General features: G+C 44.5%; 48 non-coding genes and 8 pseudogenes across 48 annotated transcripts; 25 read left to right on the plus strand and 31 right to left on the minus strand.

Moving 5' to 3' along the window:
* Nucleotides 1-4,293: 4,293 nt before the first annotated feature.
* On the minus strand, nt 4,294-4,457 carry LOC134989373 (U1 spliceosomal RNA). Its single transcript, XR_010194645.1, has one exon. It is a non-coding gene; the product is annotated as a U1 spliceosomal RNA (small nuclear RNA).
* A 150-nt stretch (nt 4,458-4,607) lies between these two features.
* Nucleotides 4,608-4,771, minus strand: LOC134989357 (U1 spliceosomal RNA). Its single transcript, XR_010194631.1, has one exon. It is a non-coding gene; the product is annotated as a U1 spliceosomal RNA (small nuclear RNA).
* A 674-nt stretch (nt 4,772-5,445) lies between these two features.
* Nucleotides 5,446-5,608, minus strand: LOC134989302 (U1 spliceosomal RNA). The gene has a single exon (XR_010194585.1). It is a non-coding gene; the product is annotated as a U1 spliceosomal RNA (small nuclear RNA).
* Nucleotides 5,609-5,760: 152 nt separating this feature from the next.
* Nucleotides 5,761-5,924, minus strand: LOC134989342 (U1 spliceosomal RNA). Its single transcript, XR_010194617.1, has one exon. It is a non-coding gene; the product is annotated as a U1 spliceosomal RNA (small nuclear RNA).
* A 14,118-nt stretch (nt 5,925-20,042) lies between these two features.
* On the minus strand, nt 20,043-20,206 carry LOC134989376 (U1 spliceosomal RNA). Its single transcript, XR_010194648.1, has one exon. It is a non-coding gene; the product is annotated as a U1 spliceosomal RNA (small nuclear RNA).
* Nucleotides 20,207-20,350: 144 nt separating this feature from the next.
* LOC134989323 (U5 spliceosomal RNA) lies at nt 20,351-20,466 on the plus strand. The gene has a single exon (XR_010194599.1). It is a non-coding gene; the product is annotated as a U5 spliceosomal RNA (small nuclear RNA).
* A 270-nt stretch (nt 20,467-20,736) lies between these two features.
* On the plus strand, nt 20,737-20,853 carry LOC134989333 (U5 spliceosomal RNA). Its single transcript, XR_010194609.1, has one exon. It is a non-coding gene; the product is annotated as a U5 spliceosomal RNA (small nuclear RNA).
* A 286-nt stretch (nt 20,854-21,139) lies between these two features.
* Nucleotides 21,140-21,255, plus strand: LOC134989326 (U5 spliceosomal RNA). The gene has a single exon (XR_010194602.1). It is a non-coding gene; the product is annotated as a U5 spliceosomal RNA (small nuclear RNA).
* Nucleotides 21,256-27,956: 6,701 nt separating this feature from the next.
* On the minus strand, nt 27,957-28,120 carry LOC134989282 (U1 spliceosomal RNA). The gene has a single exon (XR_010194572.1). It is a non-coding gene; the product is annotated as a U1 spliceosomal RNA (small nuclear RNA).
* A 671-nt stretch (nt 28,121-28,791) lies between these two features.
* On the minus strand, nt 28,792-28,954 carry LOC134989318 (U1 spliceosomal RNA). Its single transcript, XR_010194596.1, has one exon. It is a non-coding gene; the product is annotated as a U1 spliceosomal RNA (small nuclear RNA).
* Nucleotides 28,955-29,106: 152 nt separating this feature from the next.
* Nucleotides 29,107-29,270, minus strand: LOC134989343 (U1 spliceosomal RNA). Its single transcript, XR_010194618.1, has one exon. It is a non-coding gene; the product is annotated as a U1 spliceosomal RNA (small nuclear RNA).
* Nucleotides 29,271-29,941: 671 nt separating this feature from the next.
* Nucleotides 29,942-30,104, minus strand: LOC134989299 (U1 spliceosomal RNA). Its single transcript, XR_010194582.1, has one exon. It is a non-coding gene; the product is annotated as a U1 spliceosomal RNA (small nuclear RNA).
* A 152-nt stretch (nt 30,105-30,256) lies between these two features.
* LOC134989340 (U1 spliceosomal RNA) lies at nt 30,257-30,420 on the minus strand. Its single transcript, XR_010194615.1, has one exon. It is a non-coding gene; the product is annotated as a U1 spliceosomal RNA (small nuclear RNA).
* A 691-nt stretch (nt 30,421-31,111) lies between these two features.
* On the minus strand, nt 31,112-31,257 carry LOC134989304 (U1 spliceosomal RNA; annotated as a pseudogene).
* A 152-nt stretch (nt 31,258-31,409) lies between these two features.
* LOC134989359 (U1 spliceosomal RNA) lies at nt 31,410-31,572 on the minus strand. Its single transcript, XR_010194633.1, has one exon. It is a non-coding gene; the product is annotated as a U1 spliceosomal RNA (small nuclear RNA).
* Nucleotides 31,573-33,933: 2,361 nt separating this feature from the next.
* On the plus strand, nt 33,934-34,089 carry LOC134989322 (U1 spliceosomal RNA). Its single transcript, XR_010194598.1, has one exon. It is a non-coding gene; the product is annotated as a U1 spliceosomal RNA (small nuclear RNA).
* Nucleotides 34,090-34,764: 675 nt separating this feature from the next.
* Nucleotides 34,765-34,928, plus strand: LOC134989371 (U1 spliceosomal RNA). The gene has a single exon (XR_010194644.1). It is a non-coding gene; the product is annotated as a U1 spliceosomal RNA (small nuclear RNA).
* Nucleotides 34,929-35,080: 152 nt separating this feature from the next.
* Nucleotides 35,081-35,243, plus strand: LOC134989295 (U1 spliceosomal RNA). The gene has a single exon (XR_010194579.1). It is a non-coding gene; the product is annotated as a U1 spliceosomal RNA (small nuclear RNA).
* Nucleotides 35,244-40,088: 4,845 nt separating this feature from the next.
* LOC134989288 (U1 spliceosomal RNA) lies at nt 40,089-40,252 on the minus strand. Its single transcript, XR_010194576.1, has one exon. It is a non-coding gene; the product is annotated as a U1 spliceosomal RNA (small nuclear RNA).
* Nucleotides 40,253-40,944: 692 nt separating this feature from the next.
* Nucleotides 40,945-41,086, minus strand: LOC134989287 (U1 spliceosomal RNA; annotated as a pseudogene).
* Nucleotides 41,087-41,238: 152 nt separating this feature from the next.
* LOC134989349 (U1 spliceosomal RNA) lies at nt 41,239-41,402 on the minus strand. The gene has a single exon (XR_010194624.1). It is a non-coding gene; the product is annotated as a U1 spliceosomal RNA (small nuclear RNA).
* A 692-nt stretch (nt 41,403-42,094) lies between these two features.
* Nucleotides 42,095-42,236, minus strand: LOC134989290 (U1 spliceosomal RNA; annotated as a pseudogene).
* A 152-nt stretch (nt 42,237-42,388) lies between these two features.
* LOC134989324 (U1 spliceosomal RNA) lies at nt 42,389-42,552 on the minus strand. Its single transcript, XR_010194600.1, has one exon. It is a non-coding gene; the product is annotated as a U1 spliceosomal RNA (small nuclear RNA).
* A 692-nt stretch (nt 42,553-43,244) lies between these two features.
* LOC134989291 (U1 spliceosomal RNA) lies at nt 43,245-43,386 on the minus strand (annotated as a pseudogene).
* Nucleotides 43,387-43,538: 152 nt separating this feature from the next.
* LOC134989334 (U1 spliceosomal RNA) lies at nt 43,539-43,702 on the minus strand. The gene has a single exon (XR_010194610.1). It is a non-coding gene; the product is annotated as a U1 spliceosomal RNA (small nuclear RNA).
* Nucleotides 43,703-50,452: 6,750 nt separating this feature from the next.
* Nucleotides 50,453-50,568, minus strand: LOC134989332 (U5 spliceosomal RNA). The gene has a single exon (XR_010194608.1). It is a non-coding gene; the product is annotated as a U5 spliceosomal RNA (small nuclear RNA).
* Nucleotides 50,569-50,854: 286 nt separating this feature from the next.
* Nucleotides 50,855-50,970, minus strand: LOC134989331 (U5 spliceosomal RNA). The gene has a single exon (XR_010194607.1). It is a non-coding gene; the product is annotated as a U5 spliceosomal RNA (small nuclear RNA).
* Nucleotides 50,971-51,252: 282 nt separating this feature from the next.
* Nucleotides 51,253-51,368, minus strand: LOC134989330 (U5 spliceosomal RNA). Its single transcript, XR_010194606.1, has one exon. It is a non-coding gene; the product is annotated as a U5 spliceosomal RNA (small nuclear RNA).
* A 144-nt stretch (nt 51,369-51,512) lies between these two features.
* On the plus strand, nt 51,513-51,640 carry LOC134989319 (U1 spliceosomal RNA; annotated as a pseudogene).
* A 593-nt stretch (nt 51,641-52,233) lies between these two features.
* Nucleotides 52,234-52,397, plus strand: LOC134989341 (U1 spliceosomal RNA). Its single transcript, XR_010194616.1, has one exon. It is a non-coding gene; the product is annotated as a U1 spliceosomal RNA (small nuclear RNA).
* A 152-nt stretch (nt 52,398-52,549) lies between these two features.
* LOC134989379 (U1 spliceosomal RNA) lies at nt 52,550-52,712 on the plus strand. The gene has a single exon (XR_010194651.1). It is a non-coding gene; the product is annotated as a U1 spliceosomal RNA (small nuclear RNA).
* A 674-nt stretch (nt 52,713-53,386) lies between these two features.
* Nucleotides 53,387-53,550, plus strand: LOC134989350 (U1 spliceosomal RNA). The gene has a single exon (XR_010194625.1). It is a non-coding gene; the product is annotated as a U1 spliceosomal RNA (small nuclear RNA).
* Nucleotides 53,551-53,702: 152 nt separating this feature from the next.
* On the plus strand, nt 53,703-53,865 carry LOC134989307 (U1 spliceosomal RNA). Its single transcript, XR_010194587.1, has one exon. It is a non-coding gene; the product is annotated as a U1 spliceosomal RNA (small nuclear RNA).
* A 675-nt stretch (nt 53,866-54,540) lies between these two features.
* LOC134989370 (U1 spliceosomal RNA) lies at nt 54,541-54,704 on the plus strand. Its single transcript, XR_010194643.1, has one exon. It is a non-coding gene; the product is annotated as a U1 spliceosomal RNA (small nuclear RNA).
* Nucleotides 54,705-54,856: 152 nt separating this feature from the next.
* LOC134989306 (U1 spliceosomal RNA) lies at nt 54,857-55,019 on the plus strand. Its single transcript, XR_010194586.1, has one exon. It is a non-coding gene; the product is annotated as a U1 spliceosomal RNA (small nuclear RNA).
* A 10,043-nt stretch (nt 55,020-65,062) lies between these two features.
* Nucleotides 65,063-65,226, minus strand: LOC134989356 (U1 spliceosomal RNA). The gene has a single exon (XR_010194630.1). It is a non-coding gene; the product is annotated as a U1 spliceosomal RNA (small nuclear RNA).
* Nucleotides 65,227-65,881: 655 nt separating this feature from the next.
* Nucleotides 65,882-66,044, minus strand: LOC134989297 (U1 spliceosomal RNA). The gene has a single exon (XR_010194580.1). It is a non-coding gene; the product is annotated as a U1 spliceosomal RNA (small nuclear RNA).
* Nucleotides 66,045-66,196: 152 nt separating this feature from the next.
* On the minus strand, nt 66,197-66,360 carry LOC134989360 (U1 spliceosomal RNA). The gene has a single exon (XR_010194634.1). It is a non-coding gene; the product is annotated as a U1 spliceosomal RNA (small nuclear RNA).
* Nucleotides 66,361-67,741: 1,381 nt separating this feature from the next.
* Nucleotides 67,742-67,815, minus strand: TRNAN-AUU (transfer RNA asparagine (anticodon AUU)). The gene has a single exon. It is a non-coding gene; the product is annotated as a tRNA-Asn (tRNA).
* A 6,780-nt stretch (nt 67,816-74,595) lies between these two features.
* Nucleotides 74,596-74,759, plus strand: LOC134989361 (U1 spliceosomal RNA). The gene has a single exon (XR_010194635.1). It is a non-coding gene; the product is annotated as a U1 spliceosomal RNA (small nuclear RNA).
* Nucleotides 74,760-74,911: 152 nt separating this feature from the next.
* LOC134989298 (U1 spliceosomal RNA) lies at nt 74,912-75,074 on the plus strand. The gene has a single exon (XR_010194581.1). It is a non-coding gene; the product is annotated as a U1 spliceosomal RNA (small nuclear RNA).
* Nucleotides 75,075-75,747: 673 nt separating this feature from the next.
* On the plus strand, nt 75,748-75,911 carry LOC134989363 (U1 spliceosomal RNA). The gene has a single exon (XR_010194637.1). It is a non-coding gene; the product is annotated as a U1 spliceosomal RNA (small nuclear RNA).
* Nucleotides 75,912-76,063: 152 nt separating this feature from the next.
* LOC134989375 (U1 spliceosomal RNA) lies at nt 76,064-76,226 on the plus strand. The gene has a single exon (XR_010194647.1). It is a non-coding gene; the product is annotated as a U1 spliceosomal RNA (small nuclear RNA).
* Nucleotides 76,227-76,881: 655 nt separating this feature from the next.
* On the plus strand, nt 76,882-77,045 carry LOC134989345 (U1 spliceosomal RNA). The gene has a single exon (XR_010194620.1). It is a non-coding gene; the product is annotated as a U1 spliceosomal RNA (small nuclear RNA).
* A 9,745-nt stretch (nt 77,046-86,790) lies between these two features.
* Nucleotides 86,791-86,953, minus strand: LOC134989311 (U1 spliceosomal RNA). Its single transcript, XR_010194590.1, has one exon. It is a non-coding gene; the product is annotated as a U1 spliceosomal RNA (small nuclear RNA).
* Nucleotides 86,954-87,105: 152 nt separating this feature from the next.
* On the minus strand, nt 87,106-87,269 carry LOC134989362 (U1 spliceosomal RNA). The gene has a single exon (XR_010194636.1). It is a non-coding gene; the product is annotated as a U1 spliceosomal RNA (small nuclear RNA).
* A 2,718-nt stretch (nt 87,270-89,987) lies between these two features.
* Nucleotides 89,988-90,151, plus strand: LOC134989336 (U1 spliceosomal RNA). Its single transcript, XR_010194612.1, has one exon. It is a non-coding gene; the product is annotated as a U1 spliceosomal RNA (small nuclear RNA).
* Nucleotides 90,152-90,303: 152 nt separating this feature from the next.
* LOC134989292 (U1 spliceosomal RNA) lies at nt 90,304-90,445 on the plus strand (annotated as a pseudogene).
* A 692-nt stretch (nt 90,446-91,137) lies between these two features.
* On the plus strand, nt 91,138-91,301 carry LOC134989335 (U1 spliceosomal RNA). The gene has a single exon (XR_010194611.1). It is a non-coding gene; the product is annotated as a U1 spliceosomal RNA (small nuclear RNA).
* A 152-nt stretch (nt 91,302-91,453) lies between these two features.
* Nucleotides 91,454-91,595, plus strand: LOC134989310 (U1 spliceosomal RNA; annotated as a pseudogene).
* Nucleotides 91,596-92,287: 692 nt separating this feature from the next.
* LOC134989344 (U1 spliceosomal RNA) lies at nt 92,288-92,451 on the plus strand. The gene has a single exon (XR_010194619.1). It is a non-coding gene; the product is annotated as a U1 spliceosomal RNA (small nuclear RNA).
* Nucleotides 92,452-95,754: 3,303 nt separating this feature from the next.
* LOC134989315 (U1 spliceosomal RNA) lies at nt 95,755-95,917 on the minus strand. Its single transcript, XR_010194594.1, has one exon. It is a non-coding gene; the product is annotated as a U1 spliceosomal RNA (small nuclear RNA).
* A 152-nt stretch (nt 95,918-96,069) lies between these two features.
* LOC134989285 (U1 spliceosomal RNA) lies at nt 96,070-96,233 on the minus strand. Its single transcript, XR_010194575.1, has one exon. It is a non-coding gene; the product is annotated as a U1 spliceosomal RNA (small nuclear RNA).
* A 674-nt stretch (nt 96,234-96,907) lies between these two features.
* Nucleotides 96,908-97,063, minus strand: LOC134989320 (U1 spliceosomal RNA). Its single transcript, XR_010194597.1, has one exon. It is a non-coding gene; the product is annotated as a U1 spliceosomal RNA (small nuclear RNA).
* A 2,361-nt stretch (nt 97,064-99,424) lies between these two features.
* Nucleotides 99,425-99,588, plus strand: LOC134989358 (U1 spliceosomal RNA). Its single transcript, XR_010194632.1, has one exon. It is a non-coding gene; the product is annotated as a U1 spliceosomal RNA (small nuclear RNA).
* Nucleotides 99,589-99,740: 152 nt separating this feature from the next.
* Nucleotides 99,741-99,875, plus strand: LOC134989316 (U1 spliceosomal RNA; annotated as a pseudogene).
* Nucleotides 99,876-119,889: the final 20,014 nt, after the last annotated feature.

Raw genomic sequence — 119,889 nt, forward strand, 5'->3', positions numbered from 1 at the left:
CCAATGTTTTAGCATGCCTGTTCTATGATGCATGTTCCATGATGTCACAATCAGCTTGGAATGGGGTGTCTAGCAGGCATTTGCTGACAGCCACTTGAGGGAGACACACATCAGGAGATGCAGCATATCGGAGGTCTTCGATGCCTTTCCAGCAAATGCACACCACCTGCTGCTGGTCTGGACACAAAACAATGCCCACAATCGAAGTCCCAAAATGCCCAACTACAGGATTCATGTAAGTAGTGAATTTAGGAATGAATTTAGAAGTAGGAAATTAAGTTAGTTCACAAGTACATTCAAATTCAGATCTAAAGACTAAACACAAAACACAAAATAAGACTCCACAGAGCAATTATCAGGTGTCTTTATCAATTGTTGCATTTAAAAAATCAAGCAATTAGGGAACACAATGTTGCGACAATGTAACCCTATTTGCAAAATAGTACTAAATAAGTTTGTCGATGTAAGACATTTGCAAAGGCGCAAACAAAACACGCTGGAAAATGCAACTGAATCTGTTTTTGGAGGTTAGAAAAGATGCAGGATCAAGTAGCTCCATGGGTAGGGTGTTTGATTAGAATTCAACAGGTTATAGGTTTGAATCCTGGGTATGATAGTTTGAGATGTTATTTAATAAAGCATGTTTATATATTAGTCACACATTGCTTACTTGTACAAATGGCATGTCACCAGTTAGTGCTGACTGCTGATATGCCATTTGCACTAAAACAAATTAAAATGGTAAAAGTTATTGTACTTTAAGTAAAAATAAAAGCTAAAATATCAATCCCAGTTTTGGATTACTTTAATGAACAAAAAAAAAATGCATATAGCAAAGGATAGTTTCAATCTGCCTACCTCTGGGTTATGGACCCAGCATGCTTCCATTACAGTACTCTGCTGCACATGTAAGTGCAAGAGATCCTGAAGCACTCACTCATCATGGGAAAGTACCAATGTGTTTCTTCATTGGTTGATGGAAGAAACATCTTACAAAAACTCTCCACATTATTGACTTTTTAAAATGTTTCTAGGAATCGTTCTAGATGAATGCTTATTAGCCTTTGTCAGTATGGACTTTTACAAAGTGTTGCTGTGGCGCAATCAGTTACTGTGTAAGGCTATTAACCAAAAGGTTGGTGGTTCAATCCCACCCAGGGACGTAATTGACCTTGTTATCAGATTTTGGTGATCTTTATGTAGACAAGTCAAAATTTCAAACCCCCTCTTATGGTGTAGGGTACCTGGCCTTCTCTGATGTAATCAGAGTTAGATTTGATTCAGTGATTTTATAAAAACAGCTAGGAAGCACAATTTAGCAGTGGGTTGCAGAGAAAAAGAAATATGCTGGCAAAAAAATCCAATTGAGTGATTAAACAGCTCTTCATTTTCTGGCTTTATTTTTATGCTAACAAATTTGTTCTCTGAAAAGTGTCCACAAAGCCAAGTTTCTGATTAACACCTTTGTAGGGATGGTTTTTAACCTATTACTAAATTAAACTTGCTTCATTGGAAAGGCAGCAAGATGCATCCTCATTTCAATATCTACTGAAATAATACAGGTTGACACCAGGAAACATTAACGCCACTGCATCCTTTGTGCTTTCTCATGTGGAAGTCTGTTTAATGTGAAAACAAGGTGATATCTAATTAGCACACAGGTAAGGAATTAAGAAAATCTTTATTTAAGGGTGAAGATGTTTCTCACAAAATCGTTGCCCCAATGCATCATTGAAATTCAAGCTGGAAAGATGATTTTAATATATCACTTGTACATTTTGTATTGCTCTTCTGGTGACAATGTAGTTTGTTTTTGTCAATTACCATTTTAATAATCGGGTAAAGAAAATTAAGTGGATTTTTGAAAGAAAACAATACTGTCAATATACTATTAAAACAAATGAAAATGGTAAAAGTTATTGTACTTTAAGTAAAAATAAAAGAGCAAAAATATCAATCCCAGTTTTGGATTACTTTAATTAACAAAAAAAAAACGCATATAGCAGAGGATAGTTTCAATCTGCCTACCTCTGTGCTATGGACCCAGCATGCTTCCATTACAGTACTCTGCTGCACATGTAATTGCAAGAGATCCTGAAGCACTCACTCATCATGGGAAAGTACCAATGTGTTTCTTCATTGGTTGATGGAAGAAACATCTTACAAAAACTCTCCAGATTATTGACTATTTAAAGTTTTTCAAGGAAACGTTCTAGATGAATGCTTATTAGCCTTTGTCAGTATATACTTTTGCAAAGTGTCGCTGTGGCGCAATCAGTTAGTGTGTACGGCTATTAACCAAAAGGTTGGTGGTTCAATCCCACCCAGGGATGTAATTGACCTTGTTATCAGATTTTGGTGATCTTTAAGTAGACAAGTCAAAATTTCAAAAACCCCTGTTATGGTGTAGGGTACCTGGCCTTCTCTGATGTAATCAGAGTTAGATTTGATTCAGTGATTTTATAAAAACAGCTAGGAAGCACAATTTAGCAGTGGTTTGCAGAGAAAAAGAAATATGCTGGCAAAAAAATCCAATTGAGTGATTAAACAGCTCTTCATTTTCTGGCTTTATTTTTATGCTAACAAATTTGTTCTCTGAAAAGTGTCCACAAAGCCAAGTATCTGATTAACATCTTTGTAGGGATGGTTTTTCACCTATTACTAAATTAAACTTGCTTCATTGGAAAGGCAGCAAGATGCATCCTCATTTCAATATCTCCTGAAATAATACAGGTTGACACCAGGAAACATTAACGCCACTGCATCCTTGCTGCTTTCTCATGTGGAAGTCTGTTTAATGTGAAAACAAGGTGATATCTAATTAGCACACAGGTAAGGAATTAAGAAAATCTTTATTTAAGGGTGAAGATGTTTCTCACAAAATCGTTGCCCCAATGCATCATTGAAATTCAAGCTGGAAAGATGATTTTAATATATCACTTGTACATTTTGTATTGCTCTTCTGGTGACAATGTAGTTTGTTTTTGTCAATTACCATTTTAATAATAGGGTAAAGAAAATTAAGTGGATTTTTGAAAGAAAACAATACTGTCAATATACTATTAAAACAAATTAAAATGGTAAAAGCTATTGTACTTTAAGTAAAAATAAAAGAGCAAAAATATCAATCCCAGTTTTGGATTACTTTAATTAACAAAAAAAAAATGCATATAGCAGAGGATAGTTTCAATCTGCCTACCTCTGGGTTAAGGGGCCCAGCATGCTTCCATTGCAGTACTCTGCTGCACATGTAAGTGCAAGAGATCCTGAAGCACTCACTCATCATGGGAAAGTACCAATGCGTTTCTTCATTGGTTGATGGAAGAAACATCTTACAAAAACTCTCCAGATTATTGACTTTTTAAAGTTTTCTAGGAAACGTTCTAGATGAATGCTTATTAGCCTTTGTCAGTATGTACTTTTGCAAAGTGTCTCGGTGGTGCAATCGGTTAGTGTGTTTGGTTATTAACCAAAGGGTTGGTGGTTCAATCCCACCCAGTGATGTTATTGACCATGTCATCAGATTTTGGTGATCTTTAAGTAGACAAGTCAAAATTTCAAACCCCCTCTTATGGTGTAGGGTACCTGGCCTACTCTGATGTAATCAGAGTTAGATTTGATTAAGTGATTTTATAAAAGAACAGCTAGGAAGCACAACTTAGCAGTGGGTTGCAGAGAAAAAGAAATACGCTTGCAGAAAAATCCAATTGAGTGACTAAACAGCTCTTCATTTTCTGGCTTTATTTTTATGCTAACTAATTTGTTCTCTGAAAAGTGTCCACAAAGCCAAGTATCTGATTAACACCTTTGTAGGGATGGTTTTTCACCTATTACTAAATTAAACTTGCTTCATTGGAAAGGCAGCAAGTGATGTCATCCAAGCAGTGGGTCAAAGTTGGCTTCAACCCTCGTCTGCTTATGAAAAGAGAAAAGGGATATGCAGGGCATGGCGGCCTTTTGCGACGCTTGGATGACCCCTAGTTCGCATTAAACACCCCCACCCTCCTTCGGTGTGGGGCTCATGTTGGCCATGCCCCAGCCCCTGAAGCATTCAAGCTGATTTCTTGCAGCAGCTAGGTACTGTAACAGCTCCAGAGCTGCTCTGTAAGGCAAGTAAAAGGGTGTGGGCCCTGCAGCACTACCTGTAGTTTGCATTGTGCATTGGAAGGCACAAAGTAAGCAGACGGGAGGAGAAGTCAGGATAGTGCACAAGGTTATAGAAGGGAGGGGCTCAAGAAAAGAGAAGTGGAAACAGACAGCATACTAGGCTGGAGAGAGACCTGAGACAAAGAGATCTGAATTATACGAGAGCCGTCCAGGGGAAACACAAATTATGCAGTCAAGTTTCCCACATTTGGGGAAATCGCAAGGGGCAGCACACCCAGAGTGCAATGGGTGAGCCTTGCCCTGGGAGAAGCACCTTCATGATCATAGTATCTCACCTGGCAGGTTAGTAGGAGTTGGGCTAGAGCTGGGGAGGGTCGCTGCTCGGGCACTACCTTTCAAATGAAGGAGATCCAACTGAGGCAGCACAAGGGAACTCTCAAAAGAAGAACAAGGCTAGAGGAAGATCTGAGACAAAGAAATCTGACTTTACCAGAGCTGACCAGAGGAAAGCACAAACACAGTCCACCACTACCACAAATAATGCAGTCGAGTTTCCCACATTTGGGGAAATCACAGGGGTCAGCATACCCAGAATGCAATGAATGAACCTCACCCTGGGAAAACAATCTTCATGACAATAGTATCTCCTATGCAAAATAAGTATGATTTGGGATAGGGCTGGGGAGGGCCGCTGCTCAGGCACATCTCTGTCAAGTAAAGGAGATTCAACTGAGGCAGCACAAGGGAACTCTCATCTGGGGACAACAACTGCAGGGAGAACACATATTTTCAGATGAACATGGGGTGGCAGAAGGCTGCCTAATACTGAAGCACCCCCAAACAACAAACCAAATGCAACAACTAGTGCAAGCATTCCTGGGGGATGGCCTGCAGCAGATGGATTTGAATATGGTGATGTCATCCAAGCAGTGGGTCAAAGTTGGCTTCAACCCTCGTCTGCATATGAAAAGAGAAAAGGAGCGTGCAGGGCATGGAGGCCTTTTGTGGTGCTTGGATGACCCCTAGTTCGCATTAAGCACCCCCACCCTCCTTCAGTGTGGGGCTCATGTTGGCCATTCCCCAGCCCCTGAAGTATTCAAGCTGATTTCTTGCAGCAGCTGGGCACTGTAACAGCTCCAGAGCTGCTCTGTAAAGCAAGTAAAAGGGTGTGGGCCCTGCAGCACTACCCGTAGTTTGCATTGTGCATTGGGAGGCACAAAGTAAGCAGACGGGAGGAGAAGTCAGGATAGTGCACAAGGGTATAGAAGGGAGGGGCTCAAGAAAAAAGAAGTGGAACCAGACAGCAAACTAGGCTGGAGAGAGACCTGAGACAAAGAGATCTGAATTACATGAGAGCCGACCAGGGAAAACTCAAATTATGCAGTCAAGTTTCCCACATTTGGGGAAATCGCAGGGGCAGCACACCCAGAGTGCAATGGGTGAGCCTTGCCCTGGGAGAAGCAACTTCATGATCATAGTATCTCACCTGGCAGGTAAGTAGGAGTTGGGCTAGAGCTGGGGAGGGTCGCTGCTCGGGCACCCCCCTGTCAAGTGAAGGAGATCCAACTGAGGCAGCACAAGGGAACTCTCGAAAGAAGAACAAGGCTAGAGGAAGATCTGAGACAAAGAAATCTGAATTTTACCAGAGCTGACCAGAGGAAAGCACAAACACAGTCCCCCACTACCACAAATAATGCAGTCGAGTTTCCCACATTTGGGGAAATCACAGGGGTCAGCATACCCAGAATGCAATGAATGAACCTAACCCTGGGAGAACAATCTTCATGACCATGGTATCTCCTATGCAAAATAAGTATGATTTGGGATAGGGCTGGGGAGGGCCGTTGCTCAGGCACATCTCTGTCAAGTAAGTTGCATTTGATTTGTTGTTTGGGGGTGCTTCAGTATTAGGCAGCCTTCTGCCCTACCATGTTCATCTGAAAATATGTGTTCTCCCTGCAGTTGTTGTCCCCAGATGAGAGTTCCCTTGTGCTGCCTCAGTTGAATCTCCTTTTGGAGAAGACCTCAATAAGATTGTAGCTGATCTGGCTACTGCTAAAACAGCTTGCCTACCTAGTATGACTCCTACCACGCAGAAGGCTAAAAGTACTTTTCTTGGCCCTTTCATCCTCCAGGTAAAGCGTACCCAAGGTCAGGCATACCCAAAGCAAGCTCATGTTTCCAGACCTGCCAAGCCCAGACTGAAGCAATCCTGGGCTGCCCATCAGCCTGCTTCCAAAACGGACAAGCCTGCCGCATGACGGTGCAGGCCTCCCTCTGGGGGATCCCAGGGTGGGGGGCCCGACTTCTAGGTTTGGCAAAGAAAGGTATAATTCTAAGCTAGAGAATTCTGTTTGGAGCTCACCTTGTACTTTGTGAAGAAATAATCAGCATTGTGGCTGAGCAGATACATGTAGTGTGTGGCTGCAAACTGCATGGATCTGCTGCGTTGTAATGCTGATTCTTTTTTTTTGCAAAGTACCAATAGCTTCATATAATGTTCACAATTTTTATGCAGGATCAAATAGCTCAATAGGTAGGGTGTTTGATTAGAATTCAACAGGTTATAGGTTTGAATCCTGGGTATGGTAGTTTGAGATGTGTTATTTAATAAAGTATGTTGTTCTGACTGCCGGCATCCTATCACCTGGGATATCATACTAAATAAATGGAGTTGATCAAATTTTTTTTTTTTAACTAGGGACAATTTCCAGATACTTCTCTTTATAACTGAGATTGCCCCCTGGAACTTCACATCAGTTGACAACTATGCATGAGTGGGCAGTGCTTGCCCTGGATCTGTCCACCCATTTATGTGCCGCCATAAAATAAAGCATGACTAACAGTTATCCTGGGCGTACACTACACAATTATCTGTCAGGCTATCTATCCAGTCTGGATGGATGGAATGAAAATCTGGTAATGTATAGGAGCAAATGTCAATTAACCATTTGCTCCCAAACACTAGAAAAGTGGTCAAAAATGGTCATTACACAAATTGGTTAAACCCAAAATTTAACCAATTTGTTTAGGGGACCATTTTTGTCCATTTTTTAGTGTTTGAGAGTAAATCGTTGATGGTCATTTGCTCACATAGATAACCGGATTTCTATTCCAACCAGCCAGTGTTGGAGAGATGGTCTGCCAGATTACATAATGCATACCAGAGCCATAACTAGACTTTTTGGTGCCCTGTGACAGAGAATTATATGCCCTCCCCCCCATTTTTGCAATATGGACAAAAGGCGCATGCCTTGTGGGGAAGGGGCATAACAAGATTGGTCTCAGAGAAAGCACATGAGATATGAAGATATATCTAGTATACTTGACACTCAATGGTTTGTGGTTTTGCAGGGGTGCCCTCCTTAAATGCATATACAGTCACACATGGCATGTTTGTGTAAATGGCATATCAGCAGTCAGCACTAACTGGTGACATGCCATTTGTACAAGTAAGCCATGTGTGACTAATATATAAACATACTTTATTAAATAACACCTCAAACTATCATACCCAGGATTCAAACCTATAACCTGTTAAATTCTAATCAAACACCCTACCCATTGAGCTACTTGATCCTGCATCTATTCTAACCTCCAAAAACAGATTCAGTTGCATTTTCCAGCGTGTTTTGTTTGCGCCTTTGCAAATGTCTTACATCGACAAACTTATTTAGTACTATTTTGCAAATAGGGTTACATTGTCGCAACATTGTGTTCCCTAATTGCTTGATTTTTTAAATGCAAAAATTGATAAAGACACCTGATAATTGCTCTGTGGAGTCTTCTTTTGTGTCTACTTCTTATCTACATTTAATTCCCTACCTATAATCAAGGCATTTTTAAATGCTGGGTGCTGCCAGGACGTGAGGCCTACCTAGTCTTTAGATCTGAATTTGAATGTACTTGTGAACTAACTTAATTTCCTACTTCTAAATTCATTCCTAAATTCACTACTTACATTAATCCTGTAGTTGGGCATTTTGAGCCTTCAATTGTGGGCATTGTTTTGTGTCCAGACCAGCAGCTGGTGGTGTGCATTTGCTGGAAAGGCATCGAAGACCTCCGATATGCTGCATCTCCTGATGTGTGTCTGCCTCAAGTGGCTGTCAGCAAATGCATGCTAGACACCCCATTCCAAGCTGATTGTGACATCACGGAACATGCATCATAGAACAGGCATGCTAGAACATGGGTCTTCAACCTGCGACCCTCCAGCTGCTGTGGAACTACATATCCCAGCATGCCCTGCCTCAGTTTTAGCATACCTTAATAGCAAAACTGTAGCAGGGCATGCTGGGATGTGTAGTTTCACAGCAGCTGGAGGGCAACAGGATGAAGACCCATGTGCTAGAACCAAACCGCAGGTACATTGAATGCTAGCAAGCTGAATGTTTAAATCCTTTTTGTTCCGCAGCATTCCAATGCGGAAGATTCCATGGAACCAGAGATTATTCCATTGAGAAGGACATGCTGCCTGGATGACTGCACTGTGCAAATTAAATCACGGAGCCAGTTGGCTTGTGGGTGGCTCTGGTGACTGGGTGGTTGGGTGGGCGGTGTGTCGGAGGTGGAGCACATGCAAATGAATGTGTATCATCCAGCTAGTGAGAGAGAAAACTCATGCAGGAGTGTGCCTGCTTGTCAGTGAGTTATGCACCTTGCCAGACGTCAAATCTACATGGAGCAACTGGAGGGGACAAGAGCAGGTTTGGAAAATATAGACAGAAGAGCATATATGCTGGCGCATTCTCCATGATTGTGTCAGCTTATGTTTTGGTGCACTGCACTTTCACTAAGTTTTAGCCATTTTGTTTAAACGCAAGTGTAGTTGCTTCTCGCTCTTTTGGCTGTGATATTGTATTGTGGTTGAAGAGTCTGCTGGAGGGATTGTTTTCTTCATTGGCGAGAGACTGAAGATATTCCAGGATGGAAGGCTTGGGAACACTATCCGTTTTTCAGTTGTGGAAGAGTTGAAAGACCGGATTGGACTACATTCTATAGTAAAGGGTATCTTTGTATTTATTAATCCTCCCTTTATATGTGTCTGTCTTTCAATAAAGCTTTGGGCTTGTGATTCCGTCACCCTCTTACACTCCACACCCATAGCCTTATTAACTATTGTATTGTTTAAATGTATAGTGCAGTTCATGATTTATAGTGTAGGCTGACCTGTGCTGTAGTTCTTGAACTGTACTATACCGACAGCATTTGTATTGTGTTTTGGCTGTGCTGCAACACAGTACTTATGTGTGTAATGTTTATGTATGTTTTTTTGCTTCTTTATGTCAATAAAGACTGCTTTTTCAATCCAATATCTGAAAACAATCAATGTTTATCTTTGATGGCAATAGAAGTGGTATGATATTTGCTGCTTTTGAAAGGCAATATCTGATATGTCCCCTATCTGGGAACCATATATTAAATGGCTTTTCAGAAAAGGGAGATGGGAGAAGAGCTTTCAGTACTTGTAGGACCGATGCACATTTCCTATTCTAGCCTCCAAAAACAGATTCAGTAGCATTTTCCAGCGTGTTTTGGATGCGCCTTTGCAAATGTCTTACATCGACAAACTTATTTAGTACTATTTTGCAAATAGGGTTACATTGTTGCAACATTGTGTTCCCTAATTGCTTGATTTTTTAAATGCAACAATTGATAAAAACACCTGATAACTGCTCTGCGGAGTCTTATTTTGTGTCTACTTCTTATCTACATTTAATTCCGTACCTCTAATCAAGGCATTTTTAAATGCTGGCGGCTGCCAGGACGTGAGGCCTACCTAGACTTTAGATCTGAATTTGAATGTACTTGTGAACTAACTTAATTTCCTACTTCTAAATTCATTCCTAAATTCACTACTTACATGAATCCTGTAGTTGGGCATTTTGGGACTTCGATTGTGGGCATTGTTTTGTGTCCAGACCAGCAGCAGGTGGTGTGCATTTGCTGGAAAGGCATCGAAGACCTCCGATATGCTGCATCTCCTGATGTGTGTCTCCCTCAAGTGGCTGTCAGCAAATGCCTGCTAGACACCCCATTCCAAGCTGATTGTGACATCACGGAACATGCATCATAGAACAGGCATGCTAAAACATGGGTCTTCAACCTGCGACCCTCCAGCTGCTGTGGAACTACACATCCCAGCATGCCCTGCCTCAGTTTTAGCATACCTTATAGCAAAACTGTGGCAGGGCATGCTGGGATGTGTAGTTTCACAGCAGCTGGAGGGCCACAGGATGAAGACCCATGTGCTAGAGCCAAGCCGCAGGTACATTGAATGCTAGCAAGCTGAATATTTAAATCCTTTTTGTTCCGCAGCATTCCAATGCGGAAGATTCCATGGAACCAGAGATCCTTCCATTGAGAAGGACATGCTGCCTGGATGACTACACTGTGCAAATTAAATCACGGAGCCAGTTGGTTTGTGGGTGGCTCTGGTGACTGGGTGGTTGGGTGGGTGGTGTGTCGGAGGTGGAGCACATGCAAATGATTGTGTATCATCCAGCTAGTGAGAGTGAAAACTCATGCAGGAGTGTGCCTGCTTGTCAGTGGGTTATGCACCTTGCCAGACGTTAAATCTACATAGAGCAGCTGGAGGGGACAAGAGCATGTTTGCAAAATATAGATAGAAGAGCATATATGCTGGCGCATTCTCCATGATTGTGTCAGCTTATGTTTTGGTGCACTGCACTTTCCTCCACTAAGTTTTAGCCATTTTTGTTAAGCTCAAGTGTAGTTGCTTCTCGGCCTTTTGGCTGTGATCTTGTATTGTGGTTGAAGGGTCTGCTGGAGGGAGGGATTGCTTTCTTCATTGGCGAAAGACCAAAGATATTCCAGGATGGAAGGCTTGGGAACACTATCCGTTTTTCAACGGCTCTAGCACATGGGTCTTCATCCTGTGGCCCTCCAGCTGCTGTGAAACTACACATCCCAGCATGCCCTGCCACAGTTTTGCTATTAAGGTATGCTAAAACTGAGGCAGGGCATGCTGGGATGTGTAGTTCCACAGCAGCTGGAGGGTCGCAGGTTGAAGACCCATGTTTTAGCATGCCTGTTCTATGATGCATGTTCCATGATGTCACAATCAGCTTGGAATGGGGTGTCTAGCAGGCATTTGCTGACAGCCACTTGAGGGAGACACACATCAGGAGATGCAGCATATCGGAGGTCTTCGATGCCTTTCCAGCAAATGCACACCACCTGCTGCTGGTCTGGACACAAAACAATGCCCACAATCGAAGTCCCAAAATGCCCAACTACAGGATTCATGTAAGTAGTGAATTTAGGAATGAATTTAGAAGTAGGAAATTAAGTTAGTTCACTAGTACATTCAAATTCAGATCTAAAGACTAAACACAAAACACAAAATAAGACTCCACAGAGCAATTATCAGGTGTCTGCATTGTTGCATTTAAAAAATCAAGCAATTAGGGAACACAATGTTGCGACAATGTAACCCTATTTGCAAAATAGTACTAAATAAGTTTGTCGATGTAAGACATTTGCAAAGGCGCAAACAAAACACGCTGGAAAATGCAACTGAATCTGTTTTTGGAGGTTAGAAAAGATGCAGGATCAAGTAGCTCCATGGGTAGGGTGTTTGATTAGAATTCAACAGGTTATAGGTTTGAATCCTGGGTATGATAGTTTGAGGTGTTATTTAATAAAGTATGTTTATATATTAGTCACACATGGCTTACTTGTACAAATGGCATGTCACCAGTTAGTGCTGACTGCTGATATGCCATTTGGACTAAAACAAATTAAAATGGTAAAAGTTATTGTACTTTAAGTAAAAATAAAAGCTAAAATATCAACCCCAGTTTTGGATTACTTTAATGAACAAAAAAAAAAATGCATATAGCAAAGGATAGTTTCAATCTGCCTACCTCTGGGTTATGGGCCCAGCATGCTTCCATTGCAGTACTCTGCTGCACATGTAAGTGCAAGAGATCCTGAAGCACTCACTCATCATGCGAAAGTACCAATGTGTTTCTTCATTGGTTGCTGGAAGAAACATCTTACAAAAACTCTCCAGATTATTGACTTTTTAAAGTTTTTCTAGGAAACGTTCTAGATGAATGCTTATTAATCTTTGTCAGTATGTACTTTTCGCAAAGTGTCTCTGTGGCGCAATCGGTTAGTGTGTTCAGCTATTACTCAAAAGGTTGGTGGTTCAATCCCACCCAGGGACGTAATTGACCTTGTAATCAGATTTTGGTGATATTTAAGTAGACAAGTCAAAATTGCAAACCCCCTCTTATGGTGTAGGGTACCTGGCCTTCTCTGATGTAATCAGATTTGATTAAGTGATTTTATAAAAAAACAGCTAGGAAGCACAATTTAGCAGTGGGTTGCAGAGAAAAAGAAAAATGCTGGCAGAAAAATCCAATTGAGTGATTAAACAGCTCTTCATTTTCTGGCTTTATTTTTATGATAACAAATTTGTTCTCTGAAAAGTGTCCACAAAGCCAAGTATCTGATTAACATCTTTGTAGGGATGTTTTTTCACCTATTACTAAATTAAACTTGCTTCATTGGAAAGGCAGCAAGATGCATCCTCATTTCAATATCTACGGAAATAATACAGGTTGACACCAGGAAACATTAACGCCACTGCATCTTTGCTGTTTTCTCATGTGGAAGTCTGTTTAATGTGAAAACAAGGTGATATCTAATTAGCACACAGGTAAGGAATTAAGAAAATCTTTATTTAAGGGTGAAGATGTTTCTCACAAAATCGTTGCCCCAATGCATCATTGAAATTCAAGCTGGAAAGATGATTTTAATATATCACTTGTACATTTTGTATTGCTCTTCTGGTGACAATGTAGTTTGTTTTTGTCAATTACCATTTTAATAATAGGGTAAAGAAAATTAAGTGGATTTTTGAAAGAAAACAATACTGTCAATATACTATTAAAACAAATTAAAATGGTAAAAGTTATTGTACTTTAAGTAAAAATAAAAGCTAAAATATCAATCCCAGTTTTGGATTACTTTAATGAACAAAAAAAAAATGCATATAGCAAAGGATAGTTTCAATCTGCCTACCTCTGGGTTATGGGCCCAGCATGCTTCCATTGCAGTACTCTGCTGCACATGTAAGTGCAAGAGATCCTGAAGCACTCACTCATCATGCAAAAGTACCAATGTGTTTCTTCATTGGTTGCTGGAAGAAACATCTTACAAAAACTCTCCAGATTATTGACTTTTTAAAGTTTTTCTAGGAAACGTTCTAATGAATGCTTATTAGTCTTTGTCAGTATGGACTTTTTGCAAAGTGTCTCTGTGGCGCAATCGGTTAGTGTGTTCAGCTATTAATCAAAACGTTGGTGGTTCAATCCCACCCAGGGACGTAATTGACCTTGTGATCAGATTTTGGTGATATTTAAGTAGACAAGTCAAAATTGCAAACCTCCTCTTATGGTGTAGGGTACCTGGCCTTCTCTGATGTAATCAGAGTTAGATTTGATTAAGTGATTTTATAAAAAATCAGCTAGGAAGCACAATTTAGCAGTGGGTTGCAGAGAAAAAGAAAAATGCTGGCAGAAAAATCCAATTGAGTGATTAAACAGCTCTTCATTTTCTGGCTTTATTTTTATGATAACAAATTTGTACTCTGAAAAGTGTCCACAAAGCCAAGTATCTGATTAACATCTTTGTAGGGATGGTTTTTCACCTATTACTAAATTAAACTTGCTTCATTGGAAAGGCAGCAAGATGCATCCTCATTTCAATATCTACGGAAATAATACAGGTTGACACCAGGAAACATTAACGCCACTGCATCTTTGCTGTTTTCTCATGTGGAAGTCTGTTTAATGTGAAAACAAGGTGATATCTAATTAGCACACAGGTAAGGAATTAAGAAAATCTTTATTTAAGGGTGAAGATGTTTCTCACAAAATCGTTGCCCCAATGCATCATTGAAATTCAAGCTGGAAAGATGATTTTAATATATCACTTGTACATTTTGTATTGCTCTTCTGGTGACAATGTAGTTTGTTTTTGTCAATTACCATTTTAATAATCGGGTAAAGAAAATTAATTGGATTTTTGAAAGAAAACAATACTGTCAATATACTATTAAAACAAATTAAAATGGTAAAAGTTATTGTACTTTAAGTAAAAATAAAAGAGCAAAAATATCAATCCCAGTTTTGGATTACTTTAATTAACAAAAAAAATGCATATAGCAGAGGATAGTTTCAATCTGCCTACCTCTGGGTTATGGACCCAGCATGCTTCCATTACAGTACTCTGCTGCACATGTAAGTGCAAGAGATCCTGAAGCACTCACTCATCATGGGAAAGTACCAATGTGTTTCTTCATTGGTTGATGGAAGAAACATCTTACAAAAACTCTCCACATTATTGACTTTTTAAAATGTTTCTAGGAATCGTTCTAGATGAATGCTTATTAGCCTTTGTCAGTATATACTTTTGCAAAGTGTCGCTGTGGCGCAATCAGTTAGTGTGTAAGGCTATTAACCAAAAGGTTGGTGGTTCAATCCCACCCAGGGACTTAATTGACCTTGTTATCAGATTTTGGTGATCTTTAAGTAGACAAGTCAAAATTTCAAACCCCCTGTTATGGTGTAGGGTACCTGGCCTTCTCTGATGTAATCAGAGTTAGATTTGATTCAGTGATTTTATAAAAACAGCTAGGAAGCACAATTTAGCAGTGGGTTGCAGAGAAAAAGAAATATGCTGGCAGAAAAATCCAATTGAGTGATTAAACAGCTCTTCATTTTCTGGCTTTATTTTTATGCTAACTAATTTGTTCTCTGAAAAGAGTCCACAAAGCCAAGTATCTGATTAACATATTTGTAGGGATGGTTTTTCACCTATTACTAAATTAAACTTGCTTCATTGGAAAGGCAGCAAGATGCATCCTCATTTCAATATCTACTGAAATAATACAGGTTGACACCAGGAAACATTAACGCTACTGCATCCTTGCTGCTTTCTCATGTGGAAGTCTGTTTAATGTGAAAACAAGGTGATATCTAATTAGCACACAGGTAAGGAATTAAGAAAATCTTTATTTAAGGGTGAAGATGTTTCTCACAAAATCGTTGCCCCAATGCATCATTGAAATTCAAGCTGGAAAGATGATTTTAATATATCACTTGTACATTTTGTATTGCTCTTCTGGTGACAATGTAGTTTGTTTTTGTCAATTACCATTTTAATAATAGGGTAAAGAAAATTAAGTGGATTTTTGAAAGAAAACAATACTGTCAATATACTATTAAAACATATTAAAATGGTAAAAGTTATTGTACTTTAAGTAAAAATAAAAGAGAAAAAATATCAATCCCAGTTTTGGATTACTTTAATTAACAAAAAAAAATGCATATAGCAGAGGATAGTTTCAATCTGCCTACCTCTGGGTTATGAACCCAGCATGCTTTCATTACAGTACTCTGCTGCACATGTAAGTGCAAGAGATCCTGAAGCACTCACTCATCATGGGAAAGTACCAATGTGTTTCTTCGTTGGTTGATGGAAGAAACATCTTACAAAAACTCTCCAGATTATTGACTTTTTAAAGTTTTTCTAGGAAACGTTCTAGATGAATGCTTATTAGCCTTTGTCAGTATGGACTTTTGCAAAGTGTCTCTGTGGTGCAATCGGTTAGTGTGATTGGTTATTAACCAAAGGGTTGGTGGTTCAATCCCACCCAGGGATGTAATTGACCTTGTTATCAGATTTTGGTGATCTTTAAGTAGACAAGTCAAAATTTCAAAAACCCCTGTTATGGTGTAGGGTACCTGGCCTTCTCTGATGTAATCAGAGTTAGATTTGATTCAGTGATTTTATAAAAACAGCTAGGAAGCACAATTTAGCAGTGGTTTGCAGAGAAAAAGAAATATGCTGGCAAAAAAATCCAATTGAGTGATTAAACAGCTCTTCATTTTCTGGCTTTATTTTTATGCTAACAAATTTGTTCTCTGAAAAGTGTCCACAAAGCCAAGTATCTGATTAACATCTTTGTAGGGATGGTTTTTCACCTATTACTAAATTAAACTTGCTTCATTGGAAAGGCAGCAAGATGCATCCTCATTTCAATATCTACTGAAATAATACAGGTTGACACCAGGAAACATTAACGCCACTGCATCCCTGCCGATGATAACCTCAAGTTGGGTCATTCGGTGCTGCAGAGTCGTACGCACTCTTCCACCCGTTCAAGAGCTTTGGTATAACCCCATGGTTCTTAATGTGACCCCAGCATCCTCTAGGTCGTATGAGAAAATAGGATTTTAATACCTACCGGTAAATCCTTTTCTCTTAGTCTGTAGAGGATGCTGGGCACCCGTCCCAGTCCATACTGTGTCTGCAGTTATTACTTGTGGTTATACACATGTTGTGTTATGGTTCTGGTCAGCTTTTTGCTGCAATTGTTCATGCCGTTGGCTTGTGTTCTGTTGAATGCCACATTCTGCGGCATGCTTAAGGTGTGAGCTGGTAAGATGCTCACCTTAGTTTAACAATAAATCCTTTCCTCGAAATGTCCGTCTCCCTGGGCACAGTTCCTATAACTGGAGTCTGGAGGAGGGGCATAGAGGGAGGAGCCAGTTCACACCCTTTGATAGTCTTAAAGTGCCCATGTCTCTTGCGGATCCCGTCTATACCCCATGGTTCTTAATGTGACCCCAGCATCCTCTACGGACTAAGAGAAAAGGATGCCCTTGCGCACTATCCTGACTTCTCCTCCCGTCTGCTTACTTTGTGCCTTCCAACACACAATGCGAACTACAGGTGGTGCTGCAGGGCCCACACCCTTTTACTTGCCTTACAGAACAGCTCTGGAGCTGTTACAGTGCCCAGCTGCTGCAAGAAATCAGCTTGAATGCTTCAGGGGATGGGGCATGGCCAACATGAGCCCCACACCAAAGGAGGGTGGGGGTGTTTAATGAGAACTAGGGGTCATCCAAGCACTGCAAAAGGCCGCCATGCCCTGCACGCCCCTTTTCTCTTTTCATATGCAGATGAGGGTTCCAGCCAACTTTGGCCCACTGCTTGGATAACATCACTGTATGCAAATCCGTCTGCTGCAGACCTTCCCCCAGGAATGCTTGTACTAGATGTTGCATATGGTTTGATATTTGATGGTGCTTCAGTATTAGGCAGCCTTCCGCCCTCCCATGTTCATCTGAAAAGATGTGGTCTCCCTGCAGTTGTTGTCCCCAGACGAGAGTTCCCTTGTGCTTCCTCAGTTGAATCTCCTTAACTTGACGGGGGAGGGGCTGCCAGAGCAGACACCCTCCCCAGCCCTATCCCAACTCATACTTATTTTGCATATGAGATTTCTTGATCATGAAGATTGTTCTCACAGGGTGAGGTTCATCCATTATATTTTAAAATAGGAAGGTACAAATTACATATTTGAATTGCATTTATGTGCTGGATTCAAATGTCCCCCCCCCCCCTTCCATTCTCAATTGTGCCCGTCAGCAGCTATTCTAAGGTTGCTGCCAATGGGTGTGACACATTAATTTCTTCTGTGGGGTACACTGGACTCCACAAGGATTCACATTGGGGTGTAGAGTAGGATCTTGATCTGAGGCACCAACCGGCTCAAAGCTTTTGACTGTTCCCAAGATGCTCAGTGCATTCTCCTCTATAACCCCGCTTCCATGAACAGGGAGCTCAGTGTGTAGTTGGTGCCTTCAGTAGCAGGCCACTTAACAGGGGCCTGCCTCAGGCAGCCTATTCTTAGCTATAAATTTTGACAAGAAAAGAAGAACTTGTTTTATGAGAATCTACAAGGGCTGCAGCAGGCTAGGTCTAATAGACATCTTTACTGCAGCTTCATCACTCCCAGCGGCGCTGTATACTCCCGTGCCCTGGTTGCTGGGTCACTGCAGCGGAGGCTCCGGTTTCATCCTAAGGTCAGTCACACACACACCACCCTTCCGGATCACGAGGCCGCTGTTGAAGGGGAGCGTGGCCGTAGGGGGTGGACCATGTGCGCACTGGCGTGGACACTGATTACTGGGCAGCCGCTCCACTAGTCACCAGGTACAGTTAAGGAGCACAGGTCTGGGGGTTTTTCTCCTATATTAACCCAATTTTGTACTGCCCGCAGCGCATTGTGATAGGTAATAGGGCCTGATTCAGGTTGGATTGCAATCACAATAAGCGATCCAACTGCAAAAATTGCTAAGAGCATACGCATGTGCCTGCATTTTCTGCGGCACCCTGCAGAGAATGCGATCGCCTCTGCCTGTCAATCGGGGCGGGGGGGGGGGGATAGGTGGGTCAGCAACACTCCATTTCCAAGTCAGGGATGGAGCGGTGCAGGGGCAATGCTTCAAAATGGGGTCTGCAACGGAGGAGACACAGGGGGCGTGGTCACAGCGGCTGTATGACATCACATTCAGCCGCTGTGATCACAAAAATGGTGGCGGCTTCCTGCGCGCACATACAGTCTGCACCAGCAGGAGGCTACACCATTTTTTATGATCACGCTGAACTGCAGTGCGACTGCAATTACAGCATGGTCAAGAAGGGAGGCGTCATGCTGGGTGGCCATGCCTTTTCACTGTGCAGGAGCCAGCACCGCTCACACACTAGTCCCCGGGTGCAGCCCCCAACCCCCGGGACACCCGGAGCAACAAAATGTAGATTCAGGCCACCAGGCCACGTCCCTACCTATGAAACCATGCCTCCTTTTTACCATTGCGCTGCTTATCTGCGCGTACTGCATTACAATCTCCCTCGCCACCTCTCTGGGTGTCACCAGTAATAGTGACACCTCTGCCATGCTTGTAGCAGCTGGTCCTAAGATCTACGCCTCAAGCCCTGAGTGTTTGCCCTTGTGACTTGTTGATCATCATAGCGAAGCAGATGCTTACAGAAAACTGCAGGGGCTTAGATTGAAAATAAAAAAATTGATGGGTATAAGGTAGAGAGGAGCGGGTTCGGTTCTCCGAGAACCGAATTCCCCACGAACTCCACGTGGTTTACACTGGTCCGAGGCAGGCTCGGTTGTTCCCGCCTGACTCGGAAAACCTGAACAAGGGAAAATGTCATCATCCCGCTGTCGGATTCTCGCGAGATTCGGATTCCATATAAAGAGCTGCGCGTTGCCGCCATTTTTACTTGTGCATTGAAGAGAGAGCGGAATGGACGTGGCTATGTTCTCTCAGTGGAAATCTCAATAGCAGTGCTCAGTATCAGTGGTTACTTATTGCTGCTCAGTAATACTAGTAGTGTGTCTCTCCTGCTCAGTGTCAGTTCTCAGTAGTATCCTCATCAGTGCTCAGTATCACTGCTCATTGTCTTGTGCTGCATTGTGGTGCTCAGCATACTACAGTACATTACTAATAGTCCAGTGCTGCATCTTGCTGCTCAGTGTCAGTTCTAGTATCCTCATCAGTGCTCACTATCACTGTTCATTGCATTTTGGTTTTCTGTATACTACAGTAACATAGTAATATAGTAACATATAGTAACATAGTTTTTGAGGTTGAATAGAGGCAAATTGCCCATCGTGTTCAACCTGTTTTAAGTTGTGATGATTCTACATACTTGCTGAATAATGTTTTATGACTAGTTAGCTACTATAACTCATGTTACCCCCGGATTAACCATGTTGATATTTTAAGTATTATAACCTTGGATAGCTTTTTCATTCAGAAATGTATCCATTCCTTTTTTAAATCCAATTACAGAGTCCGCCATTACCACCTTCCCTGGCAGGGAATTCCACATCCTGATTGCCCTAACAGTGAAGATCATAGTATCTCACCTGGCAGGTAAGTAGGAGTTGGGCTAGAGCTGTGGAGGATTGCTGCTCGGGCACCCCCTCTCAAGTGAAGGAGATCCAACTGAGGCAGCACAAGGGAACTCTCGAAAGAAGAACAAGGCTAGAGGAAGATCTGAGACAAAGAAATCTGACTTTTACCAGAGCTGACCAGAGGAAAGCACAAACACAGTCCCCCACTACCACAAATAATGCAGTCGAGTTTCCCACATTTGGGGAAATCACAGGGGTCAGCATACCCAGAATGCAATGAATGAACCTCACCCTGGGAGAACAATCTTCATGACCATGGTATCTCCTATGCAAAATAAGTATGATTTGGGATAGGGCTGGGGAGGGCCGCTGCTCAGGCACATCTCTGTCAAGTAAAGGAGATTCAACTGAGGCAGCACAAGGGAACTCTCATCTGGGGACAACAACTGCAGGGAGAACACATATTTTCAGATGAAAATCTTGGTCATGCTCTGGTTTCTCTTCAGAACGAACAAATCTTTCGCCTTTTACTAAAGATTTCCGTGGAGAGGAGCAAAACTGAGTTTTACCTCAATTTTTGCATGCCCCATCTTTTTGGGGTTTCTTTTATCGGTTTAAAGATAGAATGAGTGTGCTTTAATGAAAGCTCATTTGCATAGAAATTACAGTAAATGTTTGTTTCTTTTCAAACAGAACTTTCTTGACCATGCTACTTGCTTGAAAGATCTGGGAGCACATGGAATACAGTACAAACCATGCTTATAGCAAGGAGAAGCCAGGTGAGAAATCTGCTTTCTTTCAAATTGGGCGCTCACTTTGATCTGAATGAGGACTGCTGGCATGGCACTCAGGCGACAGGTGGAATCTTGGTCATGCTCTGGTTTCTCTTCAGAATGAACAAATCTTTCGCCTTTTATTAAAGATTATCCGTGGAGAGGAGCAAAACTGAGTTTTATCTCAATTTTTGCATGCCCCATATTATTGGGGTTTCTTTTATCAGTTTAAAGACAGAACGAGTGAGCTTTCTTGTTGGCTTTAATGTAAGTTTATTTGTATAACAATGACAGTAAATGTCTGTTTCTTTTCAAGCAGAACTTTCTTGACCATACTAATTGCTTGAAAGATCTGGGAGCACATGGAAAAGAGTACAAACCATGCTTATAGCAAGGGGAAGCCTGGTGAGAAATCTGCTTTCTTTCTTTCATATTGGGTGCTCACTTTGAGCTGAATGAGGACTGCTGGCATGGCACTCAGGCGACAGGTGGAATCTTGGTCATGCTCTGGTTTCTCTTCAGAACGAACAAATCTTTCGCCTTTTACTAAAGATTTCCGTGGAGAGGAGCAAAACTGAGTTTTATCTAAATTTTTGCATGCCCCATATTATTGGGGTTTCTTTTATCAGTTTAAAGACAGAACGAGTGTGCTTTCTTGTTAGCTTTAATGTAAGTTGCCATAGATGCAGTGAAACACGCGTGTAGGGCACGGCGTGTCCGCGTGTATTTGACTCATGTGAAATGTTATAAAACAAAAATATATGATTATGATGTTAGCTGTTAGTCTCCACTAATAGGGAATAGAAGCTGAGCTATAAGAAAGGAATACACTAGATATGATGTCACTTAGCAATTACAATGTCTAAAGTGCATACAGATAGCTACTAATAACTCTTGATAAGAATGTATATCAGTGTGGGTATATTTATATGATGGGATATTGGGACTAGTGAATATATATCACTCCTGCTGTCCAGATTGGCAATAACCAGACAATTATGATAAGAGTAGAGATGTCACATGGGCTGCTATAGATATTAATTTAATGCTGTATGTGTCATTTGTTACAAATGGATACATTTTCTATGAGTCAGCCTAGCAGCTGCATGTTCTAACAGAACACTATCCTCACACAGAATCTGCTAACCTTGAGATAACTAAATGACAGTGTGTAACAGTCTCTTTACTATAAGACTGTTACAAAGTAATACAGAATCTGCTAACCTTGAGATAACTAAATGACAGTGTGTAACAGTCTCTTTACTATAAGACTGTTACAAAGTAATACCGGTATATATATTTGAAGTCAGTCTAGCAGCTGTGTGTTCCAGCAGTTTATAAGACAAAGAAAATCTCCTATTGTGGAATCTAGACACATGGGACTGCTGGCCTGTGTCATACTATTTATATGTAATACCAGTAACATGTATATAACTGTTACATAATTGTTACAAATGGATAAATCTTTGAGTCAGCCTAGCAGCTGCATGTCCTAACAGGACACCATAAATCCTTTACAGTGTAACAAATTGATTGGTAACACTTAAAGGCTGGAGAGCAGTTATATGCCTTACTAGCATACTCAATATACCACATTATTACACCAGTTACCACGATTATTGACAGCGCATTTGATATATTATATTACCCTCACACTGAGTCTGTTTACCTTTAGATAACTAAGTGACCGAATATGTAACGGTTTCTCTATCATAAGACTGTTACAAAGTGAGATAGATATATTTGGAAGTCAGTCAAATAGCTGTGTGTTTCAGCGGTTTATAAGAAAATTCCTCATTGTGGAATCTGGACCACTAAGGGTTATTATATATATAGCACATGGAATTGCCACATCTCCCTATATGATAATTTCATTACACTGTAACATAATAAGAATTAACTCTTTAACAGTGTAAATAGAGAGTAATGAATCTCTGACACATGGAATATATTATTTCTTAGATGAATTGGATAAACCATTATGACAGACACTTTGCTTCCTAATAAGAATTGAGGTGGCTATACCTCTAAGGAAAGCATTATTGCCTACGCCTAGATCAGATTAAATAAGATCTGGCTGAATATATGAAGGAAGGTTGCTATTTATATGAGAATTGGAATTGCTATATTCCTTAAGGCAACCCCACCGATTGATATATGTTGTCAATTAAGTATATCTGAACGGCTATATCTGGACCAGATTTAATAAGATCTGGCTGATTATATGAAGGAGGGCTGCTATTTATATTAGAATTGCCATATTCCTTAAGGCAACCGCACCTGTTGGTATATCTCGCCAATTAACTATATCTAAACAGCTAAATTAAAGCTATTCATCATTTTTTTAGTTTGGATATTAATAAATATGATCTTTCCATGATGCATAGAGATTTCCCTATCAAGTGATTCCTTATCCGATATAGAAAGCTATGGTATTGAATTTAGGAATATAGTCTTAGGGGACACAGAGAAATAAGTGATCCCCATCTACCTAAGCACCCCACAAATTGGAGGTTAGCTTACCGGTTATACTCAATCACCCCCACAAATTCGCCAATGGGGATGGCTTCCCGGGAGGTAACCCCTATTGAGTGAAGGGAGTATATAGGATACGACCCAGTGGTACCTGACGACATAGATACTAACAGCTATTTAATAACATTACGCTAGAAAGTGATTATTAGCAACATATATATCTATATAAACAACCCCGCCAGGGTTGTGCCTTCAAAAATAATCACACACGGACACGCTTTTTAAACCTTTTTTTCACATCTCTTTATTCTTCTTATGCACATGTATGTTAGTTCTGTGATTTTAACCTTTATGTTTCACTGCAGTTTGGGATAATAATATTAATATTTATCCAATTTTAATACATACTTAATAAAGGTTATATTTTATGATTCATTCATTCTGTCCAGTGCGTCAACAGTGCAGATTTCTTCTTGTTTTTTCTCCCAAATTCTATAACAATGACAGTAAATGTTGTTACTTTTCAAACAGAACTTTCTTGACCATGCTACTTGCTTGAAAGATCTGGGAGCACATGGAAAACAGTACAAACCATGCAGTATCACAAGAGCCTTTATTTGATCTTTCATGAAGATAGAGCAGAATTGAGGACACGTCAACAATTTCTGCCGAAGGTGGTTCATCTTTCCACATGGTGCCTTTGGCCACTGACACCTTCGTTGAGTCAAAGTCTCTGGCTGTGGTCAGAACTTTGAAAATTTATGTCACCAGAACGGTTCAGATTAGGAAAACAGAGGCTCTGTTTGTCCTGTATGCTCCCAACAGGATTGGGTGTCCTGCTTCCATGTAGACCATTATGCGCTGGATCTGTGGTAAGATTCAGCATGCTCATTCCACGGCAGGATTGCCGTTACTGAATTAGGTGAAGACCCATTCTACTAGAAAGGTGGGTTCATCCTGGGCAGCTGGTCGGGGAGTCTCGGCATTGCAACTTTGCCGAGCAGCTATTTAGTAAACACTTTTGCTAAGTTTTACAAGTTTGATACCTTGGCTGATGATAACCTCAAGTTGGGTCATTCGGTGCTGCAGAGTCGTACGCACTCTCCCACCCGTTCAAGAGCTTTGGTATAACCCCATGGTTCTTAATGTGACCCCAGCATCCTCTAGGTCGTATGAGAAAATAGGATTTTAATACCTACCGGTAAATCCTTTTCTCTTAGTCCGTAGAGGATGCTGGGCACCCGTCCCAGTCCATACTGTGTCTGCAGTTATTACTTGTGGTTATACACATGTTGTGTTATGGTTCTGGTCAGCTTTTTGCTGCAATTGTTCATGCCGTTGGCTTGTGTTCTGTTGAATGCCACGTTCTGCGGCATGCTTAAGGTGTGAGCTGGTAAGATGCTCACCTTAGTTTAACAATAAATCCTTTCCTCGAAATGTCCGTCTCCCTGGGCACAGTTCCTATAACTGGAGTCTGGAGGAGGGGAATAGAGGGAGGAGCCAGTTCACACCCTTTGAAAGTCTTAAAGTGCCCATGTCTCTTGCGGATCCCGTCTACACCCCATGGTTCTTAATGTGACCCCAGCATCCTCTACGGACTAAGAGAAAAGGATGCCCTTGCGCACTATCCTGACTTCTCCTCCCGTCTGCTTACTTTGTGCCTTCCAACGCACAATGCGAACTACAGGTGGTGCTGCAGGGCCCACACCCTTTTACTTGCCTTACAGAACAGCTCTGGAGCTGTTACAGTGCCCAGCTGCTGCAAGAAATCAGCTTGAATGCTTCAGGGGATGGGGCATGGCCAACATGAGCCCCACACCAAAGGAGGGTGGGGGTGTTTAATGCGAACTAGGGGTCATCCAAGCACCGCAAAAGGCCGCCATGCCCTGCATGCCCCTTTTCTCTTTTCATATGCAGATGAGAGTTCCAGCCAACTTTGGTCCACTGCTAGGATGACATCACCGTATGCAAATCCGTCTTCTGCAGACCTTCCCCCTGGAATGCTTGTACTAGTTGTTGCATATGGTTTGATATTTGATGGTGCTTCAATATTAGGCAGCCTTCCACCCTCCCATGTTCATCTGAACAGATGTGGTCTCCCTGCAGTTGTTGTCCCCAGACGAGAGTTCCCTTGTGCGTCCTCAGTTGAATCTCCTTAACTTGACTGGGGAGGGGCTGCCCGAGCAGCCACCCTCCCCAGCCCTATCCCAACTCATACTTATTTTGCATATGAGATCTCTTGATCATGAAGATTGTTCTCACAGGGTGAGGTTCATCCATTATATTTTAAAATAGGAAGGTACAAATTACATATTTGAATTGCATCTATGTGCTGGATTCAAATGTCCCCCCCCCCTTCCTTTCTCAATTGTGCCCGTCAGCAGCTATTCTAAGGTTGCTGCCAATGGGTGTGACACATTAATTTCTTCTGTGGGGTACACTGGACTCCACAAGGATTCACATTGGGGTGTAGAGTAGGATCTTGATCTGAGGCACCAACCGGCTCAAAGCTTTTGACTGTTCCCAAGATGCTCAGTGCATTCTCCTCTATAACCCCGCTTCCATGAACAGGGAGCTCAGTTTGTAGTTGGTGCCTTCAGTAGCAGGCCTCTTAACAGGGGCCTGCCTCAGGCAGCCTATTCTTAGCTATTAATTTTGACAAGAAAAGAAGAACTTGTTTTATGAGAATCTACAAGGGCTGCAGCAGGCTAGGTCTAATAGACATCTTTACTGCAGCTTCATCACTCCCAGCGGCGCTGTATACTCCCGTGCCCTGGTTGCTGGGTCACTGCAGCGGAGGCTCCAGTTTCTTCCTAAGGTCAGTCACACACACACCGCCCTTCCGGATCACGAGGCCGCTGATGAAGGGGAGCGTGGCCGTAGGGGGTGGACCGTGTGCGCACTGGCGTGGACACTGATTACTGGGCAGCCGCTCCACTAGCCACCAGGTACAGTTAAGGAGCACAGGTCTGGGAGTTTTACTCCTATATTAACCCAATTTTGTACTGCCCGCAGCGCATTGTGATAGGTAATAGGGCCTGATTCAGGTTGGATTGCAATCACAATAAGCGATCCAACTGCAAAAATTGCTAAGAGCATACGCATGTGCCTGCATTTTCTGCGGCACCCCGCAGAGAATGCGATCGCCTCTGCCTGTCAATCGGGGCGGGGGGGGGGGGGAGAGGGGGGTCAGCAACACTCCATTTCCAAGTCAGGGATGGAGCGGTGCGGGGGCAAGGCTTCAAAATGGGGTCTGCAACGGAGGAGACACAGGGGGCGTGGTCACAGCGGCTGTATGACATCACATTCAGCCGCTGTGATCACAAAAATGGTGGCGGCTTCCTGCGCGCACATACAGTCTGCACCAGCAGGAGGCTACACCATTTTATATGATCACGCTGAACTGCAGTGCGACTGCAATTACAGCATGGTCAAGAATGGAGGCGTCATGCTCGGTGGCCATGCCCTGTCACTGTGCAGGAGCCAGCACCGCACACACACTAGTCCCCGGGTGCAGCCCCCAACCCCCGGGACACCCGGAGCAACAAAATGTAGATTCAGGCCACCAGGCCACGCCCCTACCTATGAAACCATGCCTCCTTTTTACCATTGCACTGCTTATCTGCGCGCACTGCATTACAATCTCCCTCGCCACCTCTCTGGGTGTCACCAGTGATAGTGACACCTCTGCCATGCTTGTAGCAGCTGGTCCTAAGATCTACGCCTCAAGCCCTGAGTGTTTGCCCTTGTGACTTGTTGATCATCATAGCGAAGCAGATGCTTACAGAAAACTGCAGGGGCTTAGATTGAAAATAAAAAAATTGATGGGTATAAGGTAGAGAGGAGCGGGTTCGGTTCTCCGAGAACCGAATTCCCGACGAACTCCACGTGGTTTACACTGGTCCGAGGCAGGCTCGGTTGTTCCCGCCTGACTCGGAAAACCTGAACAAGGGAAAATGTCATCATCCCGCTGTCGGATTCTCGCGAGATTCGGATTCCATATAAAGAGCTGCGCGTTGCCGCCATTTTTACTCGTGCATTGAAGAGAGAGCGGAGAGGACGTGGCTATGTTCTCTCAGTGGAAATCTCAATATCAGTGCTCAGTATCAGTGGTTACTTATTGCTGCTCTGTAATACTAGTAGTGTGTCTCTCCTGCTCAGTGTCAGTTCTCAGTAGTATCCTCATCAGTGCTCAGTATCACTGCTCATTGTCTTGTGCTGCATTGTGGTGCTCAGCATACTACAGTACATTACTAATAGTCCAGTGCTGCATCTTGCTGCTCAGTGTCAGTTCTAGTATCCTCATCAGTGCTCACTATCACTGCTCATTATATTGTGGTGTTCTGTATACTACAGTAACATAGTAATATAGTAACATATAGTAACATAGTTTTTGAGGTTGAATAGAGGCAAATTGCCCATCGTGTTCAACCTGTTTTAAGTTGTGATGATTCTACATACTTGCTGAATAATGTTTTATGACTAGTTAGCTACTATAACTCATGTTACCCCCGGATTAACCATGTTGATATTTTAAGTATTATAACCTTGGATAGCTTTTTCATTCAGAAATGTATCCATTCCTTTTTTAAATCCAATTACAGAGTCCGCCATTACCACCTTCCCTGGCAGGGAATTCCACATCCTGATTGCCCTAACAGTGAAGATCATAGTTCACCTGGCAGGTAAGTAGGAGTTGGGCTAGAGCTGTGGAGGATTGCTGCTCGGGCACCCCCTGTCAAGTGAAGGAGATCCAACTGAGGCAGCACAAGGGAACTCTCGAAAGAAGAACAAGGCTAGAGGAAGATCTGAGACAAAGAAATCTGACTTTTACCAGAGCTGACCAGAGGAAAGCACAAACACAGTCCCCCACTACCACAAATAATGCAGTCGAGTTTCCCACATTTGGGGAAATCACAGGGGTCAGCATACCCAGAGTGCAATGAATGAACCTCACCCTGGGAGAACAATCTTCATGACCATGGTATCTCCTATGCAAAATAAGTATGATTTGGGATAGGGCTGGGGAGGGCCGCTGCTCAGGCACATCTCTGTCAAGTAAAGGAGATTCAACTGAGGCAACACAAGGGAACTCTCATCTGGGGACAACAACTGCAGGGAGAACACATATTTTCAGATGAACATGGGAGGGCAGAAGGCTGCCTAATACTGAAGCACCCCCAAACAACAAACCAAATGCAACTACTAGTGCAAACATTCCTGGTAGTAGGCCTGCAGCAGATGGATTTGCATATGGTGATGTCATCCAAGCAGTGGGTCAAAGTTTGCTTCAACCCTCGTCTGCATATGAAAATAAAAATGGGGTGTGCAGGGCATGGCTGCCTTTTGCGGCGCTTGGATGACCCCTAGTTCGCATTAAACACCTCCACCTTCCTTCGGTGTGGGGCTCATGTTGGCTATGCCCCAGCCCCTGAAGCATTAAAGCTGATTTCTTGCAGCAGCTGGGCACTGTAACAGCTCCAGAGCTGCTCTGTAAAGCAAGTAAAAGGGTGTGGGCCCTGCAGCACTACCTGTAGTTTGCATTGTGCGTTGGAAGGCACAAAGTAAGCAGACGGGAGAAGTCAGGATAGTGCACAAGGGCATAGAAGGGAGCGGCTCAAGAAAAGAGAAGTGGAAACAGACAGCAAACTAGGCTGGAGAGAGACCTGAGACAAAGAGATCTGAATTATACGAGAGCCGACCAGAGGAAACACAAATTATGTAATCAAGTGTCCCACATTTGGGGAAATCGTAGGAGCAGCACACCCAGAGTGCATTGGGTGAGCCTTGCCCTGGGAGAAGCACCTTCCTGATCATAGTATCTCACCTGGCAGGTAAGTAGGAGTTGGGCTAGAGCTGGGGAGGGTCGCTGTTCGGGCACCCCCCTGTCAAGTGAAGGAGATCCAACTGAGGCAGCACAAGGAAACTCTCGAAAAAAGAACAAGGCTAGAGGAAGATCTGAGACAAAGAAATCTGACTTTTACCAGAGCTGACCAGAGGAAAGCACAAACACAGTCCCCCACTACCACAAATAATGCAGTCGAGTTTCCCACATTTGGGGAAATCACAGGGGTCAGCATACCCAGAATGCAATGAATGAACCTCACCCTGGGAGAACAATCTTCATGACAATGGTATCTCCTATGCAAAATAAGTATGATTTGGGATAGGGCTGGGGAGGGCCGCTGCTCAGGCACATCTCTGTCAAGTAAAGGAGATTCAACTGAGGCAGCACAAGGGAACTCTCATCTGGGGACAACAACTGCAGGGAGAACAGATATTTTCAGATGAACATGGGAGAGCAGAAGGCTGCCTAATACTGAAGCACCCCCAAACAACAAACCAAATGCAACAACTAGTACAAGCATTCCTGGGAAAAGGTCTGCAGAAGACGGATTTGCATACGGTGATGTCATCCAAGCAGTGGGTCAAAGTTGGCTGGAACCCTCATCTGCATATGAAAAGAGAAAAGGGGTATGCAGGGCATGGCGGCCTTTTGCGGCGCTTGGATGACCCTTAGTTCGCATTAAACACCTCCACCCTCCGTCGGTGTGGGGCTCATGTTGGCTATGCCCCAGCCCCTGAAGCATTCAAGCTGATTTCTTGCAGCAGCTGGGCACTGTAACAGCTCCAGAGCTGCTCTGAAAGGCAAGTAAAAGGGTGTGGGCCCTGCAGCACTACCTGTAGTTTGCATTGTGCGTTGGAAGGCACAAAGTAAGCAGACAGGAGAAGTCAGGAGAGTGCACAAGGGCATAGAAGGCAGCGGCTCAAGAAAAGAGAAGTGGAAACAGACAGCAAACTAGGCTGGAGAGAGACCTGAGACAAAGAGATCTGAATTATACGAGAGCCGACCAGGGGAAACACAAATTATGCAGTCAAGTTTCCCACATTTGGGGAAATCGCAGGAGCAGCACACCCAGAGTGCAATGGGTGAGCCTTGCCCTGGGAGAAGCACCTTCATGATCATAGTATCTCACCTGGCAGGTATGTAGGAGTTGGGCTAGAGCTGGGGAGGGTCGCTGCTTGGGTACCCCCCTGTCAAGTGAAGGAGATCAAACTGAGGCAGCACAATGGAACTCTCGAAAGAAGAACAAGGCTAGAGGAAGATCTGAGACAAAGAAATCTGACTTTTACCAGAGCTGACCAGAGGAAAACACAAACACAGTCCCCCACTACCACAAATAATGCAGTTGAGTTTCCCACATTTGGGGAAATCACAGGGGTCAGCATACCCAGAATGCAATGAATGAACCTCACCCTGGGAGAACAATCTTTATGACCATGGTATCTCCTATGCAAAATAAGTATGATTTGGGAATTGGCTGGGGAGGGCCGCTGCTCAGGCACATCTCTGTCAAGTAAAGGAGATTCAACTGAGGCAGCACAAAGGAACTCTCATCTGGGGACAACAACTGCCGGGAGAACACATATTTTCAGATGAACATGGGAGGGCAGAAGGCTGCCTAATACTGAAGCACCCCCAAACAACAAACCAAATGCAACAACTAGTACAAGCATTCCTGGGGGAAGGTCTGCAGAAGACGGATTTGCATACAGTGATGTCATCCAAGCAGTGGGCCAAAGTTGGCTGGAACCCTCATCTGCATATGAAAAGAGAAAAGGGGTATGCAGGGCATGGCGGCCTTTTGCGGCGCTTGGATGACCCTTAGTTCGCATTAAACACCCCCACCCTCCTTCGGTGTGGGGCTCATGTTGGCCATGCCCCAGCCCCTGAAGCATTCAAGCTGATTTCTTTCAGCAGCTTGGCACTGTAACAGCTCCAGAGCTGCTCTGTAAGGCAAGTAAAAGGGTGTGGGCCCTGCAGCACTACCTGTAGTTTGCATTGTGCATTGGAAGGCACAAAGTAAGCAGACAGGAGGAGAAGTCAGGATAGTGCACAAGGGTGTAGAAGGGAGGGGCTCAAGAAAAAAGAAGTGGAAACAGACAGCAAACTAGGCTGGAGAGAAACCTGAGACAAAGAGATCTGAATTATATGAGAGCCGACTAGGGAAAACACAAATTATGCAGTCAAGTTTCCCACATTTGGGGAAATCGCAGGGGCAGCACACCCAGAGTGCAATGGGTGAGCCTTGCCCTGGGAGAAGCAACTTCATGATCATAGTATCTCACCTGGCAGGTAAGTAGGAGTTGGGCTAGAGCTGGGGAGGGTCGCTGCTCGGGCACCCCCCTGTCAAGTGAAGGAGATCCAACTGAGGCAGCACAAGGGAACTCTTGAAAGAAGAACAAGGCTAGAGGAAGATCTGAGACAAAGAAATCTGACTTTTACCAGAGCTGACCAGAGGAAAGCACAAACACAGTCCCCCACTACCACAAATAATGCAGTTGAGTTTCCCACATTTGGGGAAATCACAGAGGTAAGCTACCCAGAATGCAATGAATGAACCTAACCCTGGGAGAACAATCTTCATGACCATGGTATCTCCTATGCAAAATAAGTATGATTTGGGATAGGGCTGGGGAGGGCCGCTGCTCAGGCACATCTCTGTCAAGTAAAGGAGATTCAACTGAGGCAGCACAAGGGAACTCTCATCTGGGGACAACAACTGCAGGGAGAACACATATTTTCAGATGAACATGGGAGGGCAGAAGGCTGCCTAATACTGAAGCACCCCCAAACAACAAACCAAATGCAACAACTAGTGCAAGCATTCCTGGGGGAAGGCCTGCCGCAGATGGATTTGCATATGGTGATGTCATCCAAGCAGTGGGTCAAAGTTGGCTTCAACCCTCGTCTGCATATGAAAAGAGAAAAGGGGCATGCAGGGCATGGCGGCCTTTTGCGGCGCTTGGCTGACCCCTAGTTTGCATTAAACACCTCCACCCTCCGTCGGTGTGGGGCTCTTGTTGGCTATGCCCCAGCACCTGAAGCATTCAAGCTGATTTCTTGCTGCAGCTGGGCACTGTAACAGCTCCAGAGCTGCTCTGTAAGGCAAGTAAAAGGGTGTGGGCCCTGCAGCACTACCTGTAGTTTGCATTGTGCGTTGGACGGCACAAAGTAAGCAGACAGGAGAAGTCAGGAGAGTGCACAAGGGTATAGAAGGCAGCGGCTCAAGAAAAGAGAAGTGGAAACAGACAGCAAACTAGGCTGGAGAGAGACCTGAGACAAAGAGATCTGAATTATACGAGAGCCGACCAGGGGAAACACAAATTATGCAGTCAAGTTTCCCACAGGAGTATATAGGATACGACCCAGTGGTACCTGACGACATAGATACTAACAGCTATTTAATAACATTACGCTAGAAAGTGATTATTAGCAACATATATATCTATATAAACAACCCCGCCAGGGTTGTGCCTTCAAAAATAATCACACACGGACACGCTTTTTAAACCTTTTTTTCACATCTCTTTATTCTTCTTATGCACATGTATGTTAGTTCTGTGATTTTAACCTTTATGTTTCACTGCAGTTTGGGATAATAATATTAATATTTATCCAATTTTAATACATACTTAATAAAGGTTATATTTTATGATTCATTCATTCTGTCCAGTGCGTCAACAGTGCAGATTTCTTCTTGTTTTTTCTCCCAAATTCTATAACAATGACAGTAAATGTTGTTTCTTTTCAAACAGAACTTTCTTGACCATGCTTCTTTTTTGAAAGATCTGGGAGCACATGGAAAACAGTACAAACCATGCAGTATCACAAGAGCCTTTATTTGATCTTTCATGAAGATAGAGCAGAATTGAGGACACGTCAACAATTTCTGCCGAAGGTGGTTCATCTTTCCACATGGTGCCTTGGGCCACTGACACCTTCGTTGAGTCAAAGTCTCTGGCTGTGGTCAGAACTTTGAAAATTTATGTCACCAGAACGGTTCAGATTAGGAAAACAGAGGCTCTGTTTGTCCTGTATGCTCCCAACAGGATTGGGTGTCCTGCGTCCATGTAGACCATTATGCGCTGGATCTGTGGTAAGATTCAGCATGCTCATTCCACGGCAGGATTGCCGTTACTGAATTAGGTGAAGACCCATTCTACTAGAAAGGTGGGTTCATCCTGGGCAGCTGGTCGGGGAGTCTCGGCATTGCAACTTTGCCGAGCAGCTATTTAGTAAACACTTTTGCTAAGTTTTAAAAGTTTTAGAGTAAAGGAGATTCAACTGAGGCAGCACAAGGGAACTCCCATCTGGGGACAACAACTGCAGTGAGAACACATATTTTCAGATGAACATGGGAGGGCAGAAGGCTGCCTAATACTGAAGCACCCCCAAACAACAAACCAAATGCAACAACTAGTACAAGCATTCCTGGGGGAAGGTCTGCAGAAGACGGATTTGCATACAGTGATGTCATCCAAGCAGTGGGCCAAAGTTGGCTGGAACCCTCATCTGCATATGAAAAGAGAAAAGGGGTATGCAGGGCATGGCGGCCTTTTGCGGCGCTTGGATGACCCTTAGTTCGCATTAAACACCCCCACCCTCCTTTGGTGTGGGGCTCATGTTGGCCATGCCCCAGCCCCTGAAGCATTCAAGCTGATTTCTTGCAGCAGCTTGGCACTGTAACAGCTCCAGAGCTGCTCTGTAAGGCAACTAAAAGGGTGTGGGCCCTGCAGCACTACCTGTAGTTTGCATTGTGCATTGGAAGGCACAAAGTAAGCAGACAGGAGGAGAAGTCAGGATAGTCCACAAGGGTATAGAAGGGAGGGGCTCAAGAAAAAAGAAGTGGAAACAGACAGCAAACTAGGCTGGAGAGAGACCTGAGACAAAGAGATCTGAATTATATGAGAGCCGACCAGGGGAAACACAAATTATGCAGTCAAGTTTCCCACATTTGGGGAAATCGCAGGGGCAGCACACCCAGGTGAGATACTATAATCAGGACGGTGCTTCTCCCAGGGCAAGGCTCACCCATTGCACTCTGGGTGTGCTGCTCCTACGATTTCCCCAAATGTGGGACACTTGACTGCATAATTTGTGTTTCCTCTGGTCGGCTCTCGTATAATTCAGATCTCTTTGTCTCAGGTCTCTCTCCAGCCTAGTTTGCTGTCTGTTTCCACTTCTTTTTTTCTTGAGCCCCTCCCTTCTATACCCTTGTGCACTATCCTGACTTCTCCTCCCGTCTGCTTACTTTGTGCCTTCCAATGCACAATGCAAACTACAGGTAGTGCTGCAGGGCCCACACCCTTTTACTTGCCTTACAGAGCAGCTCTGGAGCTGTTACAATGCCCAGCTGCTGCAAGAAATCAGCTTGAATGCTTCATGGGATGGGGCATGGCCAACATGAGCCCCACACCAAAGGAGGGTGGGGGTGTTTAATGCGATCTAGGGGTCATCCAAGCACCGCAAAAGGCTGCCATGCCCTGCACGCCCCTTTTCTCTTTTCATAAGCAGATGAGGGTTGAAGCCAACTTTGACCCACTGCTTGGATAACATCACCATATGCAAATCCATCTGCTGCAGGCCTTCCCCCAGGAATGCTTGCACTAGTTGTTGCATTTGGTTTGTTGTTTGGGGGTGCTTCAGTATTAGGCAGCCTTCTGCCCTCCCATGTTCATCTGAAAATATGTGTTCTCCCTGCAGTTGTTGTCCCCAGATGAGAGTTCCCTTGTGCTGCCTCAGTTGAATCTCCTTTACTTGACAGAGATGTGCCTGAGCAGCGGCCCTCCCCAGCCCTATCCCAAATCATACTTATTTTGCATAGGAGACACCATGGTCATGAAAATTGTTCACCCAGGGTGAGTTTCATTCATTGCATTCTGGGTATGCTGACCCCTGTGATTTCCCCAAATGTGGGAAACTCGCCTGCATTATTTGTGGTAGTGGGGGACTGTGTTTGTGTTTTCCGCTGGTCAGCTCTGGTAAAAGTCAGATTTCTTTGTCTCAGATCTTCCTCTAGCCTTGTTCTTCTTTCGAGAGTTCCATTGTGCTGCCTCAGTTGGATCTCCTTCACTTGACAGGGGGGTGCCCGAGCAGCGACCCTCCCCAGCTCTAGCCCAACTCCTACTTACCTGCCAGGTGAGATACTATGATCTTGAAGGTGCTTCTCCCAGGGCAAGGCTCACCCATTGCACTCTGGGTGTGCTGCCCCTGCGATTTCCCCAAATGTGGGAAACTTGACTGCATAATTTGTGTTTCCCCTGGTCGGCTCTCGTATAATTCAGATCTCTTTGTCTCAGGTCTCTCTCCAGCCTAGTTTGCTGTCTGTTTCCACTTCTCTTTTCTTGAGCCGCTCCCTTCTATGCCCTTGCGCACTATCCTGACTTCTCCCGTCTGCTTACTTTGTGCCTTCCAACGCACAATGCGAACTACAGGTAGTGCTGCAGGGCCCACACCCTTTTATTTGCCTTACAGAGCAGCTCTGGAGCTGTTACAGTGCCCAGCTGCTGCAAGAAATCAGCTTGAATGCTTCAGGGGCTGGGGCATAGCCAACATGAGCCCCACACCGAAGGAGGGTGGAGGTGTTTAATGCGAACTAGGGGTCATCCAAGCGCCGCAAAAGGCCGCCATGCCCTGCATAACCCTTTTCTCTTTTCATATGCAGATGAGGGTACCAGCCAACTTTGGCCCACTGCTTGGATGACATCACCGTATGCAAATTCGTCTCCTGCAGACCTTCCCCCAGGAATGCTTGTACTAGTTATTGCATATGGTTTGATATTTGATGGTGCTTCAGTATTAGGCAGCCTTCCGCCCTCCCATGTTCATCTGAAAAGATGTGGTCTCCCTGCAGTTGTTGTCCCCAGACGAGAGTTCCCTTGTGCTTCCTCAGTTGAATCTCCTTAACTTGACGGGGGAGGGGCTTGCCCGAGCAGCCACCCTCCCCAGCCCTATCCCAACTCATGCTTATTTTGCATATGAGATCTCTATATCATGAAGATTGTTCTCACAGGGTGAGGTTCATCCATTATATTTTAAAATAGGAAGGTTCAAATTACATATTTGAATTGCATCTATGTGCTGGATTCAAATGTTCCTCCCCCTTCCTTTCTCAATTGTGCCCGTCAGCAGCTATTCTAAGGTTGCTGCCAATGGGTGTGACACATTAATTTCTTCTGTGGGGTACACTGGACTCCACAAGGATTCACATTGGGGTGTAGAGTAGGATCTTGATCTGAGGCACCAACCGGCTCAAAGCTTTTGACTGTTCCCAAGATGCTCAGCGCATTCTCCTCTATAACCCCGCTTCCATGAACAGGGAGCTCAGTTTGTAGTTGGTGCCTTCAGTAGCAGGCCACTTAACAGGGGCCTGCCTCAGGCAGCCTATTCTTAGCTATTAATTTTGACAAGAAAATAAGAACTTTTTTTATGAGAATCTACAAGGGCTGCAGCAGGCTAGGTCTAATAGACATCTTTACTGCAGCTTCATCACTCCCAGCGGCGCTGTATACTCCCGTGCCCTGGTTGCTGGGTCACTGCAGCGGAGGCTCCGGTTTCTTCCTAAGGTCAGTCACACACACACCGCCCTTCCGGATCACGAGGCCGCTGATGAAGGGGAGCGTGGCCGTAGGGGGTGGACCGTGTGCGCACTGGCGTGGACACTGATTACTGGGCAGCCGCTCCACAAGCCACCAGGTACAGTTAAGGAGCACAGGTCTGGGGGTTTTTCTCCCATATTAAACCAATTTTGTACTGCCCGCAGCGCATTGCGATAGGTAATAGGGCCTGATTCAGGTTGGATTGCAATCACAATAAGCGATCCAACTGCAAAAATTGCTAAGAGCATACGCAAGTGCCTGCATTTTCTGCGGCACCCCGCAGAGAATGCGATCGCCTCTGCCTGTCAATCGGGGCAGGGGGGGAGAGGGGGGTCAGCAAAACTCCATTTCCAAGTCAGGGATGGAGCGGTGCGGGGGCAAGGCTTCAAAATGGGGTCTGCAACGGAGGAGACACAGGGGGCGTGGTCACAGCGGCTGTATGACATCACATTCAGCCGCTGTGATCACAAAAATGGTGGCGGCTTCCTGCGCGCACATACAGTCTGCACCAGCAGAAGGCTACACCATTTTTTATGATCACGCTGAACTGCAGTGCGACTGCAATTACAGCATGGTCAAGAAGGGAGGCGTCATGCTGGGTGGCCATGTCCTGTCACTGTGCAGGAGCCAGCACCGCTCACACACTAGTCCCCGGGTGCAGCCCCCAATTCCCGGGACACCCGGAGCAACAAAATGTAGATTCAGGCCACCAGGCCACGCCCCTACCTATGAAACCATGCCTCCTTTTTACCATTGCGCTGCTTATCTGCGCGCACTGCATTACAATCTCCTTCGCCACCTCTCTGGGTGTCACCAGTGATAGTGACACCTCTGCCATGCTTGTAGCAGCTGGTCCTAAGATCTACGCCTCAAGCCCTGAGTGTTTGCCCTTGTGACTTGTTGATCATCATAGCGAAGCAGATGCTTACAGAAAACTGCAGGGGCTTAGATTGAAAATAAAAAAAATTATGGGTATAAGGTAGAGAGGAGCGGGTTCGGTTCTCCGAGAACCGAATTCCCCACGAACTCCACGTGGTTTACACTGGTCCGAGGCAGGCTCGGTTGTTCCCGCCTGACTCGGAAAACCTGAACAAGGGAAAATGTCATCATCCCGCTGTCGGATTCTCGCGAGATTCGGATTTCATATAAAGAGCTGCGCGTTGCCGCCATTTTTACTCGTGCATTGAAGAGAGAGCGGAGAGGACGTGGCTATGTTCTCTCAGTGGAAATCTCAATATCAGTGCTCATTATCAGTGGTTACTTATTGCTGCTCAGTAATACTAGTAGTGTGTCTCTCCTGCTCAGTGTCAGTTCTCAGTAGTATCCTCATCAGTGCTCAGTATCACTGCTCATTGTCTTGTGCTGCATTGTGGTGCTCAGCATACTACAGTACATTACTAATAGTCCAGTGCTGCATCTTGCTGCTCAGTGTCAGTTCTAGTATCCTCATCAGTGCTCACTATCACTGCTCATTACATTGTGGTGTTCTGTATACTACAGTAACATAGTAATATAGTAACATATAGTAATATAGTTTTTGAGGTTGAAAAGAGGCAAATTGCCCATCGTGTTCAACCTGTTTTAAGTTGTGATGATTCTACATACTTGCTGAATAATGTTTTATGACTGGGAGTTTTTTTAAGGTCAGTGCGCTTAGTCTCGCGTCCAAATATTCCTTTAAAGCAAAGGGTCGTCAAACAGGTTCTACTGTTTGGATTCAGTCAGTTGTGGATGCTCCGTCAGAAAACACCTCTCCAAACTTCTTTGGTGGCTGCTCAGTTCTTCAGAATATGACTTGGGTATGTTCAGTCATGAAATTCTGTGAAGGCAGGGGAGAAGAACAAGCGCCATATGGTGTAGTATTTTGAATAAATTGGAGTGATAGATAGGTATATACGAAGTAAGTACCGGATAGATTCTTGAGATTAGGCCTGTCTGTCTCACTAAATTCTTTGTGGCTGTTCCCCACCTAGGAGACAAAAGATCATCGCCATATGGTGTAGTAACCTCAGATATATCTTGGGGTACCCTCCCCTCTATTTCATGCGTACCAAAAGGAAAATTCAATATAGCATATAGGATATATTTATATCCAGGTAGATCAAGTCGGTCCAATATGATGTAATGGCTGAATCAGTCGACTGTTGCTGCCTTATATAGTATTATCAATAAAAAATTTTAATCCACAAAATAATAATACAAATTCAGATAAAAAATAAATAAAACAAATCAGAAAATCTTAGCTGATTGGTGTAGGCAGTAGTTAGGTCAGTCTCAACGCGTTTCGCCTCCAGGGCTTCCTCAGGAGAATACATCATATCAAAAGATACACATATTTATAGTGCTTTCAGTTTCGTTTTGGCCAGCACTTCCGGTTCTAACCTAAACCGGAAGTGACGCGGCAGTGGCCGGGACGAGCCGCGTCACTTCCGGTTTCACGGAGCAAACGGACTCTATGTCCGTCTTGCGCTACTTATACAGACTGATCTAAAATTTATATTAACACTGCACCACCAATGCAATCTAATGTTAAATATCAAGCCACATATGCATTTAGTATGTAAGTCGGACCGAGCACTTCCGGTTCCGGAAATGACGCGAACCGGAAGTGCTGGCCAAAATGAAACTGAAAGCACTATAAATATGTGTATCTTTTGATATGATGTATTCTCCTGAGGAAGCCCTGGAGGCGAAACGCGTTGAGACTGACCTAACTACTGCCTACACCAATCAGCTAAGATTTTCTGATTTGTTTTATTTATTTTTTATCTGAATTTGTATTATTATTTTGTGGATTAAAATTTTTTATTGATAATACTATATAAGGCAGCAACAGTCGACTGATTCAGCCATTACATCATATTGGACCGACTTGATCTACCTGGATATAAATATATCCTATATGCTATATTGAATTTTCCTTTTGGTACGCATGAAATAGAGGGGAGGGTACCCCAAGATATATCTGAGGTTACTACACCATATGGCGATGATCTTTTGTCTCCTAGGTGGGGAACAGCCACAAAGAATTTAGTGAGACAGACAGGCCTAATCTCAAGAATCTATCCGGTACTTACTTCGTATATACCTATCTATCACTCCAATTTATTCAAAATACTACACCATATGGCGCTTGTTCTTCTCCCCTGCCTTCACAATGTTTTATGACTAGTTAACTACTACAACTCATGTTCCCCCTGGATTAACCATGTTGATATTTTAAGTATTATAACCTTGGATAGCTTTTTCATTCAGAAATGTATCCATTCCTTTTTTAAATCCAATTACAGAGTCCACCATTACCACCTTCCCTGGCAGGGAATTCCACATCCTGATTGCCCTAACAGTGAAGATCATAGTATCTCACCTGGCAGGTAAGTAGGAGTTGGGCTAGAGCTGTGGAGGATTGCTGCTTGGGCACCCCCTGTCAAGTGAAGGAGATCCAACTGAGGCAGCACAAGGGAACTCTCGAAAGAAGAACAAGGCTAGAGGAAGATCTGAGACAAAGAAATCTGACTTTTACCAGAGCTGACCAGAGGAAAGCACAAACACAGTCCCCCACTACCACAAATAATGCAGTCGAGTTTCCCACATTTGGGGAAATCACAGGGGTCAGCATACCCAGAATGCAATGAATGAACCTCACCCTGGGAGAACAATCTTCATGACCATGGTATCTCCTATGCAAAATAAGTATGATTTGGGATAGGGCTGGGGAGGGCCGCTGCTCAGGCACATCTCTGTCAAGTAAAGGAGATTCAACTGAGGCAGCACAAGGGAACTCTCATCTGGGGACAACAACTGCAGGGAGAACACATATTTTCAGATGAACATGGGAGGGCAGAAGGCTGCCTAATACTGAAGCACCCCCAAACAACAAACCAAATGCAACAACTAGTGCAAGCATTCCTGGGGGAAGGCCTGCAGCAGATGGATTTGAATATGGTGATGTCATCCAAGCAGTGGGTCAAAGTTGGCTTCAACCCTCGTCTGCATATGAAAAGAATAAAGGGGTGTGCAGGGCATGGCGGCCTTTTGCAGCGCTTGGATGACCCCTAGTTCGCATTAAACACCTCCACCCTCCTTCGGTGTGGGGCTCATGTTGGCTATGCCCCAGCCCCTGAAGCATTCAAGCTGATTTCTTGCAGCAGCTGGGCACTGTAACAGCTCCAGAGCTGCTCTGTAAAGCAAGTAAAAGGGTGTGGGCCCTGCAGCACTACCTGTAGTTTGCATTGTGCGTTGGAAGGCACAAAGTAAGCAGACGGGAGAAGTCAGGATAGTGCACTAGGGTATAGAAGGGAGGGGCTCAAGAAAAAAGAAGTGGAAACAGACAGCAAACTAGGCTGGAGAGAGACCTGAGACAAAGAGATCTGAATTATATGAGAGCCGACCAGGGGAAACACAAATTATGCAGTCAAGTTTCCCACATTTGGGGAAATCGCAGGGGCAGCACACCCAGAGTGCAATGGGTGAGCCTTGCCCTGGGAGAAGCATCTTCATGATCATAGTATCTCACCTGGCAGGTAAGTAGGAGTTGGGCTAGAGCTGGGGAGGGTCGCTGCTCGGGCACCCCCCTGTCAAGTGAAGGAGATCCAACTGAGGCAGCACAAGGGAACTCTCGAAAGAAGAACAAGGCTAGAGGAAGATCTGAGACAAAGAAATCTGACTTTTACCAGAGCTGACCAGAGGAAAGCACAAACACAGTCCCCCACTACCACAAATAATGCAGTTGAGTTTCCCACATTTGGGGAAATCACAGGGGTCAGCATACCCAGAATGCAATGAATGAACCTAACCCTGGGAGAACAATCTTCATGACCATGGTATATCCTATGCAAAATAAGTATGATTTGGGATAGGGCTGGGGAGGGCCGCTGCTCAGGCACATCTCTGTCAAGTAAAGGAGATTCAACTGAGGCAGCACAAGGGAACTCTCATCTGGGGACAACAACTGCAGGGAGAACACATATTTTCAGATGAACATGGGAGGGCAGAAGGCTGCCTAAAACTGAAGCACCCCCAAACAACAAACCAAATGCAACTACTAGTGCAAGCATTCCTGGGGGAAGGCCTGCAGCAGATGGATTTGCATATGGTGATGTCATCCAAGCAGTGGGTCAAAGTTGGCTTCAACCCTCGTCTGCATATGAAAAGAAAAAAGGGGTGTGCAGGGCATGGCGCCCTTTTGCGGCGCTTGGATGACCCCTAGTTCGCATTAAACACCTCTACCCTCCTTCGGTGTGGGGCTCATGTTGGCTATGCCCCAGCCCCTGAAGCATTTAAGCTGATTTCTTGCAGCAGCTGGGCACTATAACAGCTCCAGAGCTGCTCTGTAAAGCAAGTAAAAGGGTGTGGGCCCTGCAGCACTACCTGTAGTTTGCATTGTGCGTTGGAAGGCACAAAGTAAGCAGACGGGAGAAGTCAGGATAGTGCACAAGGGTATAGAAGGGAGGGGCTCAAGAAAAAAGAAGTGGAAACAGACAGCAAACTAGGCTGGAGAGAGACCTGAGACAAAGAGATCTGAATTATATGAGAGCCGACCAGGGGAAACACAAATTATGCAGTCAAGTTTCCCACATTTGGGGAAATCGCAGGGGCAGCACACCCAGAGTGCAATGGGTGAGCCTTGCCCTGGGAGAAGCATCTTCATGATCATAGTATCTCACCTGGCAGGTAAGTAGGAGTTGGGCTAGAGCTGGGGAGGGTCGCTGCTCGGGCACCCCCCTGTCAAGTGAAGGAGATCCAACTGAGGCAGCACAAGGGAACTCTCGAAAGAAGAACAAGGCTAGAGGAAGATCTGAGACAAAGAAATCTGACTTTTACCAGAGCTGACCAGAGGAAAGCACAAACACAGTCCCCCACTACCACAAATAATGCAGTTGAGTTTCCCACATTTGGGGAAATCACAGGGGTCAGCATACCCAGAATGCAATGAATGAACCTAACCCTGGGAGAACAATCTTCATGACCATGGTATCTCCTATGCAAAATAAGTATGATTTGGGATAGGGCTGGGGAGGGCCGCTGCTCAGGCACATCTCTGTCAAGTAAAGGAGATTCAACTGAGGCAGCACAAGGGAACTCTCATCTGGGGACAACAACTGCAGGGAGAACACATATTTTCAGATGAACATGGGAGGGCAGAAGGCTGCCTAATACTGAAGCACCCCCAAATAACAAACCAAATGCAACAACTAGTGCAAGCATTCCTGGGGGAAGGCCTGCAGCAGATGGATTTGAATATGGTGATGTCATCCAAGCAGTGGGTCAAAGTTGGCTTCAACCCTCGTCTGCATATGAAAAGAATAAAGGGGTGTGCAGGGCATGGCGGCCTTTTGCGGCGCTTGGATGACCCCTAGTTCGCATTAAACACCTCCACCCTCCTTCGGTGTGGGGCTCATGTTGGCTATGCCCCAGCCCCTGAAGCATTCAAGCTGATTTCTTGCAGCAGCTGGGCACTGTAACAGCTCCAGAGCTGCTCTGTAAAGCAAGTAAAAGGGTGTGGGCCCTGCAGCACTACCTGTAGTTTGCATTGTGCGTTGGAAGGCACAAAGTAAGGAGACGGGAGAAGTCAGGATAGTGCACAAGGGTATAGAAGGGAGGGGCTCAAGAAAAAAGAAGTGGAAACAGACAGCAAACTAGGCTGGAGAGAGACCTGAGACAAAGAGATCTGAATTATATGAGAGCCGACCAGGGGAAACACAAATTATGCAGTCAAGTTTCCCACATTTGGGGAAATCGCAGGGGCAGCACACCCAGAGTGCAATGGGTGAGCCTTGCCCTGGGAGAAGCATCTTCATGATCATAGTATCTCACCTGGCAGGTAAGTAGGAGTTGGGCTAGAGCTGGGGAGGGTCGCTGCTCGGGCACCCCCCTGTCAAGTGAAGGAGATCCAACTGAGGCAGCACAAGGGAACTCTCGAAAGAAGAACAAGGCTAGAGGAAGATCTGAGACAAAGAAATCTGACTTTTACCAGAGCTGACCAGAGGAAAGCACAAACACAGTCCCCCACTACCACAAATAATGCAGTTGAGTTTCCCACATTTGGGGAAATCACAGGGGTCAGCATACCCAGAATGCAATGAATGAACCTAACCCTGGGAGAACAATCTTCATGACCATGGTATCTCCTATGCAAAATAAGTATGATTTGGGATAGGGCTGGGGAGGGCCGCTGCTCAGGCACATCTCTGTCAAGTAAAGGAGATTCAACTGAGGCAGCACAAGGGAACTCTCATCTGGGGACAACAACTGCAGGGAGAACACATATTTTCAGATGAACATGGGAGGGCAGAAGGCTGCCTAATACTGAAGCACCCCCAAACAACAAACCAAATGCAACAACTAGTTCAAGCATTCCTGGGGGAAGGCCTGCCGCAGATGGATTTGCATATGGTGATGTCATCCATGCAGTGGGTCAAAGTTGGTTCAAACACCTTTGCAAAGTTCTATAAGTTTGATACCCTGGCTGAGGAGGACCTCCTGTTTGCTCAATCAGTGCTGCAGAGTCATCCGCACTCTCCTGCCCGTTTGGGAGCTTTGGTATAATCCCCATGGTCCTTACGGAGTCCCCAGCATCCTCTAGGACGTAAGAGAAAATAAGATTTTAAACCTACCGGTAAATCTTTTTCTCGTAGTCCGTAGAGGATGCTGGGTGCCCGTCCCAAGTGCGGTCTACTTCTGCAAGACTTGTATATAGTTATTGCTTACATAAGGGTTATATGTTAGTTTTCATCGGTCTTGGACTGATGCTATGTTGTTTTCATACTGTTAACTGGGTAGTATATCACAAGTTATACGGTGTGATTGGTGTGGCTGGTATGAATCTTGACCTTGGATTAACAAAAATCCTTTCCTCGTACTGTCCGTCTCCTCTGGGCACAGTTTCTCTAACTGAGGTATGGAGGAGGGGCATAGAGGGAGGAGCCAGTGCACACCCAGATCAAAAGTCTTTCTTAAAGTGCCCATGTCTGCTGCGGAGCCCGTCTATCCCCCATGGTCCTTACGGAGTCCCCATCATCCTCTACGGACTACGAGAAAAAAAAATTACCGGTAGGTTTAAAATGTTATTTTTTTCTCTGCAACCCACTGCTAAATTGTGCTTCCTAGCTGTTTTTTATAAAATCACTTAATTAAATCTAACTCTGATTACGTCAGAGAAGGCCAGGTACCCTACACCATAAGAGGGGGTATGAAATTTTGACTTGTCTTCTTAAAGATCACCAAAATCTGTTGACAAGGTCAATTACATCCCTGGGTGGGATTGAACCACCAACCTTTTGGTTAATAGCCCATGTAAGTGCAAGAAATCCTGAAGCACTCACTCATCATGGGAAAGTACCAATGTGTTTCTTACAAAAATTCTCCAGATTATTGACTTTTTAAAGTTTTTCTAGGAAACGTTCTAGATGAATGCTTATTAGCCTTTGTCAGTATTGACTTTTGCAAGGTGTCTCTGTGGCGCAATCGGTTAGCATGTTTGGCTATTAACCAAAAGGTTGGTGGTTCAATCCCACCCAGGGATGTAATTGACCTTGTAATCAGATTTTGGTGATCTTTAAGTAGACAAGTCAAAATTTCAAAAAACCCCCTTATGGTGTAGGGTACCTGGCCTTCTCTGATGTAATCAGAGTTAGATTTGATTAAGTGATTTTATAAAAAAAACAGCTAGGAAGCACAATTTAGCAGTGGGTTGCAGAGAAAAAAAATTATGCTGGCAGAAAAGTACAATTGAGTGATTAAACAGCTCTTCATTTTCTGATTTTATGTTTATGCTAACAAATTTGCTCTCTGAAAAGTGTCCACAAAGCCAAGTCTCTGATTAACACCTTTGTAGGAATGGTTTTTCACCTATTACTGAATTAAACTTGCTTCATTGGAAAGGCATCAAAGATGCATCCTCATTTCAATGTCTACTGAAATAATACAGGTTGACACCAGGAAACGTCACTGCATCATTGCTGCTTCCTCATGGGGAAGTCTGTTTAATGTGAAAACAAGGTGATATCTAATCAGCACACAGGTAAGGAATTAAGAAAATCTTTCTTTATGGGTGAAGATGTTTCTCACAAATTGTTGTCCCAATGCATCATTGAAATTCAAGATGGAAGATGATTTTCATATATCACTTGTACATTTTGCATTGCTCTTCTGGTGACAATGTAGTTTGTTTTTGTCAATTACCATTTCAGTAATAGGGTAAAGAAAATTAAGTGGATTTTTTAAAGAAAACAATGCTGTCAATATACTATTAAAACAAATTAAAATGATAAAAGTTATTGTACTTTAAGTAAAAATAAAAGAGCCAAAATATCAATCCCAGTTTTTGATTACTTTAATTATAAAAAAAAAAATGCACATAGCAGAGGATAGTTTCGATCAATCGACCTCTGGGGTATGGGCCCAGCATGCTTCCATTGCACTACTCTGCTGCTCATGGAAGTGTAAGAGATCCTGAAGACTAAATTGATTAAAGGCCTAAAAGTACTTGACTATAAGGAAAGACTTACTAGGCTGAATATTTATACACTAGAAAAGAGGTGCCTAAGAGGAGATATTATTAATATCTTCAAATATGTAAAGATACATAACAAAGAGTTATCAGAGGAATTATTTATTAAAAGAACACGTGGTCACTCGCTGCGACTGGAGGAAAGTTCAGAACGCAATGGAGGAAAGGATTCTTCACTGTTAGGGCAATCAGGATGTGGAATTCCCTGCCAGGGAAGGTGGTAATGGCGGACTCTGTAATTGGATTTAAAAAAGGAATGGATACATTTCTGAATGAAAAAGCTATCCAAGGTTATAATACTTAAAATATCAACATGGTTAATCCGGGGGTAACATGAGTTATAGTAGCTAACTAGTCATAAAACATTATTCAGCAAGTATGTAGAATCATCACAACTTAAAACAGGTTGAACACGATGGGCAATTTGCCTCTATTCAACCTCAAAAACTATGTTACTATATTACTATGTTATTGTAGTATACAGAACACCACAATGCAATGAGCAGTGATAGTGAGCACTGATGAGGATACTAGAACTGACACTGAGCAGCAAGATGCAGCACTGGACTATTAGTAATGTACTGTAGTATGCTGAGCACCACAATGCAGCACAAGACAATGAGCAGTGATACTGAGCACTGATGAGGATACTACTGAGAACTGACACTGAGCAGGAGAGACACACTACTAGTATTACTGAGCAGCAATAAGTAACCACTGATACTGAGCACTGATATTGAGATTTCCACTGAGAGAACATAGCCACGTCCTCTCCGCTCTCTCTTCAATGCACGAGTAAAAATGGCAGCAACGCGCAGCTCTTTATATGGAATCCGAATCTCGCGAGAATCCGACAGCGGGATGATGACATTTTCCCTTGTTCAGGTTTTCCGAGTCAGGCGGGAACAACCGAGCCTGCCTTGGACCAGTGTAAACCACGTGGAGTTTGTGGGGAATTCGGTTCTCGGAGAACCGAACCTGCTCCTCTCTACCTTATACCCATCAATTTTTTTATTTTCAATCTAAGCCCCTGCAGTTTTCTGTAAGCATCTGCTTCGCTATGATGATCAACAAGTCACAAGGGCAAACACTCAGGGTTTGAGGCGTAGATCTTAGGACCAGCTGCTACAAGCATGGCAGAGGTGTCACTATCACTGGTGACACCCAGAGAGGTGGCGAGGGAGATTGTAATGCAGTGCGCGCAGATAAGCAGCGCAATGGTAAAAAGGAGGCATGGTTTCATAGGTAGGGGCGTGGCCTGGTGGCCTGAATCTACATTTTGTTGCTCCGGGTGTCCCGGGGGTTGGGGGCTGCACCCGGGGACTAGTGTGTGAGCGGTGCTGGCTCCTGCACAGTGACAGGGCATGGCCACCCAGCATGACGCCTCCCTTCTTGACCATGCTGTAATTGCAGTCGCACTGCAGTTCAGCGTGATCATAAAAAATGGTGTAGGCTCCTGCTGGGGCAGACTGTATGTGCGCGCAGGAAGCCGCCACCATTTTTGTGATCACAGCGGCTGAATGTGATGTCATACAGCCGCTGTGACCATGCCTCCTGTGTCTCCTCTGTTGCAGACCCCATTTTGAAGCCTTGCCCCCGCACCGCTCCATCTCTGACTTGGAAATGGAGTGTTGCTGACCCACCTCTCCCCCCCTTCCCCGCCCCGATTGACAGGCAGAGGCGATCACATTCTCTGCGGGGTGCCGCAGAAAATGCAGGCACATGCGTATGCTCTTAGCAATTTTTGCAGTTGGATCGCTTATTGTGATTGCAATCCAACCTGAATCAGGCCCTATTACCTATCACAATGCGCTGCGGGCAGTACAAAATTGGGTTAATATAGGAGAAAAACCCCCAGACCTGTGCTCCTTAACTGTACCTGGTGGCTAGTGGAGCGGCTGCCCAGTAATCAGTATCCACCGCAGTGCGCACACGGCCCACCCCCTACGGCCTCGCTCCCCTTCATCAGCGGCCTCGTGATCCGGAAGGGTGGTGTGTGTGTGACTGACCTTAGGATGAAACCGGAGCCTCCGCTGCAGTGACCCAGCAACCAGGGCACGGGAGTATACAGCGCCGCTGGGAGTGATGAAGCTGCAGTAAAGATGTCTATTAGACCTAGCCTGCTGCAGCCCTTGTAGATTCTCATAAAACAAGTTCTTCTTTTCTTGTCAAAATTAATAGCTAAGAATAGGCTGCCTGAGGCAGGCCCCTGTTAAGCGGCCTGCTACTGAAGGCACCAACTACAAACTGAGCTCCCTGTTCATGGAAGCGGGGTTATAGAGGAGAATGCACTGAGCTTCTTGGGAACAGTCAAAAGCTTTGAGCCGGTTGGTGCCTCAGATCAAGATCCTACTCTACACCCCAATGTGAATCCTTGTGGAGTCCAGTGTACCCCACAGAAGAAATTAATATGTCACACCCATTGGCAGCAACCTTAGAATAGCTGCTGACGGGCACAATTGAGAAAGGAAGGGGGGGGGGGGACATTTGAATCCAGCACATAGATGCAATTCAAATATGTAATTTGTACCTTCCTATTTTAAAATATAATGGATGAACCTCACCCTGTGAGAACAATCTTCATGATCAAGAGATCTCATATGCAAAATAAGGATGAGTTGGGATAGGGCTGGGGAGGGTGGCTGCTCGGGCAGCCCCTCCCCCGTCAAGTTAAGGAGATTCAACTGAGGAAGCACAAGGGAACTCTCGTCTGGGGACAACAACTGCAGGGAGACCACATCTTTTCAGATGAACATGGGAGGGCGGAAGGCTGCCTAATACTGAAGCACCATATGCAACAACTAGTACAAGCATTCCTGGGGGAAGGTCTGCAGCAGACGGATTTGCATACGGTGATGTTATCCAAGCAGTGGGCCAAAGTTGACTGGAACCCTCATCTGCATATGAAAAGAGAAAAAGGGCATGCAGGGCATGGCGGCCTTTTGCAGTGCTTGGATGACCCCTAGTTCACATTAAACACCCCCACCCTCCTTTGGTGTGGGGCTCATGTTGGCCATGCCCCATCCCCTGAAGCATTCAAGCTGATTTCTTGCAGCAGCTGGGCACTGTAACAGCTCCAGAGCTGTTCTGTAAGGCAAGTAAAAGGGTGTGGGCCCTGCAGCACCACCTGTAGTTTGCATTGTGCGTTGGAAGGCACAAAGTAAGCAGACGGGAGGAGAAGTCAGGATAGTGCGCAAGGGCATTCTTTTCTCTTAGTCCGTAGAGGATGCTGGGGTCACATTAAGAACCATGGGGTATAGACGGGATCCGCAAGAGACATGGGCACTTTAAGACTTTCAAAGGGTGTGAACTGGCTCCTCCCTCTATGCCCCTCCTCCAGACTCCAGTTATAGGAACTGTGCCCAGGGAGACGGACATTTCGAGGAAAGGATTTATTGTTAAACTAAGGTGAGCATCTTACCAGCTCACACCTTAAGCATGCCGCAGAAAGTGGCATTCAACAGAACACAAGCCAACGGCATGAACAATTGCAGCAAAAAGCTGACCAGAACCATAACACAACATGTGTATAACCACAAGTAATAACTGCAGACACAGTATGGACTGGGACGGGTGCCCAGCATCCTCTACAGACTAAGAGAAAAGGATTTACCGGTAGGTATTAAAATCCTATTTTCTCATACGACCTAGAGGATGCTGGGGTCACATTAAGAACCATGGGGTTATACCAAAGCTCTTGAACGGGTGGGAGAGTGCGTACGACTCTGCAGCACCGAATGACCCAACTTAAGGTTATCATCAGCCAAGGTATCAAACTTGTAAAACTTAGCAAAAGTGTTTACTAAATAGCTGCTCGGCAAAGTTGCAATGCCGAGACTCCCCGACCAGCTGCCAAGGATGAACCCACCTTTCTAGTAGAATGGGTCTTCACCTACTTCAGTAACGGCAATCCTGCCGTGGAACGAGCATGCTGAATCTTACCACAGATCCAGCGCATAATGGTCTACATGGAAGCAGGACACCCAATCCTGATGGGAGCATACAGGACAAACAGAGCCTCTGTTTTCCTAATCTGAACCGTTCTGGTGACATAAATTTTCAAAGTTCTGACCACAGCCAGAGACTTTGACTCAACGAAGGTGTCAGTGGCCAAAGGCACCATGTGGAAAGATGAACCACCTTCGGCAGAAATTGTTGACGTGTCCTCAATTCTGCTCTATCTTCATGAAAGATCAAATAAAGGCTCTTGTGATACTGCATGGTTTGTACTGTTTTCCATGTGCTCCCAGATCTTTCAAGCAAGTAGCATGGTCAAGAAAGTTCTGTTTGAAAAGAAACAAACATTTACTGTCATTGTTATGCAAATAAACTTACATTAAAGCTAACAAGAAAGCACACTCGTTCTGTCTTTAAACTGATAAAAGAAACCCCAATAATATGGGGCATGCAAAAATTGAGATAAAACTCAGTTTTGCTCCTCTCCACGGAAATCTTTAATAAAAGGCGAAATATTTGTTAGTTCTGAAGAGAAACCAGAGCATGACCAAGATTCCACCTGTCGCCTGAGTGCCATGCCAGCAGTTCTCATTCAGATCAAAGTGAGCACCCAATTTGAATGAAAGAAAGCAGATTTCTCACCAGGCTTCCCCTTGCTATAAACATGGTTTGTACTCTTTTCCATGTGCTCCCAGATCTTTCAAGCAATTAGTATGGTCAAGAAAGTTCTGCTTGAAAAGAAACAGACATTTATAGTCATTGTTATGCAAATAAACTTACATTAAAGCTAACAAGAAAGCACACTCGTTCTGTCTTTAAACTGATAAAAGAAACCCCAATAATATGGGGCATGCAAAAATTGAGATAAAACTCAGTTTTGCTCCTCTCCACAGAAATCTTTAATAAAAGGCGAAAGATTTGTTCGTTCTGAAGAGAAACCAGAGCATGACCAAGATTCCACCTGTCGCCTAAATGCTGTGCCAGCAGTCCTCATTCAGATCAAAGTGAGCGCCCAACTTGAAAGAAAGCAGATTTCTCACCTGGCTTCTCCTTGCTATAAGCATGGTTTGTACTGTATTCCATGTGCTCCCAGATCTTTCAAGCAAGTAGCATGGTCAAGAAAGTTCTGTTTGAAAAGAAACAAACATTTACTGTCATTTCTATGCAAATGAGCTTACATTAAAGCTAACAAGAAAGCACACTCGTTCTGTCTTTAAACTGATAAAAGAAACCCCAATAATATGGGGCATGCAAAGATTGAGATAAAACTCGGTTTTGCTCCTCTCCACAGAAATCTTTAGTAAAAGGCGAAAGATTTGTTCGTTCTGAAGAGAAACCAGAGCATGACCAAGATTTTCATCTGAAAATATGTGTTCTCCCTGCAGTTGTTGTCCCCAGATGAGAGTTCCCTTGTGCTGCCTCAGTTGAATCTCCTTTACTTGACAGAGATGTGCCTGAGCAGCGGCCCTCCCCAGCCCTATCCCAAATCATACTTATTTTGCATAGGAGATACCATGGTCATGAAGATTGTTCTCCCAGGGTGAGGTTCATTCATTGCATTCTGGGTATGCTGACCCCTGTGATTTTCCCAAATGTGGGAAACTCGCTTTTATACCCTTGTGCACTATCCTGACTTCTCCTCCTGTCTGCTTACTTTGTGCCTTCCAATGCACAATGCAAACTACAGGTAGTGCTGCAGGGCCCACACCCTTTTACTTGCCTTACAGAGCAGCTCTGGAGCTGTTACAGTGCCAAGCTGCTGCAAGAAATCAGCTTGAATGCTTCAGGGGATGGGGCATGGCCAACATGAGCCCCACACCGAAGGAGGGTGGGGGTGTTTAATGCGAACTAAGGGTCATCCAAGCGCCGCAAAAGGCCGCCATGCCCTGCACACCCCTTTTCTCTTTTCATATGCAGATGAGGGTTCCAGCCAACTTTGGCCCACTGCTTGGATGACATCACCGTATGCAAATCCGTCTTCTGCAGAACTTCCCCCAGGAATGCTTGTACTAGTTGTTGCATTTGGTTTGTTGTTTGGGGGTGCTTCAGTATTAGGCAGCCTTCTGCCCTCCCATGTTCATCTGAAAAAATGTGTTCTCCCTGCAGTTGTTGTCCCCAGATGAGAGTTCCCTTGTGCTGCCTCAGTTGAATCTCCTTTACTTGACAGAGATGTGCATGAGCAGCGGCCCTCCCCAGCCCTATCCCAAATCATACTTATTTTGCATAGGAGATACCATGGTCATGAAGATTGTTCTCCCAGGGTGAGGTTCATTCATTGCATTTTGGGTATGCTGACCCCTGTGATTTACCCAAATGTGGGAAACTCAACTGCATTATTTGTGGTAGTGGGGGACTGTGTTTGTGCTTTCCTCTGGTCAGCTCTGGTAAAACTCAGATTTCTTTGTCTCAGATTTTCCTCTAGCCTTGTTCTTCTTTCGAGAGTTCCCTTGTGCTGCCTCAGTTGGATCTCCTTCACTTTACAGGGAAGTACCCGAGCAGCGACCCTCCCCAGCTCTCGCCCAACTCCTACTTACCTGCCAGGTGAGATACTATGATCATGAAGGTGCTTCTCCCAGGGCAAGGCTCACCCATTGCACTCTGGGTGTGCTGCTCCTGCGATTTCCCCAAATGTGGGAAACTTGACTGCATAATTTGTGTTTCCCCTGGTCGGCTCTCGTATAATTCAGATCTCTTTGTCTCAGGTCTCTCTCCAGCCTAGTTTGCTGTCTGTTTCCACTTCTCTTTTCTTGAGCCGCTCCCTTCTATGCCCTTGCGCACTATCCTGACTTCTCCTCCTTTCTGCTTACTTTGTGCCTTCCAACGCACAATGCGAACTATAGGTAGTGCTGCAGGGCCCACACCCTTTTACTTGCCTTACAGAGCAGCTCTGGAGCTGTTACAGTGCCCAGCTGCTGCAAGAAATCAGCTTGAATGCTTCAGGGGCTGGGGCATAGCCAACATGAGCCCCACACCGAAGGAGGGTGGAGGTGTTTAATGCAAACTAGGGGTCATCCAAGTGCCGCAAAAGGCCGCCATGCCCTGCATAACCCTTTTCTCTTTTTATATGCAGATGAGGGTTCCAGCCAACTTTGGCCCACTGCTTGGATGACATCACCGTATGCAAATCCGTCTTCTGCAGACCTTCACCCTGGAATGCTTTTACTAGTTGTTGCATTTGGTTTGTTGTTTGGGGATGCTTCAGTATTAGGCAGCCTTCTGCCCTCCCATGTTCATCTGAAAATATGTGTTCTCCCTGCAGTTGTTGTACCCAGATGAGAGTTCCCTTGTGCTGCCTCAGTTGAATCTCCTTTACTTGACAGAGATGTGCCTGAGCAGCGGCCCTCCCCAGCCCTATCCCAAATCATACTTATTTTGCATAGGAGTTACCATGGTCATGAAGATTGTTCTCCCAGGGTAAGGTTCATTCATTGCATTCTGGGTATGCTGACCCCTGTGATTTCCCCAAATGTGGGAAACTCGACTGCATTATTTGTGGTAGTGGGGGACTGTGTTTGTGCTTTCCTCTGGTCAGCTCTGGTAAAAGTCAGATTTCTTTGTCTCAGATCTTCCTCTAGCCTTGTTCTTCTTTCGAGAGTTTCTTTGTGCTGCCTCAGTTGGATCTCCTTCACTTGACAGGGGGGTGCCCGAGAAGCGACCCTCCCCAGCTCTAGCCCAACTCCTACTTACCTGCCAGGTGAGATACTATGATCAGGAAGTTGCTTCTCCCAGGGCAAGGCTCACCCATTGCACTCTGGGTGTGCTGCTCCTACGATTTCCCCAAATGTGGGACACTTGACTGCATAATTTGTGTTTCCTCTGGTCGGCTCTCGTATAATTCAGATCTCTTTGTCTCAGGTCTTTCTCCAGCCTAGTTTGCTGTCTGTTTCCACTTCTTTTATCTTGAGCCCCTCCCTTCTATACCCTTGTGCACTATCCTGACTTCTCCTCCCGTCTGCTTACTTTGTGCCTTCCAATGCACAATGCAAACTACAGGTAGTGCTGCAGGGCCCACACAATCTTTTACTTGCCTTACAGAGCAGCTCTGGAGCTGTTACAGTGCCCAGCTGCTGCAAGAAATCAGCTTGAATGCTTCAGGGGATGGGGCATGGCCAACATGAGCCCCACACCAAAGGTGGGTGGGGGTGTTTAATGCGAACTAGGGGTCATCCAAGCACCGCAAAAGGCCGCCATGCCCTGCACGCCCCTTTTCTCTTTTCATATGCAGATGAGGGTTGAAGCCAACTTTGACCCACTGCTTGGATGACATCACCATATGCAAATCCATCTGCGGCAGGCCTTCCCCCAGGAATGCTTGCACTAGTTGTTGCATTTGGTTTGTTGTTTGGGGGTGCTTCAGTTTTAGGCAGCCTTCTGCCCTCCCATGTTCATCTGAAAATATGTGTTCTCCCTGCAGTTGTTGTCCCCAGATGAGAGTTCCCTTGTGCTGCCTCAGTTGAATCTCCTTTACTTGACAGAGATGTGCCTGAGCAGCGGCCCTCCCAGCCCTATCCCAAATCATACTTATTTTGCATAGGAGACACCATGGTCATGAAGATTGTTCACCCAGGGTGAGGTTCATTCATTGCATTCTGGGTATGCTGACCCCTGTGATTTCCCCAAATGTGGGAAACTCGCCTGCATTTTTTGTGGTAGTGGGGGACTGTGTTTGTGTTTTCCTCTGGTCAGCTCTGGTAAAAGTCAGATTTCTTTGTCTCATATATTCCTCTAGCCTTGTTCTTCTTTCGAGAGTTCCCTTGTGCTGCCTCAGTTGGATCTCCTTCACTTGACAGGGGGGTGCCCGAGCAGTGACCCTCCCCAGCTCTAGCCCAACTCCTACTTACCTGCCAGGTGAGATACTATGATCATGAAGGTGCTTCTCCCAGGGCTAGGCTCACCCATTGCACTCTGGGTGTGCTGCTCCTGCGATTTCCCCAAATGTGGGAAACTTGATTGCATAATTTGTGTTTCCCCTGGTCGGCTCTCGTATAATTCAGATCTCTTTGTCTCAGGTCTCTCTCCAGCCTAGTTTGCTGTCTGTTTCCACTTCTCTTTTCTGGAGCCACTGCCTTCTATGCCCTTGCGCACTATCCTGACTTCTCCCGTCTGCTTACTTTGTGCCTTCCAACACACAATGCGAACTACAGGTAGTGCTGCAGGGCCCACACCCTTTTAGTTGCCTTACAGAGCAGCTCTGGAGCTGTTACAGTGCCCAGCTGCTGCAAGAAATCAGCTTGAATGCTTCAGGGGCTGGGGCATAGCCAACATGAGCCCAACACCAAAGGAGGGTGGGGGTGTTTAATGCGAACTAGGGGTCATCCAAGCACCGCAAAAGGCCGCCATGCCCTGCATGCCCCTTTTCTCTTTTCATATGCAAATGAGGGTTCCAGCCAACTTTGGCCCACTGCTTGGATGACATCACCGTATGCAAATCCGTCTGCTGCAGACCTTCCCCCAGGAATGCTTGTACTAGTTGTTGCATATGGTTTGATATTTGATGGTGCTTCAGTATTAGGCAGCCTTCTGCCCTCCCATGTTCATCTGAAAAGATGTGGTCTCCCTGCAGTTGTTGTCCCCAGACGAGAGTTCCCTTGTGCTTCCTCAGTTGAATCTCCTTAACTTGACGGGGGAGGGGCCGAGCAGCCACCCTCCCCAGCCCTATCCCAACTCATACTTATTTTGCATATGAGATCTCTTGATCATGAAGATTGTTCTCACAGGGTGAAGTTCATCCATTATATTTTAAAATAGGAAGGTACAAATTACATATTTGAATTGCATCTATGTGCTGGATTCAAATGTCCCCCCCCCCCTTCCTTTCTCAATTGTGCCCATCAGCAGCTATTCTAAGGTTGCTGCCAATGGGTGTGACACATTAATTTCTTCTGTGGGGTACACAGGACTCCACAAGGATTCACATTGGGGTGTAGAGTAGGATCTTGATCTGAGGCACCAACCGGCTCAAAGCTTTTGACTGTTCCCAAGATGCTCAGTGCATCCTCCTCTATAACTCCGCTTCCATGAACAGGGAGCTCAGTTTGTAGTTGGTGCCTTCAGTAGCAGGCCACTTAACAGGGGCCTGCCTCAGGCAGCCTATTCTTAGCTATTCATTTTGACAAGAAAAGAAGAACTTGTTTTATGAGAATCTACAAGGGCTGCAGCAGGCTAGGTCTAATAGACATCTTTACTGCAGCTTCATCACTCCCAGCGGCGCTGTATACTCCCGTGCCCTGGTTGCTGGGTCACTGCAGCGGAGGCTCCGGTTTCTTCCTAAGGTCAGTCACACACACACCGCCCTTCCGGATCACGAGGCCGCTGATGAAGGGGAGCGTGGCCGTAGGGGGTGGACCGTGTGCGCACTGGCGTGGACACTGATTACTGGGCAGCCGCTCCACTAGCCACCAGGTACAGTTAAGGAGCACAGGTCTGGGGGTTTTTCTCCTATATTAAACCAATTTTGTACTGCCCGCAGCGCATTGTGATAGGTAATAGGGCCTGATTCAGGTTGGATTGCAATCACAATAAGTGATCCAACTGCAAAAATTGCTAAGAGCATACGCATGTGCCTGCATTTTCTGCGGCACCCCGCAGAGAATGCGATCGCCTCTGCCTGTCAATCGGGGCAGGGGGGGAGAGGGGGGTCAGCAACACTCCATTTCCAAGTCAGGGATGGAGCGGTGCGGGGGCAAGGCTTCAAAATGGGGTCTGCAATGGAGGAGACACAGGGGGCGTGGTCACAGCGGCTGTATGACATCACATTCAGCCGCTGTGATCACAAAAATGGTGGCGGCTTCCTGCGCGCACATACAGTCTGCACCAGCAGGAGGCTACACCATTTTTTATGATCACGCTGAACTGCAGTGCGACTGCAATTACAGCATGGTCAAGAAGGGAGGCGTCATGCTGGGTGGCCATAAGAGATGAGCGGGTTCGGTTCCTCGGAATCCGAACCCGCCCGAACTTCACCCTTTTTTGCACGGGTCCGAGCAGACTCGGATCCTCCCGCCTTGCTCGGTTAACCCGAGCGCGCCCGAACGTCATCATCCCGCTGTCGGATTCTCACGAGACTTGGATTCTATATAAGGAGCCGCGCGTCGCCGCCATTTTCACACGTGCATTGAGATTGATAGGGAGAGGACGTGGCTGGCGTCCTCTCCGTTTAGATTAGAAGATAGAGACGAGTGACATTTGATTTACTACTAATTTGGGGAGCAGTTGAACTTGTCAGGAGTACTCAGTAGTGCAGAGTTTTGCTGATAGTGACCACCAGTTTTATTATTTATAATCCGTTCTCTGCCTGAAAAAAAACGATACACATACCATATCTGTGCTCAGCCTCAGTGTGCTGCATGATATATCATCTATGTATATCTGACTGTGCTGAGTGCTCACTGCTCACACAGCTTAATTGTGGGGGAGACTGGGGAGCAGTTATAGCAGGAGTACAGTGCACACTTTTGCTGCCAGTGTGACCACCAGTATATTGTCTGCCTGAAAAAGTTAAACACTCCTGTGGTGTTTTTTTTTTATTCTATAAACGCATTCTGCTGACAGTGTCCAGCAGGTCCGTCATACATATATTATATAAATATTTATCTGCAGTAGTGTTATATTTTTTTTTTCATCTTTATCATCTCTATATTAGCAGACGCAGTACGGTAGTCCACGGCTGTGGCTATCTCTGTGTCGTCAGTGCTCGTCCATAATTGTATACCTACCTACCTGTGGTGGTTTTTTTTTTTCTATCTTCTTCATACTAGTAGTTTAGGAGTCTACTGACAGTGTCCACCAGGTCCATCATTATATTATATACCTACAGTAGTAATATATTTATTATATTATCTATACTAGCAGACGCAGTACGGTAGTCCACGGCTGTGGCTATCTCTGTGTCGTCAGTGCTCGTCCATAATTGTATACCTACCTACCTGTGGTGGGGTTTTTTTTTTATCTTCTTCATACTAGTAGTTTAGCAGTCTGCTGACAGTGTCCACCAGGTCCGTCATTATATTATATACCTACAGTAGTAATATATTTATTATATTATCTATACTAGCAGACGCAGTACGGTAGTCCACGGCTGTACCTACCTCTGTGTCGTCAGTGCTCGTCCATAATTGTATACCTACCTGTGGTGGGGTTTTTTTTTCTATCTTCTTCATACTAGTAGTTTAGGAGTCTGCTGACAGTGTCCACCAGGTCCGTCATTATATTATATACCTACAGTAGTAATATATTTAGTATATTATCTATACTAGCAGACGCAGTACGGTAGTGCACGGCTGTACCTACCTCTGTGTCGTCACTCGTCCATAATTGTATACCTAACTGTGGTGGGTTTTTTTTTCTATCTTCTTCATACTAGTAGTTTAGCAGTCTGCTGACAGTGTCCACCAGGTCCATCATTATATTATATATACCTACAGTAGTTATATATATTTTTTTTTATATCATTAATTATCATCTCTATACTAGCAGACGCAGTACGGTAGGCCACGGCTGTGGCTATCTCTGTGTCGTCAGTGCTCGTCCATAATTGTATACCTACCTACCTGTGGTGCAAGTTTTTTTCTATCTTCTTCATACTAGTAGTTTAGCAGTCTGCTGACAGTGTCCACCAGGTCCGTCATTATATTATATATACCTACAGTAGTTATATATATATTTTTTTATATCATTAATTATCATCTCTATACTAGCAGACGCAGTACGGTAGTCCACGGCTGTAGCTACCTCTGTGTCGTCAGTCACTCGTCATCCATAAGTATACTAGTATCCATCCATCTCCATTGTTTACCTGAGGTGCCTTTTAGTTGTGCCTATTAAAATATGGAGAACAAAAATGTTGAGGTTCCAAAAATAGGGAAAGATCAAGATCCACTTCCACCTCGTGCTGAAGCTGCTGCCACTAGTCATGGCCGAGACGATGAAATTCCATCAACGTCGTCTGCCAAGGCCGATGCCCAATGTCATAGTACAGAGCATGTAAAATCCAAAACACAAAAGATCAGTAAAAAAAGGACTCAAAAATCTAAATAAAAATCGTCGGAGGAGAAGCATAAACTTGCCAATATGCCATTTACCACACGGAGTGGCAAGGAACGGCTGAGGCCCTGGCCTATGTTCATGGCTAGTGGTTCAGCTTCACATGAGGATGGAAGCACTCAGCCTCTCGCTAGAAAAATGAAAAGACTTAAGCTGGCAAAAGCACAGCAAAGAACTGTGCGTTCTTCAAAATCACAAATCCACAAGGAGAGTCCAATTGTGTCGGTTGCGATGCCTGACCTTCCCAACACTGGACGTGAAGAGCATGCACCTTCCACCATTTGCACGCCCCCTGCAAGTGCTGGAAGGAGCACCCGCAGTCCAGTTCCTGATAGTCAGATTGAAGATGTCAGTGTTGAAGTACACCAGGATGAGGAGGATATGGGTGTTGCTGGCGCTGGGGAGGAAATTGACAAGGAGGATTCTGATGGTGAGGTGGTTTGTTTAAGTCAGGCACCCGGCGAGACACCTGTTGTCCGTGGGAGGAATATGGCCATTGACATGCCTGGTGAAAATACCAAAAAAATCAGCTCTTCGGTGTGGAAGTATTTCAACAGAAATGCGGACAACAGGTGTCAAGCCGTGTGTTGCCTTTGTCAAGCTGTAATAAGTAGGGGTAAGGACGTTAACCACCTCGGAACATCCTCCCTTATACGTCACCTGCAGCGCATTCATCATAAGTCAGTGACAAGTTCAAAAACTTTGGGCGACAGCGGAAGCAGTCCACTGACCAGTAAATCCCTTCCTCTTGTAACCAAGCTCACGCAAACCACCCCACCAACTCCCTCAGTGTCAATTTCCTCCTTCCCCAGGAATGCCAATAGTCCTGCAGGCCATGTCACTGGCAATTCTGACGAGTTCTCTCCTGCCTGGGATTCCTCCGATGCATCCTTGAGTGTAACGCCTACTGCTGCTGGCGCTGCTGTTGTTGCTGCTGGGAGTCGATGGTCATCCCAGAGGGGAAGTCGTAAGACCACTTTTACTACTTCCACCAAGCAATTGACTGTCCAACAGTCCTTTGCAAGGAAGATGAAATATCACAGCAGTCATCCTGCTGCAAAGCGGATAACTGAGGCCTTGGCATCCTGGGCAGTGAGAAACGTGGTTCCGGTATCCATCATTACTTCAGAGCCAACTATAGACTTGATTGAGGTACTGTGTCCCCGGTACCAAATACCATCTAGGTTCCATTTCTCTAGGCAGGCGATACCGAAAATGTACACAGACCTCAGAAAAAGACTCACCAGTGTCCTAAAAAATGCAGTTGTACCCAATGTCCACTTAACCACGGACATGTGGACAAGTGGAGCAGGGCAGACTCAGGACTATATGACTGTGACAGCCCACTGGGTAGATGTATTGACTCCCGCCGCAAGAACAGCAGCGGCGGCACCAGTAGCAGCATCTCGCAAACGCCAACTCTTTCCTAGGCAGGCTACGCTTTGTATCACCGCTTTCCAGAATACGCACACAGCTGAAAACCTCTTACGGCAACTAAGGAAGATCATCACAGAATGGCTTACCCCAATTGGACTCTCCTGTGGATTTGTGGCATCGGACAACGCCAGCAATATTGTGCGTGCATTATATCTGGGCAAATTCCAGCACGTCCCATGTTTTGCACATACCTTGAATTTGGTGGTGCAGAATTATTTAAAAAACGACAGGGGCGTGCAAGAGATGCTGTCGGTGGCCACAAGAATTGCGGGACACTTTCGGCGTACAGGCACCACGTACAGAAGACTGGAGCAACACCAAAAACGCCTGAACCTGCCCTGCCATCATCTGAAGCAAGAAGTGGTAACGAGGTGGAATTCAACCCTCTATATGCTTCAGAGGATGGAGGAGCAGCAAAAGGCCATTCAAGCCTATACATCTGACCACGATATAGGAGGTGGAATGCACCTGTCTCAAGCGCAGTGGAGAATGATTTCAACGTTGTGCAAGGTTCTGCAACCTTTTGAACTTGCCACACGTGAAGTCAGTTCAGACACTGCCAGCCTGAGTCAGGTCATTCCCGTCATCAGGCTTTTGCAGAAGAAGCTGGAGACATTGAAGGAGGAGCTAAGACAGAGCGATTCCGCTAGGCATGTGGGACTTGTGGATGGAGCCCTTCATTCGCTTAACCAGGATTCACGGGTGGTCAATCTGTTGAAATCAGAGCACTACATTTTGGCCACCGTGCTCGATCCTAGATTTAAAACCTACGTTGTATCTCTCTTTCCGGCAGACACAAGTCTGCAGGGGTTCAAAGACCTGCTGGTGAGAAAATTATCAAGTCAAGCGGAACTTGATCGGTCAACAGCTCCTCCTTCACATTCTCCCGCAATTGGGGGTGCGAGGAAAAGGCTCAGAATTCCGAGCCCACCCGCTGGCGGTGATGCAGGGCAGTCTGGAGCGACTGCTGATGCTGACATCTGGTCCGGACTGAAGGACCTGCCAACGATTACGGACATGTCGTCTACTGTCACTGCATATGATTCTCTCACCATTGAAAGAATGGTGGAGGATTATATGAGTGACCGCATCCAAGTAGGCATGTCAGACAGTCCGTACGTATACTGGCAGGAAAAAGAGGCAATTTGGAGGCCCTTGCACAAACTGGCTTTATTCTACCTAAGTTGCCCTCCCACAAGTGTGTACTCCGAAAGAGTGTTTAGTGCCGCCGCTCACCTTGTCAGCAATCGGCGTACGAGGTTACTTCCAGAAAATGTGGAGAAGATGATGTTCATTAAAATGAATTATAATCAATTTCTCCGTGGAGACATTGACCAGCAGCAATTGCCTCCACAAAGTACACAGGAAGCTGAGATGGTGGATTCCAGTGGGGACGAATTGATAATCTGTGAGGAGGGGGATGTACACGGTGATGAATCGGAGGATGATGATGAGGTGGACATCTTGCCTCTATAGAGCCAGTTTGTGCAAGGAGAGATTAATTGCTTCTTTTTTGGTGGGGGTCCAAACCAACCCGTCATTTCAGTCACAGTCGTGTGGCAGACCCTGTCACTGAAATGATGGGTTGGTTAAAGTGTGCATGTCCTGTTTATACAACATAAGGGTGGGTGGGAGGGCCCAAGGCAATTCCACCTTGCACCTCTTTTTTCTTTTATTTTTCTTTGCGTCATGTGCTGTTTGGGGAGTGTTTTTTGGAAGGGCCATCCTGCGTGACACTGCAGTGCCACTCCTAGATGGGCCAGGTGTTTGTGTCGGCCACTTGGGTCGCTGAGCTTAGTCACACAGCTACCTCATTGCGCCTCTTTTTTTCTTTGCGTCATGTGCTGTTTGGGGAGTGTTTTTTGGAAGGGCCATCCTGCGTGACACTGCAGTGACACTCCTAGATGGGCCAGGTGTTTGTGTCGTCCACTTGGGTCGCTGAGCTTAGTCACACAGCTACCTCATTGCGCCTCTTTTTTTCTTTGCGTCATGTGCTGTTTGGGGAGTGTTTTTTGGAAGGGCCATCCTGCGTGACACTGCAGTGCCACTCCTAGATGGGCCAGGTGTTTGTGTCGGCCACTTGGGTCGCTGAGCTTAGTCACACAGCTACCTCATTGCGCCTCTTTTTTTCTTTGCGTCATGTGCTGTTTGGGGAGTGTTTTTTGGAAGGGCCATCCTGCGTGACACTGCAGTGACACTCCTAGATGGGCCAGGTGTTTGTGTCGTCCACTTGGGTCGCTGAGCTTAGTCACACAGCTACCTCATTGCGCCTCTTTTTTTCTTTGCGTCATGTGCTGTTTGGGGAGTGTTTTTTGGAAGGGCCATCCTGCGTGACACTGCAGTGCCACTCCTAGATGGGCCAGGTGTTTGTGTCGGCCACTTGGGTCGCTGAGCTTAGTCACACAGCTACCTCATTGCGCCTCTTTTTTTCTTTGCGTCATGTGCTGTTTGGGGAGTGTTTTTGGAAGGGCCATCCTGCGTGACACTGCAGTGCCACTCCTAGATGGGCCAGGTGTTTGTGTCGGCCACTTGGGTCGCTGAGCTTAGTCACACAGCTACCTCATTGCACCTCTTTTTTTCTTTGCGTCATGTGCTGTTTGGGGAGTGTTTTTTGGAAGGGCCATCCTGCGTGACACTGCAGTGCCACTCCTAGATGGGCCAGGTGTTTGTGTCGGCCACTTGGGTCGCTGAGCTTAGTCACACAGCTACCTCATTGCGCCTCTTTTTTTCTTTGCGTCATGTGCTGTTTGGGGAGTGTTTTTTGGAAGGGCCATCATGCGTGACACTGCAGTGCCACTCCTAGATGGGCCAGGTGTTTGTGTCGGCCACTTGGGTCACTGAGCTTAGTCATCCAGCGACCTCGGTGCAAATTTTAGGACTAAAAATAATATTGTGAGGTGTGAGGTGTTAAGAATAGACTGAAAATGAGTGGAAATTATGGTTATTGAGGTTAATAATACTTTGGGATCAAAATGACTCCCAAATTCTATGATTTAAGCTGTTTTTTAGGGTTTTTTGAAAAAAACACCCGAATCCAAAACACACCCGAATCCGACAAAAAAAATTCGGTGAGGTTTAGCCAAAACGCGTTCGAACCCAAAACACGGCCGCGGAACCGAACCCAAAACCAAAACACAAAACCCGAAAAATTTCCGGTGCACATCTCTAGTGGCCATGCCATGTCACTGTGCAGGAGCCAGCACCGCTCACACACTAGTCTCCGGTGCAGCCCCCAACCCCCGGGACACCCGGAGCAACAAAATGTAGATTCAGGCCACCAGGCCACGCCCCTACCTATGAAACCATGCCTCCTTTTTACCATTGCGCTGCTTATCTGCGCGCACTGCATTACAATCTCCCTCGCCACCTCTCTGGGTGTCACCAGTGATAGTGACACCTCTGCCATGCTTGTAGCAGCTGGTCCTAAGATCTACGCCTCAAGCCCTGAGTGTTTGCCCTTGTGACTTGTTGATCATCATAGCAAAGCAGATGCTTACAGAAAACTGCAGGGGCTTAGATTGAAAATAAAAAAAATTGATGGGTATAAGGTAGAGAGGAGCGGGTTCGGTTCTCCGAGAACCGAATTCCCCACGAACTCCACGTGGTTTACACTGGTACGAGGTAGGCTCGGTTGTTCCCGCCTGACTCGGAAAACCTGAACAAGGGAAAATGTCATCATCCCGCTGTCGGATTCTCGCGAGATTCGGATTCCATATAAAGAGCTGCGCGTTGCCGCCATTTTTACTCGTGCATTGAAGAGAGAGCGGAGAGGACGTGGCTATGTTCTCTCAGTGGAAATCTCAATATCAGTGCTCAGTATCAGTGGATACTTATTGCTGCTCAGTAATACTAGTAGTGTGTCTCTCCTGCTCAGTGTCAGTTCTCAGTAGTATCCTCATCAGTGCTCAGTATCACTGCTCATTGTCTTGTGCTGCATTGTTGTGCTCAGCATACTACAGTACATTACTAATAGTCCAGTGCTGCATCTTGCTGCTCAGTGTCAGTTCTAGTATCCTCATCAGTGCTCACTATCACTGCTCATTGCATTGTGGTGTTCTGTATACTACAGTAACATAGTAATATAGTAACATATAGTAACATAGTTTTTGAGGTTGAATAGAGGCAAATTGCCCATCGTGTTCAACCTGTTTTAAGTTGTGATGATTCTACATACTTGCTGAATAATGTTTTATGACTAGTTAGCTACTACAACTCATGTTACCCCCGGATTAACCATGTTGATATTTTAAGTATTATAACCTTGGATAGCTTTTTCATTCAGAAATGTATCCATTCCTTTTTTAAATCCAATTACAGAGTCCGCCATTACCACCTTCCCTGGCAGGGAATTCCACATCCTGATTGCCCTAACAGTGAAGATCATAGTATCTCACCTGGCAGGTAAGTAGGAGTTGGGCCAGAGCTGTGGAGGATTGCTGCTCGGGCACCCCCTGTCAAGTGAAGGAGATCCAACTGAGGCAGCACAAGGGAACTCTCGAAAGAAGAACAAGGCTAGAGGAAGATCTGAGACAAAGAAATCTGACTTTTACCAGAGCTGACCAGAGGAAAGCACAAACACAGTCCCCCACTACCACAAATAATGCAGTCGAGTTTCCCACATTTGGGGAAATCACAGGGGTCAGCATACCCAGAATGCAATGAATGAACCTCACCCTGGGAGAACAATCTTCATGACCATGGTATCGCCTATGCAAAATTAGTATGATTTGGGATAGGGCTGGGGAGGGCCGCTGCTCAGGCACATCTCTGTCAAGTAAAGGAGATTCAACTGAGGCAGCACAAGGGAACTCTCATCTGGGGACAACAACTGCAGGGAGAACACATATTTTCAGATGAACATGGGAGGGCAGAAGGCTGCCTAATACTGAAGCACCCCCAAACAACAAACCAAATGCAACAACTAGTACAAGCATTCCTGGGGGAAGTTCTGCAGAAGACGGATTTGCATACGGTGATGTCATCCAAGCAGTGGGCCAAAGTTGTCTGGAACCCTCATCTGCATATGAAAAGAGAAAAGGGGTATGCAGGGCATGGCGGCCTTTTGCGGCGCTTGGATGACCCTTAGTTCGCATTAAACACCCCCACCCTCCTTCGGTGTGGGGCTCATGTTGACAATGCCCCAGCCCCTGAAGCATTCAAGCTGATTTCTTACAGCAGCTTGGCACTGTAACAGCTCCAGAGCTGCTCTGTAAGGCAAGTAAAAGGGTGTGTAGTTTGCATTGTGCATTGGAAGGCACAAAGTAAGCAGACAGGAGGAGAAGTCAGGATAGTGCACAAGGGTATAAAAGGGAGGGGCTCAAGAAAAAAGAAGTGGAAACAGACAGCAAACTAGGCTGGAGAGAGACCTGAGACAAAGAGATCTGAATTATACGAGAGCCGACCAGGGGAAACACAAATTCTGCAGTCAAGTTTCCCACATTTGGGGAAATCGCAGGGGCAGCACACCCAGAGTGCAATGGGTGAGCCTTGCCCTGGGAGAAGCACCTTCATGATCATAGTATCTCACCTGGCAGGTAAGTAGGAGTTGGGCTAGAGCTGTGGAGGGTCGCTGCTCGGGCACCCCCCTGTCAAGTGAAGGAGATCCAACTGAGGCAGCACAAGGGAACTCTCGAAAGAAGAACAAGGCTAGAGGAAGATCTGAGACAAAGAAATCTGACTTTTACCAGAGCTGACCAGAGGAAAACACAAACACAGTCCCCCACTACAACAAATAATGCAGTCGAGTTACCCACATTTGGGGAAATCACAGGGGTCAGCATACCCAGAATGCAATGAATGAACCTCACCCTGGGAGAACAATCTTCATGACCATGGTATCTCCTATGCAAAATAAGTATGATTTGGGATAGGGCTGGGGAGGGCCGCTGCTCAGGCACATCTCTGTCAAGTAAAGGAGATTCAACTGAGGCAGCACAAGGGAACTCTCATCTGGGGACAACAACTGCAGGGAGAACACATATTTTCAGATGAACATGGGAGGGAAGAAGGCTGCCTAATACTGAAGCACCCCCAAACAACAAACCAAATGCAACAACTAGTGCAAGCATTCCTGGGGGAAGGCCTGCAGCAGATGGATTTGCATATGGTGATGTCATCCAAGCAGTGGGTCAAAGTTGGCTTCAACCCTCGTCTGCATATGAAAAGAGAAAAGGAGCGTGCAGGGCATGGCGGCCTTTTGCGGCGCTTGGATGACCCCTAGTTCGCATTAAACACCTCCACCCTCCTTCGGTGTGGGGCTCATGTTGGCTATGCCCCAGCCCCTGAAGCATACAAGCTGATTTCTTGCAGCAGCTGGGCACTGTAACAGCTCTAGAGCTGCTCTGTACGGCAAGTAAAAGGGTGTGGGCCCTGCAGCACTACCTGTAGTTTGCATTGTGCATTGGAAGGCACAAAGTAAGCAGACGGGAGAAGTCAGGATAGTGCGCAAGGGCATAGAAGGGAGCAGCTCAAGAAAAGAGAAGTGGAAACAGACAGCAAACTAGGCTGGAGAGAGACCTGAGACAAAGAGATCTGAATTATACGAGAGCCGACCAGGGGAAACACAAATTATGCAGTCAAGTTTCCCACATTTGGGGAAATCTGTCACCAGAAGAGCAATGCAAAATGTACAAGTGATATATTAAAATCATCTTCCATCTTGAATTTCAATGATGCATTGGGACAACAATTTTGTGAGAAACATCTTCACCCATAAAGAAAGATTTTCTTAATTCCTTATCTGTGTGCTGATTAGATATTACCTTGTTTTCACATTAAACAGACTTCCACATGAGAAAGCAGCAAGGATGCAGTAACGTTTATGTTTCCTGGTGTCAACCTGTATTATTTCAGTAGACATTGAAATGAGGATGCATCTTGCTGCCTTTCCAATGTAGCAAGTTTAATTCAGTAATAGGTGAAAAAACATTCCTACAAAGGTGTTAATCAGAGACTTGGCTTTGTGGACACTTTTCAGAGAGCAAATTTGTTAGCATAAAAATAAAGTCAGAAAATGAAGAGCTGTTTAATCACTCAATTGGACTTTTCTGCCAGCATAATTTTTTTTTCTCTGCAACCCACTGCTAAATTGTGCTTCCTAGCTGTTTTTTATAAAATCACTTAATCAAATCTAACTCTGATTACATCAGAGAAGGCCAGGTACCCTACACCATAAGAGGGGGTTTGAAATTTTGACTTGTCTACTTAAAGATCACCAAAATCTGATCACAAGGTCAATTACATCCCTGGGTGGGATTGAACCACCAACCTTTTGGTTAATAGCCAAACATGCTAACCGATTGCACCACAGAGACACCTCGTAAAAGTCCATTCTGACAAAGGCTAATAAGCATTCATCTAGAACGTTTCCTAGAAAAACTTTAAAAAGTCAATAATCTGGAGAGTTTTTGTAAGAAACACATTGCTACTTTCCCATGATGAGTGAGTGCTTCAGGATCTCTTGCACTTACATGAGCAGCAGAGTACTGCAATGGAAGCATGCTGGGCCCATAACCCAGAGGTAGGCAGATTGAAACTATCTTCTGCTATATGCATTGTTTTTTGTTAATTAAAGTAATCCAAAACTGGGATTGATATTTTGGCTCTTTTATTTTTACTTAAAGTACAATAACTTTTACCATTTTAATTTGTTTTAATAGTATATTGACAGTATTGTTTTCTTTCAAAAATCCACTTAATTTTCTTTACCCTATTATTAAAATGGTAATTGACAAAAACAAACTACATTGTCACCAGAAGAGCAGTACAAAATGTACAAGTGATATATTAAAATCATCATTCCAGCTTGAATTTCAATGATGCTTTGGTGCAACAATTTTGTGAGAAACATCTTCACCCATAAAGAAAGATTTTCTTAATTCCTTACCTGTGTGCTGATTAGATATCACCTTGTTTTCACATTAAACAGACTTCCCCATGAGGAAGCAGCAAGGATGCAGTGACGTTTATGTTTCCTGGTGTCAACCTGTATTATTTCAGTAGACATTGAAATGAGGATGCATCTTGCTGCCTTTCCAATGAAGCAAGTTTAATTCAGTAATAGGTGAAAAACCATTCCTACAAAGGTGTTAATCAGAGACTTTACTTTGTGGACACTTTTCAGAGAGCAAATTTGTTAGCATAAACATAAAATCAGAAAATGAAGAGCTGTTTAATCACTCAATTGGACTTTTCTGCCAGCATAGTTTTTTTTCTCTGCAACCCACTGCTAAATTGTGCTTCCTAGCTGTTTTTTATAAAATCACTTAATCAAATCTAACTCTGATTACATCAGAGAAGGCCAGGTACCCTACACCATAAAAGGGAGTTTGACATTTTGACTTGTCTACTTAAAGATTACCAAAATCTAATCACAAGGTCAATTACATCCATGGGTGGGATTGAACCACCAACCTTTTGGTTAATAGCCAAACATGCTAACCGATTGCACCACAGAGACACCTCGTAAAAGTATATACTGACAAAGGCTAATAAGCATTCATCTAGAACGTTTCCTAGAAAAACTTTAAAAAGTCAATAATCTGGAGAGTTTTTGTAAGAAACACATTGGTACTTTCCCATGATGAGTGAGTGCTTCAGGATCTCTTGCACTTACATGAGCAGCAGAGTACTGCAACGGAAGCATGCTGGGCCCATAACCCAGAGGTAGGCAGATTGAAACTATCCTCTGCTATATGCATTGTTTTTTGTTAATTAAAGTAATCCAAAACTGGGATTGATATTTTGGCTCTTTTATTTTTACTTAAAGTACAATAACTTTTACCATTTTAATTTGTTTTAATAGTATATTGACAGTATTGTTTTCTTTCAAAAATCCACTTAATTTTCTTTACCCTATTATTAAAATGGTAATTGACAAAAACAAACTACATTGTCACCAGAAGAGCAGTACAAAATGTACAAGTGATATATTAAAATCATCTTTCCAGCTTGAATTTCAATGATGCTTTGGTGCAACAATTTTGTGAGAAACATCTTCACCCATACCCAAGACTTACTAGGCTGAATATGTATACACTAGAAAAGAGGTGCCTAAGAGGAGATATTATTAATATCTTCAAATATGTAAAGATACATAACAAAGAGTTATCAGAGGAATTATTTAATAAAAGAACACGTGGTCACTCGCTGCGACTGGAGGAAATTCAGAATGCAATGGAGGAAAGGGTTCTTCACTGTTAGGGCAATCAGGATGTGGAATTCCCTGCCAGGGAAGGTGGTAATGGCGGACTCTGTAATTGGATTTAAAAAAGGAATGGATACATTTCTGAATGAAAAAGCTATCCAAGGTTATAATACTTAAAATATCAACATGGTTAATCCGGGGGTAACATGAGTTATAGTAGTTAACTAGTCATAAAACATTATTCAGCAAGTATGTAGAATCATCACAACTTAAAACAGGTTGAACACGATGGGCAATTTGCCTCTATTCAACCTCAAAAACTATGTTACTATATGTTACTATATTACTGTAGTATACAGAACACCACAATGCAATGAGCAGTGATAGTGAGCACTGATGAGGATACTAGAACTGACACTGAGCAGCAAGATGCAGCACTGGACTATTAGTAATGTACTGTAGTATGCTGAGCACCACAATGCAGCACAAGACAATGAGCAGTGATACTGAGCACTGATGAGGATACTACTGAGAACTGACACTGAGCAGGAGAGACACACTACTAGTATTACTGAGCAGCAATAAGTAACCACTGATACTGAGCACTGATATTGAGATTTCCACTGAGAGAACATAGCCACGTCCTCTCCGCTCTCTCTTCAATGCACGAGTAAAAATGGCGGCAACGCGCAGCTCTATATATAATATCCGAATCTCGCGAGAATCCGACAGCGGGATGATGACATTTTCCCTTGTTCAGGTTTTCCGAGTCAGGCGGGAACAACCGAGCCTGCCTCAGACCAGTGTAAACCACGTGGAGTTCGTGGGGAATTCGGTTCTCGGAGAACCGAACCCGCTCCTCTCTACCTTATACCCATCAATTTTTTTTATTTTCAATCTAAGCCCCTGCAGTTTTCTGTAAGCATCTGCTTCGCTATGATGATCAACAAGTCACAAGGGCAAACACTCAGGGCTTGAGGCATAGATCTTTGGACCAGCTGCTACAAGCATGGCAGAGGTGTCACTATCACTGGTGACACCCAGAGAGGTAACGAGGGAGATTGTAATGCAGTGCGTGCAAATAAGCAGCGCAATGGTAAAAAGGAGGCATGATTTCATAGGTAGGGGCGTGGCCTGGTGGCCTGAATCTACATTTTGTTGCTCCGGGTGTCCCGGGGGTTGGGGGCTGCACCCGGGGACTAGTGTGTAAGCGGTGCTGGCTCCTGCACAGTGACAGGGCATGGCCACCCAGTATGACACCTCCCTTCTTGACCATGCTGTAATTGCAGTCGCACTGCAGTTCAGCGTGATCATAAACAATGGTGTAGCCTCCTGCTGGTGCAGACTGTATGTGCGCGCAGGAAGCCGCCACCATTTTTGTGATCACAGCGGCTGAATGTGATGTCATACAGCCGCTGTGACCACGCCCCCTGTGTCTCCTCCATTGCAGACCCCATTTTGAAGCCTTGCCCCCGCACTGCTCCATCCCTGACTTGGAAATGGAGTGTTGCTGACCCCACTCTCCCCCCCTGCCCCGATTGACAGGCAGAGGCGATCGCATGCAGGCACATGCGTATGCTCTTAGCAATTTTTGCAGTTGGATTGCTTATTGTGATTGCAATCCAACCTGAATCAGGCCCTATTACCTATCACATAGCGCTGCGGGCAGTACAAAATTGGGTTAATATAGGAGAAAAACCCCCAGACCTGTGCTCCTTAACTGTACCTGGTGGCTAGTGGAGCGGCTGCCCAGTAATCAGTGTCCACCCCAGTGCGCACACGGCCCACCCCCTACGGCCACGCTCCCCTTAATCAGCGGCCTCGTGATCCGGAAGGGCGGTGTGTGTGTGACTGACCTTAGGAAGAAACCGGAGCCTCCGCTGCAGTGACCCAGCAACCAGGGCACGGGAGTATACAGCGCCGCTGGGAGTGATGAAGCTGCAGTAAAGATGTCTATTAGACCTAGCCTGCTGCAGCCCTTGTAGATTCTCATAAAACAAGTTCTTCTTTTCTTGTCAAAATTAATAGCTAAGAATAGGCTGCCTGAGGCAGGCCCCTGTTAAGTGGCCTGCTACTGAAGGCACCAACTACAAACTGAGCTCCCTGTTCATGGAAGCGGGGTTATAGAGGAGGATGCGCTGAGCATCTTGGGAACAGTCAAAAGCTTTGAGCCGGTTGGTGCCTCAGATCAAGATCCTACTCTACACCCCAATGTGAATCCTTGTGGAGTCCAGTGTACCCCACAGAAGAAATTAATGTGTCACACCCATTGGCAGCAACCTTAGAATAGCTGCTGACGGGCACAATTGAGAAAGGAAGGGGGGGGGGCATTTGAATCCAGCACATAGATGCAATTCAAATATGTAATTTGTACCTTCCTATTTTAAAATATAATGGATGAACCTCACCCTGTGAGAACAATCTACATGATCAAGAGATCTAATATGTAAAATAAGTATGAGTTGGGATAGGGCTGGGGAGGGTGGCAGCTCGGGCAGCCCCTCCCCCGTCAAGTTAAGGAGATTCAACTGAGGAAGCACAAGGGAACTCTCGTTTGGGGACAACAACTGCAGGGAGACCACATCTTTTCAGATGAACATGGGAGGGCGGAAGGCTGCCTAATACTGAAGCACCATCAAATATCAAACCATATCCAACAACTAGTACAAGCATTCCTGGGGGAAGGTCTGCAGCAGACGGATTTGCATACGGTGATGTCATCCAAGCAGTGGGCCAAAGTTGGCTGGAACCCTCATCTGCATATAAAAAGAGAAAAGGGGCATGCAGGGCATGGCGGCCTTTTGCAGTGCTTGGATGACCCCTAGTTCGCATTAAACACCCCCACCCTCCTTTGGTGTGGGGCTCATGTTGGCCATGCCCCATCCCCTGAAGCATTCATGCTGATTTCTTGCAGCAGCTGGGCACTGTAACAGCTCTAGAGCTGCTCTGTAAGGCAAGTAAAAGGGTGTGGGCCCTGCAGCACCACCTGTAGTTCGCATTGTGCGTTGGAAGGCACAAAGTAGGCAGACGGGAGGAGAAGTCAGGATAGTACACAAGGGCATCCTTTTCTCTTAGTCCGTAAAGGATGCTGGGGTCACATTAAGAACCATGGGGTATAGACGGGATCCGCAAGAGACATGGGCACTTTAAGACTTTCAAAGGGTGTGAACTGGCTCCTCCCTCTATGCCCCTCCTCCAGACTCCAGTTATAGGAACTGTGCCCAGGGAGACGGACATTTCGAGGAAAGGATTTATTGTTAAACTAAGGTGAGCATCTTACCAGCTCACACCTTAAGCATGCCGCAGAACGTGGCAGAACGTGGCATTCAACAGAACACAAGCCAACGGCATGAACAATTGCAGCAAGAAGGCCAGGTACCCTACACCATAACAGGGGTTTTCGAAATTTTGACTTGTCTACTTAAAGATCACCAAAATCTGATAACAAGGTCAATTACATCCCTGGGTGGGATTGAACCACAAACCTTTTGGTTAATAGCCGTACACACTAACTGATTGCGCCACAGCGACACTTTGCGAAAGTACTTACTGACAAAGGCTAATAAGCATTCTCATGCTGCTTTCTCATGTGGAAGTCTGTTTAATGTGAAAACAAGGTGATATCTAATTAGCACACAGGTAAGGAATTAAGAAAATCTTTATTTAAGGGTGAAGATGTTTCTCACAAAATTGTTGCCCCAATGCATCATTGAAATTCAAGCTGGAAAGATGATTTTAATATATCACTTGTACATTTTGTATTGCTCTTCTGGTGACAATGTAGTTTGTTTTTGTCAATTACCATTTTAATAATAGGGTAAAGAAAATTAAGTGGATTTTTGAAAGAAAACAATACTGTCAATATACTATTAAAACAAATTAAAATGGTAAAAGTTATTGTACTTTAAGTAAAAATAAAAGCTAAAATATCAATCCCAGTTTTGGATTACTTTAAATGGACTGCAGATCTCTCTTGGCCTGGACCTATGGGGGTCAAATGCAGGACATTGCATGTCAGCCATGTTGTCACATCTCGGCTGAAAGAATACAAAATTATATATATACAGTCACTTGAAAACATTATTGGTGATTATTCCTGCAGGTAATCACCACACCTTAGATCACATATAATTTGTGATCCTCCTTTCTCTATTCAAACGTGACAGCAAGGCTCACCCATTGCACTCTGGGTGTGCTGCTCCTGCGATTTCCCCAAATGTGGGAAACTTGACTGCATAATTTGTGTTTCCCCTGGTCGGCTCTCGTATAATTCAGATCTCTTTGTCTCAGGTCTCTCTCCAGCCTAGTTTGCTGTCTGTTTCCACTTCTCTTTTCTTGAGCTGCTCCCTTCTATGCCCTTGCGCACTATCCTGACTTCTCCCGTCTGCTTACTTTGTGCCTTCCAATGCACAATGCAAACTACAGGTAGTGCTGCAGGGCCCACACCCTTTTACTTGCCGTACAGAGCAGCTCTGGAGCTGTTACAGAGCCCAGCTACTGCAAGAAATCAGCTTGAATGCTTCAGGGGCTGAGGCATAGCCAACATGAGCCCCACACCGAAGGAGGGTGGAGGTGTTTAATGCGGACTAGGGGTCATCCAAGCGCCGCAAAAGGCCGCCATGCCCTGCACGCCCCTTTTCTCTTTTCACATGCAGACGAGGGTTGAAGCCAACTTTGACCCACTGCTTGGATGACATCACCATATGCAAATCCATCTGCTGCAGGCCTTCCCCCAGGAATGCTTGCACTAGTTGTTGCATTTGGTTTGTTGTTTGGGGGTGCTTCAGTATTAGGCAGCCTTCTTCCCTCCCATGTTCATCTGAAAATATGTGTTCTCCCTGCAGTTGTTGTCCCCAGATGAGAGTTCCCTTGTGCTGCCTCAGTTGAATCTCCTTTACTTGACAGAGATGTGCCTGAGCAGCGGCCCTCCCCAGCCCTATCCCAAATCATACTTATTTTGCATAGGAGATACCATGGTCATGAAGATTGTTCTCCCAGGGTGAGGTTCATTCATTGCATTCTGGGTATGCTGACCCCTGTGATTTCCCCAAATGTGGGTAACTCGACTGCATTATTTGTTGTAGTGGGGGACTGTGTTTGTGTTTTCCTCTGGTCAGCTCTGGTAAAAGTCAGATTTCTTTGTCTCAGATCTTCCTCTAGCCTTGTTCTTCTTTCGAGAGTTCCCTTGTGCTGCCTCAGTTGGATCTCCTTCACTTGACAGGGGGGTGCCCGAGCAGCGACCCTCCCCAGCTCTAGCCCAACTCCTACTTACCTGCCAGGTGAGATACTATGATCATGAAGGTGCTTCTCCCAGGGCAAGGCTCACCCATTGCACTCTGGGTGTGCTGCCCCTGCGATTTCCCCAAATGTGGGAAACTTGACTGCAGAATTTGTGTTTCCCCTGGTCGGCTCTCGTATAATTCAGATCTCTTTGTCTCAGGTCTCTCTACAGCCTAGTTTGCTGTCTGTTTCCACTTCTTTTTTCTTGAGCCCCTCCCTTTTATACCCTTGTGCACTATCCTGACTTCTCCTCCTGTCTGCTTACTTTGTGCCTTCCAATGCACAATGCAAACTACAGGTAGTGCTGCAGGGCCCACACCCTTTTACTTGCATTACAGAGCAGCTCTGGAGCTGTTACAGTGCCAAGCTGCTGCAAGAAATCAGCTTGAATGCTTCAGGGGCTGGGGCATGGCCAACATGAGACCCACACCGAAGGAGGGTGGGGGTGTTTAATGCAAACTAAGGGTCATCCAAGCACCGCAAAAGGCCGCCATGCCCTGCACGCCCCTTTTCTCTTTTCATATGCAGACGAAGGTTGAAGCCAACTTTGACCCACTGCTTGGATGACATCACCATATGCAAATCAATCTGCGGCAGGCCTTCCCCCAGGAATGCTTGCACTAGTTGTTGCATTTGGTTTGTTGTTTGGGGGTGCTTCAGTATTAGGCAGCCTTCTGCCCTCCCATGTTCATCTGAAAATATGTGTTCTCCCTGCAGTTGTTGTCCCAGATGAGAGTTCCCTTGTGCTGCCTCAGTTGAATCTCCTTTACTTGACAGAGATGTGCCTGAGCAGCGGCCCTCCCCAGCCCTATCCCAAATCATACTTATTTTGCATAGGAGATACCATGGTCATGAAGATTATTCTCCCAGGGTGAGGTTCATTCATTGCATTCTGGGTATGCTGACCCCTGTGATTTCCCCAAATGTGGGTAACTCGACTGCATTATTTGTGGTAGTGGGGGACTGTGTTTGTGTTTTCCTCTGGTCAGCTCTGGTAAAAGTCAGATTTCTTTGTTTCAGATCTTCCTCTAGCCTTGTTCTTCTTTCGAGAGTTCCCTTGTGCTGCCTCAGTTGGATCTCCTTCACTTGACAGGGGGGTGCCCGAGCAGCGACCCTCCCCAGCTCAAGCCCAACTCCTACTTACCTGCCAGGTGAGATACTATGATCATGAAGGTGCTTCTCCCAGGGCAAGGCTCACCCATTGCACTCTGGGTGTGCTGCCCCTGCGATTTCCCCAAATGTGGGAAACTTGACTGCATAATTTGTGTTTCCCCTGGTCGGCTCTCGTATAATTCAGATCTCTTTGTCTCAGGTCTCTCTCCAGCCTAGTTTGCTGTCTGTTTCCACTTCTTTTTTCTTGAGCCCCTCCCTTTTATACCCTTGTGCACTATCCTGACTTCTCCTCCTGTCTGCTTACTTTGTGCCTTCCAATGCACAATGCAAACTACACACCCTTTTACTTGCCTTACAGAGCAGCTCTGGAGCTGTTACAGTGCCAAGCTGCTGTAAGAAATCAGCTTGAATGCTTCAGGGGCTGGGGCATTGGCAACATGAGCCCCACACCGAAGGAGGGTGGGGGTGTTTAATGCGAACTAAGGGTCATCCAAGCGCCGCAAAAGGCCGCCATGCCCTGCATACCCCTTTTCTCTTTTCATATGCAGATGAGGGTTCCAGCCAACTTTGGCCCACTGCTTGGATGACATCACCGTATGCAAATCCGTCTTCTGCAGAACTTCCCCCAGGAATGCTTGTACTAGTTGTTGCATTTGGTTTGTTGTTTGGGGGTGCTTCAGTATTAGGCAGCCTTCTGCCCTCCCATGTTCATCTGAAAATATGTGTTCTCCCTGCAGTTGTTGTCCCCAGATGAGATTTCCCTTGTGCTGCCTCAGTTGAATCTCCTTTACTTGACAGAGATGTGCCTGAGCAGCGGCCCTCCCCAGCCCTATCCCAAATCATACTTATTTTGCATAGGCGATACCATGGTCATGAAGATTGTTCTCCCAGGGTGAGGTTCATTCATTGCATTCTGGGTATGCTGACCCCTGTGATTTCCCCAAATGTGGGAAACTCGACTGCATTATTTGTGGTAGTGGGGGACTGTGTTTGTGCTTTCCTCTGGTCAGCTCTGGTAAAAGTCAGATTTCTTTGTCTCAGATCTTCCTCTAGCCTTGTTCTTCTTTCGAGAGTTCCCTTGTGCTGCCTCAGTTGGATCTCCTTCACTTGACAGGGGGTGCCCGAGCAGCAATCCTCCACAGCTCTGGCCCAACTCCTACTTACCTGCCAGGTGAGATACTATGATCTTCACTGTTAGGGCAATCAGGATGTGGAATTCCCTGCCAGGGAAGGTGGTAATGGCGGACTCTGTAATTGGATTTAAAAAAGGAATGGATACATTTCTGAATGAAAAAGCTATCCAAGGTTATAATACTTAAAATATCAACATGGTTAATCCGGGGGTAACATGAGTTGTAGTAGCTAACTAGTCATAAAACATTATTCAGCAAGTATGTAGAATCATCACAACTTAAAACAGGTTGAACACGATGGGCAATTTGCCTCTATTCAACCTCAAAAACTTTGTTACTATATGTTACTATATTACTATGTTACTGTAGTATACAGAACACCACAATGCAATGAGCAGGGATAGTGAGCACTGATGAGGATACTAGAACTGACACTGAGCAGCAAGATGCAGCACTGGACTATTAGTAATGTACTGTAGTATGCTGAGCACAACAATGCAGCACAAGACAATGAGCAGTGATACTGAGCACTGATGAGGATACTACTGAGAACTGACACTGAGCAGGAGAGACACACTACTAGTATTACTGAGCAGCAATAAGTATCCACTGATACTGAGCACTGATATTGAGATTTCCACTGAGAGAACATAGCCACGTCCTCTCCGCTCTCTCTTCAATGCACGAGTAAAAATGGCGGCAACGCGCAGCTCTTTATATGGAATCCGAATCTCGCGAGAATCCGACAGCGGGATGATGACATTTTCCCTTGTTCAGGTTTTCCGAGTCAGGCGGGAACAACCGAGCCTGCCTCGTACCAGTGTAAACCACGTGGAGTTCGTGGGGAATTCGGTTCTCGGAGAACCGAACCCGCTCCTCTCTACCTTATACCCATCAAATTTTTTTATTTTCAATCTAAGCCCCTGCAGTTTTCTGTAAGCATCTGCTTTGCTATGATGATCAACAAGTCACAAGGGCAAACACTCAGGGCTTGAGGCGTAGATCTTAGGACCAGCTGCTACAAGCATGGCAGAGGTGTCACTATCACTGGTGACACCCAGAGAGGTGGCGAGGGAGATTGTAATGCAGTGCGCGCAGATAAGCAGCGCAATGGTAAAAAGGAGGCATGGTTTCATAGGTAGGGGCGTTGCCTGGTGGCCTGAATCTACATTTTGTTGCTCCGGGTGTCCCGGGGGTTGGGGGCTGCACCGGGGACTAGTGTGTGAGCGGTGCTGGCTCCTGCACAGTGACATGGCATGGCCACTAGAGATGTGCACCGGAAATTTTTCGGGTTTTGTGTTTTGGTTTTGGGTTCGGTTCCGCGGCCGTGTTTTGGGTTCGAACGCGTTTTGGCTAAACCTCACCGAATTTTTTTTGTCGGATTCGGGTGTGTTTTGGATTCGGGTGTTTTTTTCAAAAAACCCTAAAAAACAGCTTAAATCATAGAATTTGGGAGTCATTTTGATCCCAAAGTATTATTAACCTCAATAACCATAATTTCAACTCATTTTCAGTCTATTCTTAACACCTCACACCTCACAATATTATTTTTAGTCCTAAAATTTGCACCGAGGTCGCTGGATGACTAAGCTCAGTGACCCAAGTGGCCGACACAAACACCTGGCCCATCTAGGAGTGGCACTGCAGTGTCACGCATGATGGCCCTTCCAAAAAACACTCCCCAAACAGCACATGACGCAAAGAAAAAAAGAGGCGCAATGAGGTAGCTGTGTGACTAAGCTCAGCGACCCAAGTGGCCGACACAAACACCTGGCCCATCTAGGAGTGGCACTGCAGTGTCACGCAGGATGGCCCTTCCAAAAAACACTCCCCAAACAGCACATGACGCAAAGAAAAAAAGAGGCGCAATGAGGTAGCTGTGTGACTAAGCTCAGCGACCCAAGTGGCCGACACAAACACCTGGCCCATCTAGGAGTGGCACTGCAGTGTCACGCAGGATGGCCCTTCCAAAAACACTCCCCAAACAGCACATGACGCAAAGAAAAAAAGAGGCGCAATGAGGTAGCTGTGTGACTAAGCTCAGCGACCCAAGTGGCCGACACAAACACCTGGCCCATCTAGGAGTGGCACTGCAGTGTCACGCAGGATGGCCCTTCCAAAAAACACTCCCCAAACAGCACATGACGCAAAGAAAAAAAGAGGCGCAATGAGGTAGCTGTGTGACTAAGCTCAGCGACCCAAGTGGACGACACAAACACCTGGCCCATCTAGGAGTGTCACTGCAGTGTCACGCAGGATTGCCCTTCCAAAAAACACTCCCCAAACAGCACATGACGCAAAGAAAAAAAGAGGCGCAATGAGGTAGCTGTGTGACTAAGCTCAGCGACCCAAGTGGCCGACACAAACACCTGGCCCATCTAGGAGTGGCACTGCAGTGTCACGCAGGATGGCCCTTCCAAAAAACACTCCCCAAACAGCACATGATGCAAAGAAAAATAAAAGAAAAAAGAGGTGCAAGGTGGAATTGCCTTGGGCCCTCCCACCCACCCTTATGTTGTATAAACAGGACATGCACACTTTAACCAACCCATCATTTCAGTGACAGGGTCTGCCACACGACTGTGACTGAAATGACGGGTTGGTTTGGACCCCCACCAAAAAAGAAGCAATTAATCTCTCCTTGCACAAACTGGCTCTATAGAGGCAAGATGTCCACCTCATCATCATCCTTCGATTCATCACCGTGTACATCCCCCTCCTCACAGATTATCAATTCGTCCCCACTGGAATCCACCATCTCAGCTCCCTGTGTACTTTGTGGAGGCAATTGCTGCTGGTCAATGTCTCCACGGAGAAATTGATTATAATTCATTTTAATGAACATCATCTTCTCCACATTTTCTGGAAGTAACCTCGTACGCCGATTGCTGACAAGGTGAGCGGCGGCACTAAACACTCTTTCGGAGTACACACTTGTGGGAGGGCAACTTAGGTAGAATAAAGCCAGTTTGTGCAAGGGCCTCCAAATTGCCTCTTTTTCCTGCCAGTATACGTACGGACTGTCTGACGTGCCTAATTGGATGCGGTCACTCATATAATCCTCCACCATTCTTTCAATGGTGAGAGAATCATATGCAGTGACAGTAGACGACATGTCCGTAATCGTTGGCAGGTCCTTCAGTCCGGACCAGATGTCAGCATCAGCAGTCGCTCCAGACTGCCCTGCATCACCGCCAGCGGGTGGGCTCGGAATTCTGAGCCTTTTCCTCGCACCCCCAATTGCGGGAGAATGTGAAGGAGGAGCTGTTGACCGATCAAGTTCCGCTTGACTTGATAATTTTCTCACCAGCAGGTCTTTGAACCCCTGCAGACTTGTGTCTGCCGGAAAGAGAGATACAACGTAGGTTTTAAATCTAGGATCGAGCACGGTGGCCAAAATGTAGTGCTCTGATTTCAACAGATTGACCACCCGTGAATCCTGGTTAAGCGAATGAAGGGCTCCATCCACAAGTCCCACATGCCTAGCGGAATCGCTCTGTCTTAGCTCCTCCTTCAATGTCTCCAGCTTCTTCTGCAAAAGCCTGATGACGGGAATGACCTGACTCAGGCTGGCAGTGTCTGAACTGACTTCACGTGTGGCAAGTTCAAAAGGTTGCAGAACCTTGCACAACGTTGAAATCATTCTCCACTGCGCTTGAGACAGGTGCATTCCACCTCCTATATCGTGGTCAGATGTATAGGCTTGAATGGCCTTTTGCTGCTCCTCCATCCTCTGAAGCATATAGAGGGTTGAATTCCACCTCGTTACCACTTCTTGCTTCAGATGATGGCAGGGCAGGTTCAGGCGTTTTTGGTGTTGCTCCAGTCTTCTGTACGTGGTGCCTGTACGCCGAAAGTGTCCCGCAATTCTTGTGGCCACCGACAGCATCTCTTGCACGCCCCTGTCGTTTTTTAAATAATTCTGCACCACCAAATTCAAGGTATGTGCAAAACATGGGACGTGCTGGAATTTGCCCAGATATAATGCACGCACAATATTGCTGGCGTTGTCCGATGCCACAAATCCACAGGAGAGTCCAATTGGGGTAAGCCATTCTGTGATGATCTTCCTCAGTTGCCGTAAGAGGTTTTCAGCTGTGTGCGTATTCTGGAAAGCGGTGATACAAAGCGTAGCCTGCCTAGGAAAGAGTTGGCGTTTGCGAGATGCTGCTACTGGTGCCGCCGCTGTTGTTCTTGCGGCGGGAGTCAATACATCTACCCAGTGGGCTGTCACAGTCATATAGTCCTGAGTCTGCCCTGCTCCACTTGTCCACATGTCCGTGGTTAAGTGGACATTGGGTACAACTGCATTTTTTAGGACACTGGTGAGTCTTTTTCTGAGGTCTGTGTACATTTTCGGTATCGCCTGCCTAGAGAAATGGAACCTAGATGGTATTTGGTACCGGGGACACAGTACCTCAATCAAGTCTATAGTTGGCTCTGAAGTAATGATGGATACCGGAACCACGTTTCTCACTGCCCAGGAAGCCAAGGCCTCAGTTATCCGCTTTGCAGCAGGATGACTGCTGTGATATTTCATCTTCCTTGCAAAGGACTGTTGGACAGTCAATTGCTTGGTGGAAGTAGTAAAAGTGGTCTTACGACTTCCCCTCTGGGATGACCATCGACTCCCAGCAGCAACAACAGCAGCGCCAGCAGCAGTAGGCGTTACACTCAAGGATGCATCGGAGGAATCCCAGGCAGGAGAGAACTCGTCAGAATTGCCAGTGACATGGCCTGCAGGACTATTGGCATTCCTGGGGAAGGAGGAAATTGACACTGAGGGAGTTGGTGGGGTGGTTTGCGTGAGCTTGGTTACAAGAGGAAGGGATTTACTGGTCAGTGGACTGCTTCCGCTGTCGCCCAAAGTTTTTGAACTTGTCACTGACTTATGATGAATGCGCTGCAGGTGACGTATAAGGGAGGATGTTCCGAGGTGGTTAACGTCCTTACCCCTACTTATTACAGCTTGACAAAGGCAACACACGGCTTGACACCTGTTGTCCGCATTTCTGTTGAAATACTTCCACACCGAAGAGCTGATTTTTTTGGTATTTTCACCAGGCATGTCAATGGCCATATTCCTCCCACGGACAACAGGTGTCTCGCCGGGTGCCTGACTTAAACAAACCACCTCACCATCAGAATCCTCCTTGTCAATTTCCTCCCCAGCGCCAGCAACACCCATATCCTCCTCATCCTGGTGTACTTCAACACTGACATCTTCAATCTGACTATCAGGAACTGGACTGCGGGTGCTCCTTCCAGCACTTGCAGGGGGCATGCAAATGGTGGAAGGTGCATGCTCTTCACGTCCAGTGTTGGGAAGGTCAGGCATCGCAACCGACACAATTGGACTCTCCTTGTGGATTTGTGATTTTGAAGAACGCACAGTTCTTTGCTGTGCTTTTGCCAGCTTAAGTCTTTTCATTTTTCTAGCGAGAGGCTGAGTGCTTCCATCCTCATGTGAAGCTGAACCACTAGCCATGAACATAGGCCAGGGCCTCAGCCGTTCCTTGCCACTCCGTGTGGTAAATGGCATATTGGCAAGTTTACGCTTCTCCTCCGACGATTTTTATTTAGATTTTTGAGTCCTTTTTTTACTGATCTTTTGTGTTTTGGATTTTACATGCTCTGTACTATGACATTGGGCATCGGCCTTGGCAGACGACGTTGATGGAATTTCATCGTCTCGGCCATGACTAGTGGCAGCAGCTTCAGCACGAGGTGGAAGTGGATCTTGATCTTTCCCTATTTTTGGAACCTCAACATTTTTGTTCTCCATATTTTAATAGGCACAACTAAAAGGCACCTCAGGTAAACAATGGAGATGGATGGATACTAGTATACTTATGGATGACGAGTGACTGACGACACAGAGGTAGCTACAGCCGTGGACTACCGTACTGCGTCTGCTAGTATAGAGATGATAATTAATGATATAAAAAAAATATATATATAACTACTGTAGGTATATATAATATAATGACGGACCTGGTGGACACTGTCAGCAGACTGCTAAACTACTAGTATGAAGAAGATAGAAAAAAACTTCCACCACAGGTAGGTAGGTATACAATTATGGACGAGCACTGACGACACAGAGATAGCCACAGCCGTGGACTACCGTACTGCGTCTGCTAGTATAGAGATGATAATTAATGATATAAAAAAAAATATATATAACTACTGTAGGTATATATAATATAATGACGGACCTGGTGGACACTGTCAGCAGACTGCTAAACTACTAGTATGAAGAAGATAGAAAAAAAAACCCACCACAGTTAGGTATACAATTATGGACGAGTGACGACACAGAGGTAGGTACAGCCGTGAACTACCGTACTGCGTCTGCTAGTATAGATAATATACTAAATATATTACTACTGTAGGTATATAATATAATGACGGACCTGGTGGACACTGTCAGCAGACTCCTAAACTACTAGTATGAAGAAGATAGAAAAAAAAAACCCACCACAGGTAGGTATACAATTATGGACGAGCACTGACGACACAGAGGTAGGTACAGCCGTGGACTACCGTACTGCGTCTGCTAGTATAGATAATATAATAAATATATTACTACTGTAGGTATATAATATAATGACGGACCTGGTGGACACTGTCAGCAGACTGCTAAACTACTAGTATGAAGAAGATAAAAAAAAAACCCACCACAGGTAGGTAGGTATACAATTATGGACGAGCACTGACGACACAGAGATAGCCACAGCCGTGGACTACCGTACTGCGTCTGCTAGTATAGATAATATAATAAATATATTACTACTGTAGGTATATAATATAATGATGGACCTGGTGGACACTGTCAGTAGACTCCTAAACTACTAGTATGAAGAAGATAGAAAAAAAAAACCCACCACAGGTAGGTAGGTATACAATTATGGACGAGCACTGACGACACAGAGATAGCCACAGCCGTGGACTACCGTACTGCGTCTGCTAATATAGAGATGATAAAGATGAAAAAAAAAATATAACACTACTGCAGATAAATATTTATATAATATATGTATGACGGACCTGCTGGACACTGTCAGCAGAATGCGTTTATAGAATAAAAAAAAAACACCACAGGAGTGTTTAACTTTTTCAGGCAGACAATATACTGGTGGTCACACTGGCAGCAAAAGTGTTCACTGTACTCCTGCTATAACTGCTCCCCAGTCTCCCCCACAATTAAGCTGTGTGAGCAGTGAGCACTCAGCACAGTCAGATATACATAGATGATATATCATGCAGCACACTGAGGCTGAGCACAGATATGGTATGTGTATCGTTTTTTTTCAGGCAGAGAACGGATTATAAATAATAAAACTGGTGGTCACTATCAGCAAAACTCTACACTACTGAGTACTCCTGACAAGTTCAACTGCTCCCCAAATTAGTAGTAATTCAAATGTCACTCGTCTCTATCTTCTAATCTAAACGGAGAGGACGCCAGCCACGTCCTCTCCCTATCAATCTCAATGCATGTGTGAAAATGGCGGCGACGCGCGGCTCCTTATATAGAATCCAAGTCTCGTGAGAATCCGACAGCGGGATGATGACGTTCGGGCGCGCTCGGGTTAACCGAGCAAGGCGGGAGGATCCGAGTCTGCTCGGACCCGTGCAAAAAAGGGTGAAGTTCGGGCGGGTTCGGATTCCGAGGAACCGAACCCGCTCATCTCTTATGGCCACCCAGCATGACGCCTCCCTTCTTGACCATGCTGTAATTGCAGTCGCACTGCAGTTCAGCGTGATCATAAAAAATGGTGTAGCCTCCTGCTGGTGCAGACTGTATGTGCGCGCAGGAAGCCGCCACCATTTTTGTGATCACAGCGGCTGAATGTGATGTCATACAGCCGCTGTGACCACGCCCCCTGTGTCTCCTCCATTGCAGACCCCATTTTGAAGCCTTGCCCCCGCACCGCTCCATCCCTGACTTGGAAATGGAGTGTTGCTGACCCCCCTCTCCCCCCCTGCCCCGATTGACAGGCAGAGGCGATCGCATTCTCTGCGGGGTGCCGCAGAAAATGCAGGCACATGCGTATGCTCTTAGCAATTTTTGCAGTTGGATCACTTATTGTGATTGCAATCCAACCTGAATCAGGCCCTATTACCTATCACAATGCGCTGCGGGCAGTACAAAATTGGTTTAATATAGGAGAAAAACCCCCAGACCTGTGCTCCTTAACTGTACCTGGTGGCTAGTGGAGCGGCTGCCCAGTAATCAGTGTCCACGCCAGTGCGCACACGGTCCACCCCCTACGGCCACGCTCCCCTTCATCAGCGGCCTCGTGATCCGGAAGGGCGGTGTGTGTGTGACTGACCTTAGGAAGAAACCGGAGCCTCCGCTGCAGTGACCCAGCAACCAGGGCACGGGAGTATACAGCGCCGCTGGGAGTGATGAAGCTGCAGTAAAGATGTCTATTAGACCTAGCCTGCTGCAGCCCTTGTAGATTCTCATAAAACAAGTTCTTCTTTTCTTGTCAAAATGAATAGCTAAGAATAGGCTGCCTGAGGCAGGCCCCTGTTAAGTGGCCTGCTACTGAAGGCACCAACTACAAACTGAGCTCCCTGTTCATGGAAGCGGGGTTATAGAGGAGGATGCACTGAGCATCTTGGGAACAGTCAAAAGCTTTGAGCCGGTTGGTGCCTCAGATCAAGATCCTACTCTACACCCCAATGTGAATCCTTGTGGAGTCCTGTGTACCCCACAGAAGAAATTAATGTGTCACACCCATTGGCAGCAACCTTAGAATAGCTGCTGATGGGCACAATTGAGAAAGGAAGGGGGGGGGGGGGACATTTGAATCCAGCACATAGATGCAATTCAAATATGTAATTTGTACCTTCCTATTTTAAAATATAATGGATGAACTTCACCCTGTGAGAACAATCTTCATGATCAAGAGATCTCATATGCAAAATAAGTATGAGTTGGGATAGGGCTGGGGAGGGTGGCTGCTCGGCCCCTCCCCCGTCAAGTTAAGGAGATTCAACTGAGGAAGCACAAGGGAACTCTCGTCTGGGGACAACAACTGCAGGGAGACCACATCTTTTCAGATGAACATGGGAGGGCGGAAGGCTGCCTAATACTGAAGCACCATCAAATATCAAACCATATGCAACAACTAGTACAAGCATTCCTGGGGGAAGGTCTGCAGCAGACGGATTTGCATACGGTGATGTCATCCAAGCAGTGGGCCAAAGTTGGCTGGAACCCTCATTTGCATATGAAAATAGAAAAGGGGCATGCAGGGCATGGCGGCCTTTTGCGGTGCTTGGATGACCCCTAGTTCGCATTAAACACCCCCACCCTCCTTTGGTGTGGGGCTCATGTTGGCTATGCCCCAGCCCCTGAAGCATTCAAGCTGATTTCTTGCAGCAGCTGGGCACTGTAACAGCTCCAGAGCTGCTCTGTAAGGCAACTAAAAGGGTGTGGGCCCTGCAGCACTACCTGTAGTTCGCATTGTGTGTTGGAAGGCACAAAGTAAGCAGACGGGAGAAGTCAGGATAGTGCGCAAGGGCATAGAAGGCAGTGGCTCCAGAAAAGAGAAGTGGAAACAGACAGCAAACTAGGCTGGAGAGAGGCCTGAGACAAAGAGATCTGAATTATACGAGAGCCGACCAGGGGAAACACAAATTATGCAATCAAGTTTCCCACATTTGGGGAAATCGCAGGAGCAGCACACCCAGAGTGCAATGGGTGAGCCTTGCCCTTGGAGAAGCACCTTCATGATCATAGTATCTCACCTGGCAGGTAAGTAGGAGTTGGGCTAGAGCTGGGGAGGGTCACTGCTCGGGCACCCCCCTGTCAAGTGAAGGAGATCCAACTGAGGCAGCACAAGGGTACTCTCGAAAGAAGAACAAGGCTAGAGGAATATATGAGACAAAGAAATCTGACTTTTACCAGAGCTGACCAGAGGAAAACACAAACACAGTCCCCCACTACCACAAAAAATGCAGGCGAGTTTCCCACATTTGGGGAAATCACAGGGGTCAGCATACCCAGAATGCAATGAATGAACCTCACCCTGGGAGAACAATCTTCATGACCATGGTATCTCCTATGCAAAATAAGTATGATTTGGGATAGGGCTGGGGAGGGCCGCTGCTCAGGCACATCTCTGTCAAGTAAAGGAGATTCAACTGAGGCAGCACAAGGGAACTCTCATCTGGGGACAACAACTGCAGGGAGAACACATATTTTCAGATGAACATGGGAGGGAAGAAGGGAATTCCACATCCTGATTGCCCTAACAGTGAAGAAACCTTTCCTCCATTGCGTTCTGAACTTTCCTCCAGTCGCAGCGAGTGACCACGTGTTCTTTTAATAAATAATTCCTCTGATAACTCTTTGTTATGTATCTTTACATATTTGAAGATATTAATAATATCTCCTCTTAGGCACCTCTTTTCTAGTGTATAAATATTCAGCCTAGTAAGTCTTTCCTTATAGTCCAGTACTTTAAGGCCTTTAATCAATTTAGTCTTCAGGATCTCTGACACTTCCATGAGCAGCAGAGTAGTGCAATGGAAGCATGCTGGGCCCATAACCCAGAGGTCGATTGATCGAAACTATCCTCTGCTATGTGCATTTTTTTTTTTATAATTAAAGTAATCAAAAACTGGGATTGATATTTTGGCACTTTTATTTTTACTTAAAGTACAATAACTTTTATCATTTTAATTTGTTTTAATAGTATATTGACAGCATTGTTTTCTTTAAAAAATCCACTTAATTTTCTTTACCCTATTACTGAAATGGTAATTGACAAAAACAAACTACATTGTCACCAGAAGAGCAATGCAAAATGTACAAGTGATATATGAAAATCATCTTCCATCTTGAATTTCAATGATGCATTGGGACAACAATTTGTGAGAAACATCTTCACCCATAAAGAAAGATTTTCTTAATTCCTTACCTGTGTGCTGATTAGATATCACCTTGTTTTCACATTAAACAGACTTCCCCATGAGGAAGCAGCAAGGATGCAGTGACGTTTCCTGGTGTCAACCTGTATTATTTCAGTAGACATTGAAATGAGGATGCATCTTTGATGCCTTTCCAATGAAGCAAGTTTAATTCAGTAATAGGTGAAAAACCATTCCTACAAAGGTGTTAATCAGAGACTTGGCTTTGTGGACACTTTTCAGAGAGCAAATTTGTTAGCATAAACATAAAATCAGAAAATGAAGAGCTGTTTAATCACTCAATTGGACTTTTCTGCCAGCATAATTTTTTTTCTCTGCAACTCACTGCTAAATTGTGCTTCCTAGCTGTTTTTTTATAAAATCACTTAATCAAATCTAACTCTGATTACATCAGAGAAGGCCAGGTACCCTACACCATAAGGGGGGTTTTTGAAATTTTGACTTGTCTACTTAAAGATCACCAAAATCTGATTACAAGTTCAATTACATCCCTGGGTGGGATTGAACCACCAACCTTTTGGTTAATAGCCAAACATGCTAACCGATTGCGCCACAGAGACACCTTGCGAAAGTCAATACTGACAAAGGCTAATAAGCATTCATCTAGAACGTTTCCTAGAAAAACTTTAAAAAGTCAATAATCTGGAGAATTTTTGTAAGAAACACATTGGTACTTTCCCATGATGAGTGAGTGCTTCAGGATTTCTTGCACTTACATGGGCTATTAACCAAAAGGTTGGTGGTTCAATCCCACCCAGGGATGTAATTGACCTTGTCATCAGATTTTGGTGATCTTTAAGTAGACAAGTCAAAATTTCAAACCCCCTCTTATGGTGTAGGGTACCTGGCCTTCTCTGACGTAATCAGAGTTAGATTTAATTAAGTGATTTTATAAAAAACAGCTAGGAAGCACAATTTAGCAGTGGGTTGCAGAGAAAAAAATAACATTTTAAACCTACCGGTAATTTTTTTTTCTCGTAGTCCGTAGAGGATGATGGGGACTCCGTAAGGACCATGGGGGATAGACGGGCTCCGCAGCAGACATGGGCACTTTAAGAAAGACTTTAGATCTGGGTGTGCACTGGCTCCTCCCTCTATGCCCCTCCTCCATACCTCAGTTAGAGAAACTGTGCCCAGAGGAGACGGACAGTACGAGGAAAGGATTTTTGTTAATCCAAGGTCAAGATTCATACCAGCCACACCAATCACACCGTATAACTTGTGATATACTACCCAGTTAACAGTATGAAAACAACATAGCATCAGTCCAAGACCGATGAAAACTAACATATAACCCTTATGTAAGCAATAACTATATACAAGTCTTGCAGAAGTAGACCGCACTTGGGACGGGCACCCAGCATCCTCTACGGACTACGAGAAAAAGATTTACCGGTAGGTTTAAAATCTTATTTTCTCTTACGTCCTAGAGGATGCTGGGGACTCCGTAAGGACCATGGGGATTATACCAAAGCTCCCAAACGGGCAGGAGAGTGCGGATGACTTTGCAGCACCGATTGAGCAAACAGGAGGTCCTCCTCAGCCAGGGTATCAAACTTATAGAACTTTGCAAAGGTGTTTGAACCAATTTTGACCCACTGCTTGGATGACATCACCATATGCAAATCCATCTGCGGCAGGCCTTCCCCCAGGAATGCTTGCACTAGTTGTTGCATTTGGTTTGTTGTTTGGGGGTGCTTCAGTATTAGGCAGCCTTCTGCCCTCCCATGTTCATCTGAAAATATGTGTTCTCCCTGCAGTTGTTGTCCCCAGATGAGAGTTCCCTTGTGCTGCCTCAGTTGAATCTCCTTTACTTGACAGAGATGTGCCTGAGCAGCGGCCCTCCCTAGCCCTATCCCAAATCATACTTATTTTGCATAGGAGATACCATGGTCATGAAGATTGTTCTCCCAGGGTTAGGTTAATTCATTGCATTCTGGGTATGCTGACCCCTGTGATTTCCCCAAATGTGGGAAACTCAACTGCATTATTTGTGGTAGTGGGGGACTGTGTTTGTGCTTTCCTCTGGTCAGCTCTGGTAAAAGTCAGATTTCTTTGTCTCAGATCTTCCTCTAGCCTTGTTCTTCTTTCGAGAGTTCCCTTGTGCTGCCTCAGTTGGATCTCCTTCACTTGACAGGGGGGTGCCCGAGCAGCGACCCTCCCCAGCTCTAGCCCAACTCCTACTTACCTGCCAGGTGAGATACTATGATCATGAAGATGCTTCTCCCAGGGCAAGGCTCACCCATTGCACTCTGGGTGTGCTGCCCCTGCGATTTCCCCAAATGTGGGAAACTTGACTGCATAATTTGTGTTTCCCCTGGTCGGCTCTCATATAATTCAGATCTCTTTGTCTCAGGTCTCTCTCCAGCCTAGTTTGCTGTCTGTTTCCACTTCTTTTTTCTTGAGCCCCTCCCTTCTATACCCTTGTGCACTATCCTGACTTCTCCCGTCTGCTTACTTTGTGCCTTCCAACGCACAATACAAACTACAGGTAGTGCTGCAGGGCCCACACCCTTTTACTTGCTTTACAGAGCAGCTCTGGAGCTGTTACAGTGCCCAGCTGCTGCAAGAAATCAGCTTGAATGCTTCAGGGGCTGGGGCATAGCCAACATGAGCCCCACACCGAAGGAGGGTGGAGGTGTTTAATGCGAACTAGGGGTCATCCAAGCGCCGCAAAAGGCCGCCATGCCCTGCACACCCCTTTATTCTTTTCATATGCAGACGAGGGTTGAAGCCAACTTTGACCCACTGCTTGGATGACATCACCATATTCAAATCCATCTGCTGCAGGCCTTCCCCCAGGAATGCTTGCACTAGTTGTTGCATTTGGTTTGTTGTTTGGGGGTGCTTCAGTATTAGGCAGCCTTCTGCCCTCCCATGTTCATCTGAAAATATGTGTTCTCCCTGCAGTTGTTGTCCCCAGATGAGAGTTCCCTTGTGCTGCCTCAGTTGAATCTCCTTTACTTGACAGAGATGTGCCTGAGCAGCGGCCCTCCCCAGCCCTATCCCAAATCATACTTATTTTGCATAGGAGATACCATGGTCATGAAGATTGTTCTCCCAGGGTTAGGTTCATTCATTGCATTCTGGGTATGCTGACCCCTGTGATTTCCCCAAATGTGGGAAACTCAACTGCATTATTTGTGGTAGTGGGGGACTGTGTTTGTGCTTTCCTCTGGTCAGCTCTGGTAAAAGTCAGATTTCTTTGTCTCAGATCTTCCTCTAGCCTTGTTCTTCTTTCGAGAGTTCCCTTTTGCTGCCTCAGTTGGATCTCCTTCACTTGACAGGGGGGTGCCCGAGCAGCGACCCTCGCCAGCTCTAGCCCAACTCCTACTTACCTGCCAGGTGAGATACTATGATCATGAAGATGCTTCTCCCAGGGCAAGGCTCACCCATTGCACTCTGGCTGTGCTGCCCCTGCGATTTCCCCAAATGTGGGAAACTTGACTGCATAATTTGTGTTTCCCCTGGTCGGCTCTCATATAATTCAGATCTCTTTGTCTCAGGTCTCTCTCCAGCCTAGTTTGCTGTCTGTTTCCACTTCTTTTTTCTTGAGCCCCTCCCTTCTATACCCTTGTGCACTATCCTGACTTCTCCCATCTGCTTACTTTGTGCCTTCCAACGCACAATGCAAACTACAGGTAGTGCTGCAGGGCCCACACCCTTTTACTTGCTTTACAGAGCAGCTCTGGAGCTGTTACAGTGCCCAGCTGCTGCAAGAAATCAGCTTGAATGCTTCAGGGGCTGGGGCATAGCCAACATGAGCCCCACACCGAAGGAGGGTGGAGGTGTTTAATGCGAACTAGGGGTCATCCAAGCGCCGCAAAAGGCCGCCATGCCCTGCACACCCCTTTTTTCTTTTCATATGCAGACGAGGGTTGAAGCCAACTTTGACCCACTGCTTGGATGACATCACCATATGCAAATCCATCTGCTGCAGGCCTTCCCCCAGGAATGCTTGCACTAGTAGTTGCATTTGGTTCGTTGTTTGGGGGTGCTTCAGTTTTAGGCAGCCTTCTGCCCTCCCATGTTCATCTGAAAATATGTGTTCTCCCTGCAGTTGTTGTCCCCAGATGAGAGTTCCCTTGTGCTGCCTCAGTTGAATCTCCTTTACTTGACAGAGATGTGCCTGAGCAGCGGCCCTCCCCAGCCCTATCCCAAATCATACTTATTTTGCATAGGAGATACCTTGGTCATGAAGATTGTTCTCCCAGGGTGAGGTTCATTCATTGCATTCTGGGTATGCTGACCCCTGTGATTTCCCCAAATGTGGGAAACTCGACTGCATTATTTGTGGTAGTGGGGGACTGTGTTTGTGCTTTCCTCTGGTCAGCTCTGGTAAAAGTCAGATTTCTTTGTCTCAGATCTTCCTCTAGCCTTGTTCTTCTTTCGAGAGTTCCCTTGTGCTGCCTCAGTTGGATCTCCTTCACTTGACAGGGGGTGCCCAAGCAGCAATCCTCCACAGCTCTAGCCCAACTCCTACTTACCTGCCAGGTGAGATACTATGATCTTCACTGTTAGGGCAATCAGGATGTGGAATTCCCTGCCAGGGAAGGTGGTAATGGCGGACTCTGTAATTGGATTTAAAAAAGGAATGGATACATTTCTGAATGAAAAAGCTATCCAAGGTTATAATACTTAAAATATCAACATGGTTAATCCGGGGGTAACATGAGTTGTAGTAGTTAACTAGTCATAAAACATTATTCAGCAAGTATGTAGAATCATCACAACTTAAAACAGGTTGAACACGATGGGCAATTTGCCTCTTTTCAACCTCAAAAACTATATTACTATATGTTACTATATTACTATGTTACTGTAGTATACAGAACACCACAATGTAATGAGCAGTGATAGTGAGCACTGATGAGGATACTAGAACTGACACTGAGCAGCAAGATGCAGCACTGGACTATTAGTAATGTACTGTAGTATGCTGAGCACCACAATGCAGCACAAGACAATGAGCAGTGATACTGAGCACTGATGAGGATACTACTGAGAACTGACACTGAGCAGGAGAGACACACTACTAGTATTACTGAGCAGCAATAAGTAACCACTGATACTGAGCACTGATATTGAGATTTCCACTGAGAGAACATAGCCACGTCCTCTCCGCTCCCTCTTCAATGCACGAGTAAAAATGGCGGCAACGCGCAGCTCTTTATATGAAATCCGAATCTCGCGAGAATTCGACAGCGGGATGATGACATTTTCCCTTGTTCAGGTTTTCCGAGTCAGGCGGGAACAACCGAGCCTGCCTCGGACCAGTGTAAACCACGTGGAGTTCGTGGGGAATTCGGTTCTCGGAGAACCGAACCCGCTCCTCTCTACCTTATACCCATATATTTTTTTATTTTCAATCTAAGCCCCTGCAGTTTTCTGTAAGCATCTGCTTCGCTATGATGATCAACAAGTCACAAGGGCAAACACTCAGGGCTTGAGGCGTAGATCTTAGGACCAGCTGCTACAAGCATGGCAGAGGTGTCACTATCACTGGTGACACCCAGAGAGGTGGCGAAGGAGATTGTAATGCAGTGCGCGCAGATAAGCAGCGCAATGGTAAAAAGGAGGCATGGTTTCATAGGTAGGGGCGTGGCCTGGTGGCCTGAATCTACATTTTGTTGCTCCGGGTGTCCCGGGGGTTGGGGGCTGCACCCGGGGACTAGTGTGTGAGCGGTGCTGGCTCCTGCACAGTGACAGGACATGGCCACCCAGCATGACGCCTCCCTTCTTGACCAATCTGTAATTGCAGTCGCACTGCAGTTCAGCGTGATCATAAAAAATGGTGTAGCCTCCTGCTGGTGCAGACTGTATGTGCGCGCAGGAAGCCGCCACCATTTTTGTGATCACAGCGGCTGAATGTGATGTCATACAGCCGCTGTGACCACGCCCCCTGTGTCTACTCCGTTGCAGACCCCATTTTGAAGCCTTGCCCCCGCACCGCTCCATCCCTGACTTGGAAATGGAGTGTTGCTGACCCCCCTCTCCCCCCCTGCCCCGATTGACAGGCAGAGGCGATCGCATTCTCTGCGGGGTGCCGCAGAAAATGCAGGCACATGCGTATGCTCTTAGCAATTTTTGCAGTTGGATCGCTTACTGTGATTGCAATCCAACCTGAATCAGGCCCTATTACCTATCACAATGCGCTGCGGGCAGTACAAAATTGGTTTAATATGGGAGAAAAAACCCCAGACCTGTGCTCCTTAACTGTACCTGGTGGCTCGTGGAGCGGCTGCCCAGTAATCAGTGTCCACGCCAGTGCGCACACGGTCCACCCCCTACGGCCACGCTCCCCTTCATCAGCGGCCTCGTGATCCGGAAGGGCGGTGCGTGTGTGACTGACCTTAGGAAGAAACCGGAGCCTCCGCTGCAGTGACCCAGCAACCAGGGCACGGGAGTATACAGCGCCGCTGGGAGTGATGAAGCTGCAGTAAAGATGTCTATTAGACCTAGCCTGCTGCAGCCCTTGTAGATTCTCATAAAAAAAGTTCTTATTTTCTTGTCAAAATTAATAGCTAAGAATAGGCTGCCTGAGGCAGGCCCCTGTTAAGTGGCCTGCTACTGAAGGCACCAACTACAAACTGAGCTCCCTGTTCATGGAAGCGGGGTTATAGAGGAGAATGCGCTGAGCATCTTGGGAACAGTCAAAAGCTTTGAGCCGGTTGGTGCCTCAGATCAAGATCCTACTCTACACCCCAATGTGAATCCTTGTGGAGTCCAGTGTACCCCACAGAAGAAATTAATGTGTCACACCCATTGGCAGCAACCTTAGAATAGCTGCTGACGGGCACAATTGAGAAAGGAAGGGGGGGGGACATTTGAATCCAGCACATAGATGCAATTCAAATATGTAATTTGAACCTTCCTATTTTAAAATATAATGGATGAACTTCACCCTGTGATAACAATCTTCATGATATAGAGATCTCATATGCAAAATAAGTATGAGTTGGGATAGGGCTGGGGAGGGTGGCTGCTCGGGCAAGCCCCTCCCCCGTCAAGTTAAGGAGATTCAACTGAGGAAGCACAAGGGAACTCTCGTCTGGGGACAACAACTGCAGGGAGACCACATTTTTTCAGATGAACATGGGAGGGCGGAAGGCTGCCTAATACTGAAGCACCATCAAATATCAAACCATATGCAATAACTAGTACAAGCATTCCTGGGGGAAGGTCTGCAGGAGACGAATTTGCATACGGTGATGTCATCCAAGCAGTGGGCCAAAGTTGGCTGGAACCCTCATCTGCATATGAAAAGAGAAAAGGGTTATGCAGGGCATGGCAGCCTTTTGCGGCGCTTGGATGACCCCTAGTTCGCATTAAACACCTCCACCCTCCTTCGGTGTGGGGCTCATGTTGGCTATGCCCCAGCCCCTGAAGCATTCAAGCTGATTTCTTGCAGCAGCTGGGCACTGTAACAGCTCCAGAGCTGCTCTGTAAGGCAAATAAAAGGGTGTGGGCCCTGCAGCACTACCTGTAGTTCGCATTGTGCGTTGGAAGGCACAAAGTAAGCAGACGGGAGAAGTCAGGATAGTGCGCAAGGGCATAGAAGGGAGCGGCTCAAGAAAAGAGAAGTGGAAACAGACAGCAAACTAGGCTGGAGAGAGACCTGAGACAAAGAGATCTGAATTATACGAGAGCCGACCAGGGGAAACACAAATTATGCAGTCAAGTTTCCCATATTTGGGGAAATCGCAGGGGCAGCACACCCAGAGTGCAATGGTTGAGCCTTGCCCTGGGAGAAGCACCTTCAAGATCATAGTATCTCACCTGGCAGGTAAGTAGGAGTTGGGCTAGAGCTGGGGAGGGTCGCTGCTCGGGCACCCCCCTGTCAAGTGAAGGAGATCCAACTGAGGCAGCACAATGGAACTCTCGAAAGAAGAACAAGGCTAGAGGAAGATCTGAGACAAAGAAATCTGACTTTTACCAGAGCTGACCAGCGGAAAACACAAACACAGTCCCCAACTACCACAAATAATGCAGGCGAGTTTCGCACATTTGGGTAAATCACAGGGGTCAGCATACCCAGAATGCAATGAATGAACCTCACCCTGGGTGAACAATTTTCATGACCATGGTGTCTCCTATGCAAAATAAGTATGATTTGGGATAGGGCTGGGGAGGGCCGCTGCTCAGGCACATCTCTGTCAAGTAAAGGAGATTCAACTGAGGCAGCACAAGGGAACTCTCATATGGGGACAACAACTGCAGGGAGAACACATATTTTCAGATGAACATGGGAGGGCAGAAGGCTGCCTAATACTGAAGCACCCCCAAACAACAAACCAAATGCAACAACTAGTGCAAGCATTCCTGGGGGAAGGCCTGCAGCAGATGGATTTGCATATGGTGATGTTATCCAAGCAGTGGGTCAAAGTTGGCTTCAACCCTCATCTGCATATGAAAAGAGAAAAGGGGCGTGCAGGGCATGGCGGCCTTTTGCGGTGCTTGGATGACCCCTAGATCGCATTAAACACCCCCACCCTCCTTTGGTGTGGGGCTCATGTTGGCCATGCCCCATCCCATGAAGCATTCAAGCTGATTTCTTGCAGCAGCTGGGCACTGTAACAGCTCCAGAGCTGCTCTGTAAGGCAAGTAAAAGGGTGTGGGCCCTGCAGCACTACCTGTAGTTTGCATTGTGCATTGGAAGGCACAAAGTAAGCAGACGGGAGGAGAAGTCAGGATAGTGCACAAGGGTATAGAAGGGAGGGGCTCAAGAAAAAAGAAGTGGAAACAGAGAGCAAACTAGGCTGGAGAGAGACCTGAGACAAAGAGATCTGAATTATACGAGAGCCGACCAGAGGAAACACAAATTATGCAGTCAAGTGTCCCACATTTGGGGAAATCGTAGGAGCAGCACACCCAGTGTGCAATGGGTGAGCCTTGCCCTGGGAGAAGCACCTTCCTGATTATAGTATCTCACCTGGGTGTGCTGCCCCTGCGATTTCCCCAAATGTGGGAAACTTGACTGCATAATTTATGTTTCCCCTGGTCGGCTCTCATATAATTCAGATCTCTTTGTCTCAGGTCTCTCTCCAGCCTAGTTTGCTGTCTGTTTCCACTTCTTTTTTCTTGAGCCCCTCCCTTCTATACCCTTGTGGACTATCCTGACTTCTCCTCCTGTCTGCTTACTTTGTGCCTTCCAATGCACAATGCAAACTACAGGTAGTGCTGCAGGGCCCACACCCTTTTACTTGCCTTACAGAGCAGCTCTGGAGCTGTTACAGTGCCAAGCTGCTGCAAGAAATCAGCTTGAATGCTTCAGGGGCTGGGGCATGGCCAACATGAGCCCCACACCGAAGGAGGGTGGGGGTGTTTAATGCGAACTAAGGGTCATCCAAGCGCCGCAAAAGGCCGCCATGCCCTGCATACCCCTTTTCTCTTTTCATATGCAGATGAGGGTTCCAGCCAACTTTGGCCCACTGCTTGGATGACATCACTATATGCATATCCGTCTTCTGCAGACCTTCCCCCAGGAATGCTTGTACTAGTTGTTGCATTTGGTTTGTTGTTTGGGGGTGCTTCAGTATTAGGCAGCCTTCTGCCCTCCCATGTTCATCTGAAAATATGTGTTCTCACTGCAGTTGTTGTCCCCAGATGAGAGTTCCCTTGTGCTGCCTCAGTTGAATCTCCTTTACTCTAAAACTTGTAAAACTTAGCAAAAGTGTTTACTAAATAGCTGCTCGGCAAAGTTGCAATGCCGAGACTCCCCGACCAGCTGCCCAGGATGAACCCACCTTTCTAGTAGAATGGGTCTTCACCTAATTCAGTAACGGCAATCCTGCCGTGGAATGAGCATGCTGAATCTTACCACAGATCCAGCGCATAATTGTCTACATGGAAGCAGGACACCCAATCCTGTTGGGAGCATACAGGACAAACAGAGCCTCTGTTTTCCTAATCTGAACCGTTCTGGTGACATAAATTTTCAAAGTTCTGACCACAGCCAGAGACTTTGACTCAACGAAGGTGTCAGTGGCCAAAGGCACCATGTGGAAAGATGAACCACCTTCGGCAGAAATAGTTGACGTGTCCTCAATTCTGCTCTATCTTCATGAAATATCAAATAAAGGCTCTTGTGATACTGCATGGTTTGTACTGTTTTCCATGTGCTCCCAGATCTTTCAAGCAAGAAGCATGGTCAAGAAAGTTCTGTTTGAAAAGAAACAACATTTACTGTCATTGTTATAGAATTTGGGAGAAAAAACAAGAAGAAATCTGCACTGTTGACGCACTGGACAGAATGAATGAATCATAAAATATAACCTTTATTAAGTATGTATTAAAATTGGATAAATATTAATATTATTATCCCAAACTGCAGTGAAACATAAAGGTTAAAATCACAGAACTAACATACATGTGCATAAGAAGAATAAAGAGATGTGAAAAAAAGGTTTAAAAAGCGTGTCCGTGTGTGATTATTTTTGAAGGCACAACCCTGGCGGGGTTGTTTATATAGATATATATGTTGCTAATAATCACTTTCTAGCGTAATGTTATTAAATAGCTGTTAGTATCTATGTCGTCAGGTACCACTGGGTCGTATCCTATATACTCCTGTGGGAAACTTGACTGCATAATTTGTGTTTCCCCTGGTCGGCTCTCGTATAATTCAGATCTCTTTGTCTCAGGTCTCTCTCCAGCCTAGTTTGCTGTCTGTTTCCACTTCTCTTTTCTTGAGCCGCTGCCTTCTATGCCCTTGTGCACTCTCCAGACTTCTCCTGTCTGCTTACTTTGTGCCTTCCAACGCACAATGCAAACTACAGGTAGTGCTGCAGGGCCCACACCCTTTTACTTGCCTTACAGAGCAGCTCTGGAGCTGTTACAGTGCCCAGCTGCAGCAAGAAATCAGCTTGAATGCTTCAGGGGCTGGGGCATAGCCAACATGAGCCCCACACCGACGGAGGGTGGAGGTGTTTAATGCAAACTAGGGGTCAGCCAAGCGCCGCAAAAGGCCGCCATGCCCTGCATGCCCCTTTTCTCTTTTCATATGCAGACGAGGGTTGAAGCCAACTTTGACCCACTGCTTGGATGACATCACCATATGCAAATCCATCTGCGGCAGGCCTTCCCCCAGGAATGCTTGCACTAGTTGTTGCATTTGGTTTGTTGTTTGGGGGTGCTTCAGTATTAGGCAGCCTTCTGCCCTCCCATGTTCATCTGAAAATATGTGTTCTCCCTGCAGTTGTTGTCCCCAGATGAGAGTTCCCTTGTGCTGCCTCAGTTGAATCTCCTTTACTTGACAGAGATGTGCCTGAGCAGCGGCCCTCCCCAGCCCTATCCCAAATCATACTTATTTTGCATAGGAGATACCATGGTCATGAAGATTGTTCTCCCAGGGTTAGGTTCATTCATTGCGTTCTGGGTATGCTGACCTCTGTGATTTCCCCAAATGTGGGAAACTCAACTGCATTATTTGTGGTAGTGGGGGACTGTGTTTGTGCTTTCCTCTGGTCAGCTCTGGTAAAAGTCAGATTTCTTTGTCTCAGATCTTCCTCTAGCCTTGTTCTTCTTTCAAGAGTTCCCTTGTGCTGCCTCAGTTGGATCTCCTTCACTTGACAGGGGGGTGCCCGAGCAGCGACCCTCCCCAGCTCTAGCCCAACTCCTACTTACCTGCCAGGTGAGATACTATGATCATGAAGTTGCTTCTCCCAGGGCAAGGCTCACCCATTGCACTCTGGGTGTGCTGCCCCTGCGATTTCCCCAAATATGGGAAACTTGATTGCATAATTTGTGTTTCCCCTAGTCGGCTCTCATATAATTCAGATCTCTTTGTCTCAGGTCTCTCTCCAGCCTAGTTTGCTGTCTGTTTCCACTTCTTTTTTCTTGAGCCCCTCCCTTCTATACCCTTGTGCACTATCCTGACTTCTCCTCCTGTCTGCTTACTTTGTGCCTTCCGATGCACAATGCAAACTACAGGTAGTGCTGCAGGGCCCACACCCTTTTACTTGCCTTACAGAGCAGCTCTGGAGCTGTTACAGTGCCCAGCTGCTGCAAGAAATCAGCTTGAATGCTTCAGGGGCTGGGGCATAGCCAACATGAGCCCCACACCGACGGAGGGTGGAGGTGTTTAATGCGAACTAAGGGTCATCCAAGCGCCGCAAAAGGCCGCCATGCCCTGCATACCCCTTTTCTCTTTTCATATGCAGATGAGGGTTCCAGCCAACTTTGGCCCACTGCTTGGATGACATCACTGTATGCAAATCCGTCTTCTGCAGACCTTCCCCCAGGAATGCTTGTACTAGTTGTTGCATTTGGTTTGTTGTTTGGGGGTGCTTCAGTATTAGGCAGCCTTCCACCCTCCCATGTTCATCTGAACAGATGTGGTCTCCCTGCAGTTGTTGTCCCCAGACGAGAGTTCCCTTGTGCGTCCTCAGTTGAATCTCCTTAACTTGACGGGGGAGGGGCTGCCCGAGCAGCCACCCTCCCCAGCCCTATCCCAACTCATACTTATTTTGCATATGAGATCTCTTGATCATGAAGATTGTTCTCACAGGGTGAGGTTCATCCATTATATTTTAAAATAGGAAGGTACAAATTACATATTTGAATTGCATCTATGTGCTGGATTCAAATGTCCCCCCCCCCCTTCCTTTCTCAATTGTGCCCGTCAGCAGCTATTCTAAGGTTGCTGCCAATGGGTGTGACACATTAATTTCTTCTGTGGGGTACACTGGACTCCACAAGGATTCACATTGGGGTGTAGAGTAGGATCTTGATCTGAGGCACCAACCGGCTCAAAGCTTTTGACTGTTCCCAAGATGCTCAGCGCATCCTCCTCTATAACCCCGCTTCCATGAACAGGGAGCTCAGTTTGTAGTTGGTGCCTTCAGTAGCAGGCCACTTAACAGGGGCCTGCCTCAGGCAGCCTATTCTTAGCTATTAATTTTGACAAGAAAAGAAGAACTTGTTTTATGAGAATCTACAAGGGCTGCAGCAGGCTAGGTCTAATAGACATCTTTACTGCAGCTTCATCACTCCCAGCGGCGCTGTATACTCCCGTGCCCTGGTTGCTGGGTCACTGCAGCGGAGGCTCCAGTTTCTTCCTAAGGTCAGTCACACACACACCGCCCTTCCGGATCACGAGGCCGCTGATGAAGGGGAGCGTGGCCGTAGGGGGTGGACCGTGTGCGCACTGGCGTGGACACTGATTACTGGGCAGCCGCTCCACTAGCCACCAGGTACAGTTAAGGAGCACAGGTCTGGGAGTTTTACTCCTATATTAACCCAATTTTGTACTGCCCGCAGCGCATTGTGATAGGTAATAGGGCCTGATTCAGGTTGGAATGCAATCACAATAAGCGATCCAACTGCAAAAACAATACAGCTTTTCCTTGCCGATATCTCTCTTTTGCAAAGAGCTAGGCATTGGAAAATTCAGGGCTATAACGTGTAGATGAAGCACTAACAGTAGGCTTTAAAATTTTCATTCTAGTGTCTTTAGTTTGGGAGAAAAATGCAAAGGTACAATACAGCTTTTCCTTGCCGATATCTCTCTTTTGCAAAGAGATAGGCATTGGAAAATTCAGGGCTATAACGTGTAGATGAAGCACTAACAGGAGGCTTTAAAATTTTCATTCTAGTGTCTTTCGTTTGGGAGAAAAATGCAAAGGTACAATACAGCTTTTCCTTGCCAATATCTCTCTTTTGCAAAGAGCTAGGCATTGGAAAATTCAGGGCTATAACGTGTAGATGAAGCACTAACAGGAGGCTTTAAAATTTTCATTCTAGTGTCTTTCGTTTGGGAGAAAAATGCAAAAGTACAATGCAGCTTTTCCTTGCCGATATCTCTCTTTTGCAAAGAGATAGGCATTGGAAAATGCAGGGCTATAACGTGTAGATGAAGCACTAACAGTAGGCTTTAAAATTTTCATTCTAGTGTCTTTAGTTTGGGAGAAAAATGCAAAGGTACAATACAGCTTTTCCTTGCCGATATCTCTCTTTTGCAAAGAGATAGGCATTGGAAAATTCAGGGCTATAACGTGTAGATGAAGCACTAACAGGAGGCTTTAAAATTTTCATTCTAGTGTCCTTCGTTTGGGAGAAAAATGCAAAGGTACAATACAGCTTTTCCTTGCCAATATCTCTCTTTTGCAAAGAGATAGGCATTGGAAAATTCAGGGCTATAACGTGTAGATGAAGCACTAACAGGAGGCTTTAAAATTTTCATTCTAGTGTCTTTCGTTTGGGAGAAAAATGCAAAGGTACAATACAGCTTTTCCTTGCCGATATCTCTCTTTTGCAAAGAGATAGGCATTGGAAAATTCAGGGCTATAACGTGTAGATGAAGCACTAACAGGAGGCTTAAAAATTTTCATTCTAGTGTCCTTCGTTTGGGAGAAAAATGCAAAGGTACAATACAGCTTTTCCTTGCCGATATCTCTCTTTTGCAAAGAGATAGGCATTGGAAAATTCAGGGCTATAACGTGTAGATGAAGCACTAACAGGAGGCTTTAAAATTTTCATTCTAGTGTCCTTCGTTTGGGAGAAAACTGCAAAGGTACAATACAGCTTTTCCTTGCCGATATCTCTCTTTTGCAAAGAGATAGGCATTGGTAAATTCAGGGCTATAACGTGTAGATGAAGCACTAATAGGAGGCTTTAAAATTTTCATTCTAGTGTCCTTCGTTTGGGAGAAAAATGCAAAGGTACAATACAGCTTTTCCTTGCCGATATCTCTCTTTTGCAAAGAGATAGGCATTGGAAAATTCTGGGCTATAACGTGTAGATGAAGCACTAACAGGAGGCTTTAAAATTTTCATTCTAGTGTCTTTCGTTTGGGAGAAAAATGCAAAGGTACAATACAGCTTTTCCTTGCCGATATCTCTCTTTTGCAAAGAGCTAGGCATTGGAAAATTCAGGGCTATAACGTGTAGATGAAGCACTAATAGGAGGCTTTAAAATGTTCAATCTAGTGTCCTTCGTTTGGGAGAAAAATGCAAAGGTACAATACAGCTTTTCCTTGCCGATATCTCTCTTTTGCAAAGAGATAGGCATTGGAAAATTCAGGTCTATTACGTGTAGATGAAGCACTAAAAGGAGGCTTTAAAATTTTCATTCTAGTGTCTTTCGTTTGGGAGAAAAATGCAAAAGTACAATGCAGCTTTTCCTTGCCGATATCTCTCTTTTGCAAAGAGATAGGCATTGGAAAATTCAGGGCTATAACGTGTAGTTGAAGCACTAACAGGAGGCTTTAAAATTTTCATTCTAGTGTCTTTCGTTTGGGAGAAAAATGCAAAGGTACAATACAGTTTTTCCTTGCCGATATCTCTCTTTTGCAAAGAGATAGGCATTGGAAAATTCAGGGCTATAACGTGTAGATGAAGCACTAACAGGAGGCTTTAAAATTTTCATTCTAATGTCTTTCGTTTGGGAGAAAAATGCAAAAGTACAATGAAGCTTTTCCTTGCCGATATCTCTCTTTTGCAAAGAGATAGGCATTGAAAAATGCAGGGCTATAACGTGTAGATGAAGCACTAACAGTAGGCTTTAAAATTTTCATTCTAGTGTCTTTCGTTTGGGAGAAAAATGCAAAGGTACAATACAGCATTTCCTTGCCGATATCTCTCTTTTGCAAAGAGATAGGCATAGGAAAATTCAGGGCTATTACGTGTAGATGAAGCACTAAAAGGAGGCTTTAAAATTTTCATTCTAGTGTCTTTCATTTGGGAGAAAAATGCAAAAGTACAATGCAGCTTTTCCTTGCCGATATCTCTCTTTTGCAAAGAGATAGGCATTGGAAAATGCAGGGCTATAACGTGTAGATGAAGCACTAACAGGAGGATTTAACATTTTCATTCTAGTGTCTTTCGTTTGGGAGAAAAATGCAAAGGTACAATACAGCATTTCCTTGCCGATATCTCTCTTTTGCAAAGAGATAGGCATTGGAAAATTCAGGGCTATAACGTGTAGATGAAGCACTAACAGGAGGCTTTAAAATTTTCATTCTAGTGTCCTTCGTTTGGGAGAAAAATGCAATGGTACAAGACAGCTTTTCCTTACCAATATCTCTCTTTTGCAAAGTGCTGCGCATTTGAAAATTCAGGGCTATGTCGTGTAGATGATGGCCTAACAGGAGGCTTTCAAATTTTCTTTCTAGTGTCCTTCGTTTGGGAGAAAAATGCAAAGGTACAAGACAGCTTTTCCTTGCCAATATCTCTCTTTTGCAAAGAGCTAGGCATTGGAAAATTCAGGGCTATAACGTGTAGATGAAGCACTAACAGTAGGCTTTAAAATTTTCATTCTAGTGTCTTTAGTTTGGGAGAAAAATGCAAAGGTACAATACAGCTTTTCCTTGCCGATATCTCTCTTTTGCAAAGAGATAGGCATTGGAAAATTCAGGGCTATAACGTGTAGATGAAGCACTAACAGGAGGCTTTAAAATTTTCATTCTAGTGTCTTTCGTTTGGGAGAAAAATGCAAAGGTACAATACAGCTTTTCCTTGCCAATATCTCTCTTTTGCAAAGAGCTAGGCATTGGAAAATTCAGGGCTATAACGTGTAGATGAAGCACTAACAGGAGGCTTTAAAATTTTCATTCTAGTGTCTTTCGTTTGGGAGAAAAATGCAAAAGTACAATGCAGCTTTTCCTTGCCGATATCTCTCTTTTGCAAAGAGATAGGCATTGGAAAATGCAGGGCTATAACGTGTAGATGAAGCACTAACAGTAGGCTTTAAAATTTTCATTCTAGTGTCTTTAGTTTGGGAGAAAAATGCAAAGGTACAATACAGCTTTTCCTTGCCGATATCTCTCTTTTGCAAAGAGATAGGCATTGGAAAATTCAGGGCTATAACGTGTAGATGAAGCACTAACAGGAGGCTTTAAAATTTTCATTCTAGTGTCTTTCGTTTGGGAGAAAAATGCAAAGGTACAATACAGCTTTTCCTTGCCGATATCTCTCTTTTGCAAAGAGATAGGCATTGGAAAATTCAGGGCTATAACGTGTAGATGAAGCACTAACAGGAGGCTTAAAAATTTTCATTCTAGTGTCCTTCGTTTGGGAGAAAAATGCAAAGGTACAATACAGCTTTTCCTTGCCAATATCTCTCTTTTGCAAAGAGATAGGCATTGGAAAATTCAGGGCTATAACGTGTAGATGAAGCACTAACAGGAGGCTTTAAAATTTTCATTCTAGTGTCTTTCGTTTGGGAGAAAAATGCAAAGGTACAATACAGCTTTTCCTTGCCGATATCTCTCTTTTGCAAAGAGATAGGCATTGGAAAATTCAGGGCTATAACGTGTAGATGAAGCACTAACAGGAGGCTTAAAAATTTTCATTCTAGTGTCCTTCGTTTGGGAGAAAAATGCAAAGGTACAATACAGCTTTTCCTTGCCGATATCTCTCTTTTGCAAAGAGATAGGCATTGGAAAATTCAGGGCTATAACGTGTAGATGAAGCACTAACAGGAGGCTTTAAAATTTTCATTCTAGTGTCCTTCGTTTGGGAGAAAACTGCAAAGGTACAATACAGCTTTTCCTTGCCGATATCTCTCTTTTGCAAAGAGATAGGCATTGGTAAATTCAGGGCTATAACGTGTAGATGAAGCACTAATAGGAGGCTTTAAAATTTTCATTCTAGTGTCCTTCGTTTGGGAGAAAAATGCAAAGGTACAATACAGCTTTTCCTTGCCGATATCTCTCTTTTGCAAAGAGATAGGCATTGGAAAATTCAGGGCTATAACGTGTAGATGAAGCACTAACAGGAGGCTTTAAAATTTTCATTCTAGTGTATTTCGTTTGGGAGAAAAATGCAAAGGTACAATACCGCTTTTCCTTGCCGATATCTCTCTTTTGCAAAGAGCTAGGCATTGGAAAATTCAGGGCTATAACGTGTAGATGAAGCACTAATAGGAGGCTTTAAAATGTTCAATCTAGTGTCCTTCGTTTGGGAGAAAAATGCAAAGGTACAATACAGCTTTTCCTTGCCAATATCTCTCTTTTGCAAAGAGCTAGGCATTGGAAAATTCAGGGCTATAACGTGTAGATGAAGCACTAACAGGAGGCTTTAAAATTTTCATTCTAGTGTCTTTCGTTTGGGAGAAAAATGCAAAAGTACAATGCTGCTTTTCCTTGCCAATATCTCTCTTTTGCAAAGAGATAAGCATTGGAAAATTCAGGGCTATAACGTGTAGATGAAGCACTAACAGGAGGCTTTAAAATTTTCATTCTAGTGTCCTTCGTTTGGGAGAAAAATGCAAAGGTACAATACAGCTTTTCCTTGCCAATATCTCTCTTTTGCAAAGAGATAGGCATTGGAAAATTCAGGGCTATAACGTGTAGATGAAGCACTAACAGGAGGCTTTAAAATTTTCATTCTAGTGTCTTTCGTTTGGGAGAAAAATGCAAAGGTACAATACAGCTTTTCCTTGCCGATATCTCTCTTTTGCAAAGAGATAGGCATTGGAAAATTCAGGGCTATAACGTGTAGATGAAGCACTAACAGGAGGCTTAAAAATTTTCATTCTAGTGTCCTTCGTTTGGGAGAAAAATGCAAAGGTACAATACAGCTTTTCCTTGCCGATATCTCTCTTTTGCAAAGAGATAGGCATTGGAAAATTCAGGGCTATAACGTGTAGATGAAGCACTAACAGGAGGCTTTAAAATTTTCATTCTAGTGTCCTTCGTTTGGGAGAAAACTGCAAAGGTACAATACAGCTTTTCCTTGCCGATATCTCTCTTTTGCAAAGAGATAGGCATTGGTAAATTCAGGGCTATAACGTGTAGATGAAGCACTAATAGGAGGCTTTAAAATTTTCATTCTAGTGTCCTTCGTTTGGGAGAAAAATGCAAAGGTACAATACAGCTTTTCCTTGCCGATATCTCTCTTTTGCAAAGAGATAGGCATTGGAAAATTCAGGGCTATAACGTGTAGATGAAGCACTAACAGGAGGCTTTAAAATTTTCATTCTAGTGTCCTTCGTTTGGGAGAAAACTGCAAAGGTACAATACAGCTTTTCCTTGCCGATATCTCTCTTTTGCAAAGAGATAGGCATTGGTAAATTCAGGGCTATAACGTGTAGATGAAGCACTAATAGGAGGCTTTAAAATTTTCATTCTAGTGTCCTTCGTTTGGGAGAAAAATGCAAAGGTACAATACAGCTTTTCCTTGCCGATATCTCTCTTTTGCAAAGAGATAGGCATTGGAAAATTCAGGGCTATAACGTGTAGATGAAGCACTAACAGGAGGCTTTAAAATTTTCATTCTAGTGTATTTCGTTTGGGAGAAAAATGCAAAGGTACAATACCGCTTTTCCTTGCCGATATCTCTCTTTTGCAAAGAGCTAGGCATTGGAAAATTCAGGGCTATAACGTGTAGATGAAGCACTAATAGGAGGCTTTAAAATGTTCAATCTAGTGTCCTTCGTTTGGGAGAAAAATGCAAAGGTACAATACAGCTTTTCCTTGCCAATATCTCTCTTTTGCAAAGAGCTAGGCATTGGAAAATTCAGGGCTATAACGTGTAGATGAAGCACTAACAGGAGGCTTAAAAATTTTCATTCTAGTGTCCTTCGTTTGGGAGAAAAATGCAAAGGTACAATACAGCTTTTCCTTGCCGATATCTCTCTTTTGCAAAGAGATAGGCATTGGAAAATTCAGGGCTATAACGTGTAGATGAAGCACTAACAGGAGGCTTTAAAATTTTCATTCTAGTGTCCTTCGTTTGGGAGAAAACTGCAAAGGTACAATACAGCTTTTCCTTGCCGATATCTCTCTTTTGCAAAGAGATAGGCATTGGTAAATTCAGGGCTATAACGTGTAGATGAAGCACTAATAGGAGGCTTTAAAATTTTCATTCTAGTGTCCTTCGTTTGGGAGAAAAATGCAAAGGTACAATACAGCTTTTCCTTGCCGATATCTCTCTTTTGCAAAGAGATAGGCATTGGAAAATTCAGGGCTATAACGTGTAGATGAAGCACTAACAGGAGGCTTTAAAATTTTCATTCTAGTGTATTTCGTTTGGGAGAAAAATGCAAAGGTACAATACCGCTTTTCCTTGCCGATATCTCTCTTTTGCAAAGAGCTAGGCATTGGAAAATTCAGGGCTATAACGTGTAGATGAAGCACTAATAGGAGGCTTTAAAATGTTCAATCTAGTGTCCTTAGTTTGGGAGAAAAATGCAAAGGTACAATACAGCTTTTCCTTGCCAATATCTCTCTTTTGCAAAGAGCTAGGCATTGGAAAATTCAGGGCTATAACGTGTAGATGAAGCACTAACAGGAGGCTTTAAAATTTTCATTCTAGTGTCTTTCGTTTGGGAGAAAAATGCAAAAGTACAATGCTGCTTTTCCTTGCCAATATCTCTCTTTTGCAAAGAGATAAGCATTGGAAAATTCAGGGCTATAACGTGTAGATGAAGCACTAACAGGAGGCTTTAAAATTTTCATTCTAGTGTCTTTCGTTTGGGAGAAAAATGCAAAGGTACAATACAGCTTTTCCTTGCCAATATCTCTCTTTTGCAAAGAGCTAGGCATTGGAAAATGCAGGGCTATAACGTGTAGATGAAGCACTAACAGGAGGCTTTACAATTTTCATTCTAGTGTCTTTCGTTTGGGAGAAAAATGCAAAGGTACAATGCTGCTTTTCCTTGCCGATATCTCTCTTTTGCAAAGAGATAGGCATTGGAAAATGCAGGGCTATAACGTGTAGATGAAGCACTAATAGGAGGCTTTAAAATTTTCATTCTAGTGTCTTTCGTTTGGGAGAAAAATGCAAAGGTACAATACAGCTTTTCCTTGCCGATATCTCTCTTTTGCAAAGAGATAGGCATTGGAAAATGCAGGGCTATAACGTGTAGATGAAGCACTAACAGGAGGCTTTAAAATTTTCATTCTAGTGTCTTTCGTTTGGGAGAAAAATGCAAAGGTACAATACAGCTTTTCCTTGCCGATATCTCTCTTTTGCAAAGAGATAGGCATTGGAAAATTCAGGGCTATAACGTGTAGATGAAGCACTAACAGGAGGCTTTAAAATTTTCATTCTAGTGTCTTTCGTTTGGGAGAAAAATGCAAAAGTACAATGCTGCTTTTCCTTGCCAATATCTCTCTTTTGCAAAGAGATAAGCATTGGAAAATTCAGGGCTATAACGTGTAGATGAAGCACTAACAGGAGGCTTTAAAATTTTCATTCTAGTGTCCTTCGTTTGGGAGAAAAATGCAAAGGTACAGTACAGCTTTTCCTTGCCAATATCTCTCTTTTGCAAAGAGATAGGCATTGGAAAATTCAGGGCTATAACGTGTAGATGAAGCACTAACAGGAGGCTTTAAAATTTTCATTCTAGTGTCTTTCGTTTGGGAGAAAAATGCAAAGGTACAATACAGCTTTTCCTTGCCGATATCTCTCTTTTGCAAAGAGATAGGCATTGGAAAATTCAGGGCTATAACGTGTAGATGAAGCACTAACAGGAGGCTTAAAAATTTTCATTCTAGTGTCCTTCGTTTGGGAGAAAAATGCAAAGGTACAATACAGCTTTTCCTTGCCGATATCTCTCTTTTGCAAAGAGATAGGCATTGGAAAATTCAGGGCTATAACGTGTAGATGAAGCACTAACAGGAGGCTTTAAAATTTTCATTCTAGTGTCCTTCGTTTGGGAGAAAACTGCAAAGGTACAATACAGCTTTTCCTTGCCGATATCTCTCTTTTGCAAAGAGATAGGCATTGGTAAATTCAGGGCTATAACGTGTAGATGAAGCACTAATAGGAGGCTTTAAAATTTTCATTCTAGTGTCCTTCGTTTGGGAGAAAAATGCAAAGGTACAATACAGCTTTTCCTTGCCGATATCTCTCTTTTGCAAAGAGATAGGCATTGGAAAATTCAGGGCTATAACGTGTAGATGAAGCACTAACAGGAGGCTTAAAAATTTTCATTCTAGTGTCCTTCGTTTGGGAGAAAAATGCAAAGGTACAATACAGCTTTTCCTTGCCGATATCTCTCTTTTGCAAAGAGATAGGCATTGGAAAATTCAGGGCTATAACGTGTAGATGAAGCACTAACAGGAGGCTTTAAAATTTTCATTCTAGTGTCCTTCGTTTGGGAGAAAACTGCAAAGGTACAATACAGCTTTTCCTTGCCGATATCTCTCTTTTGCAAAGAGATAGGCATTGGTAAATTCAGGGCTATAACGTGTAGATGAAGCACTAATAGGAGGCTTTAAAATTTTCATTCTAGTGTCCTTCGTTTGGGAGAAAAATGCAAAGGTACAATACAGCTTTTCCTTGCCGATATCTCTCTTTTGCAAAGAGATAGGCATTGGAAAATTCTGGGCTATAACGTGTAGATGAAGCACTAACAGGAGGCTTTAAAATTTTCATTCTAGTGTCTTTCGTTTGGGAGAAAAATGCAAAGGTACAATACAGCTTTTCCTTGCCGATATCTCTCTTTTGCAAAGAGCTAGGCATTGGAAAATTCAGGGCTATAACGTGTAGATGAAGCACTAATAGGAGGCTTTAAAATGTTCAATCTAGTGTCCTTCGTTTGGGAGAAAAATGCAAAGGTACAATACAGCTTTTCCTTGCCGATATCTCTCTTTTGCAAAGAGATAGGCATTGGAAAATTCAGGTCTATTACGTGTAGATGAAGCACTAAAAGGAGGCTTTAAAATTTTCATTCTAGTGTCTTTCGTTTGGGAGAAAAATGCAAAAGTACAATGCAGCTTTTCCTTGCCGATATCTCTCTTTTGCAAAGAGATAGGCATTGGAAAATTCAGGGCTATAACGTGTAGTTGAAGCACTAACAGGAGGCTTTAAAATTTTCATTCTAGTGTCTTTCGTTTGGGAGAAAAATGCAAAGGTACAATACAGTTTTTCCTTGCCGATATCTCTCTTTTGCAAAGAGATAGGCATTGGAAAATTCAGGGCTATAACGTGTAGATGAAGCACTAACAGGAGGCTTTAAAATTTTCATTCTAGTGTCTTTCGTTTGGGAGAAAAATGCAAAGGTACAATACAGCTTTTCCTTGCCAATATCTCTCTTTTGCAAAGAGCTAGGCATTGGAAAATTCAGGGCTATAACGTGTAGATGAAGCACTAACAGGAGGCTTTAAAATTTTCATTCTAATGTCTTTCGTTTGGGAGAAAAATGCAAAAGTACAATGAAGCTTTTCCTTGCCGATATCTCTCTTTTGCAAAGAGATAGGCATTGAAAAATGCAGGGCTATAACGTGTAGATGAAGCACTAACAGTAGGCTTTAAAATTTTCATTCTAGTGTCTTTCGTTTGGGAGAAAAATGCAAAGGTACAATACAGCATTTCCTTGCCGATATCTCTCTTTTGCAAAGAGATAGGCATAGGAAAATTCAGGGCTATTACGTGTAGATGAAGCACTAAAAGGAGGCTTTAAAATTTTCATTCTAGTGTCTTTCATTTGGGAGAAAAATGCAAAAGTACAATGCAGCTTTTCCTTGCCGATATCTCTCTTTTGCAAAGAGATAGGCATTGGAAAATGCAGGGCTATAACGTGTAGATGAAGCACTAACAGGAGGATTTAACATTTTCATTCTAGTGTCTTTCGTTTGGGAGAAAAATGCAAAGGTACAATACAGCATTTCCTTGCCGATATCTCTCTTTTGCAAAGAGATAGGCATTGGAAAATTCAGGGCTATAACGTGTAGATGAAGCACTAACAGGAGGCTTTAAAATTTTCATTCTAGTGTCCTTCGTTTGGGAGAAAAATGCAATGGTACAAGACAGCTTTTCCTTACCAATATCTCTCTTTTGCAAAGTGCTGCGCATTTGAAAATTCAGGGCTATGTCGTGTAGATGATGGCCTAACAGGAGGCTTTCAAATTTTCTTTCTAGTGTCCTTCGTTTGGGAGAAAAATGCAAAGGTACAAGACAGCTTTTCCTTGCCAATATCTCTCTTTTGCAAAGAGCTAGGCATTGGAAAATTCAGGGCTATAACGTGTAGATGAAGCACTAACAGGAGGCTTTAAAATTTTCATTCTAGTGTCTTTCGTTTGGGAGAAAAATGCAAAAGTACAATGCAGCTTTTCCTTGCCGATATCTCTCTTTTGCAAAGAGATAGGCATTGGAAAATGCAGGGCTATAACGTGTAGATGAAGCACTAACAGTAGGCTTTAAAATTTTCATTCTAGTGTCTTTAGTTTGGGAGAAAAATGCAAAGGTACAATACAGCTTTTCCTTGCCGATATCTCTCTTTTGCAAAGAGATAGGCATTGGAAAATTCAGGGCTATAACGTGTAGATGAAGCACTAACAGGAGGCTTTAAAATTTTCATTCTAGTGTCTTTCGTTTGGGAGAAAAATGCAAAGGTACAATACAGCTTTTCCTTGCCGATATCTCTCTTTTGCAAAGAGATAGGCATTGGAAAATTCAGGGCTATAACGTGTAGATGAAGCACTAACAGGAGGCTTAAAAATTTTCATTCTAGTGTCCTTCGTTTGGGAGAAAAATGCAAAGGTACAATACAGCTTTTCCTTGCCAATATCTCTCTTTTGCAAAGAGATAGGCATTGGAAAATTCAGGGCTATAACGTGTAGATGAAGCACTAACAGGAGGCTTTAAAATTTTCATTCTAGTGTCTTTCGTTTGGGAGAAAAATGCAAAGGTACAATACAGCTTTTCCTTGCCGATATCTCTCTTTTGCAAAGAGATAGGCATTGGAAAATTCAGGGCTATAACGTGTAGATGAAGCACTAACAGGAGGCTTTAAAATTTTCATTCTAGTGTCTTTCGTTTGGGAGAAAAATGCAAAGGTACAATACAGCTTTTCCTTGCCAATATCTCTCTTTTGCAAAGAGCTAGGCATTGGAAAATTCAGGGCTATAACGTGTAGATGAAGCACTAACAGGAGGCTTTAAAATTTTCATTCTAGTGTCTTTCGTTTGGGAGAAAAATGCAAAAGTACAATGCAGCTTTTCCTTGCCGATATCTCTCTTTTGCAAAGAGATAGGCATTGGAAAATGCAGGGCTATAACGTGTAGATGAAGCACTAACAGTAGGCTTTAAAATTTTCATTCTAGTGTCTTTAGTTTGGGAGAAAAATGCAAAGGTACAATACAGCTTTTCCTTGCCGATATCTCTCTTTTGCAAAGAGATAGGCATTGGAAAATTCAGGGCTATAACGTGTAGATGAAGCACTAACAGGAGGCTTTAAAATTTTCATTCTAGTGTCTTTCGTTTGGGAGAAAAATGCAAAGGTACAATACAGCTTTTCCTTGCCGATATCTCTCTTTTGCAAAGAGATAGGCATTGGAAAATTCAGGGCTATAACGTGTAGATGAAGCACTAACAGGAGGCTTAAAAATTTTCATTCTAGTGTCCTTCGTTTGGGAGAAAAATGCAAAGGTACAATACAGCTTTTCCTTGCCAATATCTCTCTTTTGCAAAGAGATAGGCATTGGAAAATTCAGGGCTATAACGTGTAGATGAAGCACTAACAGGAGGCTTTAAAATTTTCATTCTAGTGTCTTTCGTTTGGGAGAAAAATGCAAAGGTACAATACAGCTTTTCCTTGCCGATATCTCTCTTTTGCAAAGAGATAGGCATTGGAAAATTCAGGGCTATAACGTGTAGATGAAGCACTAACAGGAGGCTTAAAAATTTTCATTCTAGTGTCCTTCGTTTGGGAGAAAAATGCAAAGGTACAATACAGCTTTTCCTTGCCGATATCTCTCTTTTGCAAAGAGATAGGCATTGGAAAATTCAGGGCTATAACGTGTAGATGAAGCACTAACAGGAGGCTTTAAAATTTTCATTCTAGTGTCCTTCGTTTGGGAGAAAACTGCAAAGGTACAATACAGCTTTTCCTTGCCGATATCTCTCTTTTGCAAAGAGATAGGCATTGGTAAATTCAGGGCTATAACGTGTAGATGAAGCACTAATAGGAGGCTTTAAAATTTTCATTCTAGTGTCCTTCGTTTGGGAGAAAAATGCAAAGGTACAATACAGCTTTTCCTTGCCGATATCTCTCTTTTGCAAAGAGATAGGCATTGGAAAATTCAGGGCTATAACGTGTAGATGAAGCACTAACAGGAGGCTTTAAAATTTTCATTCTAGTGTATTTCGTTTGGGAGAAAAATGCAAAGGTACAATACCGCTTTTCCTTGCCGATATCTCTCTTTTGCAAAGAGCTAGGCATTGGAAAATTCAGGGCTATAACGTGTAGATGAAGCACTAATAGGAGGCTTTAAAATGTTCAATCTAGTGTCCTTCGTTTGGGAGAAAAATGCAAAGGTACAATACAGCTTTTCCTTGCCAATATCTCTCTTTTGCAAAGAGCTAGGCATTGGAAAATTCAGGGCTATAACGTGTAGATGAAGCACTAACAGGAGGCTTTAAAATTTTCATTCTAGTGTCTTTCGTTTGGGAGAAAAATGCAAAAGTACAATGCTGCTTTTCCTTGCCAATATCTCTCTTTTGCAAAGAGATAAGCATTGGAAAATTCAGGGCTATAACGTGTAGATGAAGCACTAACAGGAGGCTTTAAAATTTTCATTCTAGTGTCCTTCGTTTGGGAGAAAAATGCAAAGGTACAATACAGCTTTTCCTTGCCAATATCTCTCTTTTGCAAAGAGATAGGCATTGGAAAATTCAGGGCTATAACGTGTAGATGAAGCACTAATAGGAGGCTTTAAAATGTTCAATCTAGTGTCCTTCGTTTGGGAGAAAAATGCAAAGGTACAATACAGCTTTTCCTTGCCAATATCTCTCTTTTGCAAAGAGCTAGGCATTGGAAAATTCAGGGCTATAACGTGTAGATGAAGCACTAACAGGAGGCTTTAAAATTTTCATTCTAGTGTCTTTCGTTTGGGAGAAAAATGCAAAGGTACAATACAGCTTTTCCTTGCCGATATCTCTCTTTTGCAAAGAGATAGGCATTGGAAAATTCAGGGCTATAACGTGTAGATGAAGCACTAACAGGAGGCTTAAAAATTTTCATTCTAGTGTCCTTCGTTTGGGAGAAAAATGCAAAGGTACAATACAGCTTTTCCTTGCCGATATCTCTCTTTTGCAAAGAGATAGGCATTGGAAAATTCAGGGCTATAACGTGTAGATGAAGCACTAACAGGAGGCTTTAAAATTTTCATTCTAGTGTCCTTCGTTTGGGAGAAAACTGCAAAGGTACAATACAGCTTTTCCTTGCCGATATCTCTCTTTTGCAAAGAGATAGGCAATGGTAAATTCAGGGCTATAACGTGTAGATGAAGCACTAATAGGAGGCTTTAAAATTTTCATTCTAGTGTCCTTCGTTTGGGAGAAAAATGCAAAGGTACAATACAGCTTTTCCTTGCCGATATCTCTCTTTTGCAAAGAGATAGGCATTGGAAAATTCAGGGCTATAACGTGTAGATGAAGCACTAACAGGAGGCTTTAAAATTTTCATTCTAGTGTCCTTCGTTTGGGAGAAAACTGCAAAGGTACAATACAGCTTTTCCTTGCCGATATCTCTCTTTTGCAAAGAGATAGGCATTGGTAAATTCAGGGCTATAACGTGTAGATGAAGCACTAATAGGAGGCTTTAAAATTTTCATTCTAGTGTCCTTCGTTTGGGAGAAAAATGCAAAGGTACAATACAGCTTTTCCTTGCCGATATCTCTCTTTTGCAAAGAGATAGGCATTGGAAAATTCAGGGCTATAACGTGTAGATGAAGCACTAACAGGAGGCTTTAAAATTTTCATTCTAGTGTATTTCGTTTGGGAGAAAAATGCAAAGGTACAATACCGCTTTTCCTTGCCGATATCTCTCTTTTGCAAAGAGCTAGGCATTGGAAAATTCAGGGCTATAACGTGTAGATGAAGCACTAATAGGAGGCTTTAAAATGTTCAATCTAGTGTCCTTCGTTTGGGAGAAAAATGCAAAGGTACAATACAGCTTTTCCTTGCCAATATCTCTCTTTTGCAAAGAGCTAGGCATTGGAAAATTCAGGGCTATAACGTGTAGATGAAGCACTAACAGGAGGCTTAAAAATTTTCATTCTAGTGTCTTTCGTTTGGGAGAAAAATGCAAAGGTACAATACAGCTTTTCCTTGCCAATATCTCTCTTTTGCAAAGAGCTAGGCATTGGAAAATGCAGGGCTATAACGTGTAGATGAAGCACTAATAGGAGGCTTTAAAATTTTCATTCTAGTGTCTTTCGTTTGGGAGAAAAATGCAAAGGTACAATACAGCTTTTCCTTGCCGATATCTCTCTTTTGCAAAGAGATAGGCATTGGAAAATTCAGGGCTATAACGTGTAGATGAAGCACTAACAGGAGGCTTTAAAATTTTCATTCTAGTGTCTTTCGTTTGGGAGAAAAATGCAAAGGTACAATACAGCTTTTCCTTGCCGATATCTCTCTTTTGCAAAGAGATAGGCATTGGAAAATTCAGGGCTATAACGTGTAGATGAAGCACTAACAGGGGGCTTTAAAATTTTCATTCTAGTGTCCTTCGTTTGGGAGAAAACTGCAAAGGTACAATACAGCTTTTCCTTGCCGATAGCTCTCTTTTGCAAAGAGATAGGCATTGGAAAATTCAGGGCTATAACGTGTAGATGAAGCACTAATAGGAGGCTTTAAAATTTTCATTCTAGTGTCCTTCGTTTGGGAGAAAAATGCAAAGGTACAATACAGCTTTTCCTTGCCGATATCTCTCTTTTGCAAAGAGATAGGCATTGGAAAATTCAGGGCTATAACGTGTAGATGAAGCACTAACAGGAGGCTTTAAAATTTTCATTCTATTGTATTTCGTTTGGGAGAAAAATGCAAAGGTACAATACCGCTTTTCCTTGCCGATATCTCTCTTTTGCAAAGAGCTAGGCATTGGAAAATTCAGGGCTATAACGTGTAGATGAAGCACTAATAGGAGGCTTAAAAATTTTCAATCTAGTGTCCTTCGTTTGGGAGAAAAATGCAAAGGTACAATACAGCTTTTCCTTGCCAATATCTCTCTTTTGCAAAGAGCTAGGCATTGGAAAATTCAGGGCTATAACGTGTAGATGAAGCACTAACAGGAGGCTTTAAAATTTTCATTCTAGTGTCCTTCGTTTGGGAGAAAAATGCAAAAGTACAATACAGCTTTTCCTTGCCAATATCTCTCTTTTGCAAAGAGCTAGGCATTGGAAAATTCAGGGCTATACCGTGTAGATGAAGCACTAACAGGAGGCTTTTAAATTTTCATTCTAGTGTCCTTCGTTTGGTAGAAAAATGCAAAGGTACAATACAGCTTTTCCTTGCCGATATCTCTCTTTTGCAAAGAGATAGGCATTGGAAAATTCAGGGCTATAACGTGTAGATGAAGCACTAACAGGAGGCTTTAAAATTTTCATTCTAGTGTCTTTCGTTTGGGAGAAAAATGCAAAGGTACAATACAGCTTTTCCTTGCCGATATCTCTCTTTTGCAAAGAGATAGGCATTGGAAAATTCTGGGCTATAACGTGTAGATGAAGCACTAACAGGAGGCTTTAAAATTTTCATTCTAGTGTCCTTCGTTTGGGAGAAAAATGCAAAGGTACAATACAGCTTTTCCTTGCCGATATCTCTCTTTTGCAAAGAAATAGGCATTGGAAAATTCAGGGCTATAACGTGTAGATGAAGCACTAATAGGAGGCTTTAAAATTTTCATTCTAGTGTCCTTCGTTTGGGAGAAAAATGCAAAGGTACAATAAAGCTTTTCCTTGCCGATATCTCTCTTTTGCAAAGAAATAGGCATTGGAAAATTCAGGGCTATAACGTGTAGATGAAGCACTAACAGGAGGCTTTAAAATTTTCATTCTAGTGTCTTTCGTTTGGGAGAAAAATGCAAAGGTACAATACAGCTTTTCCTTGCCGATATCTCTCTTTTGCAAAGAGCTAGGCATTGGAAAATTCAGGGCTATAACGTGTAGATGAAGCACTAACAGTAGGCTTTAAAATTTTCATTCTAGTGTCTTTAGTTTGGGAGAAAAATGCAAAGGTACAATACAGCTTTTCCTTGCCAATATCTCTCTTTTGCAAAGAGCTAGGCATTGGAAAATTCAGGGCTATAACGTGTAGATGAAGCACTAACAGGAGGCTTTAAAATTTTCATTCTAGTGTCTTTCGTTTGGGAGAAAAATGCAAAGGTACAATACAGCTTTTCCTTGCCGATATCTCTCTTTTGCAAAGAGATAGGCATTGGAAAATTCTGGGCTATAACGTGTAGATGAAGCACTAACAGGAGGCTTTAAAATTTTCATTCTAGTGTCCTTCGTTTGGGAGAAAAATGCAAAGGTACAATACAGCTTTTCCTTGCCGATATCTCTCTTTTGCAAAGAAATAGGCATTGGAAAATTCAGGGCTATAACGTGTAGATGAAGCACTAATAGGAGGCTTTAAAATTTTCATTCTAGTGTCCTTCGTTTGGGAGAAAAATGCAAAGGTACAATAAAGCTTTTCCTTGCCGATATCTCTCTTTTGCAAAGAAATAGGCATTGGAAAATTCAGGGCTATAACGTGTAGATGAAGCACTAACAGGAGGCTTTAAAATTTTCATTCTAGTGTCTTTCGTTTGGGAGAAAAATGCAAAGGTACAATACAGCTTTTCCTTGCCGATATCTCTCTTTTGCAAAGAGCTAGGCATTGGAAAATTCAGGGCTATAACGTGTAGATGAAGCACTAACAGTAGGCTTTAAAATTTTCATTCTAGTGTCTTTAGTTTGGGAGAAAAATGCAAAGGTACAATACAGCTTTTCCTTGCCAATATCTCTCTTTTGCAAAGAGCTAGGCATTGGAAAATTCAGGGCTATAACGTGTAGATGAAGCACTAACAGGAGGCTTTAAAATTTTCATTCTAGTGTCTTTCGTTTGGGAGAAAAATGCAAAGGTACAATACAGTTTTTCCTTGCCGATATCTCTCTTTTGCAAAGAGATAGGCATTGGAAAATTCAGGGCTATAACGTGTAGATGAAGCACTAACAGGAGGCTTTAAAATTTTCATTCTAGTGTCCTTCGTTTGGGAGAAAAATGCAAAGGTACAATACAGCTTTTCCTTGCCAATATCTCTCTTTTGCAAAGAGCTAGGCATTGGAAAATTCAGGGCTATACCGTGTAGATGAAGCACTAAACAGGAGGCTTTTAAATTTTCATTCTAGTGTCCTTCGTTTGGGAGAAAAATGCAAAGGTACAATACAGCTTTTCCTTGCCGATATCTCTCTTTTGCAAAGAGATAGGCATTGGAAAATTCAGGGCTATAACGTGTAGATGAAGCACTAACAGGAGGCTTTAAAATTTTCATTCTAGTGTCTTTTGTTTGGGAGAAAAATGCAAAGGTACAATACAGTTTTTCCTTGCCGATATCTCTCTTTTGCAAAGAGATAGGCATTGGAAAATTCAGGGCTATAACGTGTAGATGAAGCACTAACAGGAGGCTTTAAAATTTTCATTCTAGTGTCTTTCGTTTGGGAGAAAACTGCAAAGGTACAATACAGCTTTTCCTTGCCGATATCTCTCTTTTGCAAAGAGCTAGGCATTGGAAAATTCAGGGCTATAACGTGTAGATGAAGCACTAATAGGAGGCTTTAAAATTTTCAATCTAGTGTCCTTCGTTTGGGAGAAAAATGCAAAGGTACAATACAGCTTTTCCTTGCCAATATCTTTCTTTTGCAAAGAGCTAGGCATTGGAAAATTCAGGGCTATAACGTGTAGATGAAGCACTAACAGGAGGCTTTAAAATTTTCATTCTAGTGTCTTTCGTTTGGGAGAAAAATGCAAAAGTACAATGCTGCTTTTCCTTGCCGATATCTCTCTTTTGCAAAGAGATAAGCATTGGAAAATTCAGGGCTATAACGTGTAGATGAA

The sequence above is a fragment of the Pseudophryne corroboree genome, unplaced genomic scaffold (genome assembly GCF_028390025.1).
Source record: "Pseudophryne corroboree isolate aPseCor3 unplaced genomic scaffold, aPseCor3.hap2 scaffold_1106, whole genome shotgun sequence".
In the NCBI taxonomy this organism is placed as follows: Eukaryota; Metazoa; Chordata; class Amphibia; order Anura; family Myobatrachidae; genus Pseudophryne; species Pseudophryne corroboree.